General features: G+C 47.6%; 7 protein-coding genes and 1 pseudogene across 11 annotated transcripts in view; 2 read left to right on the plus strand and 6 right to left on the minus strand.

Annotated features, from left to right (window-relative positions):
- Positions 1–244: 244 nt before the first annotated feature.
- On the minus strand, positions 245–1,346 carry SMIM26 (small integral membrane protein 26). The gene is made up of 2 exons (XM_036497171.2): positions 1,012–1,346; positions 245–506 (listed from the first exon to the last, which is right to left on the minus strand). Exons 1-2 carry the CDS (start codon positions 1,124–1,126, stop codon positions 319–321), a joined length of 303 nt encoding a protein of 100 aa, XP_036353064.1. The 5' UTR covers positions 1,127–1,346; the 3' UTR covers positions 245–318.
- Positions 1,347–5,237: 3,891 nt separating this feature from the next.
- Positions 5,238–32,056, minus strand: SEC23B (SEC23 homolog B, COPII coat complex component). Of its 3 annotated transcripts, none has more exons than XM_058679387.1 (20): positions 31,658–32,056; positions 29,619–29,856; positions 28,295–28,352; positions 25,186–25,272; positions 24,036–24,272; positions 23,847–23,932; positions 23,304–23,448; positions 22,741–22,899; positions 22,339–22,454; positions 20,675–20,798; positions 18,681–18,761; positions 15,374–15,463; positions 14,694–14,800; positions 13,042–13,195; positions 11,890–11,967; positions 10,005–10,166; positions 8,924–9,010; positions 6,147–6,302; positions 5,793–5,858; positions 5,238–5,670 (listed from the first exon to the last, which is right to left on the minus strand). In XM_058679387.1, the coding sequence occupies exons 2-20, from the start codon at positions 29,840–29,842 to the stop codon at positions 5,581–5,583; spliced, it is 2,307 nt and encodes a 768-aa protein (XP_058535370.1). In that variant the 5' UTR covers positions 29,843–29,856; positions 31,658–32,056; the 3' UTR covers positions 5,238–5,580. The 3 variants fall into 3 exon arrangements, with proteins under 3 accessions (XP_058535370.1, XP_058535371.1, XP_058535372.1); XM_058679388.1 differs by lacking the exon at positions 31,658–32,056 and adding an exon at positions 31,516–31,644; XM_058679389.1 differs by lacking the exon at positions 31,658–32,056 and adding an exon at positions 31,521–31,543.
- Positions 32,057–33,380: 1,324 nt separating this feature from the next.
- Positions 33,381–40,262, plus strand: RBBP9 (RB binding protein 9, serine hydrolase). Its single transcript, XM_004585973.4, has 5 exons — positions 33,381–33,560; positions 35,757–35,799; positions 37,287–37,392; positions 39,377–39,462; positions 39,871–40,262. Exons 1-5 carry the CDS (start codon positions 33,462–33,464, stop codon positions 40,095–40,097), a joined length of 561 nt encoding a protein of 186 aa, XP_004586030.1. The 5' UTR covers positions 33,381–33,461; the 3' UTR covers positions 40,098–40,262.
- A 2,745-nt stretch (positions 40,263–43,007) lies between these two features.
- On the minus strand, positions 43,008–53,456 carry POLR3F (RNA polymerase III subunit F). Of its 2 annotated transcripts, XM_058679645.1 has the most exons (10): positions 53,261–53,456; positions 51,813–51,930; positions 50,613–50,680; positions 50,243–50,263; positions 50,047–50,114; positions 48,549–48,661; positions 44,967–45,110; positions 44,653–44,760; positions 43,654–43,845; positions 43,008–43,468 (listed from the first exon to the last, which is right to left on the minus strand). In XM_058679645.1, exons 1-10 carry the CDS (start codon positions 53,320–53,322, stop codon positions 43,391–43,393), a joined length of 972 nt encoding a protein of 323 aa, XP_058535628.1. In that variant the 5' UTR covers positions 53,323–53,456; the 3' UTR covers positions 43,008–43,390. The 2 variants fall into 2 exon arrangements, with proteins under 2 accessions (XP_058535628.1, XP_004585694.1); XM_004585637.4 differs by lacking the exon at positions 50,243–50,263 and having other exon boundaries at positions 53,261–53,455.
- Positions 53,457–53,775: 319 nt separating this feature from the next.
- On the plus strand, positions 53,776–93,371 carry DZANK1 (double zinc ribbon and ankyrin repeat domains 1). The gene is made up of 21 exons (XM_058679491.1): positions 53,776–53,839; positions 56,347–56,463; positions 60,064–60,217; positions 61,470–61,584; positions 62,498–62,594; positions 64,470–64,594; positions 67,165–67,250; positions 70,414–70,531; positions 71,850–71,963; positions 73,134–73,226; positions 76,568–76,690; positions 77,388–77,528; positions 79,045–79,252; positions 81,948–82,051; positions 84,112–84,186; positions 85,140–85,236; positions 85,573–85,673; positions 86,736–86,816; positions 88,262–88,389; positions 92,366–92,440; positions 92,808–93,371. Exons 2-21 carry the CDS (start codon positions 56,355–56,357, stop codon positions 92,977–92,979), a joined length of 2,316 nt encoding a protein of 771 aa, XP_058535474.1. The 5' UTR covers positions 53,776–53,839; positions 56,347–56,354; the 3' UTR covers positions 92,980–93,371.
- LOC101534796 (ubiquitin-like modifier-activating enzyme 1) lies at positions 55,280–56,080 on the minus strand (annotated as a pseudogene).
- Positions 93,372–100,959: 7,588 nt separating the features above from the next.
- Positions 100,960–111,194, minus strand: ZNF133 (zinc finger protein 133). 2 transcript variants are annotated; one of them, XM_004585636.2, is made up of 4 exons: positions 111,056–111,194; positions 108,610–108,736; positions 107,533–107,628; positions 100,960–102,896 (listed from the first exon to the last, which is right to left on the minus strand). In XM_004585636.2, the coding sequence occupies exons 2-4, from the start codon at positions 108,728–108,730 to the stop codon at positions 101,146–101,148; spliced, it is 1,968 nt and encodes a 655-aa protein (XP_004585693.2). In that variant the 5' UTR covers positions 108,731–108,736; positions 111,056–111,194; the 3' UTR covers positions 100,960–101,145. The 2 variants fall into 2 exon arrangements, with proteins under 2 accessions (XP_004585693.2, XP_058535473.1); XM_058679490.1 differs by having other exon boundaries at positions 108,647–108,736; positions 111,056–111,104.
- A 22,642-nt stretch (positions 111,195–133,836) lies between these two features.
- Positions 133,837–140,494, minus strand: part of KAT14 (lysine acetyltransferase 14) — a 20,672-nt gene continuing 14,014 nt past the window's right edge. Inside the window, exons 7-10 of the mRNA XM_058679323.1 lie at positions 137,911–138,047; positions 136,913–137,088; positions 135,121–135,311; positions 133,837–134,069 (exon numbers count right to left, since the gene is read on the minus strand). Of these exons, the coding sequence (XP_058535306.1) occupies positions 133,896–134,069; positions 135,121–135,311; positions 136,913–137,088; positions 137,911–138,047 (678 nt within the window). The 3' untranslated portion in view covers positions 133,837–133,895. The remainder of the gene's footprint in view (positions 134,070–135,120; positions 135,312–136,912; positions 137,089–137,910; positions 138,048–140,494) is intronic.

The raw sequence follows: 140,494 nt of genomic DNA on the forward strand, positions 1-140,494 counted from the left end.
GGAGATGTGCTGCCTCTAACCTTAAGAGGCTCGCTAAGGCGGGGTCTAATGCAAGCACAGAGCGGCCCTCGCCAGTTCCCAAAAACTGGCCAATGGAGGCTTAGAGTGCAGTTCCACGTCAGCCTCCCACTCTAGCACATACAGAGGAACTCTCCCTGTCCAGTCTCTCGAGGGAACACCCATGCCACCCAATGAGTAAGAATAATTTTTATGGAAAAATTACAGTAGGTACTTTACACAAACATAAACTGGAAATCAAGTCATTTATCAAGATTCAATGCTGAACCCAAGTTCTGGTTTTCAGAGTCCAGCAGTGGGTCATGACCCTGGCCCACGGCCACCAGTCCATGATTTCCAATAATTGAGGATTTTTTCAGTGATTGGAACAAAATCTTCGTGAAAGGTGATAGCCGTTTCCACGTAAAACCCTTTAGGAGGCTCCAAGATTTCGCTTGTTGGAAAAGAAGCTTCTGGTGCTGGGACCTCCTTTGGTTCCACTTTATCATCTTAAAAAGAAAAAAAAAACTGATTTATTATAGAAAATCAAAGATTTTTTTAAAAAAGATAAACATAACCACTATCGTATTAAAATGTTTTCCATAACTTCATAACACCCACTCAAACCAACTCCTTGTTTCTACAAAGTTCCAAAAAACAGGAAGATTTTCCTACTTCTTCGCTGCCGAAAGTCCTGTAAGCTTTTGATTGCTATGTGCAACAAGTGTTCTTGAACCGGACTCAGTGTGGGAGGGCACGCGTGCAGCTGAGCGGGTGCGATGCCCAGGTGTGATTCCCAGCTCGCTCCGGGCTCCGGCTTTCGGAGGTGGGAGGCGGCCACGGTCCCAGCCCTGTCCACGGGACTCCTGCTTTTAGCTCGTCCCGGCTTGGCTCAGGTCTGACCTGGCCACTGACGGTTCTGCAGAATTAACGTGAGGTTTACAGCCCGCAAGACACCTCCCCACCACCTGTACCAGTGCGGGTTCAAGGGCAGGTGCCGGCAGAGAGCCCTACCTGCAAACTTCCTCTTGCGGTTAAGCAAATACACCGAGCCCAGCACGGTCCAGGCTCCCACTGCGTAGACCACAGACATCCGCCGGTACCAGAACGCTGCCTGCCTGGGTTGCATGTCGCCTCGGGTGGAAGGCCTCTGTCCTCCCAGGACCCGGCAGGAGGCGGGACTACCGGCTAGCGCGTCTCAGCAACCAACGGGAAGCCGGCCACCGATGCATCTTGGGAAGTGTAGTTCCAAACGTGGCAGTCCCTGGCTCCAGGGAAGCTAACGTGGGTAGGGAGACCCTGCCTACCACGTGATGGGCACCAGATGACAGCTTCTCTGGGCAAACACTTACTATTTGGGAAATGACTATGCCAGCTTAACGAAGCTCAGATGGGGTTTGAAAAGGTCAACTCCGTCTCCTTTTGGCGGCTCTCAGATCTAAACCTCAACGTTTCTTCTGCCGTGTTTTCCTTCCTGGGCGCATGTCTGAGTGGATGTTGGATTCCCCCCAAGGTTACCAGCAGTCCTTCCCCCGGGGTCTGGGTCCCTTTGCTTTGCCTCCAGCATTGATGCCTAACTCCTGTCCCCGCCCATTTCTCCTGATTGACGTTGGATCCTTCGCCCCGTGGGCCCGCCCACCTTTCAGCTCCTCTTCCTCCACCTGGCTCTGCATTCCTAACGCATCTGACATCACTGACACTGCCTGCCCCATCCCCACCCCCCGTGGCTCAAACTATGAAAAAAAAGACTATCTTCAGCCCTACGGAAGTCCACACCTACACAAACGAACTCTAAATGGACCACTGACTTCAAATGAAAAAGCTTTAGACATTAACTAGGAAGCAAACATAGCAGAGAATCTTTGTCATTGTGAGGTAAGCACAGACTCCTAATGATACAGAAAGCAAAAAAAAAAAAGAAAAAAAAATGATGGCGTGTTTTAGAAAGTGAAACTTTACCCCTGTGAAGTTACAGCCAAGGAAAAGACGAGCCATAGGCATATGCAAAATATGCATATGTCCAGGATATAGGAGGCGTCCTTACAATTGGATCAGAAAAAGGCAACCCAACTGGAAAGCAGCACGTTTGGACGGAATGTAAGCTAGACATATGGCCAATAAACACAGGGGCCTGAGTTATCACCAAATGTGACTTCTGTATTTGGGGGCCTGTGTTATGTTGCCTACAATGCTGGCGTCCCATGTAAGAGGGCCAGTTCTGGTTCCTGCTGATGCACCTGCAGAGGCAGCATGACCAAACAAGTGCTTGGGCCCCGGGCACTCACGGGGGAGACCTAGACAGAGCTCAGGGCTCCTGCCTCCTGGGGCCTGGCCCAGCCCTGGCTGTTGTGGATGTTTACAGAGCAGACCTTAGTTAGAACATCTCTTTTTCTCTGTCATTCTTCCTTTCAAATAAAGCAAATCTTAAAAAAAAAAAAAAAAAATCAGCATCTTAGCATTTTATAATGTGAAACAACCACATGCCTGTTGGGATGGCTAAATTTGGGTTAGGAACACCAGGAGTTGTAAGAATTTGGAGGAACTACAGACACTCACTAGTGGGAACATAAAATGTTATCTTTTTGCAAAACTGTCTTTCTTTTTAAAAAAAATTATTTATTTTTATTGCAGTCAGATATACAGAGAGAAGGCGAGACAGAGAGGAAAATCTTCCATCCAGTGATTCACTCCCCAAGTGAGCGCAGCGGCAGGAACTGCATCAATCTGAAGCCAGGAGCCAGGAGCTTCTTCCAGGTCTCCCATGTGGGTGCAGGATCCCAAGGCTTTGGGTCATGCTTGACTGCTTTCCCAGGCCACAAGCAGAGAGCTGGATGGGAAGTGGGGTGGCTGGGATATGAACCGGTGCCCAGATGGGATCCTGGCTTGTTCAAGGAGAGGATCCTAGCCGCTAGGTCACGACACCAGCCCTCTGACACCACTTTATGTGCCTATTTTTTTTTTCTTGAAAAAAAAATTTTTTTTTTACTTGAAAGATTTACAGGGAGGAGAGACAGAGAGGAAAAGATCATCCATACAACAACCAGAGCTGAGCTGATTCGAAGTTGGGAGCCAAGAACTTCTTCCAGGTCTGCTGTGCAAGTATAGGGTCCCAAGGCTCTGGATCACCCTGAGCTGCTTTCCCAGGCCACAGGCAGGGAGCTGGATGGGAAGTGCAGCGTCCAGTAATAAATTGGCGCCAATACGGGATTTCGGCACTTGAAAATGCAGAATTAGCCTGTTGAGCCATGGCGCCAGCTGCAATTTATGTATTCTTCATGAAGGATCTCAAATAAAAACTGTGCTGCCACAATGAAACTAATTCTACACAAACGCACAGGAAATAAAAGCTTTTTGAAATAAAACGTAACTGTTCCCCACTCAGGAAGGGAAAGCCAGAACATTGAGCACAGAGACAAAGGGGCAGCATACACCTTTCTTTATCCCTTTTAAATCTTTTTTAGCTGTGTTTTTTTTCACTATGTTGTGTTTTTTTAGCAGATACAGCTTCAGACAACAGCAGAATGCATCCAGATGGTCTAACACGTGGTCAGTGAGTTTCCAGTTTCCCCCTCCACATATTACCTCTGACACACCATTTACCTCAAACTTTTTTTTTTTTGACAGTTTTTCCTAGTGAAAACATAAACCCCAGAATAGGAAGTTTCTATTGGCTATATTGGCTATATTCCCAGTGCTCCCAGTGCTTTATTTTTTGTGAACAAAAAATAAAGTTTTGGGAGAAAATTATTTGGGGCCTAAACTTGGACCTAGCAAAGCTGCTGAGTGTGAAGACAAAGGACTTGTTAATAAATATACTTAGATCCAGCGCATTACCTCCAAGGTCCTTTTTTTTTTTTTTTTAAAGTATTTGTTCTAGGCAACCAGCATGGTGATGTATTTCTTTTTTTTTTTTTTAAACATTTATTTTATTTTTATTACAAAGTCAGATATACTGAGAGGAGGAGAGATAGAGAGGAAGTGGAACTGCTGGGATTAGAACCAGAGGCCATATGGGATCAAGGCGAGGACCTTAGCCACTAGGCCACGCTGCCGAGCCCTCCAAGGTCCTTTTTTTGGAAAAGTCATTCGAGATGACAATATGGCTTAAGGGATAAAAGGAAGAGTGGGACTAACCCAGGATTCTAAAGATTCCTGGGTAATAGCCATATAACAAGCCTACAAAAACAAAAGCCTGAGACTAAGAGGGAATACCAGTGAACTCTAGATAAAGAACAGACTCCATAGAACAAGATGGGATTTCTAGGGTCCAGCACGATGGCTCAACAGCCTAATCCTCCACCTTAACCATCAACAACCTATATGTGTGCTGGTTCATGTCCCTGCTGTTCTGCTTCCTATCCAACTCTCTCTGCTCAAGGCCTGGAAAACCAGCAGAGGCTGGCTCAAGTCCTTAGGCCCCTCCACCCACACATGTGAGTCCCAGAGGAAGCTCCAGGTGCCTGGAGTGAATCAGTGAGCAGAACAACTCTGACTCTCCTTCTCTCTATAAATCTGCCTTTCAAATATAAATAAATAAATAAAAAGAAATTGGAGGTCTGGCACAGTAGCCTAGTGGCATGTGCCAGGATCCCATATGGGTGCATTTGTATCCCAGCTGCTCCACTTCCCTTCCAGCTCTCTACTTGTGGTCTGAGAAAGCAGTCGAGGATGGCCCAAAGCCTTGGGACCCTGTGTCCAAGTGAGAGACCCAGGAGAAGCTCCTGGCTCTGAATCAGCTCAGCTCTAGGCATAGCAACCACTTGGGGAGTGAATCAGGAGATGGAAGATCTTTCTGTCTCTCTCCTTTCTCTGTAAAATAAAAGCAAATAAGTATTTTTAAAAAAAAGAAAAGAAAAAACAGAAAACAAAGTTCTCTCTGAGGAGGAGGTCTAGATTAGGGAGGCAAGCCTGATGGTATCTGTTCTAATAACTCTTAGAATAAGGTGTTCTCTTTTGTTTGGAGTGTGCTTTTTTTGGATCATGCAGATCCCTGACTTTGATGCCCAGGGTAACAGGTGTCACTTTGCTGGAACCGCTTATGTTGGCAGCCACGCCTGAGGTTCCCTGGCTGGGCACACTGCACTCGAGTTGGGGTGTCTCCAGCAGCTCTGCCTCAATACACTCGCATGTGTTTTGAATTTCCTGGGTTTCTTAACATGTAGGTGGTAAATGAGTATTAACTTCAGGAAATGCTTCATGAAAGTGTTAAAACACTCACACACTTCTCAGAAAATCAAACTTGTGCTTTTTTCAGATTTATTTCCATTAGGACGATTAAGCTTTTTCATTTAAACAAGCTGCCAAAATACATGACCTCTGATTTTATATAAACTATAAAAGTTAGGATCCCAAAAACAACATAAACATGTACAATACCACCAGTTATGACCTTATCATCTCACGGCGCAGGAAAAAGGGCAGAGATCAGGAATACAAATAAATTATCATCTAGGGTTGCATTCAGAATTCCCTTTTATGACCTACTAAAACCCACCAGGAAAGTGAAAGGAATCTCATTAAGCCTTCCCAGACAACTGTGAACATCCTCCAACGGGTTCCTCCCACTCCCGCTCCCATTTTGGCTCAAGCGGCACTGGACACAGCCAGCTTCTTCAGGTGATCCATGAACACCTGCAAGCTGACGTCATCAGTGAGGATGGGCGCGCCGGTTTCCTGAAACATCAAGAGAAAGGGTTACTGGCTGGAACTGCACAGTGGGAAGGCTTCTCTGCCACACACCACTGACGGGACTGCAATAGCCTGGTTTCCTCCCCAAACACTGACCAAGTTCTTACCTGGCCCCAAGCAAACAGGTTATTGTGTGTCTGAGATGGGTTCACTTTGGATAGAAGAAATCGAGCCTTTAAAAAAAAATTCAACATTAAAGGTGACATTAACATCAGCACAGTAGGAAAAAACACAAAGTCTTTACATTTCTTTGGTTAAGTTGGAAATTCTGTTTAAGGCACAGGAACCTATTTCTTTGGGGAAGCCTACTGTCTTGCCTTTTTGTGAAAGAGCACAAAACATGAAATAAGTACTAAATGCCGCTTATATCACTACATAAAACAGTAACTACCTGGCTGGCTCTGCAGCTCCACTAACAGACGGTGAGGCACAGGGCTGTTGGAGCCAGGCAGCTCACTCACCTGACTGCCGCCGTGCTCCGTGTTGATGTAGCGCGGCATCGGGAAGCGTGCCTGAAGGATTTCCTGGGCATCATCCAGGGGAGCCTGCAGCAGGTGCTTGAAGTTTTCGTACTCTGGCATGTCCTGGTATCCAGCTTTCCGCCACTGGGCTATGGTCTACATCAACAGAAAACCACCAAAACTGCTGGGGGAATGCTGCAACGACACAGCCTCCAGAGCCACCATTTCCAGCGAGGAAGTCTCCCACCAGAAGTGACCCATGACCGAGGAAAGCAAAGCAGAACTGACTAGGAGGAGCAGCTGGACCTGGCAATGACAGTGCACCTAGGACACATCACCTGCATGGCTCATCCATCACTCACACCTGCTGTTGCCTGCCGACCTGTATGGACCAAGGCGTTAATAAAGCTCCCGGATCAGTCAGGCCAAGCACTGGTGGCCTTCCCGCTTCCACTGCTCCCCATCAGTCTAGTTTCTTGCTCCACCCCTTGCAGCTAGGGGTCTCACCAGCACCCTGCTGGAAACTCCTGCCCTTTGTCTGCTAACAGTGCACACATTACACTCCACACCCAGAGCTGCTGGCTCCTCTCACTGAACCCTGAGATGGGATTCTCTTGGCAGAGGAGATAAAAAACCACATAGATTAACGCCATGAATTAAGCTATGAGGAAGAGGCATTGGAGTAAAATGTGGAATGTATACACTGCTTTTCTCTCCAACTAGACTAAAACATTTTATATCTCATTCCTCAACAACTGCTCCAGGAAATATCTTACACACACAGGAGACCAAGAGATATTCATTAACCGATTCATGTGTATTTGTAATGAAACTGCAGTGTATTTACATGTGATGTCAGCAATACTACAGAGGGCAAGGGAGAGGGAAAATGGGAAACTGACATACTAGTGTGTTCTAACAACACAACGACTGACACACACTCAAAAGCTTGTGCAAACTGCAAGTAACAGTAAGCTTATTTCAGCGCAAAACTTTTTTATATCCCTGCGTGTGGTCTCCAAAAAACTTCAGGAGAAATGTAAATTATGAAAGAACTATCCATGAACTTCAAAAAATATTTTGTACTGAAATAATTATCTTCTGCTTTCAGCTGTCCATGGAGTTTCTGCAGCACGCTCATGGATACTATATCTCTTCGGATGCTCCTCCTGTGGTCAGCTTTCCCTTTCTGAGCTGCCAGTTGCCTTTTCTAAGTATTTTTTCTGCTTCAGAACCCCTTACCTGCACTAGGGACTTAGCAGATGTGTGAGTGCGTGAGAATGAATGTCAGAGCTGTCAACAGGAGGTGTGCTGAAGGCAAAGCAAGCTAATGTCATCTGCACTGCCATCCAAGAAACAAGTGGGAATGGCAGCTGGTCAGCACAGGGCTCTCAGCCTGCCCTTTCCAACAGTCTAGCACTGGGGGCAAGTGGTTGGCATCATTACTACCTAACATTTTGGGGGAAATTCTGACACACAAGCGGCATTTTGTCAGGACATTTGAAATCAGTTCTTTTTTTTTTAATGATTTATTTTTATTGGAAAGTTGGATTTACAGAGCGGAAGAGAGACAGAGAGGAAGATCTTCCATCTGATGATTCACTCCCCAAGTGGCCATAACAGCCAAAGCTGAGCCAATTCAGAGCCAGGAGACAGGAGCTCTTCTTGGTCTCCCACGCAGGTGCAGGGTCCCAAGGCTTTGGGCCATCCTCAATTGCCCTTCCAGGCCACAAGCAGTGAGCTGGATGGGAAGTGGGGCTGCCAGGATTAGAACTGGTGCCCATATGGGATCCCGGTACATGCAAGGTGAGGACTCTAATCACTAGGCTACCACACTGGGCCCTTGAAGTCAGTCCTAATGTTCAGGCACTAGAAAGCTAAATGAATCCCCAAAGCAATTCATGGGGTAAAAACAAGAACAAACATCACTGAGAGTAACACTCAACTAACAGGCTTTTGTTTTTCTTTTCCCCCAGGATGATGCATCATCATTCTAGGGGCGTCATTCCGTTCTCAGACCATGAGGGCCCCTTAGGAAAGAACTGTCGCTGAGGGCACCGGAGCCCTCCTAGTGCAACACTCCTGGGGTCACCTCATATCATCAGAGGAAGACTTCACCCCAAGTGCCACTCCAACTGGGATGCCAGCAGCAGGTACAAAAAGTTTACTGAGGGCCCGGCGGCGTGGCCTAGCAGCTAAAGTCCTTGCCTTGAAAGCCCCGGGATCCCATATGGGCGTCAGTTCTAATCCCGGCTGCTCCACTTCCCATCCAGCTCCCTGCTTGTGGCCTGGGAAAGCAGTTGAGGACAGCCCAATGTATTGGGACACTGCACCCACGTGGGAGACCCGGAAGAGGTTCCAGGTTCCCGGCATCGGATTGGTGCGCACCGGCCGTTGCGGCTCACTTGGGGAGTGACTCATCGGACAGAAGATCTTCCTCTCTGTCTCTCCTCCTCTGTGTATATCTGACTTTGTAATACAATAAATAAATCTTTAAAAAAAAAGTTTACTGAAAAACAAACTAATTTGAATAAGTACTTAGCAAGAAGAAAGTACTTTAAAGGACCTTCCAAGATTTCTTTTACAGCACATATTATTTATTAAACACACAAACACCCTAAGGGTGTTTGACAAGACTTTATTAACAGAATGAAAGCCAATGAATGTACTCACCATAATAAATTCTGGATTTTCTAAGCTCAAATTCCTGTTTCAGATGTCATTTTGAAAAGAGCTCTAAATCAGTAACTAGGAAGAAAATAAGACTCTCCTCTCACCTCTCCAAGGTAAATGACAATCTGGAAGAAGGTGTCCATCAGCAAAATTCTGTCTGCCAGGATACTGCTGCTGTCCAGGAGCACAGGCTGAAGACAGAGAGAGATGGCAGGCATGGCCCGGTGCTGAAGAAGCCCGATCCACAGGGACGCCCAGTGGCCCCGTCCCGAGGCCCGATCCACAGGGACGCCCAGTGGCCCCGTCCCGAGGCCTGATCCACAGAGACGCCAGCACTGCCTCACACCCACGAGGCTCGATCCCCAACAGAGGTGACAGCTCACAAGTGGGCCCCAACACTGGGGTGCCCCTTTTCCACACTGCCATCTTCTGACCTGCAGCTCAGGGGTTCTAAGTGATTCCTTAGCAAGCAGAAGGGGCAGCATAGTATCTTGTCATCTGGGGCCTGGAAATCACTGCAAACACTGTTGTGTGCTGAAAATACGTTTAATCACTCGGGAACATTCACTTCCTCTCAAATCTACCACAGCTGTAAATAAGGGGGAGAATAGGGACGCCAATATGGAAAATAGTACTTACTACAAGTTCTTCAAGTTTACTATGAAATGTATTTTTCATACATTTTGTTACTTAAATAACAAAAGAAACCAGCATACATTAAGTAAAAATGGAAAATATGTACTCATGTATAGTAAATAGTGACCTGACATTTCCACATGGTTCTCTGTTTTTGCAGGTTTCTTCGAAAACACCACTTACAAAACTTGCTATTTTTATTTTTTCAGGTAACTGTTTGCTAAATTTTGTGACTATAAGGTTACTTATTTCTTTGTCTACTCTTGACCACTGTATTACCTAATTCTCTATTCTAATTGTATGCAAATAGCCTTACATGTCCTTTTCTGCCTGTGACTATTTCCAATACTCAAAAACAGGGCTTAACTGCTATAGAAACTCAACCTTTTCTCTTTTTCTTAAATAACGCCGATCTAAAAGTAAATTTTCCAGGAAAAACAAAAAACATAAGCAAAATTAGATGATTTCCAGTCTCCAGAAAGCCTGTGCATTCATGTGTGGGAGCGTGCACACACTCAGGTGCACACGCACACACGTGCACACACCTACCTCAGGCGGCCCCTGGAAGGAGTAGGAGTAGAGAATGGGCTGGATCATGATGAGGGACTGCGTCAGGTCCTGCCGGGCAAAGTGGTGTCTGTAATAGGACGACTCGTCAGGGCTGTTGTTAAACACTTGAAGGAACGGAGACCTTCTAAGGTGGAACATGAACTGCAGGCGCAGAGGAACAGACAAGTGCACAGAGCTGTAAGCTGCCAGTTCACACGCCTCAGCGCTCACACAGCTCAGCCCAGCCTCTAGGAGAGACCTCTAAGCTGAAGCTTCCATGCGAAAGCAGATGGACTGAGCAACACTGACTTCCAGAGACCTGGGGCTGCTCAAGAAGTCAGGCTACATGGAAAGAGGTATCTGGGGCGTCTTCTCATGTTAAGCAGTGGTGTGGGGTTAGGTTTTGGGTGGTGACAGGCCAGCACACTTCCCAGAGCTATGGAGCCAGGGTAAGGACCCTGAAAGCCACATATCAGGGACCACACGCATGGGAATGCAGAGGGGAGCTCAGGACCCCAGCTGGCAGCCAGAGTGACGGGTATACAGGGGAGACAATGCTGAAGAGCTCACGGTCTTCACCCCAAGAATTAGATGGTGGTGGGAAGAGTGGGGAGACTTTCAGCTCACTCGGCAGAACAGCCAGACGTGAAAACAAGCTTCTTCGAGAAGCATATACCTTCCTGAGGCTCAGAACACAAACATGAAATACTAAAGCGCTGGCATTTAATAGTATCTATGTGCAAGGTACAGGGTGCTAGCCCAGAATTATTTAATTCTTCTAACAAGCCCTCAAGCCCCTTAGTTACAGAAGAGGAGACCCTCGCACAGAGGGTTGGCCAATGCAACTTGCCCACAGTCACCACGCTACTGAGAGGTAATGATGGGCTCCTCAGCAGCCACCTGGCTGTGCAGCCAGGGCCCTCTGTCCTGACAGATTGTACCTTCAATTCCTTGGGCAAAGCTCATCTGCTGGTGGGAGCTGTGCAGAGCTGGCGGGTGTGGGGGGTGCATGAGCACAACCACAGCAGCACCAGGGGCCTATGTCTTACGTGCTGGCTCTGCAGGAAGACCCCTTGAGGAGAGGATGGCCAGCTCTAACCAGACCACCTCTCCAGATCAACACCCTCTTTGGGCACAGGAGGAAATGGGAAAGTCACGGGGTCGGGGACCTCATTTGAGACCAGCAGGGTTGGGGCACGAGCTGGAACCATGTCCTGACTCTTCCCACCATCACACCTGGCCTCTACCTACTGCGCACAGGCTCTTGCTGTCCGCTGACTCACTTTACAAAGCACTGGACACATGTGTGGCAGCCCACTGGAGACTGTGTGTTTGGAGCCCTCCCAGCCACCTGCGGAGCTCGGCTCTCCTTGCTCACTCAGGAAAGTTGGACACCCACGTTAATGGAGCAGCCTTCTGCTCCACCTACTTCTCTTCTCGTCCCATGTCCAGAGGCAGCCATGCGATTGGCTCACGCCCTGTGCAGTTACCTTCACAGCCTACTTAGGATGCAACCCACAACTAGACACATTCCAAAGTGCCTGCCACATTCCTATCTGTCACACTAATAATGATTATTTCACTCTGCTACACTTATCTTTCTCAGTTTACTGCCAAGGGAGCTAGCTGCTCACCCAGCACCTCTGCAAACCAGAGATTTGGTGTGACCCTCTTGGCCTCCTGTGGCACTCCATGCACCCATGTTCTCTTCTCTGCCTGCTGCACTGTCTGCTGCTGGGCGTGGGGTCTGCCTCTTCAGTGAATAACCTCCACTGACGGAGGCTGGAAATGGCACACAACTTCACATGACCCTGAAAACACAGAGCGTCACGTCTTCTGCAATCTACTTGCTCTGCACAAGTTCGTAAAAGGAAGTCTTACTTACCTGAGGATACAGAGAGAAGGAATCTGATAACCTGAAGGAAGAGGGATCTTCTTTGTTATATTGGCCAAATTTCTGACACTGTTGAAAGAAAATAATTTAAAAAACAACATGTAAAAAAAAAAAAATCTGAGGTCAGTGCAGTGGCACAACAGCATAATCTTCCTCCTGTAGCACCTATATCTCAAATGGAAATCGCTTTCAGTCCTGGCTGCTCCATTTCCCATCCAGCTTCCTGTGTTTGACCTGAGAGAACAGCGAAGGGCAGCTCAAGTCCTTGGGACCCAGCACCCATGTAGGGGACCTAGACAGAAGCTCCTGGCTCCTGGCTTTGAATCAGCTCAGCTTTGGCCATTATGACCACTTGCGGAGTGAACCAGCAGAAGGAGCACCTGTCTCTGTCTCTCCTTCTCTCTCTAACTGCCCTTCAAACTTTGCCCTTCTTTTTATAAAGAAATCAATGGGGAAAAAAATATGTCTCAAGGTTCACTTCCCAAGGCTTTGCCAACCTCTTAGAAACTCAATGTCTCCTCTTGGCAATTCTAGGAGCAGTTTTCAGCTTGAGTTTGAAATGTTGACACTCCCTGAAAAACGATTTCATGCAATGGCAAGGGTAACTCTTGAGCCAAACAAAGTAAAACAGTTTCGCTCATGAGGCTTTGCATTGCCTCTGACCATGAATATGTGCTGCGAATGTACCAGAGGCGTGGAGTGCCAACTGGAGATCTGTTGTCTCACGGTTCCAAATTCACCCCTTACGCCGGCTGTGAGATGATGCGGGCCTTTGACCCATATGCCTCGGCCAGCTGCCATGTATTGCATTTTGCAGGTGACAAGGGGCCATGTGCTCACCGGCGGCTCCTCGCTGCTAGGTGCTGGCTGCTCCACTCCCCACCCAGCTTTATGCTAAGCGGCCTAGGTCCCAGTGTTTGGGTCCCTGCCACCCAAATGGAAGACTCCAGTGAAATTCCTGGCTCTTCAGCCTGGCATAGCCCTGGCTGTTGTACCTGGAGAGTGAACCAGCAGGAAGGGAAGGTTTCTTTTTGTCTCTCCTTCTCTCTAAGTCTGATTTTCAAATAAACAAATATATTTCACATGCACAAAAAAGCAGAGCAGAGATCAAGTCTGAACGTAATGCTCTTATGCCCGACTTACCAGTCGGATGAGCTGGCGGTCCAGCCACCGGAGGACATCGGGCCCCTCCTCAGACTCGGCCCGGAAGACGCCAAGCCGTGCCATCAAGACGGCAGCAGCCTCCTGGTCGAAGGAGGCTTCAATATGCCTGAGCTGACTCTGTGCATCTGCCCAACTGCCGACGCCAGCGTCAGTGTCACAGTCATGTGCAAGAGACAAGAAAGGCAGATCTCCATTTAGACAAAGAAACACATCCTGTTCCTGCATGACAGAGCACACAGATTTGAGTTTCACTTTCACCCAGGAGTCACAGGGGCTCTCTGTACATTCTCAGCGGGCCTTACGTGATCTCTGACAGCTGGACACTCCAAAGAAAATTACAGAGGAGCACTTCCCCGTGGGCCACAGGACACCATGCAAGCCAATATTCAGTGCAACATTGCTAGTTCCATTTTTTTTTTCTGCTTAAAAACCTGTTTACAAATCCACCAAATAACTTCCCAGCATCACACTCCAGGAAAAAAAAAAAAAAAGAATCAACACATACAGAAGTTTTCCAGGTGAGTAAATACACCACAAACATAGATAAAAATCAACATTGACCAGAAACAGATGTGGGCAGAAAACCTAATAATAAACTATTTCCAGAATAGTTTCTGTAAAGTAGTAAACAAGAAAAGGAAACCTGTTTTGCAAAATGGGCAAGGCTATCAGACGAAATACATATGGACAATAAGCATGAATGAGGACACAACTTATTGATAATGTACATAACTATTGATAAAGGGGAAGATACAAGTTACAATGAGATGTTGCTTGCTATTTGTTAAAGATTGAAAATACCCATGGTTACTTAGGAGGCAGGGCACTTTCCTTGCACTATTGGGCAGAGTATATACTGGGACAATTTCAACTTCTGTGAGGGTGACCGGCTGGCAGGATGCAAAATGTCCTTCCAGAGGAATGATGCATCCATGCATGTTATACAATACAAGGCAGCCACTGAAATATATACATACACATATAGATGGATACAAATACAGATATTCAAACATTAATAGCTGTTGCACATGTACAAGGTTACCTCAAAAAACTTGTGGCTGGGCCCAGAGAAGCAGCCTAGCTGCTCAAGTCCTCGCCTTGCACGCACCAGGATCCCACTTGGGCACCAGTTCATATTCCAGCCACCCCACTTCCCATCCAGCTCCCTGCTTGTGGCCTAGGAAAGTAGTTGAGGATGGCCCAAAGCCTTGGGACCCTGCACCCATGTGGGAGACCTGGAGAAGGCTCCTGGTTCCTGGCTCCTGGCTTTGGATGAGTTCAACTCTGGCCGTTGCAGCCACTTGGGGAAGTGAATCAATGGATGGAAGATTTTCCTCTGTCTCTCCTCTCTGTTTATCTGACTTCCCAATAAAAATAAACACATCTTTAAAAAAAAATTGTGACAAATGGAATAAAAATAATAAACTTATTTTGGTATAATTTTTTTTGTTTGTTTAAATCCTACATGGCATTTTCATAACATGCACTTTTCACAAACTCTGAAGCACCTTTCTCTATATGGATGTATGGTAGGTAACTTTAAGGACTGGTGGAATCATAAAAGCGAACTAACAGAGGTTAAACCAGCTCTTCAGAGGACAAATGTCAGTCGGGAGACTGCGCATGCTCACTTTCGGGCAATGGTGGTCACGCGGATGCGTCTCTGGGTGCTGGAATGCTGATACTGTGTGATGAACTGGATGGCGCCTCTGCCTCCCTGGGGGATTGGGGCGTTGTGCTGCAGGATAAAGGAAAGACACCTTGTAACAGTTCCAGGTGGAACTCAAACACAGCCCCAGGCCCGCCCACTGGGTGCTTAAGGGATGGCCACAGCCAGGACAGCATGGTTTTTATGCTCTTTGAATGATGCACTTAGGATCTGTGTATTTTTCATACACACACACACACACGGCACCAACACATTTGATACTGAACTCAAGAGACTGATATGTATGTTGAAGTGTTAGGGATCAATTTGCACTTATGATTTCCAATTTACTTTGAAATGCATTAAGTAAATATAGTGAGATGCTACAGAGTCCAGACTGTGGGCACGTCAGCATAAACTGTACATCTGTCTCAGCCTTCTGTATAATAGTAATTTTTCGTAAGAAAACATTGGAGAAAGACTGAAACAAAGCATTAATTAACATTGCAATGGCTGGCATGAGTCATTGCTCTCCTAAGTTTATGGTTATGCCACAAATATTTGAATGAACACACTCAAAGAAAATAACATATTATGAAGAAACTACACACAGATTCTAGATATTTCTGCACCAAAATAAAACTCCTTTTACTTCCAACTCACCTGATTGACAACTTCAAAGTAGATGCCAAGGGTAGAGGTAGGATCCAGGCCACAGATCTTCCACTGACTTGTGCCCCCAACACCCAGCTCCTGGGAGGGGCAAAAGAAGGAACAGACACATGTCAGCCTGTGGTTAACTCCAGACGCTTGAAGGACAGGCAACTTAGAACATCACTTTTCAGGGGAAAATCTACGTCTAAAACATTTTTTTTTTTTCTGAAAAAATACAATTACAGAGCAGAAAAAGGCCTAATACTTGGATTTATAGTATCTAACCATGGAACCTCTCGTTATGTTGATGGTGTGGCCAGTCTCCACTGTGTCATATATTACATAAATGGTATCTAACACTGAAGTTCATAACAAATTAAGTCAGGGTTGGGAGAAGTAAACAGTAGGAGAAAGGATCATCTAGTAAGCTTTATGTTTTATGCATTTCTTTCATCATCACTATCAGAATAAGAAAATAGTTACACAATATTAGCTATAACTACTAAATTTCTACCCAATTCTTTCAGGTTAGGTGAAAGCGATCTATAACCTGGGTGTTAGACACAGTGGTTTTGTTACGGCAGTTAGCAACGTGCACAGCCTGTATCTGAGTATCTGGGCTATGTCTGGGCTCCTTCACTCCAGGTCCAGCTTCCTGCCAACGTGCACCTGAGAGACCGCAGAGGACGTTAAAGCACCAGAGACCCTGCCATCTGTGTGGAAAACCCAGATGGAGTTCCAGGCTCCCAGTGTCAGCCTGGCTCAGTTCTGCCTACTGGTGGCAGCTGGGAAGTGACCTAGAGAACAAAAGATCTTTCTCTGGTGAGAGTAATGTTTTAGAAGTTAACTACTCTTGACGTTCTATGGTAAGTATACAGAAATTCATCATACTCTTCTAAATACGTTCCTGAATGTTTGAAAACTTACTTTCCTTCTCTTTGCATCCCCAAACCAAACATTCATGGCTGAATACCTCTGAAACAGCTGGTCAATTTGCATTAATTCAGAAAAATGTCTTAGCAGGAAGTAGCCAGGCCGAGGTTAAGTTCTTCATCAAGCCAATTTTATGTTCTTAGAAAATACTTTGGGAAAAGGTGCTCTTCCAAAGCCCTGCCAGGAAACACACACTAGTCCCTTAGCACTCAGTGTAACAAGTGAGTGAGTGACTATCAATCTATCCATCCATCCATCTGTTTATCCAAAATAATTCAGAACATAGAGCTCTGCATGCAAACTCTTGACTCTGCCACCAAGTCGTCAGGTAGTCCTTCTTAGTTTATTATTTCATGCATTTTTATTTCTTTGAGGCTGGTGTTACAGGGCAGCAGGCTACAGCAGCATCCCTTAAGAGTCCCAGATGCTCCACTTCTGATCCAGCCTTCTGCTCCTGCATCTGGGAAAGTAGCAGAAAATGACCATAGTGCTTGGGCCCCTGTTGCCCATGCAGGAGACCCAGCTGAAGCTCCAGCTTTGAATGGGGCTGTCTCAGCCATGGTGGCCATTTTGGGACTGAATAGATGGAAAATATTCTCTCTTTCTCTGATATTTTTTCCTCTCTTACTGCTTTTAAGTAAAGAAATATCAAAAAAATATATATATATAAATAATATATATATATACATATATATTATATATATATAATATATATATAATATATATATATATACATATTTTTAAACTTAAGAGTCAAGGAGAAGTGAAAAGAAACATGGAGAGGAAATATCTCCCATTCACAGGAACATTCTCCAGTGTCTTCAAATTCTTGAGGCAAGAGAAGCTATGTTCAGAGCTAAGAACTCAACCCAGGGGCCGGGATGATGGCTCAATGTTTCAACCTTCACCTTATGAGTGCCAGGATCTCATATGAGCATCAGTTTGTGTCCCAGCTGCTCCACTTCCCATCCAGTTCCCTGCTTAAGGCCTGGGAAATGCAAAAGAAGCTCCTGGCTCCTGCAGCTCTGGCCGTTGTGGCCATCTGTGAATTAACCAGCAATATGGAAGATCTTTGTCTCCTCTCCGTAAATATTATCTGCCTTTTCATTATAATAAATCTTAAAAAATAATGATATTCAGGTATTCATGTGTATGTGTGCGTGTGTGTATATATATATGTATATACATATATATAAGAATTCAATCTAAATCTGCCATGTGGGTTGCAGAAATCCAACTGCTTGAGCTACTACTCTTGCTTTCCCAGGCTCTGCAAGGAATCAAGCCCAGGCAGTCAATGCAACAGGAGTGTTCCAACCCATGCCGTAACCACTAGGCCAGCTGTCCACTCTAGTGCGCTTCTGGGTGCACTTGAGGTGGGCTACTGGGCAACACTTTGAGTCACCCAGGACTCAAGGAATGCTCTCTGAAACTGTCTCTGTCAAATTCAGTAAGTCTAATCTGTATAGTCAGGAATGCTTATTGTGATGAAGACAAGGTGATGCCATGAAACATGGTACTCCGGGTATGCTGCCAACGTGCTGGGTGCTGCCCTAACTGCTTCCCCTCAACAATCTCCGTAATCCTGCTCACCATGCTATAGAATAGACACCGCTATCCCAGACAATGACTTAGAGAACCACCAAGTCTGTCCTGGCCCACAGAGCTAGCGAGTGGGAAACCTGAACGCTCCCGTGCCTTACAGCTCAACTTTCCCCAGAGGGTAATGGGGAAGGGCATGACGCAAGAACGTGGCCTGCAGAGGGAGATCGCACCAGACCAAATGGCTCATAGCCTGGCCACTGAAGTACATGCAGCAGGCAAAGGCTACTGCAAGGCCACCAGCCTGCCCTGTGTTCACAGACACTCAACACATGCCATTGGAGAACACACCTGTGTGTACACACAACTGTAACCTCTGCTGGGAAACAACTCAGACTGCTCTCTCTGGACAGCTCATCATCAGCCAAGAGCAGAACAAAGGCATCATGTCAAGGCTTAAGAACAGACAAGCTTATTCCTGAAGGATTTTGTTGAATGCCTGCCTGCTACTGAACATAACACCCTTGACTCTCCAGCCCAGTAACCCAAACATCAGTGGAGGAGTCAGGGGAACCAGGGCTGCAGCTCCTGGGTCAGCTCCAGCCCTAAGCAAAGACGCTTCCCTTCCCCATGCCTCCTTTCCCCCGACCCTATAAGACAGAGAGCCAGACAGATGGACCAATGCAAACAACCTTGGCTCTCAGCCCTGTGGTGGTCCCAAAGGATCAGCCTTTCTCTCCTCCCTTGGACACACTCCACTGGTGACATATTGCAAGGCTTCACCTTCCAACACCTCTAACAGGGCAGGAGGTAAGAGTGAGGATAGCAGAGTTTTCCTTACATTTTCTGACACACACGGTCCTTTCACGTTCAGAGATACACATGGACCAATGGCTCCAGCAATCTTCAGTTCCCGAGAGGTCTAAAACAAATTACAGAAGAGTATAAAGTTAAAGCTCACCGAGCCTCACTCTGCCATCCTGGTGGCCACAACACAAATGCAGAAGGAAAACATGGGAACATTATCATTCTACCAAGAGAAAATCCCAAATGGGTTACAGAATAATAACTGTGCCACAAGCTTTTCTAAGGTCACAATGAGCTGACTAAAATATGAATAAAATCTGCCTTGAGAAACCACATGAATACGATACGGCATTCTCAGCTCTGTCAATGCACTTTAAATTCTAAAATTATTTAGATAAAGAACAACTCAATCAACAGTATCTTTTCTCAATCCCATGTATATTCATAATCATTTACATATTTCTAATCAGTGAACATATTTTTTTGTATTGCTAAAAATACTGAATTCATGACCCTCAGCATAATGACAAGGTCACTCAGTGTAATGAGTGAGTGAGTGACTATCTATCCATCCATCCATCCATCCATCCATCCATCCATTTATCCAAAATAATTCAGAACATAGAGCTCTGCATGCAAACTCTTGACTCTGTCACCAAGTCATCAGGCAGTCCTTAGTTTATTGTTTCATGCATTTTTATTTCTTTGAGGCTGGCGTTACAGGGCAGTAGTCTACAGCAGCATCACATTTTAAATGTGAATTCATTTTAACAATAACCATTCCACTTCATATTAAAAAGAAAAAAGAAGTGGGGTTGGCATTGTGGCATAGCATGCAAACCTGCTGCCTGAGATGCCAACATCGCACCTGAGTGTAGATTCAGGTTCTAGTCCAATCCTGCCCCCTGCTGTGGAAGGCAGTGACGGACGGCCCAGCTGCTTGGGCTCCTGCACCCATACGGAAAACCTGGATTGGGCTCCTGCTCCTATCTTTGGCCTAACCAGGTCCTGTCTGTTGTGGCCATCAGGTGGTGAACCTGGGTGTGTATGATTTCTTTCTCTGTCCCACCCTTTCTGTCTCTGTAACTCTGCCTTTCAAAAAAACAAAAGTCTTAAAAAATTCAAACATTTATTTAAGTTTAACTTAAACACTTTAACAGTTATCACAAACTCTGTAAGTACTAGTTCCAATCAAATGTTCTAATGGCCCCTTTCAATGTTTTCTTAGTTGACTCAGAATCAACTATAGAGGGCCAGGAGTTCCCTCAGGAACAAACTCTCAATGCTGTGTATTCTTCTATAGGCACTGAACACAAATCCCAGCTCTGGGCAATGTGTGTCCCCCAATGCCGGCTTGGGGGACACTGGCCACAGCGAAGTCCCCTATCCTCTGGTCTCAATGCTGCTCCTAATTCCTACCCCATCGACAGCTCTCCTAGAACAGAGGAAACAGACGGCTCCTCTGGCTCCACAGCAGGGCAGGACCTGCAGGGAAACCAGCCCCTTCTTGGCTAGACTATTAACACTGATGCTGGCCAGCCTGGACAACAAAGCGACGATGTGACTAAGAAACTTGACAGCCACTGGGGTGGCTGTCAGCAGATCTCCCAACATCTGTGTGCTGCCGGCAGGTTGCCAGAAGGCTAACTCCTGAGTGAACAAGCACTGCACAGTCAGCCCTCGGATCCATGAGGGATTGGCTCCTGGCTCCCCTCCAGATACCAGAACCTGAGGATGTTCAAGTGCCTTGTAGAAAATGGCACGGTATTTGCGTATCATCTACGCATATTTCCCCATATACTTTAAATCATTTCTAGGTTACTCTAAACCCCAAACAACGTAAATGCTAAATAAATAGCTGTTACACTATATTACTTAGGAAACAACAAGAAAAAAAGGCCAAATAGGTGCAGAACAAATAAGTCTTCCCCCAAACATCTTGGATTCAGTTTGTTGATTCCATAGATGAGCAAATGCAGACACAAAGGGCTAACTTTGATGCCATGAAGATTTTAAAGTCTGATTTACCTTTACTTCTAAAGTAGCACCAAATGCCATTCGAAAATTTCCATTAAAATCTTTACTAAAAATTCTTTGGAATGTCTGTTTGAAGAGTGAAGTGTTGAAAGAATCTCCCATCACCATGTAGCCTCTAGGTAAGACAAAAGAAAGTCAACACTAGCATGAAGGAAGCCATTGAAACTCCCCCTCAGTATTTACAATTACAGCCTAAAAACTACACATGTAACACTAGTAAAACCCAACTTAGATTCTATATCAAATATATTATGAAGTATTCAACCACACATACAGAAACATGCCAGACAAGAGGTATTTTGATAGAGAAAATTAGAGTAGTTTAAACATTATTTCTACAATTACAGGACTCGAACCTACTTTCTTTTTTAAAGAACTACCTATTTTTTATTGGAAAGCCAGATTTGCAGAGAGATACAGAGAAAAATCTCCTGTCCACTGATTTAATTCCCAAGTGGCTGCAATGGCCAGAGCTAAGAGTTGATCCCAAGCCAGGAGCCAGGAGCCTCCTCTGGGTCTCCCTCACAGGCGCAGGGTCCCAAGGCTTTGTGCTGACCTCGACTGCCCTTCCAGTGCTGCTCCTAATTCCTACCCCATCGACAGCTCTCCTAGAACAGAGGAAACAGACGGCTCCTCTGGCTCCACAGCAGGGCAGGACCTGCAGGGAAACCAGCCCCTTCTCAGCTAGACTATTAACATCGATGCTGGCCAGCCTGGAGAAACAAAGTGATGATGTGACTAAGAAACTGTGACAGCCACTGGGGAGTCCCAACATCTGTGTGCTGCCGGCAGGTTGCCAGAAGGCTAACTCCTGAGTGAATAAGAGCACTGCACAGTCAGCCCTCAGTATATGAACCAGAGCCCATATAAGATCCCGGCGTGTGCAAGGCTACCACGCCAGGACCTGGACTGCATTTAAGATGCCGCCACTGCGAGAAAACAGATGAACAAAGTGGGAGGATCATCTGTATTCTCTGAACATTTATAACTTGTGATTCTGTAATTACTTGCAAATAAAAGTTAAAGAAGCCTCAAATTAACATACCCTTCAGTTTATATCTTAAAGGTTTATTTTGTTTGAAAGGTAGAGTTGCAGAGATTAAGATTTTCCATCTATGCACTCCCTCCCTACACAGCTACAACGGAGAGGCTCATGGTGCAGCATTTTATAAGCTCTCTGGCAGGACTGGGGCCATAGAGCTATTAAACTCTGCTCCATGTTAGAATCACTAGAAAATGTTTTAACATGCAGATACCCAGGTCACACTCCATGCTAAGAAATCAGAATCCACGGAGGACAAGACCCAAAGCAAGAGTAGTTTTCCAAGTTTTCTAAGGTTCTAACATGCAGCTGACTTTAGACCAGTGCCCAGTCCCCGTTATCATCACTACGGTTGCAGGTGTATGTCATCCTCCTGGACAGTACATCCCACAGCATCTAATTCACAAGCACTGGCACAAAGGCTGAGGAGCACACGGCTAGTCAGCTCTCAGGAACCCCGAGGCTGTTGGTCCAGGCACCCTGCACCCCGAGAGCCCCTACATTCTACCGCAAAGTGCTCCTAGGTGACCTTGTCTACACCCTGTCCCCATCACTGATTTCTGCTTTCTTCACACAGCAGTTCCCTCTCCCCACAGGTCCGCTGGCAACATACCCAGTAAGATTCGTACAACACTTCATCTCCAGAAGCCCGGTCTGATCAAGGGCACAGGCGTAAATATCAATGCAGTGGCCGTTGGCAGCAGTTCGATTAGCGAGCATCTCGTAATGCTATGAAGACAGGAAACACACTTTAGGAAACATTGCCATTTTTCCAAGATGTGCTTCAATATACCAAAGAATATGGAAAGGGAAAAATAAGGATTTGGTTTCCAATTTCAAAACACTTTCAGCAGTTCTAAAGCTGTCACTCCAAACAAGGTCAGACAGGGGGAGCAGTAATTGAGCAGCAGCCAAGGCCTGGAACAAAGTCTCAGAATGAGGAACTTTCTGGCTGGCAGCTGCCACTCTGGAGTAACCAAATGCACCAGGACAGCCCACACTCACGACTACCCACCTTGGTCGCCTTCTTCATAAAGCGTGCATTGTCTTTCTCAATGTCATGCCAGGAACGAATAGGAACCTTCAGCTCATCACCGACGACCATGCCGGGCCCTTGGGTAGGCGGACCACCCGTGAACAGCATGATCCGGGCTCCCATGTTGGGGAAAGTACCCTGTAACAGGCAGCAGCAAGTTAGGGGTACACGGCCTGCCTCCAGGTGAGCTACATTGCCAACAAAAATGCTGCACGACCCGTCTTCTTGGATGATTCTCATCTTGATCAAAGTACAGAACGATACAGACACAGATGCTGATGTGGGGTGGTGTGTGGGGACAGCACTGCCCATCCTCCCAGCTGATGGTTCTGTGCATTTCTAGTAGCTTCCTGTGAGCCCTTCCCATCGCTCTACCTCCCTTGTGCTTTTCATGAACATTTTCGGTCTTTCCCAAACATCGAAGGGCTCCTTCAGTGTGGATAATACCGACTTATATTAATACATGCAGGTCACAACTGATTTCCAAACAAGGCCGGCAAATCAAATTCTGGCCACAGGTTTCCCAGTGAATTGTGAATTACCTCCAACAAGCCAACAGCGATGGACAGGGCGACACCAGTGGAGCGCAAGGGTCTCTTCCCCTGAGTTACCGGCCATGGGTCCCTCTGCAGCTCGCCCAGGAGATCGGTGAGGGTCATGTCAATCTTGTGAACCGGCTGCAGAAACCTGAGAATGTTGAAAAGAAACGTCCATCTTGCCTTCACAGAGGACTCTGGTCTTCAAATCCAGGGACTTCTGGAGGGGACAGCTACTGCTGTCTTCAAGGTTATCTCTAGCTACACGCACAACTCAAGGATTTGCTAGGGAATGTAAAGTCTACTTTTTAGTAATTTATAGTGTAGCAAGGAAAAGAAAATGTCACTTTGACAGGAATAAATGGGTGCCACTGGCAGACAGCAGAGGAATGCTAAGGAGACGTCTATGAGAATTGAGCGCCCGGTAGCTTCATGGTTCTAACGCATTTTCTTCCGTAAGAGAACAGAGGCCAATTTTGGCCTTCCTGACCCCCGTGGGCCATCTTGCAGGTCCACAACAGCATGTGACACCGTGCATAGGGGCCTCACCTGCTTGAAACAGAAGGGTGCTCCTGTGCTTGGGCAGGTCTTGGCTGTGACATGGGCATGGCCGGTTTGCTCAGGCCCAGCATATCCTAAAGAAAACAAAGCCAAGAACTCATTTCCTAGAAACCACGCAGAGGAGAACAAGTTCACTTCTAAGAAACAGCCAGGCTTCAGCTTCAGCAGGACACAAACCTGGATCTGCTTTGCAGTTAAATCCTTGGTCCCCCGGAAGACGTAACTTTTGGAGATTCCTTCGCAGCTTAGTTCGTGCACCTGCACCATCCTCCCAAAAGTGATGAGGCCCACCAGGGCATCTGGTGGAAGGAGACTCAGGGACATCTGCAGGGACTCTTTGAGTGCTTGAAGGTCATCCTCCTCCAGGCATGTGTCGACCACGTACAGAAAGATAAGGGGGGACTGGGGACCCCGCTTTCAGCAAACAGAACCAGCACAAGGGTCAGTGTCAGATACACATTACTAACTCTTGTTTAAGCACATCAAGTGTAAGAATATCAAGTCTTCAATTACATTTAAACTCCGGACATAAGTGCATCTACATAAACCCTTCTTTACCCTATTAAATGCCTTAGATGCTTTCATGATGAACTACACATAAAAACTGTTTCCAACGATTTTTTTTAACATTTTGGGGATGACACACTTTGTGCGAGGCAGCCTGCCAGGACCTGGACATGTTAGTCAGTGCCCAGAAAGAACCAAGACTCCTGTCTGCCTCAAGGAGCAAGTTTTCTGGAAGGCAGAGGGGGACAGTGCTATCCAGGAGGGCAGCCAGGGGGCAGCTTCACGCACTAACAGAGGCCAGGCAGCCTCATCAAGAAAGGCGCATTCAAGCAACAAGCTGGACGGGAAGGGAACCACAGAGACAGAGGGAAGTGCTAGCCTCGGGCAAGGGCTGAGCAAAGGCCATCACACGTCGGGGCCCCAACAGCTGGACAAGGACAACAGCAGGAGCTGAGGTCAGAGAACACACACACAGGGCTGTGACACCTGCCTTCCACTTTGGCTGGAAAGAAGAGCTCTTCGCAGCACTGAAGGTTCGGAACAGAGAGCTAACAGAGCTGCCAGAGAGGTACCTCGGGACAGAGAGGGAACGTGATATGCTTCTTAGGGTTGCTTTGCTGCTGGGTTAAGGATCAAAGACAGACAACGGCAAGAACAAGGGGAGCAGTCGGGAAACAGCTGTAAGTGCCTACACCCCACAACCCAAGCTTTAGGAACCTGCCGCACCCCCAGCTTCAAACCCTCTGGAAGGAAAGATACAGGATTTTCAGAGAAAGTCCATATTTAGCAATGTTCATTAAAGACACAACAAAGAAGTTACCTGTACCACGTACTCAATGGTAGAAAACTGGGGCATCAACTCGGCAGGTTGATTCATCTCAGATATGCCCGTATAAGCCGGAGGAAACTGAAAACAAAGCACTGTTTTGTTAGAACTGAAAGATACTCACTCTACACATTTTACTTTCCAGTTGTGAAAATGGCTAATGACCATTTTGAAAGTGCCAAATATGAAATAATGGGGGACAGCACCGCAGGGCAGTGGGCTAAGTCACTGCATATAGTGCCAGCATCCCACACTGGAACACTAGTTCCAGTTCCAGCTCTTCTGTTTCCGGTCCAGCCTCTCAGTAATGTAGCTGGGAAGGCAGCAGAGGATGGCCCAGGCCAAGCACTTGGGCCCCTGTGCCACGGGGAGACCTGGATGGAGTTTCAGGCCTGGTCCAGCCCCACTGTTACAGCCATTTGGGAAGTGAACTTGAGGATGAAAGACCAACTTTCCATTCACCCTTACAAATAAGTTAGACAATCTTTTAAACAAAATGTATCAAACATTAACTAAAAATTAAAGACTATCACCTAAAACTTGCAACTCTCTCTCTTTTTTTTTTAAGATTTATTCATTTTATTACAGCCAGATATACAGAGAGGAGGAGAGACAGAGAGGAAGATCTTCTGTCCGATGATTCACTCCCCAAGTGAGCCGCAACGGCCGGTCCTGCGCCAATCCGATGCCAGGAACCTGGAACCTCTTCCGGGTCTCCCACGCGGGTGCAGGGTCCCAAAGCTTTAGGCCGTCCTCGACTGCTTTCCCAGGCCACAAGCAGGGAGCTGGATGGGAAGTGGAGTTGCCGGGATTAGAACCGGCGCCCATATGAGATCCCGGGGCATTCAAGGTGAGGACTTTAGCCGCTAGGCCACACAGCCAGGCCCTGCAACTCTCTTTAAAAATTTCACTAATTACACTTGAAAGTCAGAGTTACAGAAAGACAGTGAGACACAGACAGAGGTCTCCCATCTCCTGGTTCACTCTCAAATAGCCACAACAGCCAGAGCTGGGCTGGGCTGTGCCTGTGCTGGGAGCCAGGGGCTTCTTCCTGGTATTCCACTTGTGTGTAGCAGCCCAAGGACCTGGGCCATCCTCCAGCGCTTTCCCAGGCCAAGAGCAAGGAGCTGGATCCAATGTGGGGCAGCTGCCAGTGCCACAGGTGGAGGTTTTAGGGCACTATACCACTATGCCACCCAGTAAACTTGTCTTATATTTGTATCTTATGTAACTTCTAAACTATCTATTTTTCAGAGCAATTTTAGGTTATAATTGCTTAAAAACACACTGTTAAAAACCATTTTTCTGTCCTACAAATTAAAGGCTGAGATTTTTACCTGTCTTAGCAACAGTCTACGTGGAAAGGCTACCATCTTTATCTGGATTGTTTTTATTTTGGCTGTTACCAGTAAGAGAATATATCCTCAGGGTAGGAAACTTGACAAGTTTAGGAAAACCTAAAAAAACAGAAGGTAAAAACCCAAATCCTGTGTGAACTAGAGGCCAACCTTGGTTATTGGAGACCTTGGTTATTTCTTTCAGATGTTTTCTACGGAAGCAAAATTGAGACCATGACACATATGCAAAGCTGAGTCTGGCTTTTTACACTTAAAAAAGTATGGGAGAACACCAAGGTCAGCCCAGCCACACTGGCCACATCCCAGCAACCGGGAGAGGCCCAGGTCACCCACTGTGAAAGAGGGGAGAAGAGGCTGAGCCCACTCGGACCCCTCCAGGGAGCAGACCCCCTCCAGCACTGTGCTCATTTAGAGGCTCGCTTCTGCATGTCCCCCACCCCACCAGGATTACAGATGACTGTGCCTGCCTGTGGTGACACTCGGCCTTCCAGAGCACATTTCGTCAGCTGGCATATGGCGATCGCAGGTAAGCACTGGATATTAAGTCCAGAGCACGAGGCGTCAGGCACTGCTCTAACCCCTGCACGTCCATCAGCTGCATGTAATTCTTAGCAATGATCCCATGAGGTAGGCAACACCACTGCCATTTTCGGTGTAGACAGCAAGAGGAGACTAAGCAACCTCCTCAAGGAGACAATGGAAGTTAAGCAGAGGATCTAGTGCAACCCAGGCAGTGTGGCTAGAGTCCTGGCTCTTGATTATCACTTTGCTTGACACCTTTAACATCAAATTATTTAAACATAGACATCATCAATTCTGAATGTAGCAATATTGTGTGTGGGGGGGTGTATTCTTAAGCAGAGACAGAGAGCTCCTGCTAGCTAGCATGGTATACAACTGCCATGGGAAACACAGGCACCTTGACCGCTAGGCTCAACACCTGCCTGGACGGTATACTGAAGGAGGGACGTATTGAATGGAATCTTCTTAGTTTCTGAGTATGCAGTCAGTCAACAACTGATCATTGTCTACTTCATCACTGCCTAGGTCCATGTCTGGGAATACGATCGTCAAATAAATGAATAAATACAGGCAGGCTAGCAACAGTTTAGGCTCTGTTCAAATGGTGTACTTTAGGATGTCCACGCTTTTTTCCAACAGCTTTCTTGAGGCACAATTTATGTATTATAAAATTCACCCATCTGAAGTGTATAATTTGATGACTGAGTAAACACACACAGAGGTGTGTGACCACTACCGCACTCCAGTTTGAGGACACTACCATCACAGGTACAGGTAATTTTAAAGAAAAGTCTCGCCTGATTTTTGAGCTCCCAGTTTCGTAGTTCAAAAAGTTTTTGAATTAGAAGAAGCTCAATATTGAGACTTGAGTCCTAAAAGATCAGAAAATAAGAATTTAGTGACATCCACTATCTACTAGGAATAAACTGAAATTAAGTGATACACAAACTATACATCTGTTACTAGGGTAACAGACTTCCTGTCTTCAGAAAACTTGCAAGGAAAGAAAATTTTATACTTCCTCCATGCAAATGACGAGGACTCAAAATAACGGATCCAGCCAGAGAAAAATGACAAGTGGCCAATGTGCTTAACCAAGGCTGTCACCTGGAGTTCAACAGAAACTGCTTGTTACCAGTGACACACAAACACAACCACACAAAATTTTATCTTTCGCAGAGTAGCACAACTAATAATCCAACACATTACAATAATTCACATACCTGATTTCTTTGGAAACAGAAATTGCAGGCCCAAAGTTTTGCTCGATAATCAACCTGACTGTCAAAAAACAACAAAAAAAAAAAGTCACAACTAGGTCCTTCATATTTATTTGAGGGACAGAGTTCCTGCCCACTGGTTCTTTCCAAATGACCAAAATGGCCAGGGTGGCAGGAACCTAGTCAGCTGGGACATTCCACTGACACCTGGAGTCTACATTCTCAGGCAGCTGGAGTCAGAAGACGGAAGTCGATCCCAGATCCAGGCACTCCCATACGGGCTGTGAGCACTGGAACAGCTAGGCCAGACACCCACTCCACACTGAGAAACATTCCGATGTATGTTTCAAGCTCAGTAAGGAGCACGGCCACGTTCCTGTGTGTGGCCCCATGCCAAGGCATGCAGGATGTACACCGCGCTGGAACCCTGGCTAGCTGGCACACCAACACATCTCCTTCCAAACGTTGCACTGAACAAGCAGCACGTGACTTTTCCATTCTTCTAAATTCCTAGGAAATGTTTGTTAAATTTCATGATTTATATATAATTTACTTCCTTTTGCCTATTAGTTTTGTGATCAAAGGCTGTATTTCCCGATAACTCAACTGTTCAGCTATGTGACGTGACTGAAAAGTACAGGATAAACTGCCTTGGCTTCAGCCTCACGTGGCCTACTTGAAGCAATGGCGGGCAGGCTTGTTTCCACACTATTTTCTACAATGGTCTAAACAGTGCTTCATAGCTTGCCTCTCCTTTCAATGTCTAACAAATTAAAAAACAGAGTAGGAGCATCCTTGAAGATGGGTGCATTAAATTAAGAGGGGAATGAAGTGAAAAAGGTCCCCTTATGTGAAAATTGTACACTTCCCACCTGCTTCAAAATTCAAATAGCTCCTACTTATAAGAGAAAAATCATACACTAGTCTTAAGATTTAAAAAAAAAAATTACACTAACAAAATCATTAAGAGCTAAAATATCTTTTACCAGTGCTTCCAGCAATACAGGTAAAACAGGAAATGTTGTTCTAAAGCTTTTGAAATTTCTTGAAAAACACTTTAAAAGGCACAGATGATGTCTACAGCTAAACCAAAAGCAAGTTAATAAGCAGCAAAGTGGATGACCAGCAATGCCCATAGGAGAACCATCTCACCTGGAGTGCTAATCAGGGAGATTCCACAAGCTCTCACCTTCCCAGAACCGAACCACCTGCTCCTCAGATATAAACCTACAACTGACCCAGATCGGATGGCTTATTCAAGAGTGACAGAAATGTAGGTGATGAACAGTATTCAGCAAGCAGACCCACATGGGAAAAAAATCCCTACCAGAGAGGGCTGAGCACGGCCTTGCACGTCGGCCTGCTGCACAGCACGGGCTCATATTGCACGGGTGGCAGGTCTGGACGTTCCTTCAGGGGAGTTAGGAGACAGGCCAGGGGCACCACCATCCTCGTGGCCTCCAGGCGGCTGGAGGGCCACACGTTCCACGTGAACCGCACGCCATCGCGCTCTTCATTCTGCTGAATGAACTCCAGATACGTGGCTGCCATCGTCTGCAAGGGAACTGAAGACAAAGCTCTGATCATTACATCACATTCCCAACTGAAACCCTGGAAGACGGCCTCTAACATGTGAGTCTGGAAGAATAGGTCACCTCTTACTCCTACTTTCCTTCTGACCCCCAAAAGGCAGTTAACTCCCAGCTGATCAGATTCTTCTCCAACTCTCCCCTCTACCACTTAAGAAATGAAACAATGGGGCCCAGTGCAATGGCTCAACTGGCTAATCCTCTACTTCCAGGCACCAGGTGGGGTCCCAAACTGGCACCGCTTCGTGTCCTGGCTGCTCTACTTCCCCTCCAGCTCCCTGCTTGTGGCCTGGGAAAGTAGTGGAGGATGGTCCAAAGCCATGGGATCCTACACCCATGTAGGAGACCCACTAGAAGCTCCTGACTCCTGGCCCTGGAATGACTCAGTTTCAGTGATAGTAGTCACTTTGGGAGTGAACCACCAGATGGAAGATCTTTCCCTCTCTCTTGCAAATCTTTCTTTCCAATATAAATAGATACACAGACAGGAAGGAAGGAAGGAAGGAAGGGAGGAAATAAGGCGGCAGGTTTAGAACTGAATCTGCAGGCAGTCCAAACTACTGATTTAATCTTCTCCCCATGTGGTTATCTGTGAAGAATTGGAAGCAGATCTGCGAATCCAGTTCACGGTGGGAACTAATTCAGAGCCGAAGTAGTTGCACGTGGAAGTGACGCAAAAACAGAGGGGCCTTCCATTCTGCTGCCCTCAGCCGACCTCCCTTCACCACACTCACTTCCAGGCAAACTCAATGACTCCGCTCAGGGAGACAGTCCTTCGGACCATGCTGTCAGCCCCAGACAACCCCATCTTAAGTGGGAGCTTCAAGCATCCTTTGTTCACACCCTAAAAGACACACCCCAGGCAGTGGGGTGCAAGGCAACCAGCAGCTAAAATAGATAGATAGACAGATAGATAAAAAGGTAAATGAAAGAATCTACGCTATTCCAATGGGCCAGTGTCCACCGCACTCTGGGCCTGCATACAATTTCCAGAAGGGCCCTGCTGCAAACAATCCAGATTAAGGCAACATGACTAAGCTGGAAAAGCCAAGGAATTATTAGTCTCCTGCGCGGAACCCGGATCACAAGAACGGCAAACATTTGCTCCATCCAAGTCTCTAAGTCTCTTTGCCAGTCATTCTGGCAAAAGCGGAACCAGGAGCACAGGGAACAGAGGAGGCACTTCTGACTTGGGGCAGGGTAGGAGAGTGGGAGAATGCGGCTGGGAGTTCTCAGCAAACACATCTTCATCGGATAACCGCCATCTGCTCCAGCCAAGTTCCTTAGTAACGGTACGGGTTCCACTCCATGGCCCCAGGTCTCTCCGCAGTAACACCTGCTCTTCCCTTTGTCCACTGCCTCCTCCGGGGCAGTTTCTTAACCTGGGCCTGCATAAACCACACGGCACTTCAGAGGGACCACTTCTGACTTTGCACAATGGACATCATCCCCCCCGCCCCACCAAGGGAGATGGGTTATACCAAATTCTCCCAAGGGGCAGGGCATCGAAGACGTTCCCCGCCGAATGAATAACTTTAAATCCTTTGACCCAGTTTTGTCTGTGACGGACGACTGCTGTCTTCCGCTTGCGCGCACACCCTCTCCCAACTCTGAAGGCTCAGGAAACCCCAAAACCTGTCCTCCTCCTGGCGCGAGGGCGTACGCTCAGCCGGCTCGTGCGCTATCCATTCCCTCCGGTTTCCTCTCCGACCACGGCGCCCCTGGCAGCACCCAGGACCCTATCCTCCGCCCTCGGTACCCCCCCGACCCCACTCACCAGCCCGCAGCCGTAGGAACGCACAGCTGGAAAAGCCGGGTTCTCGCTCCCACCACCAAGTCCAGCTCAGCTCTCAACGGATTGGCCAGCGCCCTGTGCGTCACGCCGGGACGTCATCCACTGACCAATCAAAGAGCGACTTCTGTGCGGGCTGGCGGAAGCGCCCCCGTTAGGGAAGCCACGCCGTCATCTTGGATCGGGCATGGCCGTCACGCCTCCGCGTCGGGGGAACAGCTGCCTCACGTTTCCCCTAAACGTTTCTGCTTCAGAGAACCTTGCAGACTCACTCCCATAGTCGCTGCCGGCACGCCCCCGGCGTTCGCCCACACACCATGGCACATCCATGGCAAATCCCTCTCAGCGCCTTAGCGACCAGGAAGCAGAACAATGACGTGTGAGTGGGAGGGAGGGGCGCCGCGGAAGCGACGGAAGTGGCCGAAGGAGGCGTGGGCGCTCCGTGGGGGTGTGGCGCATGCGTGTTTGCGGGCGGGCGCGGACTGCACCTGCCGGTACAGGTGTCGAAGGCTCCTCCGAAGCTGAGGTTTCCTGATCACCCTAACTGTGGTGGCTTCGTGCTGTCAGCAGGACGCCCAGGACTACACCGAACACGGCTTTTACGACATGTTTCACATGTTTTCACGCTTTCTGTCAGAATGAGCGCACGAGCAGAAACCATGACCTTCAAATTAGGCAGGGGGGCCCAGGGGGCTGGAGGGGGGGGCGGGGACGCGATGGCTCAGTGAGTAAATCCACACCTTGCACCAGGATGCCATGCCATCGCCAGTTCCTGTCCCGGCTGCCCTGCTACCCTTCCACTTCCCTGCTTGTGTCCTGGGAAAGCAGTCGAGGATGGCCCAAAGCCTTGGGATCCTGCACCCACGTGGGAGACCCGGAGAAGCTAAGGCTCCGGCTTTGGATCAGCTCTGCTCCAGCCTTTGCAGCCAACTGGAGACTGAACGAGCAAATGGAAGATCTTTATGTCTCTTCTTTTTAAAATAAATTTTAAAATGATTCATTTTTATTGCAAAGTCACATATACAGAGAGGAGGAGAGACAGGATCTTCCATCCATTGATTCACTCCCCAAGTGACTGCAACAGCCGGAGCCGTGCAGATCCGAAGCCAGGAGCCTGGAGCTTCCTCCAGGTCACCCATGTGGGCATAGGATCCCAAAGCTTTGGGCCGTCCTCGACTGCTTCCCCAGGCCACAAGCAGGGAGCTGGATGGGAAGTGGAGCTGCCTGGATTAGAACCGGCGTCCATATGGGATCCTGGCGCGTTCAGGGTGAGGACTTTAGCTGCTAGGCCATGCCGCCGGGCACAGTAGTAGGGGCAGTGAAAAAATAACAACCACAGCTAATAATAGCCAAACTACCAAAAGCTGTTTTGAGATAAGAAGGAAAAACAACATGGATTTACAGAGTTCCCAAATAACATTCTGCATTTTTGGAATTAAAAACATACTTTTCTAAAACAAAAACAAAACACATACCTTTCTTCAGAAAGACCACTTTCACTAAATTTTAAAGTGGCAACACATTCTAGACATGAAAGGGTGGGGGAGAATGAGGACACTGGTAACGGTTAAGTTAAAGGGACTTTACAGTTGTTAGAAACTGGTAAGGTTTGTTTTGGTTGCATCCTATGGCAGGCATAAGGAAATCCTGACATAACTAACCTATCCTGTATTGACGCTCTGGAACTACAATTCCCAGAATGCCACAATGCAGACTCCCAGCAGCTTTGCTGTTTTGACCCAGGGCTCCTCGGGACCAGGCTAGGAGCACTTGGACCAACTTACTACTAATGGCTTCTCCTAGCAAAGCAGTGATTGTTCCTGGAAACGGAGGCGGAGACGTGGCCACCCATGGCTGGTACGGCTGGGTGAAGAAGAGGCTGGAGCAGGTAAGAGTTAGGGCTCACGGCCGTGGTAATTAGCCTGGGTCAATGAAGAGTCAGGTAATGAATGTCCCCATGTCCTCCACAAAGCGTGTCTTCCTGTGTCTCTCCCCTGCCACCCTCTTTTAGACTCCAGAACTAATGAGTTTGGTGCTGAAACTGCCTGGAAGACCTCCCTGGCGGCTCAGGGTTAGGGTGAATGCAATCACTTGTTGGACGCACAGTGCGTTGCCACCTGCCCGCCCTCTAGGTGCAGCTGGCTATTTGGGGACTTTCCAGATGACTTTTTTTGTCTGTCTTCATTGTTTCCTGCTTCAGATTTTCTTTTTTTAATTCCACATGTAGCAGTGAATGGATGAAAAGGATACATGTAACACGTGTGTGAATTCTGAGGCTTAATCTAATGAATGCCCAAGGTACAATGGGGAATGTTTCCAGTATCCCTGAGAGTTAGAGAGACAGAGAGCTGCTATCTACTGGTCTGCTCCTCACATGTCCGTAAATGCAGGATTTATTTTATTTATTTTTTTAAAGATGTATCTATTTTTATTGCAAAATCAGATGTACAGAGAGTTGGAGAGACAGAGAGGAAGATCTTCCGTTTGATGATTCACTCCCCAAGTGACCACAATGACCGGTCCTGCGCCGATCTGAAGCCAGGAGCCAGGAAGTGCCTCCAGGTCTCCCACGCGGGTGCTGGGTCCCAAGGCTTTGGGCTGTCCTCAACTGTTTTCCCAGGCAAATGCAGGATTTAGAGGGGATGGCGGGAGGGAAGTGGAAGGACACCCCATTGACCACTCCAGTTCTCACCACTGCTTCCCAGGGTATGTGTTAGCAGGCAGCTGGAACTGGCAGCTGGCACTGGGCATCCAACCCAGGTACTGTGGGACAGGACACAGCCCACCCTCAAACACCCCCACGAAGTGTTCTTAAATTAACCTATGTATTTCATCCATCGCTGTACCTGCCTCCTTAAAGACTTGTTTTTATGTGCTCTTCTTTTTCACAGTATTTCTACAACCATGGCCAGTGTCCTTCAAATAATAGATTGTTTAATTTGGATGTTTTGTGAGTTTTGTAAAAGGGGTATTCTGACTGGGCTCGTTGTCAGAACCTAGTGGCTAAATCTTTGCGTTGTATCATCCAGGATCCCCTGAGGGCACCAGTTCATATCCCGGCTGCTCCACTTCCCTTCCAGCTCACTGCCTGTGCCCTGGGAGAGCAGTTGAGGACGGCCCAAAGCCTTGAGACCCTGCACCTGCCGTGGGAGACCTGGAGGGATAGGATCAGCTTGCTCCGGCCATTGTGGCCACTTGTGGAGTGAGCTAGCAAATCGAAGATCTTTCTTTCTGTATCTCCTTCTCTCTGTATATCTGCCTAGTAAATAATAATAATAATAATAAATGTTTTTTAAAAATGATGTTCTGATCCTGATTATCAAGTTCATCATCATTTTTTTTTTTGCGCTTTCCACAATCTACCAGTGCAACTATCAACATTTATTCCTCTGTTGGATTTTCAACAGGAATAAATTCGAGGCTGTAAAAAAATTAAATAAAATAGTGGTGTATGTTTGGATTAGGGTGTGGCTGAAAAGCAACCCACCAGGTTAAGGGCTTGAGCCATCCAAGACAGTGGCATCTCCGACTTCCTGTCCCATGTTCTACCTGTCCCCGAGCAAGCAGCCTGGCTCCAGATCGGTTTGCGTGGAATATGTGAAGCCACCTCCTCTGCATACCTCAGTGCCCGTGTGTGTACAAATACACACAGATGCAGATGCAGATCTGCATAGAAATCTGCACAGCTGCATAGGTGTAAGGAAGCACTACAACGTATGGCACCGTAAGAGATAAGTATACTCTGGTACTTTGAAGTCCATGTCTAGTTTTTCATAATATTCATTTTCCATGAACCTTTTTGTAGACCCCCTCCTAGGCATAGACTTCAGAATTTTTAGCCCCAGAGTAAACACCTATTGGTTTCATTTCCGCAAAAGTGCCCTTGTGGGACTGCAAGTGCAATTTAGGAGCAGGAATTGTAAGATTGTGTGTCAATCTACAGCGCTTCTTCCAATTCGTTTCCAGATATAAACAAATGCTCCACTGTGTTGATAAAGATCCTCTCTGTATCTTACTCATTAGCAAAGCGTGAGCTGTAATTGAGATCTTTATTTTAGTTTTCTCCCCTCTTCTCTTATCACAGATTCCTGGTTTCCAGTGTTTGGCTAAAAACATGCCTGATCCATGTAAGTTATGATTTTTGTTTTTGTTAAAGATTTACTTATTGTTTGAAAGGCACTGTTAGGAGGAGAGACAAAGAGACCTTTTATCCATGGATTTATTGCCCCCCACTCCACCCCCAGGTGGCCAGTGTGGCCAGGGCTGGAAACCATTGGCCTCTTCTGGGTCTCCCATGTGGGTGCCGGAGCAGAATATGTGGAATCAAGTGTGAATAAGGCAAGACACTTGAGGAGGAGGGTGTGAACCAAGACTATCCTGCTGAACTTAATTTATTCAAGTTGAGTTCCTGTTGAACTTGGCAAGTGTCTTGATATCCCCGTCTGTATGTCTGCAAGCATTTTAAGGCCGAACTGAGGCCTTATGCTAGGAGCCTGTTTTTTTTGGAAAGGAAGAATTTTAAAATGTCCTGAAGAGGTTTCTTGTTTGTTGTAATTGGAGAAAGAGGAAGAAAGAAATCCCATTCATTGTACCAAATGCACGCAAAGGCGGAAACAGAAACTCAGTCCGTGTGTCCGGTGCTGGAGCCATCACCACGGCCTCCCGGGGCTGTATAAGCAGGGCCTCACAGCCCAGCCTTCAGATGTGGGACACCAGAGGCTTCCCCTGTGAACCTTTACATTTGAAATTTACACCAAATTAACATCATATCTCATTTATTATTCCTTCAGTATTTTCTCTTTTTTCCAGTATTTTCCTGAAGTAATTTAGTTAGCCTTTTTTTGCAATTGTAGAATCAGCCGAAAGTTCATTCTGTAAAATAGAGATTAAGTTTTCCAATTAGCCAAGCGGAAGCAGCTGGTTTTCTAGACAGGAAATGCCTAAAGAGAGCAGAAGCTAACGAAATAGTGGCCTGTACTTTTTTTTTTTAAGATTTATTTACTTTTATTACAAAGTCAGATATACAGAGAGGAGAGGCAGAGAGGAAGGTCTTCCGTCCGATGATTCACTCCCCAAGTGACCGCAACAATCCGATGCCGGGAACCAGGAACCTCTGCCGGGTCTCCCACATGGGTGCAGGGTCCCAAAGCTTTGGACCGTCCTCAACTGCTTTCCCAAGCCACAAGCAGGGAGCTGGATGGGAAGTGGAGCGGCCGGGATTAGAACCAGTGCCCATATGGGATCCCGGTGCGTTCAAGGTGAGGACTTTAGCTGCTAGGCCACGCCACCGGGCCCTGGCCTGTGCTTTAGTATTTTCTGATAAGAGTGCTATAAAACATAAAAATGAAGCCACATGCGAAGATGACAGATTGGGGCTTTCAAGCAGCTGTGTGGGTCTCCTTGGTTCCTTTGGGAGAGCCCCATCGCTCCATGTGGTCCTGCAGGGTCACTCTGAGGATGGTGGGGTGGCATTGAGCTGTGACTCCTGTGACGTGACAGCCCCATCTCCCCAGCTCTTGGGAACTGTTGAAACAGGTGTCTGTTGGGATGGCAGGAGGCATTGAGCTGAGGGCGCCTGTCACATCACACCTCCTCCTCTCTCCCTGAACCTTAGTTACAGCTCGAGAGAGCATCTGGCTGCCCTTCATGGAGACAGAACTGCACTGTGACGAGAGGACCATCATCATTGGCCACAGCTCCGGGGCCATCGCGGCCATGAGGTGCAACCTTCCCTAGATTGCTGCTTGCTCTGCAGGCTGCAGGCTTGCTGGGCAAATCCGGTGTCTATCTCAAGCTTCTTCTTATGATCTATTTATTTTGGGCCCAGCACAATAGCATAGTAGCTAAGGTCCTCTCCTTGCACACGCCGGGATCCCATATGGGTTCCGGTTCTAATACCAGCGGCCCTGCTTCCCATCTAGCTCCCTGCTTGTGACCTGATAAGGCAGTCGAGGATGGCCCAAAGCCTTGGGACCCTGCACCCATGTGGGAGACCTGGAAGAGTTCCTGGCTCCTGGCTTTGGATTGGCTCAGCTCCGGCTGTTGCGGCCGCTTGGGGGGTGAACCATCGGACGAAAGATCTTCCTTTCTGTCTCTCCTCCTCTCTGTATATCTGCTTTTCCAATAAAAATAAATAAATCTTTAAAAAAAAGATTTATTTAATTTTATTGCTAAGTCAGATTTACAGAACAGAGACAAAGATATTCCATCTGCTGATTCATTCCCCAAATGACCACAATGGCTAAAGCTGAACTGATCCAAAGACAGGAGACAGGAATTTCTTCTGGGTTTCCCATGCAGGTGCAGGGTCCCAAGGTTTTGGGCTGTCCTTGACTGCTTTCCCAGGCCACAAGCAGGGAGCTGGATGGGAAGCAGGGCTATTGGGATTAGAACCGACACCTGTATGGGATCCTGGGTGCATGCAAGGAAAGGATTTTAGCCAGTAGGTTACCGCGCTGGGCCCTAAAGGACATTTTTAATACAACTGCAGAGAAATGCAGCACTGTTGGATTTGCTAGGTGTATTCGTGTGCCTAGGATTCTGTAAGGCAGCGGCCTTGTTCTCTCCGGAGGTACGTGCTAAAGTAGGGATGAAATGTGAACAATCTAAGTGCATATTGCTCTTTCAACTTCATAGATTTGGTTGTTTTTCAAAATCAGTGATTGGGAAGACAGACATAGCTATAAAATACCAATCCTATGTCTTCACACCACGTCTTTTCTTAGCCTGGTGTTTGTGGAGTGAGGGTACTGCAGGGACAAGCTGGGTGTCTCTTGCCTGGGCACTGGGCCAAGCACTAGGGATGCAGGGTTACTACCCACTTGCCTCTAAGGAGCTGGTGCTTTATTGGGAGAGGCACCCAGGCATGCTACAGTACAATGAGGGCGTGCATTTCTGGTTTTGTGGTGTTTGTTCCAATAGAGTTCATGGACAGCTTGCATCAGAATCTCCACGGTTGTGTGTATATATGTATGCTTGGGGAGGGTGAGTCAATCAGGTCTTTATTTATTTATTAAAGATTTATTTATGTTTATTGGAAGGCCAGATATACAGAGAGGGAGAGAGACAGAGAGGAAGATCATCCGTCCAATAGTTCATTCTCCAAGTGACGCAATGGCCAGAGCTGAGCAAATCCGAAGCCAAGAGCCAGGAGCTTCCTCTGGGTCTCCCACGTGGGTGCAGGGTCCCAAAGCTTTGGGCCGTCCTCTTCTGCATTCCCAGGCCACAGGCAGGTAGCTGGATGGGAAGTGGGGCTGCTGGGATTAGAACCATCACCCAAATGGGACCAAGGCGAGGACTTTTAACTGCTGCGCTATCGCGATAGGCCCCAATCAGGCATTTAAATGTCGATTCCTAGGCCTCAATTCCAGCCCCCTGAGTCCATGTTCTGAGGCTACCCCTAGGCATCTGCATGTTAGCCAGGGAGGTAATGCCCGTACAGATTCAAGGTGGCTTGATGCACATATTGGTGGGAATGGTGACTTTTCTTGTTTTTTTCATTACCAAAGGATTTCAGAAAAGGTCGCCAAGATTGGATTTCTAGCTCAGCACTTTCCAGGGTATTTTTTCACATCAGCCTCCATAGCACAGAGCATGCATGTCCTGAAAGCTCAACATTGAATCAGGTTTTTTAAGTGGCATGTCGACTGGTTCAGGATCAGAGTTAACCTCCCGTATCAGCCTATTTCATGTTTTTCCTCGCAGGTATGCAGAAACACATCAAGTGTATGCTGTTGTACTCGTGTCTGCCTACACGTCAGACTTGGGGGATGAAAATGAGCGTGCAAGTGGTAAGTCTGGAAACAGAAACCCCCCGGGAAAAGCCATTCCTCAACAAGTGGGATTGCCCATTGAGGTTAGCACACACTGCTGTCTTCTTAGAAAGGCTAGAAGGGAGGGGCATTTGGAAGACGGACTCCCGTGTTTTGGGGACAAGCTAGGCACTTCAGGAGGTGGTAGACCTCTCTCCAAGGGGAAGTCTTTCCAAAAATATGGTTTTATTTGAGCCAAATCTTCCTTCTTCACCAAAGGCCATGGTCACAGTTACACACCTACCAATCTGAAGGCAAAAGAAGTGCTTGTCTAACACACACTTGGGCCGTGACTCTTCGCATGTCTGCCTGCGACTCTACTAGGTGTTCTAGAAGACACAGGATAGACTGCCCACGGGCACTGATAGGTCGTATGTTCCCCCACAGGATACTTCAGCCGTCCCTGGCAGTGGGAGAAGATCAAAGCCAACTGTCCTGTCATCGTGCAGTTTGGCTCCACAGATGACCCTTTCCTGCCCTGGAAAGAACAGCAAGAAGTGGCCGACAGGTTGGACGCCAAACTATACCAATTCAGTGACCGCGGCCACTTTCAGAACACGGAGTTCCCTGAGCTGATTGACGCAGTCAGGTCTATGCTCAAGATGTCAGAATAGACACCTGCTATTTCTGCCTCCCAGCAGAGTGGGTGGAGTCTTAATACGGATCATCAATGACTAGACGCATGAAGCATCCAATTCCTAAAGTGCCTGGAAAATGGACATGTGTTTCAGTGCTCATAACCAGGTTGGGAACAGCGTTTGCATTTTGTATAGAATCTGAATGTCTTGGAATTGCCGTGTACAGGACATAGCACTTGTCCCGACTGCAGCAGGAATGGAACCAGGCCTCCCCTCTGTCAAATCAAAGTTAAATAGGTTTTGGTTTATGTTGTAGGAGTTGTACTCTTTGAAATGAAGCCTTTTCATTCTGGGTGAGACATGAGCGAAACTCCAGAGTATTGGCTCAGAGTTCAAGATACTACGCTCTTGTTAGGAGCTAGTTATTAATCCCATGCCAGGGTATTTCCCTTGGATGTTCCCCACCTGCCCAGTCCTTCAGACATCATGAGTCAGGGGTCTGCGGGGCCAGGCAGGGGCCAGAGGCACAGGGACTAGATTTGTAAGAAGTGTCTTGTCTAAATTGTCACTATATACAAATGTGGCAAGGGGTTGCCAATTTTTTTTGGGGGGGGGGAATGTTCACACAGTGGTTTTTGAAGCTGGAGAATTGTCATCTCTGTCTACACAGTCCATGTACACATGCATTGTACGTGGGCTGTGTTAGTTGGGAACAAGCAGTGCAAATCAAAAGATTCACAAACAAAAGACACACAAAGCCCAAATCGGCCCTTTCTGTGATCTTGGCCATGAGAGCCAAGCCAGGTGTTTTGATTAAGTCAGCAACCTTTCCAGACTTCAGATTTTGTTCTGTAAACTCCAACTTCTTAACGTCCTTAAGAGCTGCTTAAGTATCATTCCAACAATTTTATTCTCATCATAGCTCCTTCAGATAAACCCTTTTTCATTAATTCCAACATCTTGGGGCTCTTATGATCCCAAGTAGCGCCTCAGTCTCGGGTGACTGCCCGCCTGCGTTGCAGAGCCTGAGTTTGCAACAGAAATGCCTTCCCACAGTGTTACGCTGCAGGGCCAGTCAGAGCTACCATTTTAACTTGAAAAAAAAACAGATGACATAAGTTTTCAGGGGCAGTTTCTTTGGGGGAGTGGGAATTTTCAAAGTTATACCATGGTGAACACACCCATTTTACTTTACTTAGGTATAATTTAAATTTGCTACATTGAACTTAAGAATTTTATCCATTAAAAATAATTAAAAACTTGTTTGACAAGCTAGCATAAAGCAAGTTAGATAAGTTGGTTGAATTGTAGTATTTTTGGAAACTATTGGACATTGATCTGACCAAGCCTATACTTTCTTTTATTATACTTAAATCTCAATTAGTAATGAATTCTTTATTCTCTGTCCTTTTTTTCTCTGAAGTTCTTTAAAAATTTATACAAATCACAGTTCCTGATAATTCCTTGTCATCTTCCACGCATATTCAATTGAGCAGTAATTACCCCTGATACTGCTCATGCCTATCGATTAAATTAAGATGCACCTAGGATTACAGAGGTACAGCCTAATGCTCTACCCAGCAACCAGAGTTAGCTGTCAAGTGTCAACATCCACCTGGTGTTATAAGAGCTGTATTTCAAGTGTTTCATGGTCACCAGTGGCCAGTGGTTAGCTTACTGGACACAAAATGTTTCTATCATTATAGGAAACAATTGAATAGCAGTGGTCTAGGGCATATATGTTTTATTTACTTTTTCTCACCCACCATGTAATGGATAGTCCAAAGTGACACAATTTGAAATGATTTTTCTTTAGTTTCTTTACTCACCATCAAAGTTATAAGCCTCTAAAATCTGCTTATCACCAAGGTAAAACAGGGATTTCTTGTGAGAATCCACCAGAACATCTCATCAAAACCAGACTTGTGGACTCTGATTATCTCACATGTTTCTATGGAGAAACCTCAACCCACCTGGACAGTATCTGTTCTCGGGTGAGTAAACTACCTAATATTAACTGGAAACCTAATATTAACTGAAAGAGCCGTGTCACCCCTTCTGCCTGTGAAGACACTGAGAAAACAGCTGTGTGGACCAGACACTGACTCCTTCCTGCCTTGAACCTACACTTCCAGCATCCAGAACCGAGAAGTAAACGTTGCTGAGAAACTGCCCAGCCTATGGTATTCTGCTCTAGTAGACAGAACAGACAGCGTCTAATCATTTAGCTAAAGTGAAAAATAGATCATTCCGTCCATTCATGCTGCAACTCGGTGATGGAGGTGCCATTTTTGTCCCCTCAAACTGTATTACTGTTTCCTTATTCTCTAAAAATCATAGCTGATGGATCTAAGCAGAAACCCCGGTACGGTGGCCTAGTGGCTAAGGTCCTCACTTCGCACACGCCAGGATCCCACATGGATGCCGGTTCTAATCCCGGCAGCTCCACTTCCCATCCAGCTCCCTGCTTGTGGCCTGGAAAAGCAGTTGAGGACGGCCCAATACATTGGGACCCTGCACCCGCGTGGGAGATCTGGAAGAGGTTCCTGGCTCCTGAGTTGGGATCGGCACAGCACTGACCGTTGTGGTCACTTGGGGAGTGAATCATCGGACGGAAGATCTTCCTCTCTATCTCTCCTCCTCTGTGTATATCTGACTTTGTAATGAAAATAAAATAAAGGTTAAAAAAAAAAAAACAGGAGCCTCTTCTCCCATGCAGGTGCAGGGTCCCAAGGCTGTGGGCCGTCCTCAACTGCTTTCCCAGGCCACAAGCAGGGAGCTGGATGGGAAGCGGGGCTGCTGGGATTAGAACTGACACCCATATGGGATCCTGGTGCGTGCAAGGAGAAGACTTAAGCAGTTAGGCTACCATGCCAGATCCTTAATTTTTTTCTTAATGAAATCATTAAGAAAAACCAACAGAAATGGTGGTACTGAGCCAATTACAAAATTTCCAAAGGAAGCTTTAATAAATAGTGTAAAATGAACTCCTACACGCTCTAGTTGTTAGCAGAGTACTTGGTCAATATGGATTTGACTTCTTTCTTCGAACCATCAAAAAATCTGAAAGCTTCAAAAGATATAGTTCTCCAGTTTCAATGTGTTATGTTCAACAAAGAATTTTACTGTGAGTTTTATCTCTTCAGTGTTGGCCACTTCACCAATATAAATTCAGTCTTCACAAATAAAAATATAATTTCCATAGCAGCAGATCTGTATGCATTACTGTGAAGTTTACTTTCAGGGAAATCTTATGTTTCATCATGAATTCAATTATCTGCTCTCAAAGGAACTTCACTTGCAAAATGTCAGTCAAATCTGTCACTCTCTTAAAATTCAAGCCATTCTGTCATGTAAATACAGTTAGATGGTGAAATTTCACCACCTTCATGGCAATCATCAAATACCTATAAAAAGGAAAAAAAAATGCTGTTATGAAGTTTTAAAATATTCGTGACCCAGCCATTTAAGTGCAGCATTAAAATCTGCACTTGAAAGAGCACTCTGAGAAGGCTGGATGGCCTACTCTCTCGGTCATTCCCATCTGGTGACAGTCAAGGTCAAGGGCGGCCCCCCAGCCCTCCACACTCACCGGGCAGAGTCCGCAGGGTGTCCGCACCAGACCTGTGGGTGGGATGACCGGGCTGACTGCCCGGTACAGCTTCATGTGGCCTTCCACGCTGCCAACTGTGCCCTCCTTGGCAGCAATGATTGTCATCTCCACTTTGCCATCATAAATGAGGGTGTTCAAGATGGTTTCAATGTCCTCCATGGACAATTCCACCTACAAAAGGGCTGTGTTACAAGGACACAGAGGGCTGGGGGACATGCTTTGGCAGGGTGTTCTGAACCCGATGACACAGGCAGCAGGGGGCTGGAGAAGGGGTGACTGAAGGACACGGACGGTCCAAGTGTGTACAAACCACGCACGCGCTACGCAGACGTCTCTCCTCATGTGAGGTCTGACGCTTTGTGCTGTCTTCAACTAAAATCTACACATGTCAAAAATAACATTCCTTCACCCAATTTTCCCTGAACCTCAATCCTTCCCTGATCAACCATGTAATCATTATAAAAAATTGATATATATTTATATATATATGAAACATTCCTCTGACGAACATTAGATTGACATCTGATAAAATGAGGAGACAGCATTCTAGACTTCAAACAGCGCCAAGGTCCTGGTTCCTTATGAGAAGCCTGTGACCGGAGGAATGAAAATGACTTGTGGAAATGCGCTCAGCCTTGTCTGCAGACTGAGGAAAGCAGCAGGGCCCTTGGGGATGGCACCGCGTACGAACACACCCATAAAGGCCAACTGACGCCAGCGCGCTGATGTGCAAATACACTGAAATGTCCCCGACAAAGTCAAGAACTTCCAGTTTTTGGGTTCAGGTGGTGAAGTGTAGTGCAGCTCCAACTCCAGAGCAGGGACCACGGCATGCAGGATGGCAGTACTCACAGCCAGGATACTGACAGGGGCCTGAACTAGTGCGTGTGGAACACACTCGAGCATGTCCTGTCAGGAAGAAGGCCTTTGTGAACCACAAGTAAGAGTCTAAGAAGAGGTGAGAAGCGGAGTTCCGACCTTACTGATCCCCAGCTCGCAGATGTACTTCCACACTTCATGCGACGAAGCAAACGAACTGTTCCTTTGGATCATCGGATTCTGTTTGCTTTCTCGCGCTGCTTCTCCCTATCGGGATTGAAATACCAGGGGGAGAGCAAGAATCACGGGGAATAGTTCCTGAATTCACCCACCAGCAGAACAAAATCTTTTATAATGATCTACGTCCGTATTTTCAGTCCTCTAGAATATGACATACAAGATCAAAAACACTCTGAAAAAAAAAAAAAAAAACAGAAAATATTTGTGATGATATTTCCTCAATTATGCCTCACCTTGCTCTGTAGAAATTTAAAGCACTGCTGGTTAAGCACCTCTACAAATTCTGATTCAAAATCCTGGTCGCTGTACCAAGCCCCTCCAGTGACAGACCGGTCCGGCTGCAGGTTATACAGCATATACACCTTCTTTTTTGAGGCCTAGGGGAAAATTAAAAAAAACCAACAGTCATATCTTCAGCATGTACGAGTATACGAGTATGGGATTCTGCTTAAACTCACAGAGTCAGGACTCATCATCAACTACAGCCTATATTCTACTTAGGGATTGTTAATCTCCCCTCGTGTCCCTTTTCTCTCTATGCGGGACACCGCATCACATGCTGCTGTCATCTCTTCTCAGCCGCCTTTCGGCTGGGATCCTTTAGCTATAATGCTGCCACAAAGCTGTGATCACAGCTGTAGCAGCTTTGCACACTGGAGCTTATCAGATGACTCCTGCATGACACTTGTCGTTGTGTGTGTGAATATTCTGGTGCCTTCTTATTCTGTGCTGCTCCAAGATTTCAGCACCATGTTATGTGTGAAGGAATTCTGTACAGGTGTGTTCACTACTCCTTGGGTAATGCTGCTTCCAGGGCTGCTAAGGTGAGAGAGAAGATTTAGACTAACCCCAGGACATGTAAGTATCCAGGTACTTATCTACGTAACAGCTGCATTTATCTCCAACTCTCATCCACTTCCACTTGAACCACCGCAGCCTCCTCCCCTCATTTACCTGTAATTCCCAGTCCAACAGTGAGAAACCTGAATCCATTACTGTTTAACAAAGATCGATGGCCGCTGACCCTGGCTCCTGGGTGCTGGCCTCTCCACCTCTTGAATTTATCAACAAGATGCTTATCACTCATGTTGGGCCCTGGGACCCCTCGAGGGTAGACCTTTTACAAGGTGATGCATGGCAGGCCCTGAGTCTCAGGCCAGGAGCTCTCCATGCTGAGAACCACCACCATGTGCACTTTCAGCCACAGGACATCAGCCCAACTAATTGGGAGGGAAAGCGGACTGGAGACGGAGCTCAATCATATGGCCAAGGATTCCATCATGCCTGTGTAATGAACCACCCCCAACCCCCCCCAAAAAAAAACCCAAACCTTGGGACATGGAAGCGTAGCTGTACTTCCATTGCTGGGAATCAAACATCCATGCACCAGCAAGGTGATGCATCCTAGGATATGGAGGCGTCCTGGCCCCTCTCCGACCTTGCTAGCTCTTCAATTAGCTGGTTCCTTGCATCTTTTGTAACAAAACTGTAATGGTAAGTGTGGTGCTTTCCTGAATTTTGTATCATTCCACCAAATTATTAAACCTGTACAAGTCATGGGAACCCCAAAACTTGTCACTAGATGGTCAAGGCATGGCTGTTCAGGGGACCCATGAACTGTGACAGCTATCTAAAGTAAGGGCAGCACTTTGCCTTTGATCAGTGGCACTTGCGCTGAGTACCTACTGTTGGAATTGCACTACAGCCAGCTATTCTCATCCATTTGCTTGAATGCTCCCTTCCGGTGTGCTGTGAATAGTGGCAGCAGAATGACTAACTGAGCTCCTCAAGAACGATGTGGTCGCCCTGGGTGCTGTTCTCATGTCCACTGCCCTTTGCCTTCAGTCTAATGAATGGCTCTCACTCCCACATTACTAAGGTTGGTGCCTCTCCAATGAAGTTCTTCTCTACAGTGATAAAAAATTTAATTTCTTTTTTTTTTAAGATTTATTTATTGTTTTTATTGCAAAGTTAGATATACAGAGAGGAAGAGAGACAGAGAGGAAGATTCTCCGTTTGATGATTCACTCTGTAAGTGGCCGCAGCAGCCAGTGCTGCCCCATCCGAAGCCAGGAGTCAGGAACTTCTTCCAGGTCTCCCACGCGGGTGCAGGGTCCCAAGGCTTTGGGCCGTCCTCGACTGCTTTCCCAGGCCACAAGCAAGGAGCTAGATGGGAAGTGGGGTTGCTGGGATTAGAACCGGCACCCATATGGGATCCTGGCACGTACAAGGCGAGGACTTTAGCTGCTAGGCCTCCACAATGGGCCCAAAATTTTAATTTCTTTTGTTACATTCTGCATTCCACTCTATGCTCTTTCTACTTCCTAAATGGCATTAAAAAAATTCGTGCACATAAAGATGTACTCTTTGTGCTGTGGCTTCTGATACATCCTCAGTGCCAACACAATATGAAAGTTTCTCTGCCCTAAAAATACCTGCTGCCCTTCACCCTTCCAATTTTCCCCACCAGTCATCCCTAGCCCCAGGTCTTTTTTTTTTTTAAGACTTATTGTATTTTTTTAATTGGAAAGGCAGATTTGCAGAGAGGGAGATATAGGCCACAAGCAGAGAGTTGGATGGGAAGCGGAGCAGCCAGGACACAAACTGGCACCCACAGGGGATTCTCATTCAAGGCGAGGACTTTATCCACTAGGCTACCGCATCAGGCCCCCGTATTTTTTTTTAATAGCATGTCTATAGGTTTGCCTTTTAAAAAACATGCAGGGTCCGGCGCGGTGGCCTAGCGGCTAAAGTCCTCTCCTTTAACACACCAGGATCCCATATGAGCACCGGTTCTAATCCCGGCAGCTCCACTTCCCATCCAGCTCCCTGCTTGTGGCCTGGGAAAGCAGTCAGGGACAGCCCAAAGCCCTGGGAGCCTGTACCTACGTGGGAGACCTGGAGGAATTTCCTGGCTTTGGATCAGCATAGCACCGGCCATTGCGCTCACTTGGGAAGTGAATCATCGGACGGAAGATCTTCCTCTCTGTCTCTCTTCCTCTCTGTATATCTGACTTTGTAATAAAAATAAATAAATCTTAAAAAAAAAAAAAGAAAGAAAGAAAAAAGAAAAGCAGTGGAGTTCGGCCCAAAGCCTTGGGTTCCTGCACCCGCGTGGGAGACCTGGAGGAAGTTCCTGGCTCCTGGCTTCGGATTGGCTCAGCACCAGCACCACCATTGCAGTCACTTGGGGAGTGAATCATCAGGTGGAAGATCTTGTTCTCTGTCTTTTCTCCTCTCTGTATATCTGACTTTGCAATAAAAATAAATAATCTTTAAAAAGAAACAAAACAACAAAAAAACAAACATCATGCAGTACATAGCCCTGCAGACTCACTCAGCAGTGAGGGCGACTCATGTCTATCCATAAGAAGGATCTGGGGAGGAGACACCAGGCCGCCCGGGATGGGAGCTCTCCCAGAGCTCTGGGATTTGCACCTGAGCACACCTGAGCACCTAGTGTCTGCCCATCGTCAGCAGACACTCAGCAGCTGACTGTGCCCTGAGACAGGTAACAGGCGAGAACCAACTCCATCTCTTACATACCTCAGTGCCAGCAAAATGCTTTAGGACTCCAGAAAGGCTTCACCGAGGAGAGTAGAGTCGTTTTAGATTTTCGAATGGATAAGACACCAAAAATTAAGTATTTAGTGACAAATCTAAGCAGCATCTCCAAACCAATCTAATATGAGCTAAAGGCTTAAGAAGTCTTTTTTTTAACCAGTAGCTATAGATCATGACATGGCTCAAAGAATCCAAATTAGATATGGAGCAACAGATAAAAATGAGCATTTGGGGGAAGAAAAATTACTCACTGCGACAGATTTAACAGCTTTGATAAGCTTTTTACTTTCCAGATTCTTTAGAATTTTATTGATTTCTGTTAATGGCAAGTTACTTTTATATCGGATATCTCTGCTCCATATTCCTACAAGAAAGGAAAGAAACAAACTGAGTGTTGGAGTTCATGGATTTTGATTTTCACCCCTTGCCTCACATCACCAGCAAACCTGCAGTGCAAAGTTGACAATAAATCCTCCCACAAGCTTTCTGTAAACAGGTCACAGGAACACCAAGGGACATGGGGTCTTACACCCCTGGATAAAGCCCTACATGTATGCAAAACCATGAATTTGTCCTATGCTTGACCTCAACTGCAAATTTCTTGGAATCTTTTGAAAAAATGAATAGAAACGGCACTTTCATATTGAATGCTACTGAATTGTCATCTCTGCCATTCCCTTGTGTATTGCGATATTGTCACTCCAGGTTGTAAATGTGTAAAGCGAAGTTAAGCCTGAGTCAGGTCAATGACCATGCTCTGCTGGGAGCAGCGGAAGCTTTGGGCACGTGTATTCATTCACCACATAACACCGCAGCTGAAAACTGCAAACAAGCCTGTGAGGCCCACAGTCCTAAAGCTGTGTGTGGGAAGAGGATATGTGGAAAACACTTGGCTTTGCTTCCAATGTAGAAATAGAATGAAATAGGAAGTTTTCTTCTTTTTTTAAATACAGAGAATAGGTTTCTCATAAAATTATTTCTAAAATGTTAATTAGAAGGGCCTAGTGCTGTAGCCTAGTGGCTAAAGTCCTCGCCTTACACGTACCATAAACCCATATGGGTGCTGGTTTGTGTCCCAGCTGCTCCACTTCCCATCCAGCTCCCTGCTTATGGTCTGGGAAGGAAGCAGAGGACGGCCCAGAGCCTTGGGACCCTGCATCCATGTGGGAGAGCTGGAGAGGCTCCTGGCTTTGAATCAGCTCAGCTCTGGCCACTGTGGCCACTTGGGGAGTGAACCAGCAGATGGAAGATCTTTGTCTCGCCTCTCTGTAAATCTGACTTTCCAAAAATAAATAAATAAATAAATAAATAAATAAATAAATCTTACATAAAAATGTTAATCTAAAACTTAATCATACAGTTTCGATCACATAATATCTCAAGCTAATATCAATGACTCAAGAGATTGGAGATAATAACTGCAGTCTTGCTACAGTTCTGGGGGAGAAGGAAGCCACAGCTGTTGGCAGTAAACACTGCAGGACGGCCCTGATGTGCCTACCTGGCTTCCCTGTGGTCCGTGCCAGAACCAGAGCTGGGGCCACACATCACCATTCACAGGCCTGAAGGAGAAGCCATCACCATCTAACCCCTGCTTCCCCCCAACCCTGAGGTAGCACTGGCAAGGTCGCCCAGCATGTGACAGGTGTGCTGCGTGTCCCCCCTTTAACACAAAGGGCAGGCACACTGGTCCGCTGTCCCCTGAGAGGCCAGGAGCTCAGCGCCTGGGAGGAGGCCTCACATGCTTACCTTTATTTCCTGCATCCTCTATGATTTGATAGACTAGTTTTTCTTGGTTATCCGATCCCTTCATTTTACTGCAGGGGAATAAAGCAGAATGAAGAAGGCACAGGGGTATGGGGCAGTCTAAGACTCTACATCACTACTTCAATGAATGAGCAGACAACGTCAACACACTGACTTATTGACCAAAAGAAAGGCTTACCTTAGAAAGAATGAGACAGAGCTGTATGTACCAACATGAAAAGATGTCCAAGATATAGTAAGTGAAAAAAACAAGTTACACAACAGTACGGATAGCATGACCCCATTTTGTTTCTTTTAAAAAGATTATATATAAATACATAGTATGTGAGTAGATAACCACCTTTGTGTATTTATATATAGCTAGAAGAACGTGTATACAGCAAACTACTAGGAGCAGCCCACCTGGGCAGTGGAGTTTAGGACAGCAGCGGGCAGTGAGACGCAGAACAGGCTCGTATTACGCACTTCTGCGTGAGCTCCTCCTCCTAACACATCTATTACTTTTGTTTTCATTAATATGCTCTTAGGCTTAAAAAACAGGTGCTTACCCAGCATTCTGAGAGTCCTTTATTCTATATAAAAGGCCTGTGTTGCTCCGTAAGAGATCCAATTGGCCCTAGAGTGTTTGTGTTTTTTTAATAGAAAACAAGAGTCAGTTATACTGGAGACAAACCGAGTGACTTTTCACATTTTCATTATATGAACTGAAAGAGTCTACCTCCCACAGTGACTGTCAGCTCTCACCTGATACACATCTTGGCCTATAGACTGGCACTTATCTGTCCAATCTTAACACATGGAAACAGGGGCCCTCTCAGCCACAACTCCCCAACTGTCAGAAGCCCAGTGGGACCACCTTTGGGGTTCTCCTAAGTTCCCAACCAAGGGATTTCAGAAACATGGCAGAAAACAGCTTGAATGCATTCTGTATAACCACTACTGCTGTAGGCCAGGCACAGCTTATATTCAATTAGACCTAGTCCTGGTCCATGAAAAGCTCAGAGTGGCAGAGGAGAGAGGGTTGGCCAGATGGAGGTGCTCTGGGACGACTCTGTAAAATCAGAGAGACGCTTCATGGGCAACAGCCAGACACCAGCAGCAAGAAGCAAATCGAAGCCAAGAACCATGCGCAGTCCCGTGGTGACCCTCCACAAGGGGTGGGGGCCTGGGAAGCAGCAGGGAGTGGCTCCAAGGCCTGACAGCCACCAGCATGGAAGCCAGCCTAAGGCTTAACAAGCAGCAGGGTCCAGGAGGCAGGGGAGAACAGATGGCCACATCCACCGTCCTCCACCTCTGTGTCCTCCTCAGACCCTCGGCGGACTGCAGGGCGCGCCCCACCTGGAGGAGGGTCCCTGCTTCCTCGGTTCACCAAGCTCAATGCTGTCTCCAGAACAGTGTCAGGCCAGACCTCTCGCAATCCCATCCTCGAGTCACGTTGCTACGTAACAGGAGCCAGCACAGCTCCGTCATCGAAACACTGATGACTCCAACACAGCTCGACTATCCCTAATTCAGAACCCAAAACGCTCCAAGTCCTGAAACCTTCTGAGTGTCCACCGGAGGCTCCAAAGTTTCAGATCGTGAAGTGCTCTGGATCTGCAGCTTAGTTCAGCCTTTAGTGTATGTGGAAATATTCCAAAGTCCCAACAACTACAGGGTCTGAGACATTTCTGGTCCCAGGTGTTTCAGATTGAGGGACCCTAACCCTATCGACAAGGAATCTCGGGAACTGGCTGGAGTTACCTTACCATGGACAAGAGTCTGTTGATGGCCACCGCCCTCTGCTGGGCTTCGATGTGAGGCATTTCATTCTGAATCACCTGGTCTGTGATTCCATGCGGCAACTGCTGGCATAACTCTAGAATCCTAGAAACAGAGGCAGGGTGGGGTCACCCTTCTCTATTTTCCAAAGACAGTAATCAAGCACACATAAGCCACAGTTTCTGTTGTTTTTTACATCTGTCAAGTAATCCAGGTTTCTACCTAGTTTGGAACATACATACGATAGAAATTGAGGTCGATGATATCTGAATATATATTCACATTATTAATATTATTTTAAGGGCGGTATCCCCTTCCTTCACCAAGATGAACTTTCTCTCTCTCTCTTTTTTTTTTAAAGATTTATTTATTTTTATTGCAATGTCAAATATACAGAGGAGGAGAGACACAGAGGAAGATCCTCCATCCGATAATTCATTCTGTAAGTGGCTGCGACAACCGGTGCTGCGCCGATCCAAAGCCAGGAGCCAGGAGCTTCCTCCAGGTCTCCCATGCGGATGCAGGGTCCCAAGGCTTTGGGCCATCCTCGACTGCCTTCCCAGGCCACAAGCAGGGAGCTGGATGGAAAGTGGAGCTGCCGGGATTAGAACTGGCGTCCATATGGGATCCCGGTGCATTCAAGGCGAGGACTTTTAGCAGCTAGGCCACCGCGCCAGGCCCAAACTGAACTTTCAATTAAAACAAAAGTTTAGTAAAAACGCAGAAGAACGTTTTGCAGCTAAAGCATCAGCTTTTCTAGACAAAAAGAGGAGCCGAGGTGGAGTCGCTCCAAGCACAGACTGGCAACAGGAAGCCAAATCCTTTTTATTCGAAAGGCAGAGTTAAGAGAGCGAGAGAAACAGACAGATCTTCCATTCACAGGTTCAGTACTCTCACGGCAAAAACGGCCAGTGTTGGGCCAGGCTGCAGCATAAAACCAGCAGTTTCTTTCAGCTCTCCCACATGGGTGTCAGAGGCCCACGTACTTGGGCCACCTTCTGCTGTTTTTGCAGGTGTCCTTAACAGGGAGCTGGATTGGAAGTGGAGCAGCCAGGACACTAACCTGTTGCTCCTAAGATGGTGACATCCCAACCAGCAGCCTTACGTGCTATGCCACAATGTCCGGGCCTGAAGCCAAAAAATTAGGGGGACGGGGCCCGATAGGGTGGTGCACAGGCTAGTCCTTCCCCCTGTGGCGCCGGCATCCCCTGTGCTCGCCGGTTCGCGTCCCGGCTGCTCCACTTGCATCCAGCTCGCTGCTAATGGCCTGGGACACTGACCTAGCTAGAGCCCTCGTGGGCATCTGCACAGTGAATCAGTGGACGGAAGATATCCTCTCTCTCCCCAGTTCTGTCCTGTCTTCTGTAGGGCGTCCAGAGAAGGAATCAAGCCGCCCAAATGCCTGGCCGCCAACCACGCATCCCGCGCCGCTCACCTGTTTTCTATCTCGACGGGGTCCGCGTCAGGCGGCTGCACCTTCACCTTTACCTCCGCCATGACGGTGCAGCCCCCGACTCCGCGGGGGACAGAGGCACACACAGCCACGAGAGGGCGAACGACCGGGGAAACCAGCCGCCCGAGGAAAACAGCACAGCGCAGGGCTTCAGCGGCCGCCTTCTTCGTGTCGCAGCCGGTCCTTCCTTGTCTGTCAGCTTGGGGTGGCCAAGTCACGCCTGTTCCAACACTCGCGCCTGCGTCTTTACAGCTCGTGGTTCTTGTTTTCTAGAAGATGTCTGTCTGTGGGGTGAAAGGGCCTGGATTCTTCCTTGTAACTCTTGGAAACCATCTTTTCATATTTTGCACCCTCAGAGAAGGAAGGCATATTTTTGGACGCCGAAAGAAAAACCTGAGGAAAGGTTCTTCAGGCGCCAATGGGTCGCCCGCAAGGGGCAGGGGCGGGGCTAGTTGCCAGGGAGCCAAATTTTCACCAATCAGCGGCTGAGCTTCAAGTGGGCGGGTGCGGCTCGCAGCGTCTGTGGTAACCTGGGCCCGGGAGAAGAAAGGGAGCGAAGCGGTGAGCGGCGGCTGGTGACCCTGCTGTGGGAGGCGCTGGTGGTTGGTTCTGATCTCAGTCTTGTTGGCTGGAGGAAGAGGAGGTCGTGCCTCATTCCAGCCCAAGGGGTGTCCACGTCCCTGGCTGTCCTTGAGGGAGAGAGCCGGGAGTAGCGGGGTTCTGGCTCGGGAGGGCGGGGAGGCGGTCCCAGGGGAGAGAACAAAGAGTGGGTGACTGTAAGGTGCTGAGGACCGACGCCTCCGTTTACACCCAGCTGGTCGGCCTTGTTCTCTGTCCTATTGGCGAGGCCCCATTGGCCGGCCCAGACTCCCAAGGACCTCCCAAGGACAGCCACTGGTCGCCAGGTGTGACTGCCTCCCTGGATAGTTTCATTCCTAACTAGTTTTTCAAATTTTAACTGTATCCTCATTTGAATGGAAATGGGAGTATGGACCACTGCCGCAGGTCCAGCTGCACATCTACAGGGACGATAGCTGTGCTGTATCTACATTTGTATTCTTGGCTCTCGATCTGGGATCTGTTCAGCAAAGACATTAGGTTTAGTTTTTCTATTGTTATTATTATTATTATTAGCAAGGCAGAGTTAGAGAGGAAGAGAAAAAGAGAGAGAATCTTCCATCCACTGCTTCAACCCCCAAATGGCCCCAACGACAGGTCCAAATCCAAGAGCCAAGAGTCTCCCACGCGGGTGCCGGGTCCCAAGGCTCTGGACCGTCTTCTACTCTTTCCCAGGCCACAAGTAGGGAGCTGGATGGGAAGTGGAACAACTGGAACTTGAATGGGTAGCTGCATAAGATACTGGCTTTACAGGTGGAGACTGAATGTGCTACACCACAACACTGACCCCTAGTTATTCCGTTTTTGTAGAATACAGTGTTTGGTATCACTCATGCAGAGAGGATACCCAGAGCAGGACTGTTAGAATTATAACAATTAAGGGTCACCTCAGTAACTCTACTAGCTAACCTTCTGCCTACAAGCACCAGCATTCCATATGGACGCTGGTTCATGTCCCAGCAACTGATCCACCTCCCATCCACCTCCTAGTTTGTAGCGGATAGCCCAAAGCCTTTGACCCTGTACCCATCCACTTTGGAAACCCAGAAGAGGCTCCTGACTCCTGGCTTCAGATCAGCTCAGCTCCAGCCGTGGTGGCCATTTGCACGGTCTGGGATGGGTGGGTGTCTTTCCTTCTCTCCATTAATCTGATCTGCATTTACAATAAAAACAAATGAATAAGCCAATAAGTGTTTCTTACAAGAATTGCAACAACCAGAACCAGAAGATAATTGCAATAAAAAAAACTAGGAATAGCCTAAACTATAAATTGAGTTCTCAAAAGGCCATGTGAACACATGAGAAATTGTAGATAATACAATGGAAGTGCAAGAAGCAGGCTGCAAAGATTGAATAGATGTGTAGATTATAGATTTTTTTTTTAGGTTAATTTTTCTTTTATTAGGATTCAGGTTCCAAACAAAGTAAAAAGCAGTGGCAAGAAGGGTTCGGGATAGGTAGGAGATGACCAGGGAACACCAGGCCTAGCTAGGTGGGCCACTGCCAGAGGCCAACTGGGAACCTGGGGTTGAAAGGGATCGGGAACAGGTTGTCAGGGGCCGGCCTAAAAGAGCAGACGAAGGTTAGCGGATGGTGTATCGGACATAGGGGACTTCGACGTCCTCGCCACTCTCGTCGTTGCAGCACAGCTCAAGCACCAGCGCTCTCACATGGCAGCCCAGCCTTCGCTTTGACACACGGCTCACAGTCTCTGTCATCGGCTGGTCCAACCACTGCTTGAGCTTCGCCGCTGGCATGAAGAAGGAGTAAAGCATGGATACACTCTGCGACAGCATGGTGATCTCCAATTTGTGCTCTGTCTTAAAATAGTCAAGGAATTGTTTGAGAGTCATCTCCTCACCATTGGGTTGCAGTCCCTGAACCTCGAAGCGATCCCACAGTGTCCATTCTTGGTTATAGTACTGGTGACGTGGTGCAGCCAGCAGTTCAGAAAAAACGAAAAACGGTAGGGCCAAGTTAAGGAAACCATTCTTGTAGGATTCGAGGTGTCAGTGCCCCTGCACTACCTTGTACAGCTCCAGACACACAAGGCCAACGACAGCTGCTGTGGTCGTGGCAATGGCCGGGACGATCTAGGCCTAGGAGAGCAGTGGAGGATGATCCCAAGCCTTGGGACCCTGCATCCATATGCAAGACTTGCTCAGCTGTGGTAGTTGTGGACATCTGGGAAGTGAATCAGCGGATGGAAGATCTTTCTCTCTGTCTCTCCTCTCCATAAATCTGTCTTTTCCATAAAAATTTCTTAAAAAAAGATAAAAGCAACAAAATCTTTAAAACATTGAATACTATTTGCAGGTGGCACAGGAACAGTTTTTGCTTTTCTATTTTATTAGTTTTGCTGCGTTTATATGAGGCAGGGTGCTTTGGCTTTTGTGTCTAGATACCAGTGCCTCTTGGGATGTCTTATTCTCTGATGTTCTTGATGTCAGGAAAGAAAATGACGGCTGGTTCAGTGTGTGTCCCTCAGATCATACCACTGCGAGTGCCTCAGCCTGGAAGAGCAAACCATGAAATCGATCACAACACTCTCTTGGAAATGAAATCAGGTAGGAGTCGCCGGTGTTTGAAATGGTTGAAAATGACATTATCCTCCTCTGTGTTCATCTGGGGGCAGATTGCTCTCTGTGTGTTTTCTTTTAAGATTTATTTTGTGGGAAGGGGGCATGCAATGGCTCAATTGGTTAATCTTCCACCTCCAGGCACCAGCATCCTATATGGGAGCTGTTTCATGTTCCGGCCGCTCTACTTTCCATCCAGCTCCCTTCTTATGACTTGGAGAAGCAGTGGAGGATGGCTCAGGTCCTTGGGACCCTGTATCCATGTGGGAGACCTAAAAGAAGATGCTGGTTCCTGGCTTTGGATCTGCTCAGCTCTGGTGGTCGCAGCCACTTGGGGAGTGAATCAGTGAATGGACGATCTTTTCTCTCTCTCTTTCCTTCTTTCTCTATAAAATCTGTCCTTCCAATAAAAAATAAATAAATCTTTAAAAATATAGGTGTCCAGGAGACACTTTCAAATGAAAAAATGCAAGACTGGTGAGTTGAGACTAGGAGATGCTGACTTTATCCTAATAAATTAGGGAAGAAAAAGAAAATTGATTTTTTAAATTTTTCCCTACATTTTACACTGTATTCCTTTTTAAAAGATTCATTTATTTTTATTGGAAAGGCAGATCTACATGGAGGAGGGACAGAGAAAGATCTTCCATCCACTGATTCTCTCTCCAAATAACTGCAATGGCCAAAGCAGAGCCAATCCGAAGCCAGGAGCCAGGAGCTTCTCCAGGGTCTCCCACATGGGTACAGGGTCCTAAGGCTTTGATCCATCCTCTACTGCTTTCCCAGGCTACAAGCAGGGAGCTGGATGGGAAGTGGAGCAGCCAAGACATGAACCAGTACCTATATGGGATCCTAGTGCATACAAGGGGAGGATTAGCCAGGTAAGTCATCTTGCCAGGCCCTATCAGTATTAATTCTACATATTTGTTTTATAGATACACTCACAATTCTTTATAAAGATATCATTTTTAATTTTTTAAAAGTTTATTTTTAGCTTGACTGATGTGTACCAGCTGGTACAAAATCAGATGGAGTCTGTCAGCTGCACTGGCCAAAGCACGTACTGGTGGATGCAGCTGCCTGTTCAGTTCTGCCCCAGCCCCATATCTCACACAAGCTGACAGGTGCTGGGGTCCAGCTCAGCCAGCCCTCCACAGACCCAGTCCTCATGCATACCAGTGGATGCTGCCGCCTAGTCAGGGTAACCCCCAGTAACCCGCACCAGGCCTATCCCTAGCCCCAGTTTTTGTGTGTACTGGCCTGTGCTGAAGCCTAACCTGGTGCACCCCAGCTCTCATGCACACCCATGGGTACTGCAGCTTAGCTCAGCCTGACCCACCCCCAGATCTGGTCCTCACGTATGCCAACAGGCACCACTGCCTTGTCTGGCCTGGCCTGCCCTCAGCCCTGGTTCTTGGGCTCACCAGTGGGAGGTACAGCCTAGCACCAGAGTGCCAAGCACCAGAGTTCCCTTGCCAAGCATGTTCCCAGCCCTGTATCTTACACATGCCAGGGGATATTATGGTATTGCCTGACATGATTTGTGCCCAAACTTGGCACTTGCCAACTGATGCTGCAGCCTTAGCCTGGCTGGCTAGTTCTCACTATCAACTGCAGGTACTAGAGCCAGTCTGGCCTGCCCTTCACCCAGCCCACACCCATGCCAATGGGTGCTATAACCTTACCCAACCTGGTCCATTCACAACCCCAGCTCTTGTACTCACTGGTGGGAGCTGCAGCCCATCAGGGGAGTCCCCAGAGTTCCCCTACCATACCTGTTCCCAGTCCTGCGACTTGTGGGTGCTTTGACTCAGCTTTGCATGGCACGCCTATAGTCTCAGCTCTCACTGGCAGGCGGTGCGGTCTGGCACAGCTGGACCTGGCCCACACCCTGTCCTGGCTCTCCTATGTGTCAATAGGTGTGGAGGTCTGGCCCAACCTGTCCTGTCTGCAGATGCGGCCCATACAAATGCTGACAAATGCTGCAGACCTGCATGGCCTGTCCCCAGACCCAGCTTTTGTGCTTTCCAGTGGGAGCTGAGGCATAGTAGGGGAGTTCCTGAAGCTCACGCATGGATCTCACATGTGGATTTCATGTGTGGATCTCATGCATGTCAGCAGGGACAGTAGCTCTGCTTGGTATGGTCTGTCCTTAGTCCTGGCCCCTGTGTGCACTAGTGGGTTATACAGCCTATCCCTATTTGACCTTCTCCCAACCCCAGCTCCTGCAGGTGTCAGGTGGAATTCTGTGGTCCACCCTGTCTAGGCCCATTACCACCCCATGTCTCTGTGTAAAACTGTGAGTGCTACAGTCCCACAGAGACAAACCCACAAGTCTCCTGCAGAATCTGCCCCCAGATCCAGTTCTTTTGTGTGCTAGTAGGTGTTGTGGTCCAGCCTGATGTGTCTCACTTCCTTCTTCAACACTCACAGGAGGGTACCGTGGACTAGCACAGCCAGGCAGGCCCTGCATCCCTGCTTTTGCAAGCACCGTTGGGTGGCAGGCAATGCTATTTAGCCCAGCCCAGGACTGCTACGTGGATGGAGGCCTTGTCGTGACCCAGACATACCCTCCATTTCACCCCTCTAAACCACTTCATCTGCTCCCTCATCTGCCTGCAAGAATAGTAGCCCAGTAGTGGAAAACCCCAGAAATTATTCCTTCCCTGTCAAACGTACTCCCACTCCAGTAAATTCCAGTGCCCCTTCCTTGGGCAGTCTGAAGCCCCCTACCTGGGGACTGAGCTGGAGTGTCCTGATCCAGACTTTCCCGCCGTCCACAGTTAATCTTCACACACACACACACAAAAGAAGTAACTATGCTGGTAGAGTTTGCGTACACAAATCTGGAACTAACTAGGCCCAGAATGCCCACTAGCCACCCGCTCTGCTTTTCTCCCAGCGGTGTAACACTTGCCTAGGTACAAGGCAACCTGTGCAGTTGCCTACAGCTGGGGATATGAAATTATCATTAAAATGCTTATCATTGCAGAAGAAAAATTTTAAAATGAAGAAGAAAACAGCTTTAAGGGTCCGTCTGTAGGAAACTGAATGATTTTCATTTACTCTGCGAGATAGTGACACAGACGTAACAGAGACCAGAGAAATCCCAGTAAAAAAGCATAAAGCATTCTCAAGAGATACTCCAAAATTAAAGATTATCTTCTACTTTGTATGGGAGGATACTATTTGAAAATCAACTTGTATTCTCTCTGTATCCATACCCCATTGGAGAGGCACAAGAATATTATGTTGTGAGAGTGTGGAATATGGGGCCAAATTAGCAGAAGTTGAACTACAACCTGTTTGTTATTTAGCACATTTCATAATCTCTCCAAGACTCAGCTACATCACCTGTAAAATGGATGTAAGATGGGACCTATCCTATGGGCATGCACAGATAGCATGAACCAGTCCATGCAGTGCACAGTGCTGCCCCCCCAGATGGAATGATGATAGTTATTATTATTTGTTTCCACCAGGTGTAGAACATCTTGTGAAGTCGCTGACCCATGGGCATTATTCTTGGACTTCGTAGTTTATTGTTCTTTGCAGTTATCTTGTTTTTATTTTTACTTTTTTCCCCAGATACCCCAGATGTCCAAATATACTATACCCTAGATGGCAGCAAACCTGAATTTCTAAAGAAAACAGGTTATGGTGAAAATAACACATTGAAGTATACAAAACCTATTACTCTGCCTGATGGAAAAATACAAGTGAAGGCTGTTGCCGTCTCTAAGTAAGTGAAGGATGTGGTGATTGAGTTATATGTAGCTCATTGATGTGTTGTTCCAGTTCTTCCTGTGAGAATCAGTACTACATTAGAAGAGCACTAACAGTTATTTTTCATTTCAGAATATATGTGCGACTTTTGTCTTTTTATTTTTTAAAATATTTTATTCACTTGAAAGGCAGAGGTTGCAGAGAGGGACAGAAGACAGAGAGAGGGAAAGAGAGATATTCCATCTATTGAATCACCCCTTAAATTGCTGCAATGGCTGGAGCTGGACCAGTCTGAAGCCAGGAGCATGAAGTTTTATCCAGGTGTCCCACGTGGGAACGGGACCCAAGCACTTGGGCTGTCTTCCTGCTGCTCCCCCAGGTGCATTAGCAGGGAGCTGATTTGGAAGTGGAGGAGCTGAAATTCAAATTGGTGCCCACATGGGATACTGGCATTGCAAGTAGCAGTTAAACCTTTTATAACACTACACCGACCCCTGTTACTCAGGTTCTTGACAGAGGGCTGAAAGATGGCTGTGCTTTGGCCCAATTGAAAATGGGCCAACATGCCTTGGGCCTCACGTGATAGCGTAGTGGCTAACGTCCTCACTTCGAATGCGCTGGGATCCCATATGGGCACTAGTTCTAATCCTGGAAGCTCCACTTCCCATCCAGCTCCCTGCTTGTAGCCTGGCAAAGCAGTCGAGGACAACCCAAAACCTTGGGACCCTGCACCCACGTGGGAGATCTGGAGGAAGTTCCTGGCTCCTGACTCTGGATTGGCACAGCATCAGCCGTTGGGCTCAATTGGGGAGTGAATCATTGGACGGAAGATCTTCTTCTCTGTCTCTCCTCCTCTCTGTATATCTGACTTTGCAATAAAAATAAATAAATCTTTAAAAAAGAAAAGACATGCCTTGTATTTGAAAAGCTTGTGCCTGGGCAAGAAATGGCTTCCACTCTTTCACGTTCTTTCCCCAGAGGTTCCCAGCTCACACTTTGCAAAGTCCAGGAATAGTTTGGGCTGCCACAGCTGGGGCGAGAGCATGCCAGCAGTGCCTCATATGTATAGCCAGGGACACTGCTGAACTTCTTCCAGTGCACAAGTCAGCCTGCACAAGAAAGAACTTTCAAAAAATTGTATATTGATTTCTCCAATTTAAATTATGAATTTAAAAGCTAAAGGGTTTCATAAACTCAGCTTGATTATTTGGTGCCTTTTCTTTGAATCTCTATGTAATGCAGATTTTTTTTTCTGAAATGCTTTCCAGAGACTGTAGACAGAGTGGGGTGGTAACAAAGGTGTTTCAGGTAGACCATGAGCCACCAACTACGGCCTCTTCTGAAGAAAACACTGAAGATGTTCTCAGAGTTTCTTCAACACAGGCAAGTAACAAATGCAAGACATCTGGATGGACATCCTCTTCTTGGTTCCTCTTTCCCACTGGGCGTATTTTCTAGAACTGAAGTTCATATTAGCCATCGCACCCCCTCTGCGTGGCTGTGCAGTCAGTCTCTCCTCCAGCTGAAGATTTGGGTTCCTGCCTAGTGTCACTGTCTTCAGCAACCCTCCGTTGCAGGTGGTCCCATCCTTCCACTCCTTCTGCCCTTGTTTTTCTTCCTTGGCTTTGTCCATGACCTTCACTCTCGTGAAAAACTGTGTATCGAGCTCCATTCCTGCTCCATCCAGGCCTTCTGCTTTGAGCCTGTGATCACGTGGGTTCTCCTCTGTCTTCCCATTCTGCACAACCTGTAGAGTGGCTTCCATGCCCTCCTCGGTGCCTTTTCATGGGACAGGTGGGAGAGCGTGATGAGTGGGACCAACACAGTGTGTTCAGGCATGGAGTGGCTCTAATGGCAGCCCAGAGGTGCTCAGCAGGTGTTTAAATTTGAAGCAGGTGTAAAAGGTAAAGTTCTTGGCTGAGACAGTTGTTCAAATAGGAGAGTGTCTAAGGACTGCAGGTGGACAGGTGGTGTGCAGAACCACCTCTTGGTCTGTCCTCACCTTGCCCCTGGAGCTAGTGGTCCTACGGTTTCCTCAGAACTCCCTGGAAGGCGCAACATGTGTGCCTCCTGCCTGCATCTTGGCTGCTTGACCTGGCGGGGTATACCTAGCAGATGTGCCACTAAGCAGCCATCCACCTGCAAAGCTATGAGGCAGGAGTCACTGAAAAACTGCTCTAGATCCTTTCAAGTAGAAAATGAATGGCACGACACTACCTCTTATCATGTAACTTCTAATATTCCCATTTCAAGTGTACAGGATCAAGTGATTGTTAGGCAATGTCTTCATTCCTAGGAGCTAAGAAATGGGTATGTTGGATCAAAACTAAAGAAGAAATACAAGAGCACGGAAAACAAATCTAGTTGGAGTGTGAACTTTAGAAAGGTCCCAGGTAAGTCACAAGAGGGCAGAGAGGTTTCAGTTTCTGAACCCACCAAACAGGTTCACTGCATGTATGTTGGACCAAGGAAGCAGGCTGTAATTTGCATGTTACTGCTGTCTTGGCCAATAGCGTAAGACCACAAGAGCTAAGCAAATCACTTAATAGTCAGATTTGTTGAATCATGCAGTGCGTGAGGGAGACTGTATGCCAAGGAATTAGGGGCAGCTTACCAAGTAAAAGAAAACGTGGGAGTTGTGGAAATTCCAAATAAAAGCAGAGTTTGGATAGGGTCAAAGCAAAGCGAGGCTGTGTATGAGAAGAGGATCAATATCAGGTGTAGACTAAAGGAGACCCCATACCCCCTGCCCCACTGCTCCCTTGGAGCCCACAGACAAATACATAAACAGTTTCGTTCGGAAGCCCTTCCTGGAGCGCTGAGCCTGGGCTGTAACAGAAGCTGCTGCTGTAATCTGGTTCTTACTGAAATCATCACCAGCAACGTAATTTCTGATCACCAGTGTTGGAGAGAGCCAGGTTTCCTAGCTGGAGAGCCGTTGTCACTCAAAGGGTGATGTAACTTGGAGTGAGTGCCCACCAGAGTTTGCAGAGGTACTCAAGCCAATCCCAGCACCTAACCTCAGGAATTCTGATGGAAGTTAGAATGTGGAATTCTTTTTTTAAATTTATTTATTTATTTATTTATTTATTTATTTATTTTTATTACAAAGTCAGATTTACAGGGAGGAGGAGAGATAGAGAGGAAGATCTTCCGTCCAATGATTCACTCCCCAAGTGAGCACAATGGCTGATGCTGTGCCAATCCAGAGCCAGGAACCAGGAACTTCCTCCAGATCTCCCACGTGGGTGCAGGGTCCCAAGGTTTTGGGTTGTCCTCGACTGCTTTGCCAGGCCACAAGCCGGGAGCTGGATGGGAAGTGGAGCTTCCAGGATTAGAACTGGCGCCCATATGGGATCCCGGCGTATTCAAGGCAAGGACTTTATCCACTAGGCCACGGTGCTGGGCCCAAGAATGTGGGATTCTTGTTCTGTTTTGTTTGCATTTGTAATACATCCGCTAGTGATTCCAACCAGCAGGCCTGGGTAAGATGCACAGTTGCCAGTCCCACAGTAAGGAGTGTGGATTCTCTTCTGTCAGTAAAGGCTGTATTAGGAGAATGAGCTCTGATCACACTCATTAAAAGGTTTCCTCTCTGGCTCCTGGGACATTTCACAGCTTCCCTGTGTCCCTGGGAGGAATGTTTGTTGCTAACCTGCACTTGGATTTTGTCTGTTTTCCCAGTCTGATGCGGGATGTGGTAGCATCCAATAGGGAAGAGATTATCCTGCCTGGGCTTATTTTTACTTTCTGGGTTCCAATTCCCTGAACAGTGGGAGAGGCTATTTATTTATTTATTTTCTAAGATTTATTTTTTTAAAGTTAGATTTTTTAGAGAAAAGGAGAAACAGACAGAATGATCTTGCATCCACTGGTTTGTTCCCTAAATGGCCACAATGGCCATTGCAGATCCTGAGCCAATCTGAAACCAGGATCCAGGAGCTTCTTTCAGGTCTCCCACATGGGTACAAGGTCCCAAGGCTTTGGACCATCCTCCACTGTTTCCCCAAGCCATAAGTAGGGAGCTGGATGGGAAATGAAGCAGCTGGCACAAGAATTGGTGCCCATATGGGATCCTGGCACTGGCAAGGGGAGGATTAACCAGTTCAGCCATCATGCTAGCCCCAGGAAGGGCTCTTATTATTATTCCTTCTGAGGAAAGAAAGTGCTGACTGTAATCCCTTACTAAAGCTGTCAGACCAGGAAGTCGTAGGAGGACATGAACGGTGACCTAAATGCTCACAAACTATGTTTCCATGTAATCACAGACCTTGGGGTGGATGAAAGAACAGACCCAAAAGTTCTGAGAGCTCTCAGCTTCTCCAAGAGCCCACCAGAAGTTCCAGCTTGCCGCAAGGGATCAGGGTTCAGCCCCGTCCCTCGCCAGTTCCAGGTAACGTCACAGCAAGACCTTCAGGACACTGAATTATATCCCGTGTGTTTCATGCTGCCAACGAACCACTTCAAGGCAGTGTATCTGTCCCAGCCTTTGGCTCCTGGACTAGGGCCTGGGCATGCCAAGGAGGTTGTAGGTAAAAGACCTCAGCAAAAGTGATTTCAGGGAGGGCAAAGTGAGGATGCTGTGGATCGGGCGTGGTGTGCCTTGGTGCGGGGGGCTTGGGGTAGGATCATCCTGAGCTCCAGGCTTCAGACAGCATGATGCATTGCAATCACCCTGAGCCACTCCCAGGATCCACCTTAGGCACGCTGACTTCATTGTTGGGATGTGGGATGTGGGAATGGGTTTGGCTTTGTCTTAATAAGTCACTTGTGGATTTATTGAAACAAATTTATTAAGTGATCTTCCATCTGCTCTCCCAGTGCTTTTGTTGAACATGAAGCCCAGGCCAGAGACCCACAGATCATAAGGCCTGCTTACCAACTTGCTGCACAAAGGGCAACAGTTCCTATAGGGGAGCACTGCCCTGCCCCGGCTTCTGCAGAGACTGATTTTTCTTCTGCTTACCAAATGGACTAATGAGCAGTAAGGAGTCCACACCAGTCTGGCCCGAATAAATGCATTACAGACAAAATGTGGAAGAGTGAGTTGCATATGGCAAAACTCAAGAGCTGTTTCTTTGAAAGTCTTACCTGTAATGTCTAGAGATAGTTATTTTCTTTGCGCATGAATAGTTTGGACACTCTACCCACTTGGTTGTTTTAAGAGTTACTATTTCCAAGGGGAAGATTCCAAGACTCAGAATCCCAAGAGACTAAGAACAGAAGGGACAAAGAATTTGGAGAATCTGACTAGAGTTCCGAAAGCTAAGGAGACCAGAAAAGGGCTATGACACTTCTTCCTTCTGTTTTTTTTTCCCTCGTTTTGGTAATATAGTCTTATTCTGAATCATATGTTAACAAAGAACAGAATTAACATATGGAGAAGTTGTTACATCAGCAGTCTCCAGGGAGATCAGATATCTGTGAGCAGGTGTCTGGCTGCCAAGTATACCTTCAGGTATCATGTAGCAAGTAAACTTGTGATGCAGTGCATATAGCGGACAAATGACAGCTGGCACTTGATGTTAGTTAGCATGAGAGATCAAGCATCATGCATTCTCCGACCATGTGGGAATCCTCATTCAGCTTAAAGGGTCAGTCCACTCAGCTCCAGCCAACCACTGCCAATGCCAACTGCAGGCTGAGAGTTGCCACAGCTGCTGAATTTTCATGAAAAATAACCACAGAAACCTACACCTTTATGTGTAGTAGCCTCATTAAAATGTCAATGAGTTATCGGGGCCTGGTGTATATGGACCAGTGAAACCCAATGGAAGACTGCACTTGGCCAGTGGACCACCACTTTGTGACTTCAGTTCTAGGATGTGTTAGGTGTGACACAAAAACAATGAAAGATCTCCATTTCCTGCAGAACAAATCTAAAGTCCTAAACACAGAACACAGGCAGTTGATATTAGAAGACTGTGAGGGTCAGGCAGGCCAACTTCAACACCTGTACTGGTAACATGAACCTAAGCAAGTGACTCAAGCTTTCTGAGACACAGTGAGGGTTATATTCTACACACCTCTTGGTATGGTACACTAAGATAGACACACTAACGTTTCTCCCAAATTCATGCCAAAAATCAGAGTGAAAAGAATCCTAAGAAAACTGTCGAAAGCAAAGAAATCAATTGAAAGGATATCATGTGAGTTAAGTGACCTATTATCTTTTTAAAAATGTGAAAAATCATGAAAAATAGAATGAGGAACTGCTCCAGAACAAAGGTGACAAAAGGGACCTGATGACTATTAGTCAACTTTTTTGTTTCTACAATATACCCGAGGAAACTAATGCATGAATGGAGGAGAGGGTTCTTTTGCTCAGTTTTGGGGGTTCAGGTCAGATCAGGTAGCCCCTCTGGTGAGGCACCTGATGATGGGACAGATGGCAGTAGCAAAGCCTGGGCCAAGGACAGATCAGATGCGGAGTTAGGAAGCAGAGAGAGCTGGCCCAGCTCGGGCTTTCATCAGAATTATCTTCGGCGACACATCCCCTGTGACCCAGGGATCTTTCTGCCTCCCACACACCCTCATTGGATTCAGTTCCTACTCTCTCAGGATCTTCTGCATAAGTTCTGGAGCCAAACTGTGTTCAAAACCACAGCAGTGATTACATGTAAAATGTGCTGTCGATGTTCTCACAGGTCAGTTTCCTAGAAAGAGAGAATCTGAGAAATCCTAAAATATGGGTGACTCGATGTTAAATTCATGTATCTTTTATGGCTACTGTAAACTCTCGTGTTTAAAGGAATATAAGATTATGGATAGTACTTTATGTAATTATTTTTAGATTTAGATATTGGAGTAATAATGACTTTTGACCTTCCCCATTACAAAATTAATGGGGTGAAAGGTAGATATTAAACTTCAGGCATTAAGGTGAATTTTTACTGGGTTCAAACATCCCACAGCCTTTGCCACAGCTGCATTGCCTATCTACATCTGTATTCTTAATTCTAGTCACCAGCTTTTGCACACATACCTGGCCAGAAGAGTTTGACAAGCACGGAGATCATGAGAATTCAAAGAGAGACGGACTTTCTTAAGTAAGTATCAATTTCTCTTTGCTGTGTCTCAGATCCTTCCATTACCTGTGGTCAGAGAGACTTTAAAGACGATATTTTTACAGTGCATTTGCCAAGCATGACTTTTTAAATTGAGCTTTTCCAGCTTTTTTAAAAAACTTTTTTTAAAAAGGAGATTTATTGGAAAATCAGATTTACAGAGAGAAGGAGATAAAGAGAAAAAAATCTTCCATCTCCTGATTCATTCCCCAAATGGCCACAGTGGCCAGAGCTGAGTCAACCCAAAGCTAGGAGCCAGGAGCTTCTTCTGGGTCTCCCAAACAAATGCAGGGTCCCAAGACTTTGGGCCATCCTCTACTGCTTTCCCAGGCCACGAGCAGGAACCTGGAAGAGAAGTGGAGCAGCTGGTATATGAACTGGCACCCATGTGGGATCCTGGTGTGTGACATTAGCCATTAGGTTGCCATGCCAACTCACCTTTACAGCTTTTAAAGGTTTACATTACATAAAATAAATTGCATGTGTTTGGAGCATTGAATTGATATGCATGTAATCATGAAATTATTCCCACAACCAGGAAGCTGAACAAGCTCATCCCCTTCAGAAGGCCCGCTTTGTCCCTTTTTGGGAGCCTTCTTTTTCACGCCCTCCATCCCATGTTTCTCTCTTGTCACAATACCTTAACTGTGTATTTCATTTTATATATAATCTCAAGTGATTCAATATCTGTTCTTTTCTTTGCCAGGATTCTCAGTGTAATATTTTGAGATTCAGCTATTTCTTTTTGTCTGTTGTATGATAGTTCACTGTATGAACACACCAAAATTTGCTTATCTACTCTCTTATTCATGGGCATGTGTGGTTTCCAGTTTGAGGCTGTTGCACTGATTTGGATATGTATATGTAAGTCCTATACAGATATGCTTTCATTTCCTTTGAAGTGGAATGGATAGGTCCTGTGATAGATGCAAGCCTGTTCTACTTTTAAGGAACTGTCCAGCTGTTTTTGCAAGGCGACTATAGCGTTTTATGCTCTCCCATGAGTAGTCAGTAGTGTGTGTAGTCTTGTGAGATTACAGTGTTGTCTCACTGTGGCTTGAATTTGCATGGCCTTCCTGATGAATTATTTGAGCATCTTTTTGTGTGTTATTTAGCATCTTTTATTTTAAATATTTATTTATTTATGTATCATTCAGACTTACAGGAAGAAAGGAAGTTACACACTCACACACACATGTGCATAGAAAGAGATTTTTCCATCCACTGGTTTACTCCCAAAATGAATGCAACACCCAGGTCTGGAGCCATGAGCTGCTTCTGGGTCTCCCACATGGGTGCAGGATCCCAAGGCTATGGGCCGTCCTTGACTGCTTTCCCAGGCTGCAAACAGGGAACTGGATGGGAAGTAAAGAAGCCAGGACACAAATCAGCACCTATATCGGATACCAGTATGTGTGAATTAAGGATTTAGTCACTAGGCTATCATGCCGGGCCCTAGCTCTTGCATTGTTAAAAAGGATTTATTTCTTCTACTTGAAATTCAGAGTTATATGGAGGGAGTAAAAGAGACCCGGAGAGAGAAAAATCTTCCATCTACTGGTCCAGCCCTGAAATGGCCACAATAACCAGAGTAAGACCAGTCTGAAGCTTGGAGCCAGGAGTTGCCTCTTGGTCTCCCACATGAGTGCAAGGGCCCAAGGTCTTGGACCATCCTCTGCTGCTTTCCCAGGCAATGAGCAGGGAGCTGGATTGGAAGTGGAACAGCCAGGAATAAAACCAAGGCTCATGTGGGGGTGCTGGCCCCACAGGTGAAGGATTAGCATGCTGTGCCACCATGCAAGACCTTGCTTTTACCTTTTCAATAAAACATGACCAATCATTTCTACACTCTAGCTAGGGTATTATAAGTCACTGGAGTCTAACCAATGTACTAGTTCGTTTTTTCCACTTAGGCTGGTATAAATGTGGCCTTCCCAGCCTCGTGGGTGAGTCCTGGGCTGGGTTGAGGAGGCCTTCTCAGCCTCATGGATGAGTCCCAAGGCTTGTTTTCTCTGACCCACTTTCACAAATGGTCTCTCCCATTTCCGGCCCTGCCTGGCAGTGCCCAGGCCTGAGGGGGATGCCTGGACCGTCCTGCAGCTCTTCTCTGGCGTTCTGTCCTCAATACTCCACCTGCTGGGAAGTCTGGGATGCCGGCTGCCTGCCTTCAGCTCAGACAAGAGCAGCGATGCCAGGCAGGTCACCCCAAGCATCACTGAGCAGGCTTTCACGGCTTTGAGGTTAGGAAGGGGGAAGCTGTTGCTGACCAGGCACGAGCTGTGGTGAACCAGTGATAGCATGCTCTAGTGAGGAAGAACTGGATATGGTGAAGAGTCTGGGAAGTGCACTGCACTGTACTGACTGACAATGGCTGGGAGGCCATGGGGAGGACAAGTCGAGAGAGGGTCCGGTGTCCGAGGGCCATGAGGAGGACTGAGTGAGCAAGGACCTGGTATCCGAGGTCCATATAGGGGATGGAGTGAGCGAGTGCCTAGTGTCTGAGGGCCGTGGTGGGGGGATGGAGCAAGCGAGGGTCCAGTGTCCGAGGCTCATGGCGCCTAGAAGCAAGTCAGGTCAGGAAGTTACAGGATGATGGGCTGGAAAGTTACTGTAGTCACACTGTACCCTCACCCCAAGAATTCTGTTACTCTCAATGGAAGCCAGCACCCAGTTAAATAGCTGGGGCGAAATTATGAAATCCAGCTCACACAAGGTCTTGGAGCTCACCAGGCAGGGGAAGAGAAACATAGGGCTGAACACATGCCAGCCCGGAGTGCCAGGCAGGGGAGCTGCCACTCAGCGTGGGCTCAGTGACCTGGCCAGAGGTCAGAAAGTCTTAATGTAAACCTTCCTGACATTCCCAGGGCTCACCCTCCAACCTAACACATCCAACGAGATGCCGCCTCTCTGAGAAGTGTGGTGGAAGCTGCTGACAGACTGCCCTTGACAGTCAGGGAGTGATCCTGGCCTGGTCTACAGGTACAGGACCCAGAGGCTCAGCCCCAAGGCTACACCGTGTTGATGTCATGCAGCAGCCACTGGGAGTGGTTTCGCTTTGTCTCAAGAACTGTTTGATCACGTTTCAGTGTCCACCAGCCTTCTCAGGCACTGAGAATACAGCCAACCAGGAACTGTCTCATTGTAGGTGTGCCCACTGCCTGGCCCCCCGCCCACCTGATCCCTTTGCTCGTTTCTGTCAAGAATGTGGCTCTCCTGTCCCACCCATATTGGGCTGTCGTCTCCCACCCCCAGAAGGAGCCCAGGTGAGCAACAGACATCTTAAAAACATCATGCGGCGGCTTCTCTGATAACCGATTGTAGCAGTTACCACAGCGCCAGGTACCCAGGAACCACAGCCAGGACTCCTGGATGAAGGTGTTCCTGCCGGATCCGGATCCATCTCTTCCTATTTAGATTCCCAGTTCACAGTGGAGACATTTGCAATTCTGTTTCCATTGTGTATCCCTGCACTCGCAGGGCTCAAAGAGTGAAATCTTTTAATTTTAGGAGAATACAAGAACGAAGAATTGTTTCCTGCCTATTTGGTTTTGGGTGTAATGAGAAAACATGTTCTAGAAATAATTGGAGAGAAGTACTAATTACTGTGTATCTTCATATGTTTTTTTTTAAATTTTATTATTATTATTGGAAAGCTGGATATACAGAGAGAAGGAGAGACAGAGGAAGATCTTCCATCTGATGTTTCACTCCCCAAGTGAGCCGCAATGGGCCGGTGCTGCGCCGATCTGATGCCGGGAACCAGGAACCTCTTCCTGGTCTCCCACATGGGTGCAGGGTCCCAAAGCTTTGGGCCGTCCTCGACTGCCTTCCCAGGCCACAAGCAGGAAGCTGGATGGGAAGAGGATCTGCCGGGATTAGAATCAGCACCCGTATGGGATCCCAGCGCGTTCAAGGCGAAGACTTTAGCCGCTAGGCCACGCTGCCGGGCCCTTCATATGTTTTTATATCTCTGAGATGGACCATTCTGTCTAAAGAAGCTATAGATTGGCTAATTCCGTTTAAGTATAAGCTTGCGCTGATTTGTGTGTATCTGATGATTGAGTTTGTCTTACCACTGATTTTAGTATTTATCTTACCAAAAATGGAAAGCTCACTACAGTGTATTCATTATTGTAAAAGGACTTGAAATATGGGGTTGTTTTGGGGTGGAATTTATTTTATTAAAACAATTTACAAAGGGATCTGTGATGTTAAGTGAAAGCTGGTTTTACCAAAATAATCAATAAGAAAAATATTCAAATATGGCGAGTTCTCAATTTTGGTGTCAGTCATGCTGAACTCCTGTGCTTTGCAGAGATAGCCTCTTGAGGAGTCCCACCAGCAGCCAGTAAGCAGCTTCCCGGCAAGTCTCGGCAGGCTCCTGGGGGGGGGGGGTTCTACACCAGTATCACCAGTCTGGGGCATTGTTCGGCAACAGATTTTACTCTTTATAGAAATAAAATGAGCTAATTGTTTGAAAAGTTGTCCTTACAGAAGCAGGTTGAATCTTCGTATCCTGAAATCTACCCACAGCTTCTGTTTTTACATCCCGAGACAGACTTGGCCTTTTCCTCTCTGCAGATGGGCTTGTGTGCCGAGTGCGGAAGCCTGGTGCCCATGAACACTCCCATCTGTGTGGTGTGCGAGGCTCCCCTGACACCGCAGCTACGGCCACAGGCCAGCCTCCACTTGAAGGTAAAGAAGTATCATTCTGTAAAAACACTAGTGGAATACCTAGAAATTAACATCTAACAATTAGGTCTTTCTGCAACCAAAAGAGTGGGCTAACTGTTGATAAAACAATATTTTGTGAACGAAATCCATTCTAACATTTGGGAAGGGCGTACCGCCCAACCAAAGGTTTAGCTTTCCAATAGTAAGAGATCTGTGTCAGAATGTATTTCCTGAACAAATTGCTATGTATTCTGCCCTGTAAGAATCTGTTGGAATAAATCAGAATTCCCAGCAACGCCAAGATTTTCACAGTTAACCTGAGCCAGTAACTGGAGTGCTGGGGTTGGATGATTTTTAAAGAGGGCTTGGCAAAAGCCCCCCGGTGTAGCCCATGGGCCGTGGCTGACACTGAGGGTCCGCGTGGGGTCGTCAGTTGAAGCACATGTACCACCAGTATGGGATGCCAGCCCTGGGGGGATCTTGGTGACTGTGGTGGGGTGAGCATCTGTGATTTCTGTGCAATTTTATTTGAACCTAAACCTACTCTGAAAAAATAAAATGTGTTAATTAATTAGAAGTTTTTAAAAGGGTGTTTTGCAAGAAAGATCTGGGAGTAGGTCAGGTTTGGATTGGGAGGAGCTGCAGCTTGTTGAGTTTGATAAGTAAGAAATTTAAAAAAAAGTTTTTTCAGTATTGTACCTACAACCCTCAGATCCTGGTCTGGAAAGTTGAACTTAGCGTTTATACCCTTTCCCACACAGTCTTTCCACTCCTTCCATTTTCAAGTGAGGAACTACATAACAAACTTAAGTCCATGGTTAACACCAATTCCCCCGGAGGAAAGAACCAGGCTGCTTGTATACACCTACTAGAAAAACCTCTGCTGGTCCTGCGTCTTTCTGTTTCCTGTTTAAACTACAAAAGCAACAGCCTTCTGACCCTGAAGTTTCCCACACTGGAAAATAAACAAGCCCGCACCTAATGAACATAAAATTTTCCATGTGTCCTCCCAAAACTGCATGAATACTTTAAGTGTGTCTGTTTGGAGTCGTAATTCTTTCAAAACTGTGTTCGTGTGTCTGACACTGGATTGTGGTCATTACTAAGCTGATTGGGTATTCAGGGTTGGGTGCTGTGATAGGGTGCTTTGCACGGTTATGGAGTGTGTGTTTCTGTTTCTGTTGTGTCCAGGAGAAAGCGGTCTGCCATAGTTGTGGCACGGGCAATCCCGCTCACCTGAGATACTGCGTCACGTGTGAGGAGGTCCTGCCTTCGTCACGAGAGGTAGGTGGACTGCGTGGCCCAGTCCTGTGTCTCTAGTGGTCACTAAATGTTTGATAACATTTCTGTTACTGACCCATAGAAATACAATCCATAGGAGAGAGACCACAAAAAGCTGCTTATGGTAAACTGAAAGTAATGTTTCTCTGTGTGGAGAGGACTTTATACACTCAGCCTTAACTTTGAAAGGATGCAGTAAAATTGTACCATTTTTTAGAGCTTTACTTGGAGGCCAGTAGAGCCTTCAGGGCCCATCATAGCTCTTGTTGAGGCAGGTACATCTTTGTTGATTGTGTGCACCTGCTGCTTTTTGAAATCAAGAACCTGGGAGCCACTCATTTCTTAGGTTGATTGTTGAAATGATGAAACAGGAGCACATGCTGTTGAAGTATGGGGATTGGATTTGGTTTAGATGATCTGTTTTATGTGTATGCAATGTGCCCGATAAACTTTAAAATGACTTCGTATTGACTCATGCCTTTGCCTAACAGTGCCAAGAAGAAGTTGGTTTTGTTTGTTTGTTTGTTTTTACTAGATGGCTTAAAAGGAAAGCAGGCACTTCTTTCTAGAATTTACTGTTGGAGAGGTTGCTCAGGTGAATGCGTCGTGTGTGCCATGTGGCTCATGTCAACTGGGAGAGTTCTAGTTTCCTAGCTCTGCTGAAATAAAGGGCTGACAACAGAAGCCTTTCGCCTCTGTGCTGGTGGCCTCTATTCTGAAATCAGGGTAATTGCAGTGCCATGCTTGCTCCGTAGGTACTGGGGTAGGAACTGGCAGCCCCATCTGTTCTGGCTGTTGGTAACCTCATTCTGTCCCAGGCTTTGAGGGACATCCCTCCCGGCTCTGCCTTGGCCTTCACTCCAGATGCTCCTGTGTCTTCACATCACCTTCCTTGCAGCTGTGTCCACTTCTGTGTCCAGATGTCCCTTTTATCAGGACGTCAGTCACACCGCCTCAGGATCCACACCTAGGACCACATTTTAACTTGATGACCTCTGTAAAGACCCTATTTGCAAATAAGAGCACCTTATAAGGTACTGATGGTTAGTGAAGGCTTTAATGGGTCTCTTTTGAGGGAGGCACAATTCAACCCATGCAAAGGTTGTGGACAAGATACTCTTTAAGGTTGTTCTAATCACTGACAGTCGAAGACCAGTGGAGTTCAAAAAACTATTTTTGGGGGATGGGGGGCAGTGTTGCAGCATAGCAGGTAAAGCCACCATCTGTGATGCTGACATCCCCTCTTAACAGTGGTTCAAGTCCTGGCTGCTTCACATCCCATCCAGCTCCTTGATACTGCACCTGGGAAAACAGATAATGGCCCAAGTGCTTGGGTTTCTGAACTCATGTGGGAAACCTGAAGGAAGCTCCTGGTTTCTGGCCACTTGGGGAGTGAATCACCAGACGCAAGATCTTTCTCTCTGTATCTCTTTCTCTCTGTATATCTGCCTTTCCAACAAAAAAATAAAATAAATTTAAAAAAATTTTGTAAGTTTATGTGAAAGGCAGAAGGGAAGAAGGAGAGAAGGAGGGGAGGGAGGGAGAAAGAGAGACAGAGAACTCCATCCACTGGCTGTAACAGCCAGGTCTGGGCCAGGCCAAAACCAGGCGCCAGAAACTCCATTCTCCAGGCGCCAGAAACTCCAGGCGCCAAAAACTCCAGGCACTGTGCCATAATTCCCAGATACATTAGCAGATCAGAAGTAGAGTATGGGGACCTGAACCTGAACCCTGATACAAGATGCTGACCTTGCAAGTGGCAGCCTAAACCCGCTGCCCCACCAGTCCCTGTCTGATTCTTCTTAGACTCAGATTCAGCTCATTTTATTCTAGGATTTCTGGTTGCTTGTAGTTCTCCTGAAATCAGGCATAGATTATTATTTCCAGCCACAACAAAACAAACACGGCCCTGCTAAACAATCCTTAGAGAACAGCAACAGAACTCACAGATATCACAGTTGAACAGTCACAGTGCTGGGCTTCAAGCTCGAATCCCACAAACTAAGACAGAAATCTTGGTCTCAGTCATTTAGTCTCCAACCAGATGTTTTTGACTGAGCTTCTTTGAGTGTTCTGGGGTCTGTAAGAGATGTCAGCCCCCCCCCCCAGGATTTGAGGGTCCCTCTGTGTCTGTCTTTTCTCGGTGTCTCCCTAGCTCTTCAGCCACCAAGCCTAGCTGCAACTGTCACGTCTCTAGGCTGGAAATACTGCCTTTGGTCCCTTCCTTCCAGGGTACCATGCAGATCATGGGTAGCTGGAAACCACAGGGAGCGGGACACATTTGTGCAACTCCCATCCTTCTTTCCATGTACGTCCCCACATGGCATGAGCAGATTTTTAGTTGTGTTCTCCATGGGTGTGATTGTTATTTCCAGAAGGAAAAAAGATATGCCTGTATAGTCTCTTAAGTAGCTAGCTTCCAGAACTTCCTATGTGTTCCTTTTTCAGAACTGAGATTTAAAACTTAGCAACAAGCTGTAATCAGAAAGCTCATGTATTCCTGAGTCAAATCACAGTTAAAGTTGAGAGCAATCTTTTGTTGATGGTTGTTTGAACATCTGTGTAGTCATGTGAGTCCAGACTTGCAGTCAGTCTCCCATCATGAACTTGCCCTCTGTGATTTTCTAAGATACCAAAGAGAGAGACCGTGAGATTCAGAGAACATAAATGGAGAAAACAGCAGCCACTGTGGGATTAGGCTTCGGATGGTCTTGCTAAGAGATTTTAGTAAATTGCCAAGCATTCTGGATTTCTTTCACAAATGTTAAAAATAATCTAGATGGATTTTATTAACTGTCAGTGGTGGCATTTTCTGAGTCTTATTCATCCATATGATGGATGTCTATGGGTCTCATCAGTAAAACTGTTACAGTCACAATTGCAAAACTGGCTGTGTTTTAAAAATTGTGCGTCTCCATGTGAGTGGTATATCAGAGTTTAGATGTTAGAATTTAGATGTTATAATGAAGGTACTATAGCAATAACAGTGCTTGGTCCATCTGATAGGTTTGTGTCTTGTCTTTGTTTGGCAGCATTAATACGATGCGGTAAGGTAACTTTTCTTTCTTTAAAGCAATGTTATATATTAGTAGTCCACTTGAATAGTAGCTGCATTTTGAGAAAGGGTCTGAAGACAAATTCAGATTGGCAATTTTGTTTGCCATTAAAAACCTATTTTAACAACACAGTAATCAGGAGTTGGGACGCAGGATGGGTTTCACCAATTTACATTTTCACGTAAAAATGGCTCCGTTTCCAGGGCTTGCTTTGTTTTGGTTCAGGAGCAGGAGGGGATTGGAGACCATGGCCCTGGCTCTGCCTGTGAATGCTGTTTTCTTCTCCAGGGGATGTGCAACGGAGATAAAGGCCCTCCCCCATCCACTCCGAAAGGGGAGATCACTTCCTGCTGCCAATGTGGTCGCCAGAACCTCCGGCAGGCGAGCTTCTGCGACTGGTGTGGAGTCACGGTGGGTCGCCTTGTGCTGAAAACCTCCGTGCTGGCCCTGCTCTTTTGTGGCCTTGCAGAGGCCACTCCTGTGCCTTCCATCCCTGCACCTGTTGCCCGAGGAACCCAGAGAGAACCGACTCGCGCTGCCATTCGGTTTGCCTTTCTCTGAGATTTAGTGTGTTTCACCCATTTCTTGAACTATTGGCATTTCTTCTCTTAGGAGCCATGTTTGTCTACCTCTTTAATAAGACAGCTTTGTTTATGTATGTCTGCATCAAAGATGCAGGGGAGGACTTCCTGTCCCACTCATCTCTGTGTCCCAGTGTTCCCCACTGTGTGGCGTGTTCTTAGTAGCTGATGCTCACTGCATACGCCCAGCGAATCTTTACACTTCGCAATCTCTTTTTATTAACCACTTTATTCTTTTCAGTGGCTTCATAGTATTTCATTGTCAGTATCTAGGTACTGTGATATTTTAAGGCTATCCCCTATAGTTGGATGCTTGGGTTATTTCCAAATGTTTCTCCTAAAGCCACGGAGTGGCAGGGGATGGCCTGAGCTACCTATTTTTGAGTACTTGTCCATCCATAGGATAAATTCCAGAGGGAAGCATTGATGGATCAGGGAGTATAGGCATCTGTTGTTTGGATAGCTAGAGACGAGGTGGTGTAGGAAAAGGATAATTAAGATCCTACACGTGCTTTCTTGTCTTCCAGCTTGGCATTCCCTCTGCTTACTCTGTGTGCTCCAAATGTGGGGCCAGCAATCACCTGTCTGCCCGATTCTGTGGCTGCTGTGGCATTTACATGAAGTCCTTGGCAAGAGTTAGCTTGGATGGCAGTCGCCCATTTTCTGAGGTAAGACCACCTGGATAGAAAGAACTGGGGCCCTGGGAGAAGATGTGTTCTGAGCACGTGTGCTCTACAGAAGGGAGCAACCCAGCATCAGAGCCACACTGAAACCCTTCACGTGGCTTGAAAACAGAAGTGTGTAGCTTCTAAGTGCTTGAATGATTTCTTCAGCACTCAGTGACATACTCTGCATTTTCTGTAGCAGAAGGAGGTCTGATTACTTGTACAAGGCAGTGGATTACCACTGAGGAAAAGTAGAGCTTTTGAAATTAAAAAATTGTTTCAGAACTTATTTTAATTTTATTTGAAAAGCAGACCGTCAGAAAAAAGAGCAAGACAGACACAGAGAGTGAGCAAGAATGAGAGAGAGAGAGATCTTCCATTCACTAGCTTATTCTCCAGATGTCCCCAGTAGCCAGGGCTGAGTCAGGCTTGAGCCAGGAGTCCCAACCAAGTTCACTCTGGGTCGCCTCGTGGGTGGCAGACACCCAAGTACTTGCACTGTCACCCGCTGCCTGCCAAGGTGCACTTCAGCAAGAAACTGGATCAAAAGCCAAGGAATCAACACTTGAACCAAGCACTCCAACAGCCCAAGCACTGCACCCAATAAGCATCCCCCAGATGTGGCTTGTTAAGCACCTGGGACAGAATCCATTTCTGTTAAATTTCTTACATAGCATTCTGAGAAATTTTCTCTTGTTTTTATATATGAGGACTCTTAATAAAAGTTTGTGGGAAATTTGAATTTTAAAAGATAAGCATATTTTGGCAGCCAAAATTCTTGAAGTTTACACTTAGGGTTCACATTTTCCAGGATGTTTTTGAATTGCCCCCATATTCTGGAGAACATCTGTTTGGCATGGAAGATTGTTTCTGCCTTTTATAACAGCTAGACACAGCTTTAGGCAAGCTGATATGAATGTTTTCAGAAGAATCAAAGCACTACAAACAGGTTTCATGTTAGATTTTAAAAATTAAAGATTTATTTACTTTTATTTGAAAGGCACATTTACCAAGAGACAGAGATACATATAGAGAAAAATCTTCCATCCACTGGCTTACCACCCCAGATGGCCACAAAGGCCAGAGATGAGCCAGTTTAAAGCTGGGGGCCAAAAGTTTCTTCCAGGTCTCCCACAAGGGTGCAGGGGGCCCAAGGACTTTAGCCATCCTCTGCTGCTTTCCCAGGCACATAAAGCAGAGCTGGATGGGAAGTGGAGCAGCCAGGACATAAACCAGAGCCCATATGAGATGCTGGTACTTGCAGGTGGAGGGTTAGCCCGTTGAGCTTCTGCGCTGGCCCCTCATGTTAGCTTTTTATGTATTTCTCTGTGCTAGCCAAAGACTTTCTAGATGTCTTCCTATCTTTCCCCTGTAAGAGTTTGAAGACTGATAAGTATTAGAGAGAAGGCATATTCATGCACTGTAAGGGAGTTGATATTGTGATTTAAAGAGTTTTCTATACATAATGAGAAGGATTCATTCTGTCCTGCTCATCTGATGCCTCCTGCCCTGCTCCCAGCCCCGGCATGCCTGGCTGCCCCTCAGTGTTCCTGCACCTGCACCTGATGCCGGCACTAAGAAGGACATGGGCACACAGACCGTTGGCTTGTTCTACCCGTCTGGCAAGCTCCTGGCCAACAAGGAACGGGAGCTGGCCTCTGAGAAACTGAGGCAGGAGAAGATGAGTGACCGTAGGCCGCTGCTCACGGCAGTCAGCCCAGGCAGAGGTGAGGAGGAAGGACACCTTCGGCAAGTGCACACTTTCTTAGAAGGAACACTGCATCTTTTCTTCCTCTTCGGTTTATTTTTATCATTATAAACTCATTCCCTTTTCTCCGTTTACTTTGGGTCAACAGTAGCCCTTTAAGGTCTGAGTGCTCTAGTTGTAGCTTTGTGGTGTGGTCTGTCACATCGCATGCCAGAGTTTCTGCTACTTTGGGAAGCACATTGTTACTGCCGTCCACCAACGTCTCTTCTTCTGGTGGTACTGTTTATATAATGCAGAAGACACCACCCTAAACTGTGCCATTTAATGACTTGATAATATTACCCCTACAGTTTCTAGAACACTGCCGTCACCCTAAAAGTGAGTTCTGGACTCTTCCAAGCCATCCCTCCCCATGTCCCATCTCCCATGATAGGGCCCGGTGACCCTGATCTAGCCTGTCTTTATGGGCATGCCCATCCCAGATGCTTCCTAAATGGGAGCCCACACTCTAGAGTCACTTTGTTCAGTGATGTTTTCAAGGTTCTTCTTGGCTGTGGCATGTTTCTGAGTAACAAGCCATTGCATGAACACGCAAGTGTGCCATTTTGTTTATCCATTCTTCAGCTGATGAACATTTCCCTTCTATTTCCTGTGTGACTGTTTTGAATAATGCTGCTGTGAATATGTGCTTCTCCATGGGAATGTATTCCCATCTCTCTCTGCTTTCTATCTAGAAGCAGAGTGGCCGGGTCATATGGTGCCTGTAAGTTTGACTTTTTAAAGAACTGCCAGACTGCTCTCCAACATAGCTGCACTGATTTGCATTTTGACTGACAGGGTACAAAGGTTCTGATTCATCTATACCCTTGGCAACATTTGTTAGTATATAACTCTTTGGTATAGGCATGCAGGTAAACACAAAGTGGTGTCTTATTGTAGTCTTGGTTAGCATTTCCCTGAAGGCTAATGATGTCCAGCATAATTCACATGTGCTTTATGGACCTTTTCTGTATGTGTGTATAGCTCTGTGTGTGTGTATACATATGAGCATATATACACAGAATATATTTTAAATATATACACACATACTTAAATATACATGCGTAAATATGTATATAGCTATATGTGTGTATACATATGTGTATATATACACAGAATATCTATATTTTAAATACAAATATAGAAATATATTTATACATAAATTTAAAATTTTATATATTTTTTGAGAACTCTGTCAAATACTTGAGCCATGTTTAAAGGTGATTGGTTGTCTTTCTGTTGTTGAGAGGTAGACGTGCTTTGCCTATTCTGGGAACTAGAATCTTACCAGGTACATGACTTGCAAATATCTTCTATCATTTTGCAAACTGTCTTTGAACCTGCTTAATGTGTCCTGTAAAGCGTGAAAATGCCAAATTATCATTTAGTCCAGTTTATCTGAATTTTCTTTCATGCTCATGTGTTGGATCCTACCTAAGAACTCATCACCAAATCCAGGTAACAAGTATTCACTTCCAACTTTTCTTCTAAGAATTTTATGGCTTATGGCTTTAACTCTGACACGCAGGTGAGACTGTGAAGAGCTCACCCTCATTTTTTTGCATATGGCTGGCCACTGGTCCCAATACTATTTGTTGAGAAAATATTTCATTCTTCCCTGAGGGGTCTTTGCATCCTTGTCAAAAATCAGTTCACTGTAAATACCGTGAGTTACTTTCTGTTCTGAGTCCAGAACCACATGATTGGTTTTTGCTACTCTGTAGTTTGTTTTGAGGTGAAGATGACTAAGTTTTGTACCTTTGTTGCTCTTCTTCAAGATTATTTTGGCTGTTCTGGGTCTTAGAGTTGTTATGTGAGTTTTAGGATTAGGTTGCCAGTTTCTAAATAAATAAATCCAGTTGAGATATGACAGATTGTGTTGAACCTAGGGACAAGTGTTGCCATATTAACTATACTTAATCGTCAGTTAATGAACATGGAATATACTTCCCATTTGTTTAGCTCTTTTTCCTGCAGGCATGCAGCTTCCAGAGCCTCAGTTCTTGTAGTTTTGTTAACTTTATTCCTTCTTCTAGTTGGCTCCTTTGGATCTATGGATTTACCCAATGCAGATGGAAAATGCTGGGAGGAGAGTTTGCGGGGTTGGGTGACCACAGAGTAGTGAGGAGGCAAAGGAGGTTGCTGGCTCCAGTGCAGTGTACTTCCACCAGCCTGGGAGGTGCCAGGGTAGCCAGGCTCATGTGAAGTCCCTTGCATCATTTAAATGGTGCCAGCCGATTTACATGTGTTTTAAACCCCATGTAGACAGAAAGGGGGCACACAGGAACTTTCTAGAGTGGTAGAACTATTCTGTATATTGATTGGGATGTGCAGATTTGGCAAAAATTCAAACTGTACATGAAATATTTTGGGGGAAAAGAAGAATGACGCAAGTTGTGTATGGGATAGAATGATGTAAAAAGAAAAGACTTGATGTGTAGCAGTAAAAGTGTTTTCTTTTGAGAATCTGATAATCTGTGGCTACCAAATGTAACAAGGAGTCAGGGGCAGGAAATGGAACTTACTCCTGTACATAGTTGAGGATTAGTAAGGAAAAAATCATCACAGTGTTTGATAAAGGACAGTAAGCTGAGAATGTGTGTCCCAGGCTAGCACCTTCGTTTCCTAGCCTCAGAAGAATTATCTGTATGGCTTGTTTTTGTTTCTTTTTTTAGGATACTGGCGAAAGCAGGTGGATCACATCTCTGCCCACCTCAGGTCTTATGCTCAGAACAACCCTGAATTCCGGGCCTTGATCGCAGAACCCAGGATGGGAAAGGTGGGTACGCCGAGATGTCCAGTCCAGAGTGTCCAGATTCCACCTTGCTTGGCTGCTTTGCCACATTTCCTTATAGTTCTCTCTGCTGAGCTTTGCCACTGTGAATCTCACACACACACACACACACACACACACACACACACACACACGAGTTGTCTCTGGGTCTGTTTCCAGGGCACCTGACCTGAGGCAGTAAGGTTCTGAATGTCTTGTGTTGTAGAAATCCTGGTGGTCTGAGCTGAAAGACCCAGAGCAGTTCCATCAAATCGTGTATTTAAAACATACACCATTTATATATAACCCAACAGTTATCGTAAAAGTTACCATGTAATGGTGCACTCATCATTGTCACTTAAGGCTTCATAGCAACACTATAAGGAAGGAGTATCACCTTCAGGGCAGTTTTTTTTTTAATGGTCACAGATTTTCTGCTGAGGAAATTATGCCCCCTCACCTTGAATCTGGATGGGCTTGTGACCAACTGAGAATATGTTGAAAATGATGCTAAAGGACTTCCAAGACTTGCCCACCTAAAGTTGCGTGGCTTCCTCTTGTGTAACACGTCCTCATGCAGCCCAGCTATTCCCTGTGGGAAGCCAAAGCCACCATGGTCACGGGTGCACCTGTCTATAGCCACAGAGGAAGCCGGTCCTTGAATCATCCCACCTCAGGAGCCAGGTGAGTGGCCTGGCTCTGTGTGGGTCATTCCAGCCCCTCCGTGTCCAGCCACTTGTGGCAACTGAGGTCTTCTCAGCTGAGGCCTCAATTTGAGGAATAAAGACACAAGCATTGGGGCCCGGTGGCGTGGCCTAGCGGCTAAAGTCCTCGCCTTGAATGCCCCGGGATCCCATATGGGCGCCGGTTCTAATCCCAGCAGCTCCACTTCCCATCCAGCTCCCTGCTTGTGGCCTGGGAAAGCAGTCGAGGACGGCCCAATGCATTGGGACCCTGCACCCGCGTGGGAGACCCGGAAGAGGTTCCAGGTTCCCGGCATCGGATTGGCGCATCAGCCCATTGCGGCTCACTTGGGGAGTGAATCATCGGATGGAAGATCTTCCTGTCTCCTCCTCTGTGTATATCTGGCTGTAATAAAATGAATAAATCTTAAAAAAAAAAAAAAAGACACAAGCATCACCAAGTGGCAGTTTAATGCCACTACAGCTAAGCTGAAGTGGATAATCAGAACAGCCTTATTGAAACGCAGGAAAACTGGGACTCAGATAGGTCTGGCCACCTGTCCAGGACTACACCGCTAGATTTCAGGGGATTTTGGATCTGGAGAAGGTTCTGGAAGACCTCAAATCCCCACCCTTCGGTACTACACCACTGTAATTGAGAGAACTCTGCATCACCACTCTGCAGACAAAAAGGACCTATCCTCTGTCACAAGACTAGAAGGAACATTTTAAAATCAGCCTGTCTGATTCCTGTTTAAGCCAACTCACTTCCCAGATTAGACCTGCTGCCTGGTTCCATCAGTAGAGTTTTATTAGACCATGGCTCGACCCATTTGTTTACTTATTTTCCTTGTCTGGTCCGAGTATTTAGGGCAGAGACTGTATGGCCCCTAGCGTGTTCTGCATCCTACTCTTCCTCCAGGCACTTGCTTCCCTTTGGTTGCATGTGGATTCCTCCGTCCACTGACAAAGCTGCTCAGCTGTAATACTTCTTAATTGCCAAGGCCTCTACCTCACCCTTCAGGACACCTTTCCCGAAGTGATGGGTTCCAATCATGGGATTTGATTAGAGTGTGCCTCTTGAACAAAGTATACATTTCAATTTGCCTTTTTACCCAGTCCTGTTGTCCCTGCCCTCTGATTGGAGAATTTAGTTCATTTTTAATTAGTAAAGAGTTATAGTTGTAGCTGGCTTTGGATCTGTCACTTTACTACTTACTACTTATCAAGTTTTTCCTCACCTCTGTTTTTCTTTCCATACCTGTTTTTGCATTAATCAAATATTTGATTAAATTAGGGCTTAACTTCTCATTGTTCCTAGGCTGTTGTTCAATGAGTCCCATGCCCACAGTTGTGAATTCTATTTCAAACTCTTTTTAAAAGCTTGTTTCTGCTACTGTCCACGAAGATGGTTGTGAAGTTAGCATCAGACTGAATTATATTCAAGTCTCAAACAAGGTAAGTGAACCTTTCGCAACTACTCATTTGCTATCTGATTTACAATTTATAAAAATGCTTCTCCTCAAAAAGAAAAGTATCAAATATTAGGAAACTCATCAGTAGGCAGTTAATTTCATAGCATTAGGTAAATAAAGGAGCTAAAGCTCCAGAGAAGTCAGGTTTCAGGTTCAGAAAGATGTAGTAACAGCAGGAATTATCAGGTTTGTTTATACTTAGTGGACAGTCTGTCTGTGACGCAACAGATTTGGGGAAAGAGTGAGGAAAATGATTGTTCATATGCACCTTAATTTACTTGTCTTACATAAAATAAACCAGACTTTGTGACCATGTCTCTCTTTATTCTCCCATGCTGGCTGGGGCATTGCCACAGAGCCTGCAAATGTGATGACTTTATATTAGAGTTTTTGTTGCACCAGACATGTTGGAAGAGACAGATCAATAACTAGCAGGTTGAGAAGATGGGCAAAGAAGGCAAAGAAAAATTGTCATTAATCCGTGGCTCTGTGCCCAGCACAGATGTTAATATTAGAATAGATGTTAATATTGATGTTAAAATAGATGTTAATATTGGAAGAGAAACCTGGGCCCCATCTGACTCAGCAGGTAGTGCACACCACTACCTTGTGGCAGAGACCAGTAAGTGCCACAATTCTGTTGGTGTAGCTGGGACAGAGCATCAGGGAGGCCCTTCCAGACATGGCAGTGAGGGAAGCTGCGGAAAGGGCTGAAGGAGCCAGTGGTTGAAAGTCAAGAGTGACTGTAGCTCCATCCACGGGGTGATCTCTGTCTCTCTTCTCTCTCTCTTTCTAGCTGTGTGTATCTCCCACTTTCTCTGTAACTCTGCCTTCCAAATCAATTAATTACTGTTTAAGAAAGAGGAGCACATGCTAGTCTCTGTTGGGACATGGCGGCCTCATCATTTATGGTGCTTCAATTTCCTTATTGGCCAGAACCTGTACCTCAGCAAGGCGGTGGCGTTCAGCGACTACTTCCTGAGCACCGTCCCCGAGGGTGCTGACAGGCTGTGTGGCAGCAGGTCCAGCTTGGGTGAGTTGCATGCTTCTGGTGCTTTGGAAGTTGCCATCCCAGTCATGCCTCTGGCTTCAGGTTCTTATTTGCTGTGGCTTGCCTGAAATCGGGGGGAGCTTTGGAAGTCTTCAGAGAACTCAGGGAGACTGCTCTCCAGGCATCAAGACTGCAGTCCCTCTCTTCCTTCTCACTCGAACTCTGCTGATGAATGCAGGGGTGGCCCTAGGAGTCCTTCCTGCCAGGCTCAGCCACACAGCAAATGTCACATAGCAGGGGCACTGCCCAGGGGGCAGCCCTGTGTAGGAGGGTGGGGTGGGCATGGCATCACCTCGGTCCTGGGCTCTGCCGTTTCAGTAAGTGACCACAGCCACAGTGCCTCAGACACCGCGGAGAAAGCCAGGAGAGCGAGGAACTGTAAGGCCAAAGCATTCCGGGAGAAGAAGCAGCAGCTTGCAGTAAGTGCATGCCACATTCCCGACAACTGTCATCTTCAACCTCTCATTTTAATGCTTGCTTTGGCCTTAAATGGAGGAATAAAATCTCATGTCCTGTTACTTAAGAAAATGCATTTATTTATGTTTATTGGAAAGGCAGAGTTATCCAAAGACAAGGAGAGTCAGAAAGAAAGACCTTCCCTCCACTGATTCATTCCCTAAATGGACACACTGGCTAGAGCTGAGCTGATCTGACGCCAGGAGCAAGGAGCCTCTTCCAGGTCTCCCACATGGGTGCAGGGGTCCCAGGACTTGAGCCATCCTCCACTGCTTTCCCATGCACAATAGCAGGGAGCTGGATGGGAAGCGCAGCAGCCAGGACTTAAGGTGCTGGCACTGCAGGCTGGGGCTTGCTGTACTACGTTTTGGTGCTGGCTCTTCAACCATCATTTTTTGAGCACAAACAACAGGCACAGTTCTAGGTGATGAGAGTAGAACACAGCCTTAATGAGGCTGACATAGTACGTTTTCCCATAAGGAATGGGATTCAGTATAAACAAGCGTGTGTGTGCACACGTACACAAACACACACACCCCAAGACCTCTCCTGAGGCTTACTAATTAGGGGAACTTGTTCCAAGCCAGTCATCAGATTGAGGCAGTAGGGGGCAGGGCAGACACAGCCAGGAAGCAGCATCTTTGTGAGCACCTGTCCTCTTGAGGCTGGCCTCCAACAGAGAATGCAACATGCACCTTTGGTTACAATTGGTTGCTTTCTCTAGGAATTTGTATAAGAGAGCTAGTTGCTGGGTTTTGTGATTTTTGTGAAGTTTCCCATAGCATCCTTTGTCCTTTATAAACTGAGGCAGTGTCGTAGGGTCCTTGCCCAAGGCCGTGCATGTTGGTGCTATGGGCTGTTGAAATCTATGCGCATACACACACTCACAAGGGCACACACAGACCCACCAGTCCCTGCAGCTTAGAGATCAGCTGTTGATGGGGCCGCTGACCAAGGAGCAGAAGCCTCTGCCTTGAGTGCTGGGCCTCAGGTGGTGGCAGTGACCGTGTTTTCTGACCCTGCAGCCAGAAGACAGACTCCTGCTGAAGGAAGTGGGACCGACAGGGGAAGGGAGAGTGCCTGTGGTTGAACAGCTGCTGGATGAGGTGAGTGTGGCCAGATTGCGGCCTTCCATGGGGGGCAGGCTGGGTCCCCATCTGCCCCTCTGTGTTGACTGGCGACACGGTGCTGCCACTAGTGAAAACTGGGAATGCAATAAATGGCTTGACAAAAGCTTTCCATTGATTGTCACTTTTTAAAGTTTTAATTTGTTTATCTGAGAGACAGAGAAAGGGACAGAGTTCCCACTTGCTGCTTTGTTCCCTAGATGCCTGCACTGAGCCCGCAGTCAGCACCTTCATCAGGGCCTCCTGTGTGTGCAGGAATCTGACTTTTTGAACCAGGAAGCTGGAATCTAGACCAAGAGCCAGCACTGGACATTGAATTCCAGTGTTGAGATATGCGATGAGGGTTTTTTCACCAGCAGCTTAACCTCTGCTCAAGGTCCATGCCAATATTTTCTGTAGTGGAAAAGATAAGCAGACAGGCACATGTGAACTGCATGGAGGAAGCTGGATAGAGTCCCTGACTCATGAGCCCATGAGACCTTGAGCCTGGGTTGTTTTTGTTTTTGTTTTGTTTTTGGAAGATTTATTTATTTTTATTGGCAGTCAGATATATACAGAGAGGAGGAGAGACAGAGAGGTACCGTCCGATGATTCACTCCCCAAATGACCACAGTGGCTGGTGCTGTGCCATTCCAAAGCCAGGAGCCTGGAACTTCCTCCAGGTCTCCCACACGGGTGCAGGGTTGCAAGACTTTGGGCCGTCCTCGACTGCTTTCCCAGGCCACAAGCAGGGAGCTGGATGGGAAATGGAGCTGCCGGGATTAGAGCTGGCGTCCATATGGGATCCTGGTGTGTTCAAGGCAAGGACATTAGCCACTAGGCCATGGGGCCGGGCCCAAGCCTGGGTTTTCTGAAGAAGCAAGGCTGTCAGGGTACCTACCTCTTCTGTTGCAGAGAATGGAAGTTCTGTCTCCAAGGTGACTGGCAACCTGGACCATCGTAGGCTTGACTTTGCAGTTCCTGATTTTCCTCTCCTTTGATTTTCTTTAAAAAATATATGCGTGTTTTATTAGAAAAAGTTGATAGAAAAGGAGAGAGAGAGAGCTTTATCCTTCTGTCAATTCACTCCCCAAATGTCCACAACAGCTACGGCTGGGCCAGGCTAAAACCAGGAGCCTAAAACTCAATCTGGGTCTCCCACATAGCTGTCAGGACTGAGTTCTTGCAGAGCCATCATCCACTGTCTTCCAGGCACTTCAGCAGGAAACCAGATAGGTAGCAGAGTGGCCCTCTGACTGGGGATAGCGGCTTCCCAGGCACCAGCTCAATTCATTGCACCATACTACCCACTCCTCTTTGCTCTAAAATCTATTTCATGTCATTATCTCAGTAATAGGATGTCCTGTTGCACTCAGGAGGGTAACGGCTGGTCCCCATGGAGTGCGGGGCCTCAGGCCATGTTTGTCCTTTTCCTTACGCCACAGGGAGCAGACCCTAACTGCAGTGATGAGGATGAACGACCTGCTCTCACCGTGGCTGTTGTCAATAAGCATCATGAAGCAATCCCGGTCCTGGTGCAGAGGGGAGCAGACGTCGACCAGCAGTGGGGACCGTGAGTGGACATGTGGAAGGCGGAAGGAACCATGGCAGCGTGTGGTGCCACCTGCCGCTCGGGGGCTCAGTCTACACACTCTCAACCCGGTCAGCCTGAACCACTTAGGAAGCCACTTAAAGCTATTTTGCCTTCATAAGAGGCATAATGGCTTCTGTCTTCCAAAACTTGGACATTTTAAATGTGCCATGGTTACCTAACATAGCTTTTATGAATGATGTTACATCTTGTTAACTCACCAATGTATACTTTTTAAAAAATTAGTTGTTTGAAAGGCAAAGTTACAGAGAGAGAGAGGGAGAGCCAGGGACCTTCTGTATGCTGGTTCACTCCCCAGATGGCTGCAATGGCAAAGGCCAGGCCAGCCTGAAGCCAGGAGCTTCTTTCAAGTGAGTGGCAGGTGCCCACATGAGTGGCAGGTGCCCAAGCTCTTGGGCCATCTTCCATTGCTTTCCCAGGCTATTAACAGGGAACCGGATGGGAAGTGGAGAGGCCTGGGCATGAACTGGTGTTATATGGGATAGCAGCATCCCAAGTAGAAGTTTAACCTACTATGCCACAGTGCCATCCCCCAGTTTATACTTGTATAAAGTCATAGATCCTTGAACTGTTGAAAACGGTGCTAAGACAGGTTCTGGTGTATTCCCCATGGAAATGCACCCATGCTCTGAATCATGTTGAAGGCTCTGTGACTGTCCCAGTCTTGGTTCAGCACCGCCTCATGACACCTTAGGATTCTTTTGTAGCTCCTTTGCTACTGACTTGGAAAACCTGAGTTGGAAAGCTTAGATATGGGTCGTTCATGTTGACTCTCGTTTCCTGCTGACCAAGTTGTTGAAGCAGAATTCTTTCTTATAGGGATGTGGCAGGCATCCAGCACTGCTGCCTCCTAAACTCTTAACAAGATCAGTTCTTACTGAGATGAGAGCTGAGTAGCAAGGCATACAGCCATTTTTGCCAGACTTTTATTATTCTCTGTTTTTAATTTGTCTATACACAGAAGACCCATGTTAATTCTTCTGTGTGTATTTTAATAAGCTTCTGCCCCAAAGGACAACTACATCAATAGATGCTAACCTCCTCCTTTAGGTTTATTTTATATCAAAATGTTTTACATGTTAATAGAAAGCTTTGACGGCTGGAATTTATTCAAGTTTCTTCAGGGCTTACATTCATCATCTTGTGTCAAGTTCTTCATTTATCCATGCTTATATTACCATGATTTTTAATGAAAACAGTACTACCTTATTGTATGTTAAAGTATACTTTTTAAAAAGGATTTATTTTTACTGGAAAGGCAGAGTTACTGAAAGAGAGAGGGAAAGACAGAAAGGAGGAGAGAGCAGTTCCATCTACTGATTCACTTCCCAGATGGCCACAGTGGCAGGAACCAGGAGCCAGGAGCTTCATCCGGCTCTCCCACATGGGTGCAGTGGAACAGGTACCTGGGCCATCCAGATGCACTAGTAGGGAGCTGAATCAGAAGCAGAGCAGCCAGGTATTTGAACTGGTGCCCCTGTGGGATGCTACCATCACAGGTGGCAATCTTTATCCTTTATCGCACAATAATTGGCCCCACTTTGTTTTTAGAATATAAAAACACACTTTTCTTACAGCATTTAAGCACAAGGGTTTATGATGGTGATCTTTTCCATCCTGCTTTTCTTGTTGTGACCATTCTGTTACTATATTTAGTTCCTTCTAAGATTACTGTCATAACTATAACAATATGCCTAAACCCACATTTTTACCTTCATTTTTCAATAATATCTCTTGGCTGCCTTACACGTAAAAGATGATCTTAGTGCTTCTGACCAGTTCTTCTACCTGTCCTTACCCCTCCACCACACACCTTCTGATAGTGTACACTTCCTTATTCCGGAGTTGGCCACAGTTAACTCACTTATAATAACATCATGTAGACCTCTGTTCTTTGTCAGACATTGATTCCAACAGCTGAAAGCCACAAAGGATAATTACATTATAATCGCTACTTAGGTTTTTTTTAAGATTTATTTATTATTTTTATTGGAAAGGTAGATATACAGAGAGGAGGAGAGACAGAGAGGAAGATCTTCCATCCAATGGTTCTCTCCCACAAGCAGCTGCAACAGCTGGAGCTGAGCCAATCCAAAGCCAGGCCCAGGAGCTCTTACGGGTCTCCCACGTGGGTGCAGGGTTGCAAGGCTTTGGGCCGTCCTCGACTGCTTTCCCAGGCCACAAGCAGGGAGCTGGATGGGAAGCGGGACTGCTGGGATTAGAACCAGCACCCATTTGAGATCCTGGGGCATTCAAGGCGAGGACTTTAACTGCTATGCTATTGCGCCGGGCCTGCTACTTAAATATTTTTACTGCCGAACCAAATAGTGTGCTAGGATTACGTTTTCCTTTGTGTGGCCACTCAAGGTGGAATTTTCGTGGTGGAAATGGCAAATAGATTTGCTTTATATTCCATAAATCATTCAGCATCATGTCACATTTTACTGTCTTTGCATTCACCACATCCCTACGGCTACCGGGTCTCTTGCTTTTCTTCATCACTATTCTTTTTAGACGTATTCTTCTTGGAGAACACTTCTGTGCAGATTCTGCTATTATCATCAGGGTTTATGATTGTCATAAAATTCATTTGCATTGGAATCTACCTGTAGTTATTTTCCAAGTTTTTCTTTTTGGTTTTGACTTTTGTCAGGTGTGAGGATAGCTTTGAATAATTTCTTCAGAAAGGTATGTAGCCAGGAATGTTCTGAATCCTTAAAATGTCTAAAAATGACTTTGTTTTGCCTTCACACTTGATGAATAATTTGACCGATAATTTCAGTATTTGAGATCATGCCCTCGAGTTCTGGAAAGCCTTGATCTGTTGATCCCTAGTCTGCGAGAATCCTGGAGGACATCCATGCGTTTGTGGCCTGTTTGATTCGTGTGGTTTTTAGAGAACAGTGACCCTTTCTGCCATGAAATTTTGCTGTTTTTCATTCCACTAATTGGTCCTTTGAGCATGAAAGTCATGTCTTGGGGGCACTTGTTTGGCATTGTGGTTAAGCTACCATCTGGGGGACCCACACCTCGTATCTGAGTCCCCGCTCTGCTCCAGACGCCAGACTCCTGCAAATGGGTTGCTGCTGCCCACATGGGAGAGTGGGCTGCGCTCCGGACTCCTGACTGCTACGTTTGGGAAGGGACCCATGGGAGAGACCTGTGTCTCTCTGCCTTTCAAACCCCAATTTTAAAAATGTAAAAGTTACGTCTTTTTTCACCTCAAGAAAAAAAATCTTCCTATTATCCATTTGGCATTTCCTTTCTGTTTTCCATTTCCATTTTTTTCCCTATTTTCTTTTTCTATGACTACTACTTGGTAAGCAGAATGCTTGAATTAATCCCTTACTTTTTTCACGCTTTTCATCCTTTGTTCTTTCTGTTTTAGATATTTGGAACTATGTTGTCATCCTTTGCACTGAATAATTTTGATTTCAACAGTCACATCTTTACTTTCTAAAAGGCATTTTTTGTTGGCTCGTTCCTTTGTCATAGCCTCATCTTGTGCTGTATTGTCTCCAGTCATTCTGAGGACTCCAGTTAGGTTTGTGGCTCACTTTAAGTATCTTGTGCTGTGTCTCTTGGCTTTCCTGCTGGGTGCTGCATTCTCCATTGTCCACCCATATGCGGAGTGAGGAGTGCATTGGGCAAGTGGGATCTCTGTAGACCCAGTGGAGCTCAGCAGCTGAAGGGGTCCCCCAGCACCAGATCCCCGCAGGTCCCTCCCATGAAGAGCTGAGCGTGTCTGTAGACTCCTCACCTTCTGTATAGTGCATCGCTCACCCAGCTTCACAGTGTTCCCCCGGGGGTGTGGGCAAAGAGGGGAGACTTGAGGTTTTTTCCCTAGGTTAGTTAAATAGGTCAGTGAGCCAAACCAAGTCCCCATTGGGTGGCTTCTTCCATTTGCCCAGGAATTTTCTTTCCCCTCCTCTGACAGGCTCCGGAATACTGCTCTCCATGAGGCAGCTCTGCTTGGCCTGGCAGGAAGGGCGAGTGTCGTCACGCTGCTGGGGTATGTTCCCCAGCCTCTGGTGGCCTTCCCAGGGCTGTAGCCACGTCCCCTCACTGCCTGGATGATCTCAGAGAGGAACCCCAGTTCCTGAGGTGCTGTCCCTGCGCATGAGCACTACCATGCCACCATGACTCCCAAACACCGGTCATTGAAGTGTGATCCCCATGAGGCACACATGGTTGGAGGGTTCTGATGCAGTGGGTGCCAGGGACCAGGTAGAGAGCCCCTCCGAAGGTCTGAGGATAGAGTGGCGCCTGAGGTAGGACCGGGACAGGGCCCGAGCTGGCCTCTGAGGCGGGAAGAGCAGGTCCTAAGGTCATATGCCCAGGTACTCACTTGCGCCTCCATGTCTCCATTCCCTTTGTAGATGCAACGCAAGCGTCAGAAAGAAGAACACACAAGGCCAGACTGCCTACGACCTGGCGCTGGAAACTGGGGACGACCTCATCACCTCGCTGCTTGCCACTAAGTCTGGCCAAGATCTCAAGGACCACGTGAAGCAACACAGGAAACTCAGCCTGGATGACCAGGCGCCCTGAGGTCTTCGTGCCCACATCCATCCAGTTCTTGCTAAGGGTCTAACTGAAGTCGGGTATCAAGGTTGCAAGGAGTACATGAGATTTTTTTTTTCCTCTAAAGCTGTATGACAGCATAAATCACTAGTACCACGTGGGCAGCACCCAATATACTCTGAATTGTGGAGAACTTCATGTACTTAATGGTTATCGGATTTCAGGGGGATTTGTTTTTTTTTAGTTTTTATTTTTCAATAGATGGCAATCACATATGATTCAAAGCTAAAATGCATCAAGCACTGGGCAGTGAAGTGGCCCTCCTGTGCCTGTTCCCCAGCCACCACTTCCCTCCTTAGCAGCACTAGTGTCACTAGGGCCAGCGGTGGCCTTCCAAGATATGCACATCCCTGTGCGGAATGTGGTACATGTGCATGTACAGTACAGTGATGCCAAACAGAAATACATGTAATGCTTAGCACATGTTTCTGTGTTTTTTTTTCTGGTGGCTTCAAAGTAATACATAGCTTACTTAAACATTTATTTTTTTGTATGTTGAACTCATCAATTTTCCTATTAGCCTGGCTTGATTTTGATGGACAAATCAGCCTGGAATAAACTATTTGCAGAAATGTGCAATTTTGCCTCCTTCTTCCTTCATATAGTTGTGTCAATCTCTGGGTGGTAATGCTGGATTTGCAGAGTCCCTCATAGGATATTTAGTAGTTTAGAATAACTAATTGAGTACTCACTATCTGTTCTTTATTTCTTTTTTTTCGGGGGAGGGGGTCCTGTCTGCAATTTGGACAGGGGTGCAGAATCAGGAACACAAGCCTCCCCCTCCCCCCCCCCTTAGACAATGAGTTAAAAACTAGAGAGAGCCTTGGCAGCTGGGAGTGAGGAAGTCCCTCTGATGAGGCTCGCTCTGTTTGTTATGGGGGTGAGCCTCAGCCTACAGCTGTACCTCATATCCCCAGCCCCGTGCCTCATGTCCCCAGCCCCGGGCCTCATGTCCCCAGCCCTGGGCCTCTTGTCCCCAGCCCCGTGCCTCATGTCCCCAGCCCCGTGCCTCATGTCCCCAGCCCTACAGCCATGCCTCATGTCCCTGGTCCCACAGCCATGCCTCGTGTCCCCAGCTCCCATGCCTCGTGTCCCCTGCCTGTGCCTTGTGTCCTTATCCCTGTGCCTTGTGTTCTGGCTCTGTGCCTCTTGTCCCCAGCCTCACAGCAATGCCTCATGTCCCCAGCTCTGTACCTCATGTCCAATGGGGTCCTGTGCCTCATGTCCCCAGCCTCATGGCCATCTCATATCCCCAGCCCCAGACCTCGTGTCCCTGGCCCCATGCCTTGTATGCCCAGTCCTGCAGCCATGCCTCTTGTCTCATCTAGCTAGCAGCGGCACCCAAGCTGCCTAGGGCTCAACTCCTCTTCCTCCCGCTTCACATCCCCTCATCAAGCCCTGTGGCTCGCATCTTCTAGGCTGTTCCTGGTTCCTTGTCTTCCCCCTTGCTTCTGAAACCACTGGCTTAGCCTACATCACCTCCCTCGATTTGGTGAAATCACTGCCCTTCAGCTCTCCTCTCTCCAAGCCCTGTACGCATCAGCTGTGGCCCCCAGAGCTGATGAGGGGTCAGCCACCACTTAAAAGCTTCTGTGGTTTTCCTCCACTCGAGCTGCCTCACTGTCAGGATGTGCAGTGGTTCCCCAATCAGCCAAAGAACTTGCACAGCTTCCTAAGGCAAGTCCCAGCTGTGTGCAAGGTGGAGGCTTACCCAGCTCTGCACAGCACTGGTCACAAACTGGCAGCAAGAGAGAAAGCAAGCAGACCTACAAGAAATGAATGCCTTCCTTCCTTTAGTCTGTAAACTCATGTTTATTCCTGGGTTTCCCCCCGTGGAGGAATCTGGAGAAGCCAGGTTTGGTAAACTGGCAGCCATGTGCCAGATGCCAACTAAATGGGGTTAGGGTACTGAGGGTCCAGGCCTTCGTGGGCCACATTCACTATGAATGCAAACAAAAAAGAAACCCCAACACTAAGCACGAACTTATAAGATGCTCCAAAAGTATTTATGCTAAGCATGATGTATTTGGGTGTGTGGATTCTCTACAGGAGTTCCAGATCTTCATAGTGGTCAACATGATTTTCATTGAGAAGCCAGCTGCTAGCCCTGTTCTGCATGTCCACGCCTGACCTTGGGATTTCCGTGCCATCCCGTCTGCTCTTCGCACAGCCATGCTTTGGTCACAGAGCACACCCTGAAGGTAGTGTGCAGGGGGTGCTTTCTCTGAGGGGTTTAGAGTGCCCTAAGATGTCTGAGGAGTGGGATGTTTCGCTTTTCAGCAGCTAAAAACTGCTTGGGATAAGCCAGATCATCATTCAGATGGGCCTCTTTGAAAACTCAAAGATGTAGCAAACCTTTCACAGACCTCGCGAGTGCTTGGTTTACCCACAAGTCACCTGTGTGTTCCAGAACCTGCTATATTGGTAATATACCCAGAGACCACTGTATTCCAAATCCTTGCGTCTAGGAGACCAGGAGTGCCAACATTGCTGGGTGACGCTGGGTGATCCAGTATCAGTGATGTCCCTAACGACACCTGGGACCCCAGCATCAACAGCCCAAGCTTTAAGGCCACCAAGAAAGCTTGTCTCCCACAACAAAACCTTACCAGAGCTCCCAGCTCCTGGCTTGGTCTGACCCAGCCGCAGGTGTAGTGGGCATCTGGGGAGACGGATGGAATTTCTGTCTCTCTGACATTCTGCCTTTAAATAAATAGATAAATAACAAATCTAAAATACTGTGTAATTTCCTTCATGATTTATTTGACCCACTGGTTCAATAGGGGTGTTACAAACTTATGAATTTTTTGGTCTCCCTCTGCTTAGATTCTTCCACTTATAGTTGGGAAAATGTACTTTGTATTATTTCAGACCATTTAATGTTTAGACATGACATGACCCGACGGATCTATCTGGAAAAACTGTTTTTGTTCATGGATAGCAAACTGCAGGAAACAGTATGGTCTGTGAAGCTGCTGTACTGCCCTGCTGCTGTGTCAGTTGTTTCATCACTGTCACAAGTGAGATGCTGAAGACTCTGATGACATTAATCAAACTATTTTCCTCCTTCATCCTATCAACTTTTGCTCCATTTATTTTGAAACGCTATTGCTAAGGGTGTATGTCTGTGATTGGTGTACCTTTCTAAAGAACTGGCCCTTTTCCCATTATAAAATGTCCTTCTTTACCTCTAGTAATATTTGACTTAAAAGTCTAATTTTCTAATAACAGTATGACCACTCTAGCTTCACTTGAGTTGTTTGCCTGATGTATCCTTTTAGTTTTTTTTTAATCATTTTACTTTTAATCTATTTGTGTTCCAATCTGAAGTCTATCCCTGACAGGATATAGTTAGACCAGAGTTCATAATCCTTCATTTTGATCTGTGGCTTTTAACTGGAGAACAGTCTATTTGCATTTCATCTAGCTCTTGATAAAATGTCTACCACTTTGGTAATGTTTTCTTTTTTTTGTTTTTTTTTAATCTATTTTAAAGGTAGAGTCAGAAAGGGAGAGGCAGAAAGATGAGAGAGAGAGAGAGAGAGAGAGAAAGAGAGAGAGAGAGAGTGCCCCCCGCCACACACACTGGCTCACTCCCCAGATGGCTGGCCAGGTCACAGCCTGAGCCAGGAGCTTCCTCTGGGTCTCTCACAGGGTGGCAGGACTTCCACAGGCCATGTAATTCAGAGTGCTAGCTGGGCACTAGGCCACTGGCAGGAACGGAGTCAGAAGTAGAGGAGCCTGACTCCAGCTGGCACTCTTAGGGGATGCTAGAGTTCACCTGCTCCACCGCGACACCAGATCCTTGATACTGTTTTCTGTATGTCTTACGTTCCTGTTTCTCCATTACTGCCTCATTTTGTGGTAAATAAACATTTTTTGCAGTATATCATATTTTTTTAAGATTTATTTAATTTTATTGTAAAGTCAGATATATAGAGAGGAGGAGAGACAGAGAGAAATTTCTTCCGTCCGATGATTCACTCCCCAAGCAGCTGCAACGGCTAGTGCTGTGCCAGTCGGAAGCCAGGAGCCAGGAGCTTATTCCAGGTCTCCCTGCCTGGGTGCAGGGTCCCAAGACTTTGGGCCGTCCTCGACTGCTTTTCCAGGCTACAAGCAGGAGCTGGATGGGAAGTGGGGCTGCGGGGATTAGAGTTGGTGCCCATATGGGATCCTGGTGCATGCAAGGTGAGGACTTTAGCCACTAGGCTACTATGCTGGACCCGCAGTGCATCTTATTTTTAAAAATATATTTTTCATCTACTTGGAAGGCAAAAGAGAGAAAGGAGGAGGAAAAAAGATCTGTCCCATTCTCTGGATCACTCCCATGCAACAGCTGGTACTGACAGAGGCAGAGCCGATGCCTAGAACTCCACCCCAGTCTCACGTGTGAGCGGCAGGACCACAGATGAGCTAACATCTGTTGCCTCCCAGCATACATCAGAAAATTGGATTAAAATGGAAACACTAAGACTCAAACTGGACTTCCAGTGTGGAATGTGGGCATTCAAAATGGCAGCTTAATCCACTGTGCTACAGCACCTGCCCTAATATATCCTTTTAACTCATTAATGTTTCTCGTAAATTCAGTCTGCTAACAACAAATTCATGTTGTGGGCCCGGCACAGTAGCCTAGTGGCTAAAATCCTCATCTTGCATGTGCTAGGATCCTATATGAATGCTGGTTCATGTCCCAGCATCTCCACTTCTCATCCAGCTCCCTGCTTGTGGCCTGGGAAAGCAGTCGAGGACGGCCCAAAGTCTTGGGTTCCTGCACCTGCGTGGGAGACCTGGAATAAGCTCCTGATCCTGGCTTTGGATCGGCTCAGTTCCTGTCATTGTGGCCACTTGAGGAGTGAATCAGTGGATGGAAAATCTTTATTTCTGTTTCACCTCTTCTCTGTATGTCTGACTTTCCAATAAAAATAAACACAAATCTTTTTAAAAACTGTGTGCGTGAAAGGCAGATAGATCAAAACACACACACACGACAGAGGAAAGGAGAACGCACGCCTACTAAGATCTATTGCTTCACTCCCCAAATGCCTGCAATGGCTGGGACTGGGCCAGGCTAGAGGAACTCAATCCAGGTCTCCCAAATGTCTAATACAAGCCCAGTCCTACAAGTCATCACTACTGCATCCCAAAGTCTGCTTTAGCAGAAAGCTGGAATCAGGGGCTGGACATTAAACATAAACACTGTGTCTGGGACATTGTACTTTAACCACCAGGCTGAACACCTCCCCAGTCCTACACTTTTTAAAGGATAATTTTGCTGGAGTTTTTGGTATTTTTTTTAACACTTTGTCATTCCATTGCTTTTGGTCTTCATGACTTCCTGTTTAAAAATAATCCATTCTTGGGCCCGGCGCTGTGGCCTAGTGGCTAAAGTCCTCGTCTTGAACGCCCCGGGATCCCATATGGGTGCCAGTTCTAATCCCGGCAGCCCCACTTCCCATCCAGCTCCCTGCTTGTGATCTGGGAAAGCAGTTGCGGATAGCCCAAAGCCTTGGGACCCTGCACCTGTGTGGGAGACCTGGAGAAGGTTCCTGGCTCCTGGGCTGGGATCGGCACAGCACTGGCCATTGTGGCCACTTGGGGAGTGAATCATTGGACGGAAGATCTTCCTCTCTGTCTCTCCTCCTCTCTGTATATCTGACTTTGCGATAAAATAAATCTTTAAAAAAAATAATAATCCATTTTTAGTCTTACTTAGAGCCCCTCGTAAAGCAGATTCTACTTCTCTCATTTCAAGATTCTTATTTTTTGAAAGTTGGATTACATGGCATCTCGGTGTGGATGTCTCTGAATTAATCTTACTTGAAATTCATGAAGCTTCTTGGATGAGTATTTTCCTGCCTTTCATCACCTTTAGGAAATTCTGGCCATTCATTCAAATGTTCCTCCCATACCTCTGTCTTACTTGCTTCTGCCTGGGGCATTCCTAACATACAAATGGTCCACTTCATGGTATTTCTTGGGCTCTGCTTATTTTTCTTTGGTCTTCTTTGTGTTCCTCAGACAACTCTATATGCAAGCCCATTGCCCTCTCAAATCTGCTGTGGAATACCTCTAGTGGTCTGTTAACATACCTCTTAGCTACAAAATTTGTGTTCCTCACTATAACTTCTCTGTTAAGTGTACCTGTCTCCTCAATCTACAAGTGTTTTTGAATTTTATAGTTGCTGTTAATCTGAAAGGAACAAATGTTACTGTGTGGTCTTCATTATTTACCTTCACTTATGTTAAGGATATATTTTTTAAATGAAAATGTGGATGGCCTTCCAGAATCTTTTTTTCCTGAACTTATTTTCATGTTAACCGATTGGATGTTGAGATTTTGAGTCCTGGTTAGAAAACTCAGCCCCACATTGTGAAAGCATTACAGTATCTACTGCTGTACAACAACCCTAAAATTTATCACTTAAAAGACAGTCTTAGCCTCACCTGTTACAGTCCTATTGGTTGATCAAGCAAAGCTGGATGGTTCTCACTCGGTTCCCTCACGTGGTTGCAGATGCTGGCTGGAGCTTCAGTTATTTGAAGGCAGGACAGGACATCCACAATGGCTCACTCACGTAACTGCGGCTGATGTTCACTTGGGTTTAGTTGAGCTGTGGCTGATGACCATGGTGCCTCTGTAAGTTGCATGGCACAGCAGCAAGGATCAAAGAACAGTCGCTGTAAGTCTTCTTAGGAAGGTCTCAGAAGTCCCATGATATCACCTCCGCTCTAACTCTCTGGAATTCTAAACTCTAACATTCAGCTGGAACCCTGCCACCAGGTCCTTGCGTACAGCCCTGGGAGTGGCTCTCCAGGCTAGTGTCTGCATTCTGAACTATCGTTCCTTTTTCACCAGTCTATGCTTTCCTGCCTCCCCAACTATGCAAAAGTAAAGGCTTTTGTTTGTTTGAGACTAAGCTGTTACTTCTATTACAAATACCACGGGTTCCCATTAGACAAAATCACATTTACAAAACTCTTCATGATGAATCTTGCCCTGGTGTGGTTGTTAAAGTGCCATGAAAAATACTCTTAAAATTCACATTTTACATAGTATACAAGCCTCCCACTTAAATCTTTCAGAAGCCTTATACTTTGACCTTGAAGACCACTTATGCTGAGCAAAACCACTTGGGACTGGAGCACAATGGAGAATTAAGGCTAAGGCTCTTTCAACATGGTGCAGTATTTTAGCCTGATGGGGGAATCTAAGGGTTGTGGCTCTGGGACCTTAGATTTGTTACTTAATGGTTGGCATTGAGCTAACTCCTGAGAAGGAAGCATGTCTTACAGTCCTAAACCCTACAGGGCTGATTTGGAAGTGTAGCTTCAAAGATCTTCATTATTGGAGGGCTAAGAGAGACACGTGGCTAAAGACTGCTATAGTTAATGGAGTTCCAATGAGGTAGTATTGCTGTGGGTTGGTGGGAATTATCCATGTCCCTGGTGGTTTGGTATGGATATGATGGAGACCCAGGGCTCTTGAGACTACAGATAGCTTGATAATAGCTGACAGACAAAGCTCTGGGATTGGCCTTCTGGGGACAATGTATTGGTGAGAGTCCCAAGATGGAAGAACTAGACACCAAGGCCCAAGAAATGCAACAGAAGTGGTAGTTGTTGTTGGGGGGTGACTGAGCAAAGAAAACCTGAGGGCTAGAAAGAGAAGCAACAAAGGGAGCTGTCACAGAAGCCAAGGGGAATGTAGCTCCACAGGAAACTAGAGAAAGTCACATTTTCTGGAAGGTTTCCCTCCCTCAAATGAAATCACTGTGTTACGTTCCCAGATTCTCTCCTGCACAAGAAGGGTCTATGAACAACTTGACACTTACATCTTCCGAAGAAGTGAATTCTTGTAGAATAGCAGACATTGAAGCATTCAGAGTACCTGTGTCACTCCTTATTCCCTATCTTCATAGATGAGTGAGAGGTATACAGTCAAGGTTACAGATGTGTAAGGAAGATTTATTAGAACCAAAGGCCACAAAATGTGGAGAGGACTTCGTGTGGGGAAAGTAGACTAAGTTCAATGTCTCTAGAACATTTATGGAATGCAATCTTCTACTCCACTGCATGTTTCCTGGAAGTGTAAACATGTGGGCAGCTGGTCCTCATCACCACCTCTACTTTTCAAAGAGAGTACGGGCGACCAGCAGGCTGCCCCGCGTGGGCCTCAGGGCGCAGTGGTGCTTTGTGGTGGATGGCCTTTATCTTCCGATGTTTGCGGAGGTGAGACTTCTGGCTAAAGCCCTGCCCACACATCTTGCACATTTGAGGCTTCTCACCCTTTTGTGCCAGCTGATGTAACGTGACCTGGGACTTTGGGATAAAGCTTTGGCCACACTCTCCACCCAGGCAAGGTTTCTCTTCTGAGTGGACCCGCTTATGTGTGATTAAAGTTGACTTATTGCCAAAGCCTAGTCCACACTGCCTGCACGTGTACGGCTTCTCCCTTGAGTGTTTCCTCCTGTGCCTGATGAGCCCAGCCTGGTGACTGAAGCCCCGCCCACACTCGCGGCACACGTATGGCTTCTCCCCTGAGTGTGTCCTCTGGTGTGCAAGGAGGTTGGACTTCTGACTGAAGCCACGCCCACACTCCTCACAGACCATGGGCTTCTCCCCTGAGTGTGTCCTCTGGTGTCTGATGAGATTGGACTGCTGGCTGAAGCCCCGGCCACAGTCCTTGCACACAATGGGCTTCTGCCCAGAATGTATGTTCTGGTGTCTGTTGAGGTGGGACTTCAGACTGAAGCCTCGCCCACACACCCCACACACATATGGCTTCTCCCCTGTGTGTGTCCTCCGGTGAGAGATGAGGGTTGAATTCTGGCTGAAGCTGTGCCCACACACTCCGCACACATAGGGTTTCTCCTTGGAGTGCGTCCTCTGGTGGTTGACAAGGGTTGTCCTTTGCCTAAAACAACGCCCACACTCCTTGCAGGCATAGGGCTTCTCACCCGAGTGTGTCCTCTGGTGGGAGATGAGGTTGGATCTGTCACTGAAACCCAGGCCACAGTCACTGCACACAATGGTCTTCTCCTCCAAGTGTGTCCTCTGGTGCCGGACAACAGCCGACTTCTGGCTAAAGCCTTTGCCACACTCACGGCACACGTATGGTTTCTCTCCTGAGTGTGTTCTCTGGTGTATGATGAGGTTGGACTTCTGACTGAAGCCCCGCCCACATTCAGTGCACATGTAAGGCTTCTCGCCAGAGTGCGTCCTCTCGTGGATGATGAGCGTCGACTTCCGGTTAAACCCTCGCCCGCACTCCCTGCACACGATGGGTTTCTCCCCTGAGTGTGCCTTCTGGTGCCTGGCAAGGCTCTTCTTCAGACTGAAGCCCTTCTCGCACACGCCACACACATAGGGTTTCTCCCCTGAGTGTATCCTCTGGTGACTCAGCAGGTTTGCCAGCTTGCTGAAGCCCAGCCCGCACTCTCCACAGTTGACCGTTCCAAATCCCAAGACTTCTATCCTTTCCAACAATCTGTTCGTTTCCTCCGGGTTTCCTGTCTCAGACGCACTCGCCTCAGCCTCCTCCCTTCCAATGCCACTCTGAGAGCTGACCAGCTGCCCTTGGGGTGGCCTGGAACATGCTCCCAAAGCCCTCTTCTTTGTCCTTCCAAACAAAGGCCTGGTGCGCCGTCTCCCGTGATCTTCTGCTCTATTGCTCCAGATGTGTCCATCAGAGGCTTGCTGCGGCTCCTGTTCCCCAGGGGCCGGCTCCCCCGGCTCGACGCCTGGCTCGACGGCGTGCGTCTCTGCACACAAGCACGAGAAGATCCAGCGGGGAGGATCACCCAGTGGGTGTTGCATGGGGAAGTTCTGACTGGAGAGACCGGGAGGGCAACAAGGACCAAGGCTGAGTTCTGGTTTTGGTTCTGTTGCAGAGACAAAAGTCGGAGTCACAACTGAGTCCCGAGAGGCAGCCTGAGCAGTTCTGCCTAGTGTGATGGGGAGACTCGATTCCCTGTCCTCCAAAATACTTCCGACTCAAGTGCCACCTAACCACGACTTCCTTTTCCCTGTAACTTACATGATGATCTATCTTCCATCCTATGACTGCACCTCACATCCTAAGATTTATTCATATAAAACATTACAAGAAGTTCCGAGTGTGTACTTAGGGCTCACATACAACACAGGCAACTGTCTCTACAAAATGACTACTATCATTACCTTCTAATTTACAACTCCTCACACAAGCCATGTTCACAGGATTTGCTTTTCAACTGAAAGAGCCTTAGCCATAGGACCAACGTGGAAGTGTCCAACATCCTTTCCCTCTGAGGACAGGGATGGACTGAGAGAGCAGTCATTCAGATGGGACGGAGAACCCCTGGTGTAGGGAGAGGGTGCTTAAAGAGAAAGAGTGTGGGAGGCAGCTAAGTGTGCAATCTCACTAACAAATATCTGTTACAGGACTACAGTGTGCCAGGATTGTTGTGAGGCAGCAACACAGCTTAGGCCCCACTGACCTACGACGCTCCCTGCTCGTGCAATGTTGATTTTTACACTTGGTGTAAATAAAAGTTTCCCCTGAAATGAGTGTGAAGAAGTTTTCAATCGGCAGCACCTCTTCCAACATTGAATGTGCTGATTCATGAAAACCTGCTGCAGGTAGCAGAAGGTAATACGCGATGAAACAATTTAAGTAACCGGATATGAGCTTACACGGTTTATCTAAACATTCTTTTCTTGGCCAAAGAAGAATCTAACTTATTTAAACTAACTCTGTATGCTCCTACATCTCAGGATAAGCCCATTCTACACAGAGTGCTGCTTTTCAGCCCTCATTATGAATAGTCTAATCCCCTTGGCTCATCACTGACTCTTCCCACTGCGCAAACCACCTGGGGAGTGCCTTCGCCTCACCGCGTCAGGACGGAGGGCAGGACGGAGGCACAACTCCTTCCTTTCTGCTAACCTTGACTTGGAAGGCTGAGAAGCCACAAGGATCCCTACGGCCTGTTACTCAGCAGAGAAGGAAATCTGTTTCCACTGCTTCTCAATGAGTTTTGTTTGTTTAACTTTGGTTGTTTGGGGCTCTACAATTTAAACTGATTTTGTATTTCCATTTCTAGCCAGCGTTGAGCTTTGTGGAAGTCTGCACTTCAGTTTGTGGTGTAATTTTCTCTTGGCTATGTTAAAGGAGGGAAGCAAACACTGAGGTGTTGCTGGGGGCTATGTCAGACGTTAGGACACAGACACATTAAGTGGGTTTTGCAGCAGAAGGTACTGTGACTTTCTTCTGGGGTAAACGTGTGACTTTGATAAAGGCAATCCTTCCACTTATGCTTAGAACAGCCCTAACTTCTGTGCCTTTATAAACAGTGGCAGGTTTGAGAAGTATAGCTCCCTCTGACCCCCGCATCTTTCCCTGCCATTGCCACTTTCTGGGACATTTCAAAACAGTTACATCTACTCAGGGTGATAGAAGACAAACAGAATTAGTTAGTATTTTAAATGTCGGTATTTAGGGCCCGGCATGATAACGTAGTGGCTAAAGTCCTCGCCTTGCACACGCCGGGATCCCATATGGGTGCCAGTTCTAATCCCAGCAGCTCCACTTCCCATTCAGCTCTCTACTTGTGGTCTGGGAAAGCTGTCGAGGACAGCCCAAAGCCTGGGACTCTGCACCCATGTGCAAGACCCAGAAGAAGCTCCTGGCTACTGATTGGCTCAGCTCTAGCCACTGCGGCCACCTGGTGAACCATCAGATGGAAGATCTCTCTCTGTTTCTCCTCTTCTCTGTATATCCACCTTTCCAATAAAAAAAAAATTAAAAATCTTAAAAAAAAAAATTTTTTTTTAAATAAATGCTGCTATTTAAATCTTTATCTTATGATTTCATCTTCCTGAAAGACAGAATGACAGAGATCCTCTATCTACTGATTGACCTACTCTAGCCAGAGTTGAGCCAGGTCAAGGCCAGGATCCTGGAACTACCATCTGGGTCTCCCACATGGGGAACAGAGACTCAAGCACTTGAACATCACTGTTGCCTCCCAGGATGCATTAGCAGGAAGTTGGGTTGAAAGCTCAGGAACCAGGACTTAAACCAGCACTCGAATATGGGATGCAGAGGGGTGAAGCTACCATCTTTGGTGCCAGCAGCCCATGAGGGCACTGGTTTGAGTCTTAGCTGTTCCACTTTCAACCAGCTCCTTGCCAACATGCCTGGGAAAATGGAAATATGGCCCAAGTAGTTGGGACCTCACAAAAATGTTGGCCACCCAGATGGAGTTCCAGGCTTCTGACTTAGTCTGGCCCAGTCCTGGCAATAGTGGCCACTGGGTGAGTAAATCAGCAGGAAGATCTCTCCATCTCTTTCTCTCTGTGTGTCTGAAACTGCCTTTCAAATAAATAAGGCTTTTTTAAATGACCACCCTGCACAGTGGTCTAGTGCTGGATCCTCACCTTGCATCTGCCAGGATCCCAAATGGGTGCTGGTTGTGTCCTGGCTACTCCACTTCCCATCTAGCTTCCTGCTTATAGCCTGGGAAAGCAGTGGAGGATGGCCCAAAACCTTGGGACCCTGTAATTGCATAGGAGACCCAGGAGAAGCTCCTAGCTCCAGATCGGCTCAGCTGTGGCTGTTGTGGCTACTTGGGGAGTGAACCAACAGATGGAAAATCTTTCTCTGTCTCTCTATCTCTCTGTACATCTGTCTTTTCAAGGGGAAAAAAAAAATCATAAAAAAAGAAAGAAAATTATAAAGGATATGGGATGCAGGTACCTCAATCTATAGCACCACAATGCCTGTCCCAATAAGGTGTTTTCAGTCTTCGGGTATTCCCATCCTGATAGGCTTACAGAGAGACCAGTGAGCATCAATACAAGCTTATCATTTAAAAACTCGAGTATTCAAATTAAAACTAAAACTGAATTCTCATTGGTGAGGATGCACAGGTTTCTGCAGGCAAACTTTCCTGCTGTCACTCAAGTTCCAGCCCTTCAGGGAATGGTTCAGTTGCAGCCATGGTCGCAAGGCTGCACTCCAAGAACGAGAGGCACTCCGCACTGATGAATCACACAGAGAACTTTATTTGTTGGCATATGAGTCAGAGGTGGATTGAGTACTTTAAAATACGGTAAAACTTGGAAATCAGATGTCTTTCCTTGATTTTATCATAGTTTCAATGTAACATTACATAATATAGTGCTATAAATCATGGTTCTCTTTCCCAAAGAAATCTTTATTAACCTAAACTTCTAAGATTCAATCACTGATTTTAAAGATCTCTTCAGCTAATTTTATGCATATAAATGTTAGGTTAGAAAAATGTAGACATGTATCTAATTAATATCTTATAAAGATATAAGGACAGTGTTGGAAATAATGATTCTACACTTACTTTACTCAAAGTAAATTCCAGAAGTAACATTTTTCAGCTAATTTTTACTATCAAAACTGATCATAACACTTTTTAGTTTCTAACAGCTCTATTAGAAAATCCCTATAAAAATTGATATTTTAGGTTGTCTTGGGGAGAAGCCAGCAGTGTGATGTAGAAAGCTAAGCCACCACTGGCATCGCCCCGACAAGGGCAGGAGTTTGAGTTCTCGCTGCTGCACTCCCCATCCAGCCCTGCTAACGTGCCCGGGAAAGCAGCAGAAGCTGGCCCAAGTGTTTGAGGCCCTGCACCATGTGGGTGCTCCAGATGAAGCTCCTGGCTCCTGACTTCAACCTGGCTCAACTCTGACTGTTATGATCATTTGGGGAGTGAATGAGAGGCTAAAAAATCTATCATCACCTCCCCTGCTAGCTCTTTTACAACTACCTTTCAAATAAATTTAAAAAGGGGGGGGGGGGGCGGTTTCCCGGCACAGGCATTTGATCTAGAGGTCAAGATAGCACTGCAGAATCCCACGTCCTTGTGCCTGACTCCTATGTCACAGCTGTGCTCCTCACCCCGGCTTAAAGCTAACACACACTCTGGGAGGCATGGCTCAAGGGCTTGGGGCCCAGCCACCCCCATGGGAGACCCAGATTGAATCCTGGCTCCTGGCTTCAGCCTGGCCTAGGCTGGCATGACCTTGTCTTGGTTGTGTTCCCATTGAAAGGCACCTTATATAAGATAGACATCGTTGCTTCACTGACACAAACTCACACCAACACACAGGGAATAAATAACATTTTTTAAATTCTCCTAAAAACTAAAAAAACAACAAGTTTTTGTGTAGTAATTTAACTTATATTCTTGCCTAAAATAATGGAATAAATCTTGTATTAACTAGTTTATTACTTTACAGAAAGTTAGAGCTTGACTATTCATCAATGTGTATAATATTCATATTTAAACACATGCACAATTGTATTTCAACAGCAGAACCAGAAAGATTAAACCTGATCAGAAAAGGGAATTATGATGTGGTAAGTTCTGTCCTTCCCATGAAAAAGAATTCTTGTCTTCTACATGTCTACTTGCCAAGCATGAAGCCCCCTTTTTGCTTCAGCAGCTGTGTATTTTCCATTCCCAAGGTTCTCACCAGTAGAGAGTGTCCCCCACTCACCTGCACAGGCGGCCAGTGGACACTGTCTGTCCTCTCTCCATGTCTCCTTCCCTTGCTCCAGCTGAGTGATGAGTTTGGGTTTAGAAAACGAAATTCCTGCTCATAGAGAAAGAAGATACAGTGACTGCAGGTCAACGATCCTGTCAGGCATTCAGAGCCAAACTGGATGGTACTATACCAGGACCCAAAAGTGGGGGGCTCTCAGCAATGAAAGGGAGATTGGGGGAAGGCGAATGGAAATGGATGCAGCTGCTTCTACACGATACCAGGTGGATGAGCACTTGTTTCATTTAAAAGCAGTTATCAAATTAACTTGACAAGAAAGCCTTGGTGTAGGCGGAAGCAGCGGAGAACACAGAGACACACATCCATCCTCCTACCCACTTTCAACTCTATAAAATCAGACTTTCCTGGAGAAACAGAACAAAACGCCTTTGCTGCTGTGTCCAACACAGAAGCCAAGTTAGGGGGTCCAGTGTTGTGGTGTGGCCGGACACTTCAGACACGGGCATCTCATGTGAGAATCGCAGTTCAGGGCTTGGCTACTCCACTCCTGACCCAGCTGCCCATGGTTCAGGATCAAGCTAGCCCAGACCCAGCCATGGCAACCATTCGGGGGGGTGAATTGTCTGAAGAGAGAGAGAGAGAGTGTGTACACACCTCATAAATAAAAACATAAATACTCTTTAAAAAACACAAAACAAATCATGGGGTCCAGCACCATAGCACAGCCAATTAAACCACCATAGGCAGCACCAGCATCTGCTGTGGGTGCCAGTTCGTGTCCTGGCTGCTCCAATTCCTATCAACCCCCTGCTAATGCATCTGGGGAAGCAGCAGAGATGGCCTAAGTGCTTGGGTTCCTGTACCCACATGGGAGACCCGAATGAAGCTCCTGGCTCATGACTTCAGTCTGGCCCAACCCTGACTATTGCTGCCATCTGGGAAGTGAACTTGTGGGTAGAAGGTCTGCCTCTGTGCATATGTAATTCTTCCAAATGAAAAATATCAAAAAAGTCGGGAATCAAGATGGCTGCTTGGAGCCATAGGAATGCAGATGGCACACGCCAAGCTCACCCAGAGACACCAAGTTGCTATAGTTCTCCAGCATCACCTCCTTGTACAGCGTTCTCTGGGCAGGACTCAGCAGGCTCCACTCCTCCTGTGTGAAATCCACAGCCACATCTCTAAACGCCATGTGTGTCTGCAACATGAAACACAGCACTGCTCACCCAGAGCCAGCCCCAGGAGAGAAGGCACCCAGAGAGTCCCCGGGCAGGCACCCTGCCGCTGCTCACCCAGAGCCAGCACTGGGAGAGGTGCCCAGAGGGTCCCCGGGCAGGCACCCTGCTGCTGCTCACCCAGAGCCAGCACTGGGAGAGGTGCCCAGAGGGTCCCCGGGCAGGCACCCTACCACTGCTGCTGCTGTTGCCTCTGGTGCCAGTTGTTGCAAGACCTTCCAGCCCGAATCTACCCCGGCAGCAGCATTTGTGAACTTACACATTCAAAATCTCAGGTAGTAGGTCCAGTGTGGTAGCCTAGCAGCTAAAGTCCTAGCCTTACACACACTGGAATCCCATATGGGTGCCAGTTCTAATCCCGGCCACCCTGCTTCTCACCCAGCTCCCTGCTTGTGGCCCGGGAAAGCAGTCAAGGACGGCCCAAAGCCTTGGGATCCTGCACCCATGTGGGAGACCCGGAAGAGGCTCTAGGCTCCTGGCTTCAGATCAGTGCAGTTCTGGTCATTGCAGGTACCTGGGGAGTGAATCAACAAATAAAGATCTTCCTCTCTGTCTCTCCTCCTCTCTGTATATCTGACTTTCCAATAAAAATAAAACAAAATCTTAGAAAAAAATTCTCGGGTAGGGGATTTGGAGTGTAAACACAAAAATCAGTAGCCTTAAAATTAGGGAACTTTAAATCTAAGCACAACAGACTTCAAGCATTTATCAGATGGTGTAAGCAATCCTGTTAGTGCTGATGTAGGTGAGTGACTCAAGTTGCTACAATTTGATAACGGAAGACAACTCATCCCACTGCTTCCAGGTAAGCACACTGCCTCTCAGCCTTGTGGAACCTGCCAGACCCGAGCAGGGGCCACCAAGCTGCCTGGGTTGGAGGCCCATCACTGCTGCCAGCGAGTATCTCAGTCAGCTCTGCTGTGCAATGTGGGGAACGTGACGTACACAACCTGCCTCCTACAGCAGGAATCACAGTGCAACTTCTCAGCCACTCGACCTAAACATTGTTCCCTGTTCCCTGTCCTCATCACCATCTTGCCCTGTCACTGCTGTTTTAGCTCTCCCTTAGCACAATTTCAAAGTGAAGGCCCCACCAGGACAAAGGTTTCAGGAGGAAGTTCTGTGTATTTATAAGTTTTATCTGTGGTTCTGCTGCTATGCTGTCCGCTTTCCCTGCTCCCCCAGAGCCTCACCTGGAATACCTGGCACTTCTTCCCTTAACATTTCCAAAGTCAAGTTGCTCCTGAAACCTTTGTCCCTTTGAAATGACAGGAAAGATGGTAAGGACAGGTGTAGAAGGACATTGTGACCCTAGAAGGTCAGTGAGCACAGGATTACAATTGATTGGATAATATTTGTATGAGAACAACTGAGTGGATAGCATGTGAATGAGAACACTTGGGACATACAAAACAAAAGTTGCAAACAAGGGTATAAAACAGTTGGTGGGTTTTGTTGATAAGGTCAATACCTCCTCCATTATCCTATATGACCCTCTGTCTATAAAGACTGATGCCACTAATAAACTTCGGCTTTCGTCCATCAGTCAGAGTCCATGTGTGTTATTATCGGCTCCCTGCACCAAGTCCATCGCTGTGAGATCAGCTGACAGACAGGGAATAGGGAAGAATGTTTAGGTCAAGTGGCTGAGAAGTTCCACTGTGATTCCTGCCGCAGGAAGCAGGCGGTATCTAGCGTTCCATACTTATGAAGCTTGCCCAATTTCTGGTTTGGCTGTGTTTGTTTGTTTGTTTTGTCGGAGGAAGCCCCAGTTCCCTCTCCTCCTCCAAGGCTTGAACCAATGGGTGACCAACTGCAGACCCTAAGATTGCACCCCACACCTAGTCGAACGGGGCTTGTTTGCCTAAGCCAGCCTGCCTCCTTACCGGTACCCCAGGCAGGGTCAACCAGCGACTCACGGAAGACGACCGAGGCCCCAGGGACACTCCCTGCCAGCCCCACCAGTGGAAGCACAGTCCCCTTAAGGCTTCTGATCAATGACCACCCATCCCAGGACTTACAGCACTGAGCGAGCTTCTCCCAGGTGCTGCCATTCCCGTCACAGCCAAACTCACCTCCATCCCTAAGATCCCCAGGACTTAAAGCCCAAGCCCGGCACCTCTACACCGCCCAGCTTCACCGCTGAGAGAGCCTGAGGCATCCCCTCGGTCTGTACGCCCACACCCCCAAAGAAGACATCCGGAGACGGCCCCAACACCACCATCAGCCGCTCCCCCACGCCATCAGCACCGGCGCACCCAAGGAGCAGCCCATGGACCAACCTTTTCAGACCTCCTTTTCCGTTCAGGGGAAAAAAAAGGCACGGTGGCAGCAAGAGTCCCACGGGAGCCTCACTCACCAACGCCACCCAAGAACAAGAGGGTCATCACCGGCTGGAGAGAATCGCCCCCAGCCAAGCACCCAGAAAACACTACCCAGAATCCTCGGCACGGCGCCGGGTCCACACCTCCCAGGATGCTCGGCGCCCCCGACGGCCGCGGCGCGCAGAGATGACGCGGTGACCGCAGCAGCGTGTCCCAGTGTTTGGGGTGACCCTGGGGATTCCGCCTGCAAGAGCGGGTTGTGGGGTCCCGCTCCGTCCCAGCTCAGCCTGGCTGTACCGGGTCATGCCAGGAGGCCCACACCGAGCAGCTTCAAGCCCGCAGGCGTGGCACAGGTGCCAGCGCTAGCCGGCTGTTACCTTGGGCGGCGGGAGAAGGCATGCTTTTTCATGATTCCTCAAGGAAACTCCGGGTTTATTAAATTTTGTTTATAAGAAGTAGATCGTGGGCCCGGCGCGATAGAATAACGGCTAAAGTCGTCACCTTGAACGCGCCGGGATCCCATATGGGCGCCGGTTCTAATCCCTGCTGCCGTCCTTTCCCATCCAGTGGCCTGGGAATGCAGTCGAGCACGGCTCACACCTTTGGGACCCTGCACCTGCGTGGGAGACCTGGAAGAAGCTCTTGGCTCCTGGATCAGCTTTGCTCCAGCCGTGGTAATCATGTGAGCCAGCAGATGGAAGAGTTCTGTCTATTCTCCCTGTAAATCTCTTTCCAATAAAAATCTTTCTTACACTGTAGTTTACACACACACATATGACCTACTTTTTTTTAGGATTTATTCATTTTTATTGGAAAGGCAGATATACAGAGAGGAGGAGAGACAGAGGAAGGTATTCCATCTGATGACTCATTCCCCAAGCAGCCGCACCGGCTGGAGCTGAGCCAATCCAAAGCTGGGAGCCAGAAGCCTCCTCCAGGTCTCCCACGCGGGTGCAGGGTCCCTGGGACTTGAACCATCCTCCACTGCTTTTCCAGGCCACAAGCAGGGAGCTGCCAGGGGACATGAACGAACGCCCTTACGGGATACTGGCACTGCACATGGAGGTTTAGCCTGTCAAGCCATTGAGCTGCCCCCCCCCCACCCCGTTGTACTCCTTTAGGCTGGCCCCGTGGCTTAGTCTGTTCAGCCTTACGTGTCCTAGGTGTCCAGTGACGGGAATTCATGTTCTCGCAGTTACGAAATGAAAGCGCTGCTCCTGTTCTGATGCTCACAGGTGGCTGTCCTCTTGCTGAGCAGAGGTGTCAGGACCTCAGGTGGCCCTTCCAAGGTGGTACCACATGCTTTCATGAGGCCCTCAGGCTCAGGCCACATTGGTGCAGCTCCAGCCACTGCAGTCGCCTGAGGAATGAATCAACAGATGGAAGATCTTCCTCTCTGTCTCTCCTTCTCTGTATATATTTGAGGAGGGCTTTTGCCTCTTTGCAGGGGAGTCTTTAGCAATATTCATTGTGCCTTTGTCTCTTCTTTTGCTCTTGGTCATTGTACTTCTGGTAAGCAGATTATTCGCCAGAGGGCAGGTTTCTAAGCTGTGTCACCCACAGGTCTACAGTTTGATTTTACTTATTGCGGTAGGTACATGATTCTTTGTTTGCAGTCACTTGTGCCACTCCCGCCAGTGAGTTTCAGACCTGGGCTCTTGTGTTAGGCTTCCACACGGTCTCTGTTGCCCCAGCTCCTGGCTTACCACTCTCTACCTCCAGTACACCTGTGCTGTGGCTACACTGTCATCTGTACAACCTTCCTCTTACTTCCAGTTCGAGCAGTTCCCAGGATTAGGGAGACACAAAGTGTTCTAAATAACTAGGTTGTTGTTGGTGCTGAATTTGCCAGAACCTACTGGCCATTAGGTCTGAGGACCACATGGGCCTGTTTTGACCCATGGGATACCAATGTCGGTATTATTTTCCCTGTGGGACCAGTGCAATGCACTGAGCTGGAAGTGAGTTCACACCCAGCTCAGTGCATATGCAGCTCACTATTGTCCCTCCAGACTCAAAGCCTTTGCCACACTCTACAACACAGTGCCTGATGCGCCAGTGGCGGAGTTCTGGATCTTCTGGGCATTAGGTCTGGGGGCTGCCTGGCCCTGTTTTGGGTGGAACCTATAGGATGCCACATCATTGCACTGAGCCAGAAATGAGTTTGCTCCCAGCTTAGTGCGTGCACAGTCCCATCTACAGCCTTTCCTTCCTACACAAAACGGAGCCTGATGCATCTCTGGTAGGGGTCTGGGCTGTGAAATCCACCCTGTTCCTGCACTACCCATTTGGGATCTGCTGCTCTGTTTCTGGTCCTGGTTGAATCAATCAGCAGGATGGGCAGTTCTTTGTCTGGGTTCACCTCCTGAGCTCCCAGTGAACCTCCCTTCCCACCTGGCTGCTGGTGGAGCTCCAGCCACCAGCGGAACCCAGATCGCCACTCACTGACTGTCACTGGGGCATCTGGTCACTGCAATACCACAATGTCATCTCCACTGCTTTCCTGTGTCTGTCAGTCACTTGGGGAGTGAACCATTGGATGGAAGATCTTCCTCTCTGTTTCCCCTCATCTCTGTATATCCGCCTTTCCAATAAAATAAATAAATCTTTAAAAGAAAGAAAGAAATAAAGAAAGAATGTATACAAATGTTTTTTCTTCTAATTTCCTTGTAATACAACTGCCTTTTAAAGTTGACGCAGTTGGGGCCAGCATTTTGATGCATTTTGATGCATCCCAGTTCACGTGCTGGATGCTCCATTTCCGTGCCAGCTAACGGCTAACGCAGCTGCAAAGGCAGAAGGTGGCACGAGGGGCTGGATCTCTGCCCCCAGGTGGGAGGCCAAGAAGGAACTCCTGGTTCCTGGCTTCACCTTATGGAGTTACATGGCAGGTGCACCAGCAGAGGAAAGGTTTCTGTTTTCCCCAACTCTGGATTTCAGATAGGTGTTGATGCAGTGAAGGCAGGGTTCATGATGAATGTGAGAGCTGTGATGGATGCCGAGACAGGCTGGCTGCTTGCCTCCTCCAGGCCGCATCAGTTCTGTTTCACTCTTCATGTTTCTGTCACTGAGCCGGTGCAGTTCACTGGCGGGAGGCACTGGCCAGGGATTTCAGCTTTGTTCCCTTTTGCGATTTAACCGGTGGTGTGACCATGGACAAGACACTGGACCTCTTGGGGCCTCAGTTTTCTCATCTGTAATATGTGCGTTGGAACTAATCATTTCCTGATTCTTTCTGGGAATGAAAGCATTAGACTTCAATCCCTCCTCTGCTTGACAGCCTGACCTGGTTCTCCGTGCAACTTCAGTCCTTTGAACAGAAGGGGGCGCCCTAAACATGGCGACCTCTTTACTCTCCTGACAGCCTCTACTTTCCAGCCAGCCAGTGGGCCGGAAGGGGAGAGGAAGATTAACAGAGGTGGTTGTCCAAGAATGTTCCTTCCCCACAGGGCTAGATAAGGCCTCAGGGAAACCTGCAGACCTTATATCTTTTCAATAGTTGCGAGATTAAAGTTGTGTTTTAACAATGTTGCTTGACAGCAATGGAATAGACTATTGTTACATTAATTGTACACTAATTTTGTAAAGTAAAATGCAGATAAGTAATATAGTGTTTCTCTTCTTGAGGGGTTAGAAGCAGAAGGTCAGATATTGTCCCAGGGTTCTCAAAACATGCACACTTTTAAGCATACGTTAAATAAAAGATCTATCTATTTTCATCTGAAAGGGACGTTTATAGAGGGAAGGAGAGAAAGATCTTCCTTCTGCTGGTTCACTCCCCAAATGACCACAGGACCGGAGCTGAGCTGATCCAAAGACAGGAGACAGGAAATTCTTCCAGGTCTCCCACATGGGTGCAGGGTTCCCAAGGCTTTAGACCATCTTCTGCTGTTTTTCCAGGCCTCAAGCAGGGAGCTGGAAGAGAAGTGGAGCAGCTGGAACACAAACCAGTACCCATATGGGATGCTGTCATGTGCAAGGTGAGGACTTAGCCACTGAGCCATAACACTGGGCCCTCTTACCTTTACTTTGTCCATTTTCCCTTGCTGAGCACTGTGCCATTGTAACATTCGTTCCTGCTACAGAGATAGAAGTCCCTGTTAGTGGCACTTATGAGGGAACCAAGTCCTAGAGGTGATTCCCTCGGGAAGAGACAGTCAGCTAATATCTTGATGACTGACACCAACACCACCACAACCAAAAGCAAGCAAATAAAATTGCACAATAGCCAGCACACTGCCCAGTCTCGTCAGCATCAAGCTCTTTCGCAGCCGCCAAGTAAGCTGCCTGATGTGATGCATCGATTGAATGCATCTTGATTCCGTTGTTTTGGAATGAAAACGGCTCTGCAGTTTCTTGAGGCAAAGCCCAAGTCTGAGCAGCCCAGTACCATCCTCATCCATGCACTGGCCTCTGGATCTGCCCTCCAGCACCAGGCAGGGGTCTCTCTCTGCCTGAGTGACCATCAGGTACCCTAAGCTCACCATACTCAGCCCATTCTTTCACTTCTCAAGCCTCTTTTCTTTCGCTTTCTTTCATACATTTTTATGTATTTATTTATTTGAAAGGCAGAATTACAGAAAGGAACAGGGAGAGATCTTCCATCTGCTAGCTCACTCCCAAAATTTACTCCAAAGCTCAAAGCCAAGAGCTTCTTTTGGAGCTCCTAAGTGATTGTAGGGGCCAAGGACTTGAACCATTTTCCACTGCTCTGCTGGGCACATCTGCAGGGAACTGTGCCAGCAGCTGAGCAGCCACCACCTACTCCGACCAGCAGAGCCAGTAACGTGGACAGGGAGAGCGGATGAAGCACCGACAGGAGACCAGTGATGGTGGAAGTCTCTGCGAAGTCTCTCTTTATTGCTCCTTCAGCTCTCCTTATATACTCTTCCCCCAACCCACATCCTCATTTAGCCAAGATATTGGATATAAATGAGTCCAATTAGTCTAGGTGTTTTTAGCCACAAGTCCTGGTCCTGTTCCTGCCCAGCTCAACCAGTGCTAATCAACTCCTTAGCCCACAACAACCACCCACGTGGGATGCAGCTACACCACAGTGCCGGTCCTCAACCCTTTTTCTCCTCTCCCAGTCTGCATGTTTCAAGTCTCTCCTCCCAGGTTCACAAACAATTATAACCCCTCTAGAGTCCTTCTCACCTCCCCTGGCCCTGCAGGTCCCCATGTCCCCATTACCTGTTCGCTGTCCTCAGATCTGTTGGGGTCTCTGTGCCCATTGCCCCGGCTGTGACTGTGACTTGGCTCTGGCCCCTTCTCCCTAGGACCAACGGCATGGCTTCACAGTTTGTGTGTTGCCCTTGCCTTGGACTACTCCTTTCTTTTCAGTTCCCCGCGCATGCGTAACCAGCACACAACTGTGGCCACTCAGCGGAACTGCCTGTTGTTCTGCAGCAGCTGCTGACTGCCTCCGGACAGCTGCCCCAGCTACTTCTGTGTGGCCATGGTTTTACACACTATTCCCTGTTCTCTGTGCTCCCCACCCCACTGCATTGCCCACCACCCGTGCTACTTAGCGTTGCTCCAGACACTGAGCTGCCAGCCCTCCCTGTACCCAGCTCCTGTGGCACCACCATCTCCCCACCTGGTAGACACTGCTGATCCTTCAGACTTCAGCCCAAGTGTCTTCTCTTTTCTGATGCCTCTCCAATCTCCTTGCACCCCTTCTTCAACTTCACTAACAGCACATTTTACAAACTCCTCTCCTTTAAAAAAAAAGATTTATTTTACTTGAAAGAGTTTACAGAGAGAGAGAGGGAGAGTCAGAGAATCTTCTATCCACAGTGGCCAGAGCTGGGCAAGTCCAAAGCTGGAAGTTGGCAAAGGATAAGCCTGGGATTTGGAATTTTGCTCTTAAGACATCTTCGTTTATTTCACTACATTTGGTATTGTATGCAAAGACAAGCCAGTTGAAATCCCTCGGACAAAAACAGGCAACAACAAAAATGTGAATGATACAAGAAAGCTGGGGACATGATACTGGTCATCCTCAGGTCCAGCGTTACGGCTCAGTGGCCCAATCCTCGCCTTGCAAGTGCCAGGATCCCATATAGGTGCCAGTTCAAGTCCTGGCTGCCCCACTTCCCACCCAGCTCCCTACTTGTGGCCTGAAAAAGCAGTAAAGGCTGGTCCAAAGCCTTGGGACCCTGCACCCACATGGGAGACCTAGAAGAAGTTCCTGTGTCCTCAATTTAGACTGGTTCAGCTCCAGCCATTGTAGCTATTTGGGGAGTGAACCAGCAGATGGAATATTTTTCTTCTGTTCTTTTCTCTGTAAATCTGATCTTCTTTTCTAATAAAAATAAACAAATATTTTTCTTTTTTGAAAGGCATTTTTACAAATGTGCCATCTTTCCTCATTTGCTTGGCAATGTTTGGCTTGTTCCCAATTGAACACTGCCGTTGGTATGCCCTGGGCTTTACTGCCCTCCTCTGAAAATGCCAAGTACAGGCTCAGAGAGTTGAAGGGGCATGGGCTCAAACGCTAGGTTGGTAACTGGTTCTCACAGCCCAGAGCCGCATGTGCCTTCCATGTCACAGAGTGCGTTAGAGGATCCGCAAATGTCACGTCTGGGTCAGAGAATCCAAGGTCTCCGTACTGAGCTGTGTAGAACCAGTGCCCCTAGAGAGCAATGGAAGGCAATACAGAGCAGCGGGTCAGTGCCCGCAGAGACCCGCACAGTCAGGGACAAAACTCTTAGAATCCCCACCTTCTGGACGGACAAGAAGCAGTGCTGGGATTCAAACCCCAATGTCCCAGCTCCCAAGACCAATCAGCCCAGGAAGTGACCCATCCCTGGGCCATAATGAAGGTCCTGGTCAGCCCGGGGGACAAGTTAGCGGTCCCGGGCTCCATGTGTTCCAGGACATGTTTTGTCAGGCCATTACTAAAGTCAACAGTTTTCCAGGCTCGGCGGCGTGGCCTATCGGCTAAAGTCCTCGCCTTGAACACGCCAGGATACCATATGGGTGCCATTTCTAATCCTGGCAGCTCCACTTCCCATTCAGCTCCCTGCTTGTGGCCTGGGAAAGCAGTCGAGAATGGCCCAAAGCCTTGGGACCCTGCACCCGCGTGGGAGACCTGGAGGAGGTTCCTGGCTCCTGGCTTCGGATCGGCACTGGCCGTTGCGGTCACTTGGGGAATGGATCACTGGATGGAAGATCTTTCTGTCTCTCCTCCTCTCTGTATATCTGACTTTGCAATAAAAATAAATAAATCTTTTTAAAAAGTCAATGGTTTTCCCCTTTTCTTATTTTGTTGCTGTTGTTCCAGGCAAATACACCTAACCTAGAATCTGACACGTCAGCTCTCTGTAACTGCGAAGTGCAGGGGTGTTAAGCCCATTCACAATGTTGCACAACCATCTCCAGAAACTCTTTTCATCTTGCAAAACCGAAACTCTATTCAGGGAAAGACAACTCCCCATTTCTTCCCTTCCCACTCCCCACCCTCGCCTCTGGCTACCACCACTCACCTCTCCGTCTCTATGGGAAAAGGTTGTGTTTTGGTGTTGTTGCTGCTGTTTGCAGCTAGTTGCTGACATGAAAAACATGCCGATGCTGCTGCTACAAGTTCCTGATTTCTCTTGACACATCCAGAGGCCTGGCAAGGGCTGAGCCGTGGTTCCCACAAGACCGTGGTAATCCTGCAGAAGGTTTGAACATTACCCCAATGGCCTGTTGGGGGCAGGAGGAGGCAGAACATGGATTTTTGAGTCCATGAGGAGTGTTCCGTCTCACCCTTGACTTGTCTAAGTATTTAGCTTCAGATCTATAGTCTTCCCCCACTCAGCTCCCATGTCTCCAGAAGGTGGCCCTCAGACTCTGCGAGCACTCCAAGTACCTCATGGGAATCCGGGCCTTTCCCTGCAAAACTTAAGATGTCAGCAAAGGGGCCCGGCATGATAGCCTAGTGGCTAAAGTCCATACCTCACATGTGCCAGGATCCCATATCGGCAGCCCTGCTTCCATCCCAACTCCCTGCCTGTGGCCTGTGAAAGCAGTCAAGGACGGCCCAAAGCCTTGGGACCCTGCACCCGTGTGGGAGACCCGGAAAAAGCTCCAGGCTTCTGGTTTCAGATCAGCGCAGCTCTGGCCATTGTGGTCACTTGGGGAGTGAATCAACAGGCAGAAGATTTTTCTCTCTGTCTCTCTTCTCTGTATATTCGACTTTCCAATAAAAATTAATAAATCTTAAAAGAAAAAAAAGAACTCAGGTAAACTGGGTACAAATAATAAGAGGGGTCAATAGGGGACGGTGCCGTGGCTCACGTGCTAACCCTCCACCTTCAAGTGTTGGCATCCCATATGGGTGCCAGTTCATTATCCCAGTTGCACCACTTCCCATCCAGTGTAAAAGACCTAGACCTAGCTATTCATGTGATGTGGGACACCATGTAGCAACTGTGAACAACAATCACCTCACAGGCAAAAAAAAAAAAGTACAAAAAGGTATTCATGGGGCCCGGCGGCGTGGCCTAGCGGCTAAAGTCCTCGCCTTGAATGCCCCGGGATCCCATATGGGCACCGGTTCTAATCCCGGCAACTCCACTTCCCATCCAGCTCCCTGCTTGTGGCCTGGGAAAGCAGTCGAGGACGGCCCAAAGCATTGGGACACTGCACCCACGTGGGAGACCTGGAGGAAGTTCCTGGTTCCCGGCTTCGGATCGGCACAGAACGGGCCGCTGTGCTCACTTGGGGAGTGAATCATTGGACGGAAGATCTTTCTGTCTCTCCTCCTCTCTGTATATCTGACTTTGTAATAAAAATAATTAAATCTTAAAAAAAAAAAGTGTTTTCATGGGAAAGTGATGGGGGCACGGCAGAGTGGACTAATCTTTCTCTTGCAAGCACCGGGATTCCATATGGGCGCCGGTTCTAATCCCGGCAGCTCCACTACCCACCCAGCTCCCTCTGTGTGCCCTGGGAAAGCAGTGGAGGATGGCCCAAAGCCTTGGGACCTGCACCTGCATGGGAGACCTGGAAGAGGCTCCGGGCTCCTGGCTTCGGATCATTTCAACAGTTGCCTTTGCAGCCATTTGGGAGTGAACCAATGGATGGAAAATCTTTTTCTTTCTCTGCTTCTTTCTGCAAATCTGCCCTTCAAAAAAATCTTTTTTAAATGAGAGAGAAAGTCATATAGGGAAGGAAGAAGTGGGGAGATGATCCCCCATGCATCGCAATCTGTATCAAGAAAAAATAATTATATACTTAAAAAAAAAATAGGGAGTGAGTCAAGACCCTGGGTGTGACCTGGGAACTACGTCTGGAGCCCCAAAGATTTCAGGACAAGCTCCGTGAGGCCCATGGAGAGCAGCCTGCAGCGGCCCAGCAGGTGCAAAGCTCATGTCTCTGCTGTGGGCACCTGTGCTCTGCAACAGTAGTGGGAGACGACAGAGCAAAGTACACCGGGCAATTTGCTGCCAAATCACTCTGAGAAAATCCAGGGAAGGCACTCTGGCTGCCAATGCCCTGGCACACCCTCCGGGACAGAGCTCCGAGCATGCTGCTCCCCAATCCCCCTGGCCTGCAGCCAAACAGCCAGGAACTTTGGCTGAGGACACCAAGACACGGAGGGACCAAAATCTGCAGCCTGGTGTATCCAGGAAGAATGGCAAGCCCCTTTACTGCACTGTGTTCCAGACCCAACTGGTCTGTCATGCAGGATCCAACCACAAGCAAGACAGGCAGCCAAGGACAAACCCAGTCAGAGAGCACTTCCCTGGGCCACTCTCCCGGGAATGCCCTTGACACCCTTGCACAGAGCACAAGGTGCCTGACAACAATTCCTGCCTGCCACCTGCAGGGTGGGCACCCATTTCACAGGGCCAAAAATGAAGGTTTTAGTCATGATGACTATTTTTTTTGAAAGGCAGAAATACAAATAGAGAAACAGAGAGATCCATCCATCCACTGGTTCACTCCCCAAATGACTGCAATGGCCAGAACTGAGCTAAACTGAAGCCAGAGCAAAGAGCTTCTTCCAAGTCTCCGTTGTGGGTGCAGGACCCAAGGACCTGAACCATCTTACTGCTTTCTCAGGCCACAAGCAGGGAGCTGGATGGGAAGTGGAGCAGTCGGGACGTGAACTGGCATCCATGTGGGATTCTGGCGTCACAACGCAGAGGCTTATCCTGCATGCTACAGTGTCAGCCCAACTTTCTTCCTCCCTTCATCCCTCCTTCCCTTCCTTCTTTCTTCTTTTTTTTAAAGATTTATTTATTTTTATTACAAAGTCAGATATACAGAGTGGAGGAGATACAGAGGAAGATCTTCCGTCCGATGATTCACTCCCCAAGTGACCGCAACGACCGGTACTGCACCGATCCGAAGCCGGGAACCAGGTCTTCTTCCAGGTCTTCCACGTGGGTGCAGGGTCCCAAAGCATTGGGCCGTCCTCGACTGCTTTCCCAGGCCACAAGCAGGGAGCTGGATGGGAAGTGGAGTTGCCAGGATAGAACTGACGCCCATTTGGGATCTTGGCGCGCTTAAGGCGAGGACTTTAGCCACTAGGCTACTGTGCCGGGCCCTAATTCCTTTATTTTTTTTTTTAAGATTTATTTATTTTTATTGCAAAGTCAGATATACAGAGAGGAGGAGAGATAGAAAGATTTTTTATTCGATGATTCACTCCCCAAGTGGCTGCAATGGCTGGTGTGCCGATCCGAAGCCAGGAGCCAGGAGCTCTTCCGGGTTTCCCATGCGGGTGCAGGGTCCCAAGGCTTTGGGCCGTTCTCAACTGCTTTCCCAGGCCACAAGCAGGGAGCTGAATGGGAAGTGGGCCTGCTGGGTTTAGAACCGGCACCCATATGGGATCCTGGCGCGTTCAAGATGAGGACTTTAGCCGCTAGGCCACGGCGCCAGGCCCTAATTCCTGTATTGTTAAAAGTACTGCTAGGCAAGCATGGGAGAACTCTCATGTTTCTTCATATCTGCTATCTTGTTTCAAGATTTATTTATTTTTTCTTTAAAATGCTGATTCACAGAGTATAGAACAAGAGATAGCAAAAGAAACATCTTCCTCTGCTGGTTCACTCCTTAAATGGCTACAACAGCTGGAGTTTGGGCCTTTCTAAGCCAGGAGCCTGTTTCTTCCAGGACTCACACATGGGTGCAGGGGTCCACGAACCTGAACCATCTGCTGCCTCCACAGGTCGATCAGCAGGAATGCTGGATCAGGAGGGGAGCACTGGGACTTGAACCTACATTGTAGGCGTTGGAGGTGGATGCTTAACTTGCCATGCCACAATGCTGGCCCCAATCATGCTGAAGCTTTAATCCCCAGTATGTCATAATATGACTTGATTTGGAAATTAAGATATTTTCCTATTTAGCCATGTTAAGACAGGATCCCTGTATCTTTTTCCAAGGGAAAACTCAGCCACAGACATAAACAGGAGGCACCAGAAGATACACAGGGAAATGGTGGAAGAATCAAGCAATGGATTGCAGGCCAAGAAAAACCAGAATTCCAGGTGCCATCAGAAGCTGGGGATCCCTCCCCAGGGAGCTAAGAGGCAATGGCACACCAGTGCTTTTGAACTCACTCTTCCAGCTCTCAAGCACTCAGAGAGAATACATTGCTGTCGTCCTAAACCATCCAGGTTGCAATCATTTGTCACGGAAGTCCTAGGGTACTTGGTACAATTGTTCATTTTCATGTGCATTGATTTCATGACTGCCATGGGTTGAAAAAATCTTTTAGGGGTCAGAGTTACTGTGTAGCAGATAAAAACGCTGTATACAATACTGGCATCCCATATGGGTGGCCGGTTTGTATACCGGCTGCTCCACTTCCCATCCAGTACCCTGCTAATGCACCTGGGAAAACAGCGGAAGGTGGCCCAAGTGCTCAAATCCTCTGACACTCATGTGGGAGAACAAGATGAAGCTCTTGACTCGTGGCTTCAGCCTGGCTTAGCCCTGGCCATTAACGGCCACTTGGGGAATAAACCAAGAGATGGAAGATCTCTCTCTCTCTTCCATCTTTCTCTCTCTTTCATTTTGCCTTTCTAATAGCTAATATAGTTTATTGTTTTAAAAAAAGAATTTTCTCTGTACTAAATATGCACAGACTTTTATTTTCTTGTCATTATTCCATAAACAATGCTGCGTGGTATCTCTTTGCACAGCATTGGCATGGTTGTAACCATGGCCAGTAACCTAGAGAGGACCTGAATGGCAATGCAAGGGTCTACAGAGGTTATCGGTGACACCACACAATCTCACCTGAGTAAGCCTTGCCATGCAGAACATCGCCACTGCCAGATGTTCCCAGAAACCAACACCACAGTGCCAGTTTGGAGAAAAGAAAGGCTGCAAGGTGAGGTCAGGGAGCAAGGAGATGAGTGGTAGTGCCCCAGTCTGTCTTGCCAAGCCAGGGGCAAGCAGCAAGGGCTGGAAGGCAGCCTGGCAGGCACAAAGGCTGGGGAGGCAATTTTGGATTTGGGAGAGCTTTGAAGCAGGCAGCATCCAGGCAGGGAGGGGTGGGTGTCAGTGCTGGGTCATCCAAGGGGAGGGCCCCCGTCTTTCTGAAGTGGCTCTGGCACCGATGCCACAGGTGTGTGCCAGGCTCCTGGGTTCTGAGGAGAGAAAATCCAGACACACCTTCCTGCTTGGCACATCTGTGAGATTCCACGACATCCTGTGAGCAGCTTCTGCAGGTGCACAGGGAACTTCGGTGTCTGATTTTGAGTGTTCCAGAGGGTCCAGATGCAGTACCCTGGGAATAGCTAGGGAGAGCTACAGAGGCGAAGACAGATGCACGGCCACTCCAGAGTGGGAGGATTTACCCAGGCATTCTCACTTCCCAAGAAAATCCTCAGTGCACACCAAGGAGGCAGGCAGGCGGACACACGCACCTACGAACACCACCTCCACAGTGTATTACGACCTTGGGCAAGCTTCCAGATCTCCCTGAAGCTTAAAAGGGGCCTAATGAAGCCTTCTTCCAGGGAGTTGAAGATTAGACAAGATAACACTTTTCAACGCGTCTGTTGCGGGCCTCAAACGCTGTGGCTTTTCAACAGGTATTCGTTCCCCTCCTTACAAGCATGAAAGGATGCCGCCGCAGATGGAATATAAGCTGGGAGCCCTGACTTAATGTCTAGTGAGCTACCACTAACAAATATTAGCAAAGGCAGCAGACACTGTCAGGGTGCCGCCAGCTTCCCCTGGGTCCCTTGGGCTGTTGTGGCTGCCCTGCTTGCTGGGAGCTTCCTGCCCACTCACACAGAACACTTCTTTGGAGGTCTGAGGCCATGTCTTGAAGGGCCTGTGCGTTTGTGCCTTACACCCAGGTAGGACCATGACCAAGGCAGTAGAGGTTAGCTCAAAGTCTTGGGACCCTGCACCTGAGTGGGAGACCTAGCAGAAGCTCCTGGCGTCGCATTGGCCCAACTCTGGCTATTGCAGCCACTTGGGGAGAGAACCAGCAGATGGAGGAGGATCTTTCTGTCTCTCCTCCTGTTTGTAGGTCTGCTTTTCAGTATTGGAAAGGAGCGACCATTTTCAGTATTGGAAAGGCAGAGTATAGGGTCCCAAGGCTTTGGGCCATCCTCTCCTGCTTTCCCAGGCCGCAAGCAGGGAGCTGGATGGGAAGCAGAGCTGGATGGAAAGCATGCTATTAAAAAAGCACCTGTTGGGCCTGGCGTGATAGCCTAGTGGCTAAAGTCCTCACCTGACATGGGCCAGGATCCCATACGGGCACCAATTTGTGTCCTGGTTGCTCTGTTTCCCACCTAGCTCCCTTCTATGTGACCTGGGAAAGCAGTCGAGGACAACCCAAAGCCTTGGGACCCTGCACCTGTGTAGGAGACCTGGAAGAAGCTCCTGGCTCGTGGTTTTACATTGGCTCGGCTCTGGTCATTGCAGCTACTTTCTCTCTGTCTCTCCTTCTCTCTGTAAATCTGCCTTTCGAACAAAAATAAATAAAATCAGGCCCAGCGGTGTGGTCTACCAGCTAAAGTCCTCGCCTTGAACGCCCTGGGATCCCATATGGGCGCCGGTTCTAATCCCAGCAGCTCCACTTCCCATCCAGCTCCCTGCTTGTGGCCTGGGAAAGCAGTCGAGGACGGCCCAATGCCTTGGGACCCTGCACCCATGTGGAAAACCCGAAAGAGGTTCCTGGCTCCTGGCTTCGGATTGGTGCGTACCGGCTGTTGCGGTTCACTTGGGGAGTGAATCATCGGACGGTTCCTCTCTGTCTCTCCTCCTCTCTGTATATCTGACTTTGTAATAAAATAAATAAATCTTTAAAAAAAGAATAATAAAATCTTTAAAAACATCTGTGGGCCTAGTAGCATGATGTGGTAGATAAAGCCTCTACCTGCAGTGCCAGCATGCCAGCTGCTAGAAAGAGCAGACCAAGAGTGGAGGCCCTGAGACACACACTGGCGCTCCCATGTCCCCTGACCTCCCTCGCATCCCGTGAACCGCAGCTTCCAGACCAGCCCTGTACCAGGGGCCAAGTTCACTGGGGCTGTGGCTGCCAGTGATGCTGGGGCTAGGCTTGGGACTATTTTTGGGAGCCTCATCACACAGTAGTCACTCTCCTGTACCACCCTGGGCTCTGTCCTCCCCGGAGGCCCACTGGCTCTTGGGCCTGACAATGGGTGACCTTTCACACCCTCTCGGCTGGGTGGAAGAATCGTCTCCATCTCCCACGGCTCTCTCTCCCCGGCCTTGTCTTCCCTGGATGTTCCTTTTACTGTACCCTCCCCGGTGGACTGGGGAACATGGCGAACTCGGCGTTTTGACAGCAGGAAGACTAATAGACAATGTATTAATGGGGAAAACAAACAAGGAAACAACTGCACGGACTTCAATCTACATTTTTTTTTTTTTTAATATAGCCTTCTGTTCTGAACCTTGTCCTGTAGGCTCCATCTAGTTTGGCAGGTGGTTCCAATTCTGCTCATAAAGACTGAGCTTTTTGTCATACATTCAAGTCATTGATACCCCTCGTGACTGTGATCAGCTGTGGAGAGCAGAACCCCAAGGCCCAGCTGGTGCCACAGGAACCCCAGGCCTGCTGAGAATGACCCCAGATTCCTTTGAGCCTTTGGCGCTCAGGATCACAGCTCTGGGGCCTTCCTGGATTAGCTCCCACAACAAGCTAGGTGCCCAGAGCTGGAGGAGGTGGCAGGCTTGCCCCAGTTCTGCCAGAGGCCAACACGCATGAACCACTTCAAAGAGAGCTTGTTTGGTGAACGTGCCCGTGTGAGGGTGGGTAGGAGCTAGAGGGGTGCCGGGGTGGGGTACTGCTTCTCTCTGTGTGGGCCTTGAATTCCCCAAGGGCCTGTCTGCTCATTTCCCACCTGTCCCGCCACACTTAGAGACCCCAAATGCAAACCCACCCACCTCCTGCAGCCAAGGGCTATCAAAGTCCCTGTCGGCAAGGAAACCCAGGGCCAGAATGAAGGGCAAGGTAAACATGAAAGTTCAAGTGGGGCAGTCACATGGGGCACACTGGGGTACAGATGGTGAAGCTGCTGCTTAGACCACCTTAATCAGGGTCTGAGTTCAAGTCCCCGCCTACTCTGCTTTCAAAGCAGCTGCCTGCAAAGGCGCCTGGGAAGGGCACCTGGCTGGGCCCTCACCTCCTGCATGGAGTTTCTGACTCCTGTCTTCAGCCTGGCCCAGTCCTGGTTGTTGAGGCTATTTGAGGAGTGAGTCAGTGGGGGAGAAGAGCTCTCCCTGCTGCTCTGCCTTTCCAATAAATGAAATACACATAAATATGTTTAAAAAAATTTTTAAAGGATTGTGAGGGTCTTGGCTCCTGTGTCACCCACTGGCCTGGGCAGTTGGCACTAAAGCCACAGCATTGCCCAATGGATGCAGAGCAGACAGAATTCTGGGCAGTGGGTGCTGAGCTGATGCTGGAAGAGGCCAAATAGCAAAGGCCTGAGGCTGTGTGGCAGCGGGTCCCTGGGGTATGACAGGGACCTCAGACAAGCCACCCACCATGAGGTGTGTCTGGGTTCCAATACAGCTTTATTTGCAGGTCTAGGTGGCAGGCAGCTGTCATCTGTGACTCAGGAGGTGGTGGTTAATAAGAGGGCTCATCCCTGCCTTCTGTTACTGGGGTGCAAAGATACTGTCCCCTTGCCTTCATTTTACAACACTTACACTGCGCCATTATGTTCTAGATGTTTCTATGAGCTTTACAATATTGGTGCATGTAGTTCTCACAGTGACCCCAGAGGTCTAGTACAGAGGTCCCTGACTTAGGTTTGTTTGAATTAAATTTGAGCTTCATGATGACACAAGAGCCATGCACATTCCCCAGAAAAACACTGCATTCTGAAGCTTCATCTTTTCCCTGGGCTTATGGTGTATGGTCTGATCCTCCTCGGTGAGACCGGAGGGTGACAGCTCCCAGGCAGACCCAGCTGGTCTGCAGGGCCCGGTGCTGCTGAGCTGGGACGGTCAAGAGCTTCCATGCTAGCAATGGCCATATATTTTCAAGGTAAGTTCAAGTTATGATGAAAAGTTTAGGAGCATCTGCACTGCTCTTCTCCGTGGTTTGGGTACAGAGCCATTGAGACACTTGCGCAAGGCCACACAGCCTGAGTAGGATTTGAACATAAACAGCTTGCGCTCTTGCAACCTGAGCTGCAGAGACCAGCTGCCCATTTTTGAGTGAACCTCCACTCTGCACCCTGCACAGTCCTAGCAGTGGCTCACCCCCAGGAGCTCCAGCCCTGCTGGGAAGGATCAGTGCCAATTAATAAGGGCATGTATGGGGAAGCACAGGAGATAGCTGATGCAGTTACATAAAGGCCATATGCCCATCCACTCACCCTCTATCCACACAGAGCACTCCTGATTCCAGCTCCCTGCTCATACAGACCCCAGGAGGCAGCAGGGATGGTGCAGGTAGTTGGATCTCCACCAGTCACATGAGACTCCCGGATTGAGGGCTACCTCCTGGCTTTGGCTGGCTGCCCACTCAGGGCACTCTCTCTCCTTCCCTCTCTCTTTCGTCTTCATATAAAAGAGGGAAAAAAAATCCTTATTCTCAACAACATCCAGTCAACTCCCAGAAACTGAGGTGTGTGCCTGCCCCCATCATGGACACTGGAATAAGCCTAGCTGACACCCAAAGAACTGTCCTGTTGAGCCCCAACAAATTAAGGGCTGAATCATAAATATATAACAGGCTGCTGTTTTAAAAGCCATCAAGGTGTTTATGTGGTTTCACGCAAAATGATTGCATGGATGGATATGGTCTACTTCTCGTGCTCACCGAATTGTGCAGGGAATTCAATGAGGTGGTCTTCATGAAGGAACTTAGTCAATTCTCAGCATGCGGTGAAGCTTAACTCCGCATTCTAGGATGTGTCTCCTGTGGAGATCAAAACCATAAGCTCAGCCAAATTGACTGTTCTAGAAATCGATTCCTCCAGAACAGCCAACTAGCCGCTTTGTGGACCATATGTGGCCCCACCTATGCAAGGCTGGGCTCTGCCTAAAACATGCAGCAAACCTTTTTTAAAGTTATAGAATGAACTTGGCACTGGAGAAAGAGTTGAGAAGGGATATGTGAAGTTTGGTGGACATATGGTCATGGTCATTCACTCCCCAAAGCGAGGCCTCCCACAGACAGCCTCTTCATGTCCAAAGAGAGGCAGAGTGTGCCTAGCTCCTTGGGGGACATACCAGCTCGCAGACAACTGGGCCTGAAGTGGGAACAGATGGGCTCCGGGGACTACCCTCATGCCCACTGCTGAGCAGCTTAAGGTGCCACATCGCCTGCACAAAGTGTGGCGCTGCCCGTCTCTGACAGAAATTCCAACTCAGAAGTGGTACATAGATCTGGCACCGATATATGCAAGTCTTTTTTTTGCTGTTTTGTCACGGTAAAAACCTAGAAAAATGCCAGGATATCCACCAATAAGGGGTTGGTTGAAGCAACTGGGACACTCACACCTGTATGAGCTCTTATGCAACTCCGAAAATTTATTCAGGAGGTGGATGCGTGGTAGGTAAGGAGACCCCTGGGGTGCCACGTTTCCTATCAGAGTGCTTCGGTTCAAGTCCTGGCTCTGTTTCTGAGCCAACTTCCTGCTAATCCATGCCCTGAGAAGCAGCACGTGACGTCTGGAGCAGTCTGTCACAGTCATAGGGACACCTGGATTGCATTTTAAAATATTTCTTCTTTTATTGGAAAGGTAGATATAGAGAGGAAAAGATAAAAATCTTCCATCCACTGACTCCCCAAGTGGCCGCAGTGGTCTAAGCTGAGCAGTTCTGAAGCCCAGATCCAGGGTTTCGTATGCAGATGCAGGATCCCAAGGCTTTGGACCATTGTCAACTGCTTTCCCAGGCCACAAGCAAGGAGCTGGATGGGAAGTGGAGCAGCCAGGCCATGAACCTGCACCCATATGGGATCCCGGCGCATGCAAGACGAGGACTTTAGTCACTAGGCTACCTTGTGGCGCCTGCCCTGGGTTGAATTTCCCGCTGCTGGCTTTTGACTGGCCCAGAGCCAGCTGCTGTGGGCATCAGGGGATTAAAGCAGCAGATGTAGGATTCCTGCTCTTCTTGCAGTTTCTCCATCTTTTATGTTATCGAAATAAATACTTTTAAAAGCAAGTTAAACCTAAGCCTTGTGAAGTGGAGGGATGTCTATGATGTATACCTCAGAGAAAACTGCAGCGAGTGTGTGGTATAGTGATTAAGTTGTCACTTGGTATGCCCGCATCCCATACTGCAATACCAGATTCAAGTTCATACTGCTCTGCCTCTTATCCAACTTCCTGCTAACATGTGCTGTGAGAGATGGCAGGTCATGGTGGCTCAAGTACCTGGGCCCCTGTCACCTATGTGGGAGACCACGTTCTCCAAGCCTGGCTTCAACCCTGACCCAGGCCTGGCTAGTTGCAAGTGAACTGACAGATGGAGGATTCCTCTTTGTTTCTCTCTGTCTCTCAAATAACACAAAAGTAAATTTTAAAAGATTTATTTATTTTTATTGGAAAGACAGATTTATAGAGAAGGAGGCACAGAGAGAAAGATCTTCCATTTGGTGGTTCACACCCAAACGGCTGCAATGGCCAGACTGAGCCAATCTGAAACCAGGAGCCAGGAGCTTCTTCCCGGTCTCCCACAGGGTGCCACCTCACAGTGAAGCACAGAAGTCTCTTAACAAGAAATGCCCAGAAAAGATGGAGGCCTGGTTCCCTGGGGCCAGGAGTGGAGCCGGTGGGGATTGATCAGAAGGAGGGGCAGGAACCACTCTGACCCCGAGTCTACAGTAAGAGGGATGAGGACATAATGCAACTTGACAATTAAAACTGGTGAACCGTGCAGTGCGTGGGCTATATGACAATCACAGTACAAAGGGGAGGGAGGGTAATGTAAGGGATGGTCTCTTCTGTTCTAGAGGGAAACCATGGCCCAGCCTCAGGGAGACCCCTTTTACCTGATGTCGCCAGTGGCTTCCCCTTTCCTGTCCCTTTCCTCTCTGCAGACCCGAGAGGCCGTGGCCTGCCTGCAGCCCCTGTCCCCTGGTAGGGCCTAGATGATCTTCCCAGCCTGGACTGCTGTAGAACAACACAGCCAGCCTGTGACCAAGGGAGTGGTTAGCATAGGCAAATGCAAGGCGGGAAGTCCTGGCTGCTTTAAGCCCTCAGGGTAGAACCTTTCGCTAGACTGAAGCTGGGGCTGAGAGGTCAGTTCAGCTCAGGTGGCAGTCTCTGGCTGGTCCATGGTGCCCGGGGTCATCCCTTATTGGTTGGCAACAGGACTGGCCATTGGCTTCTCCACGGGAATTGAGATGAGAAGTGACCTCTGACCAGTCTGGGAACTATGTGCAGATGGCTGTTGTTTTGTTTTGCTTTGCTTAACCAGGGCCTGGGGTTCCTATTAAAACAAAAACAAAACCAGGAAGACAGGCCTCAGGTGCAGCTGTTATCTACATGGGGGATCAACAAACTCTAGGGTCTTCAGAGCTGGGACTGAATACAGTAAGTTAGTTTCTACTAATAGGTTAGTTTGCAATCGTCCAAGTAGGACAAAGAAACATCAACTGAGGGAGGGAAACTGAGACAGGGCCTGACAAAGCCACAGCAGACATCGTACAGGGCATGGTTTTAGAATCATGTATTTGCCACATTTGGGCATAGCATCTGGCAGACAGACCCTAGAGTGAGTCTTCTATAGAAGCCCTTTGGTGGTGGTCTACATTTGGTGGCTCACCCAATGACTCATGTTTCCTGGTATTTAACACCTATGAAGCCTGCATGTAGACTGACCTTGGCCATGTAACCAAGGTCTCTGTAGGATGTTGATGAGCATGTTATAAACAAAGGCATGGTAAGGATTTTGCCAGGCATGCCAGGATTTTGTCCTTCTAAAATGCTCCCTCTTAGAACCAGCAGTGAGGCAGTGTAAGCTGCCTAGCTCTTGGCTTCAGCCCAACCCAGCTGCAACTGTTGTGGCTATCTGGGAAGTGAACCAGTGGATCAAAGATTTGTCTCTCCTCTCTCTCTGTATACTCTCCCCTTCAAACAAAAATAAAATAAACCTTAAAAAAACAGAAAAATTACAGAGTTGCAGCTCTCAAACATCCAGCTGTAAACGTAGCATTACCTCCTTGGAAATAGGCACTGGGTAGATACAATACCTTATGCTCTGGCAACCAGGAGCTACTGCCCTTAGGGACAGTCAGGCTCCCCAGGGAGCTACCACTGGATAGCAAACCGCAGCTGGTTGCAACTCACCCACTTCTGAGGAAGGAGACCAGCCCCCACACCCCAATCCTAAAAGTTTAAACACAATTACAACTACCAATTCATTGCCACATGGTGTAACCTGTGAATGCTCTTGCATACCTGGGTCTTTGCTATCACTATTGAGACCCACTTCCAGAGCAATGGTTAAGACCGTTCAAGGGCTAGTCAAGGGTCCAGGACAGAGTTGGGTCTGTCAAAATTCACAGCCACCCCATGAATCGGCTGCGCCCTCACACCCAAGCAGGGCAAGCCGGCTTCCTCCTCCTGGAGACATGCGCAAGTTCCCCAGTCACCTGTCCTGGTTAGGACACCTGCCTGTCGAAGGACCACAAGGAGGCAACCTAACCATGCAGTAGGCAGGTTTACAGGCCAGCTGGCCTGTCCTAGCTCAGTGGAAAAGGTTGCATAGTCCCTCAGGTGGGCCCTGCCTGACACCACACACCCAAGCGCAGCAGCTGTGAGGCATTTCTGAGAAAATTCAGAAATCCTGAGTTTAGGTTATTACTAGGCAATCTCTAAAATGTGTCCATGTTGTTTCAGCAGTAATAGGGCACTGAGGTTATGTAAGAAAATATCCATGTTTGTTAGAGATGCATATCTTAGTAGGTAGTGGTGAAATTCTCTGGAATCTAGGATTTCCTTTAAAATACTTTAGCAAACAGAAAGGCAAGTGAGGCAAATTTCACAGAATCCCACTCATTGCTGACTGTCGGGGGGACGGATTTTGTGACGTTGTTCTCTGTGACTGGAATTTTTCATAATGAAAGTGAAGCAACTGCCCGAAACCACCCTTTGCAACCCTGATGCTTGCCGCTTGCGTGCTATTTTATGTTGGCTTTAATTCATTTTGTGAAAAACAAAGAACTCTTAAAAGGTAGACACTCCCAGGAGGAAGGAAATGTTGCTGCCTGGCTTCACGTGAGTGACAGAATGACATCAAGGCCAAGCTGCTTCCTGGAGACAGAACACCTACAGGTCACCTCAATGCGGGTACTCGATGCGGTCCCCGCACAAGGGAGTCAGGCTGGCTGCAAGCACAGCCCTCAGAAGAGAGGTTCTTAACTGGGGTGCCCAGATCCCTGATACAAAATGAGAACATGCTGCCTGCCTTGCTTCTCAAGATGTTCAGAATGTCTGCCCGTAACCTAAGATCTGGAAGCACAGAGTAGATGGATGCCACTGGCCATCAGAGGAAGGATTTTTATTTTAGCAATCTGATCGTTATTTTATTAAGAAAAGCTTATTTTATTAAGAAAAGCTCTCACTGGATTAAAAAAACAAAAAACAAAAAACAAACAAACAAAAAACTGGCTATCTCCCACCGCCACAGCCACCCACAACCTGGTCCTGCAGACAAGGCAGACTCTGCCCATGGCCAGCTCTGCTGGTAGCAGCCGCCCCACCTTGACTCCTGCAGCCTACTACCCCGGAGAACAGGGAGAGCCAGGGAAGGTGGATTGAATGGCAGGTGCCAACCACCTCCCACCCACAGCCCCCGCAGGGAGATGCTGATGAGCAGAACAGGGTAAGTCATGTGTGGATCAAACCATTTAGTCTTTATTTCCCAACTGTGCCAAAGTGAGTGAGAGGGGATGGCCCTGCAGGGCCTGTCTGCTCGCCTGCATGTGAGGACAGCACACCCAGGTGGCGATCAGTGGGAATCCTTTGTCCAGTGGGGCTCATCACCCCACGGAGGCAGGGACAGGGTGCTCCTGGCCCTGCACTCATCTTCAGCAGCACACCTGCTTTCCCATCCTGTGAGCTAGCATGGACAGGTCCCCTCCTTCCCACTCAGGTGCTCTTGTGCCTCCAAGCTGCCGAGGTCAGCAGGCAGCGGTCAGCCTCAGTCCATGATGCTGGCTGGAGGCGGCTCCGAGAAGTGCTGGAGAGCAAAGGAGCCTCGGGGCCATCCTGGTCTCTCTAGCCCCTGTGGGGAGCAGAGAAGGCTCCCATAGGGACACCCAGAGTGCCCACAGTGCAGCGAGTAACCACGAGTAACCACTGGGCAGTCTCTGCAGACCGCCCTCTGGCCATGCACTCCTTGCTCAGCGCCGCAGCCTCAGGAAAAAGGCGTGTTTACATTCTGTACTCTCCAGGGGGTAGTATTTATCATAGAAATCTAGAACATACTCCTCCGTCTTGAAGCCAAACTTCTGGTACAGCAGCATAGCAGGGTTGCTTGCTGAGACGTGAAGAGTCACATCCTTGCCCATGCAGGTCTGCCAAGAGAGTGGGAAAATACGAAGATGAGGCGGCCCCGGGGGGAGACGAGTGGGTGGAGAAACCTGTCTCTGCGTGGGCAGTGAGTTCTGGAAACCAAGGTTGAAGCACGACAACCCCTGGCCCCAGCAAGCAGCTGTGGAGCAGCGGGCTGCTGACCAAAGCAGTCACCGAGCAGGTGTGCAGCCTTGTGCCTCCAAGGCCTGCCTCCCAGCTCCTGGCCCCAGCTTCCTAACACAGCCATAATGGCTCCAATAATTGAGCGGGACCCGGACAGCACCCCCAGCTCTCAGCCCTGGCCACTGTGGGCTTTTGGGGAATGAACCAGCAGATGGGAACACTGCTGAATTTTCTCTCGCTCAGCCTCTCAAATAAAACAAAATAAAAACTATGGGGAAAAAAAGGCAAAGGAAATCGAAGGCATTTTAAGTGTTTCTTCTCTGAAGCAGAGTCCAGGGACACATTTCATGTCAACTTCACTAGTGATGCGTGAGTTGGTTCTGTCTATGTGCCGAAACATGAGAACCAGAACCATGAAGTCTGCCTGAAGAAACAGGAAAACTGCTTGTTTCAACTAAATGCTATTATGCACCCTCCAAAAACGTGCAAAAATTTCCTTCTCAGATCTGCTCGATAAGAGGTAGCAAGAATTTGATAATAAAATCTGAGGACAAGGATGGGCACTCGGCTAGTCAAGACATCAGGTCCCACTGCCATTTCTCAGAGTTGTGCCTGTGGTGGTTCAGGAGCAGCAGGACAGCATACATGCTTTGGGGTTTCACCTCTGCACTCTGTCACTCTGCTTAAGTGTCACAAGGTTCACCAGCTGGTTTCTTCTAAAGCTGAGTCTGAGTAGCAATCTTCTGCTAGAGCCAGAGACTTCTGTCTGTGTCCTGTAGTAGCCTCCTGAGCGGTGAGGATCCGCCGCCTTCCAGCTGGTCTCCAGGCAGCCCAGGCCACCGGGCCAGCTGCAGAGAGCTGGTACAGCTTCATTCCTCCTTGGCCTCTCCAAGCAGCCTGGAGGCAAGGTGACAAACAGAGCCAGCTTACCTGGATCAGATGATAGATCATGAACGTCGCAATCCCTGCTCTTCTCCACTCAGGGTGGACGAACAGGAAGGAGATGTAGGCTTCGTTGTACTTCACGTCAGGAACCATGAAGCCAAAGGCAATGATGACTTTCTTATAAAGGACAACCACGCTGAAGTCTGGATACTGCAGGCACTCAGACAGGTCGATGCCTAAAGGGGAGAGACCAACAGGCAGTCAAGCCCTGTGCCTCTGGGGGTCACCGATTCCACGTCATTCTGGCTTCATTTATGGCTGCCCCTGCATGCTGAACAAAACCCCAAATGGGAAGCCATGATTATCACCAGAGACCACGCAGTCAGATCAAAGAACACACCAGAATTAACACAGTCCAAGCACTTCTGGTAAAAATGCAGCAGAGTGCACACAGGCTCAGGCACACCAGGCTCTGGAGCCATCTTGCCACCTTCCAAACACCTCAAGGCTCTGTGGGTGGGAGCACCCCTAATGCTGACACAGCTGGGGTAAAGGCCCTGAGAGTACTCACGCCGTCCTCTCCGCACCTCAACCACCTCTCCATGATGCCTAGACAGTGGAGCCGGCACAGCTCTCGGCCTGATGACATCTTACCTCCCACCCACGTGGAACAGCATGCACTACCACCTTGTGGTTTCCAAACAAGGCCAGAAAGCACAGACTTACATTTAGCAGCTAGCCTGTGTAGTTTTATCTGATAGCTCTGAGTTTAATTTCACTCTCAAAAATAGGCTGTGTTTGGGGTATTCGGCTTTTATTTATTCATTTTTAAGATTTATTTTACGGGCCCGGCGGCGTGGCCTAGTGGCTAAAGTCCTCGCCTTGAACGCGCTGGGATCCCATATGGGTACCGGTTCTAATCCCAGCAGCTCCACTTCCCATCCAGCTCCCTGCTTGTGGCCTGGGAAAGCAGTCGAGGACGGCCCAAAGCTTTGGGACCCTGCACCCGTGTGGGAGACCTGGAAGAGGTTCCAGGTTCCCGGCTTCAGATCAGTGCAGTTCTGGTCGTTGCTCTCACTTGGGGAGTGAATCATCGGATGGAAGATCTTCCTCTCTGTCTCTCCTCTCTATATCTCTGACTTTGTCATAAAAATAAACAAATATTTAAAAAAAAATTTATTTTACTTCTTATTTGAAAGGAACTGAGTCAATCCAAAGCCAGAAGCCAGGAGCCTCTTGTGGGTCTCCCACATAGGTGCAGGGTCCCAAGGACTTGGGCCATCCTCCTCCACTGCTTTCCCAGGCCACAAGCAAGGAGCTGGATGGGAAGTAGAACAGGCAGGACACAAATTGGTGCCCATATGTGATGCTGGCAAAGGCTTTTAGACTATTGCACCGGCACCACTGGTTGTTAGGTTATTTAAAAATACCCTTCGGCCAAACTAACACTCTCCAAGGAGCAGTTAAACAAACAAAACATAAGGGATTTTTAGGCCAAAAATAAGTGTTCAAACTTGCCCAAGTTACCAGTCTGTGTATCTTTGATAGACATTACCTGGTATCTAAACATATGAAGAAGCAAGACAGGATGAATCTTTCACTCAGAAAGCAGAGACAAACAGGGAAGAGAAACAAACAAAAACACTGCTCATTATAGTAATTGCTGTCTCCTTTTTGATCTTAGGAAGCAAGAAGTATTTATGTTCCAGTCCTTCTATGTTAATAGAAACAAACCAAATGACATGCTATGTGCCAAAGCCTTGGGATCTCGAAGCAGACACTAATTTAAAAATTACAGGGGTGTCACACACAAACGGATCTGGGAGGGGGGACATACCAGGCCAGAAAAACTCATGACACATAGAATTGATGGTTGGGATGTGATTTGGCCGGACGTAGCAGTAATCAAGAGGCGCGTCGGGCTCGGGTGTCCAGTCCCGGTCACTCCTGTGCAGGTGGGAGCGGATCTGTGACAGGAGCCGCAGCTTGGGTGGCTTTGTTTCATAATCACGCCTTCGGGACCCCAGAAGACAAACAAATTCAAGTCAATAAAAACACTCAGTGTTATGTCTAGCTCCTTAACTCAGTCAGATCTTTCATCACTTCAAGCTTTACACTAATCTGCACTGCTTGACACGGTGGTACACCTGGCAGTATATGAAATCTAACATCCACTCTAGTGACAGTCTCTGGGTCAAACCCCTGTGTGCCCACTAGGTATGCTGCCAGGCACTGCTGAGTCTGAACAAAGTGGGAAGTGAATGGCCCCAGGGTTTACTAGGAGGAGAGTGCACGGGGTGGCGTCTCCGGGGCTATGGGGGACCTCGGGTGGGAGCCACAGTGGCAAGGGGAGACAGACTGGCAAGCTGCCTCCCAACATGCTTGCCCAGGAACCTGGTGCGGGACAGGCAGGCCAGGGCGACAGCAGAGTTGTGGGATAAGCATGGCACAAGACAGTCATGGGTTCCAGCACCGCAGCTGCCACCTGACTGCCTGGACAGGACTCAGGATTGGAAACAGTTCCTACACTCAGGCCAAAAATGAGCTCAATTGAGACATCTTTCCCATTTTTTTCATTTCATGGAGTATTAAAAATACACACTTTAAATGGAAAATAGAACAATGGTTATGATGAATGCAGAAATGTAACAGTTCATTTAGTATTACTGTTTATATTTTTCAAGGAACTATGTTTTATGCAAAACAGTGTATCTGAAACAAAGGACACAATCTGACAGGGTGCGGACCAGCTGGTCAGTCTTGTGCGGGCTTTGGAATTTCTCCACTCCAGCTGCAGAAATTGCAGACCGGACGGCCCACCTCACTTCTGGTCACCTGATATAAGGCTTCAAGATCCGGGAAGTATACGGGCTGATGATACTCTGGTCCACAGCCATATCTTCCGACCCCACCAGGCGGTACAAGAACTTGGTGGTCTGGTGCCGGAAGCCCTTCCTGGATGGCAAGGCAGTCTATGATAAAGAAACAAGACATGTCAGGAGACGGCCAATTTCCACAGAGAATTGGTAACCGTGACATTTTATATGTCGGCAAGTGGGTTTTGCTCTTTGCATGGCTTATTTGGAAAGCTCAGGTCTCAATACAAACTTTCGTAGGCACTTTTGTGTAAAAGATATGAATAGCTCAAGCTGTAAAGCTGGAAACTAGTTTTGTTTTTTAAACAATTCTGTAGTTAAACAGTTTAAGTTATGTAAATTCATGAGACAAGGTGCTGAACGTGGACTTGCAGCTTTTCTGGTCTTCATTTCTTCTACATTAAGCCCAATTGCTCAGTAATGACATAGGTGACACACACTCACATGTGGGTCACACATCACATGACTTCTTTCTTTTGTAGGCATATTTTTTCTTTTCTTTTTTTTTTTTTTTAAATTTTATTATTATTATTGGAAAGCTGGATATACAGAGAGAAGGAGAGACAGAGAGGAAGATCTTCCATCCGATGTTTCACTCCCCAAGTGAGCCGCAACGGGCCGGTGCGCGCCGATCCCAACCCAGGAGCCAGGAACCTCTTCCAGGTCTCCCACGTGGGTGCAGGGTCCCAAAGGTTTGGGCTGTCCTCAACTGCTTTCCCAGGCCACAAGCAGGGAGCTGGATGGGAAGTGGAGCTGCCAGGATTAGAACCGGCGCCCACATGGGATCCCAGGGCTTTCAAGGCGAGGACTTTAGCCGCTAGGCCATGCCGCCGGGCCCTTTTTGTAGGTATATTTTTTTATCTAAATTTATTTATTTTTTAAAATAATCTTACTTAGTTGATTAGGGTACAAAGGGTCAAGGGCTACAGGAAAGTGGGTAATACCATTGTTTCCACACTAATATCATTTTTTTCCCCTGTATCTGGGGTCAGGGGAGAAACAAAGGGAAAACCACATGACTTCTGTTAGCTGACAGCCACAGGGACCAGTCACTGTCCGTCCTGTCCCTTTCCCCAAGGGGTACATTTTCATTCCCACAGTGACTCCCAATACAGAAGCCCTGCAGAGGCTCAAAGAGAAGGAAGGGGGTCCAGCAACACCTGGGGAGACACTGTGGACCTGGTCCCAGGCCCCAGGAGCAGGACTGGAGCTGCTGTTCTACATGTGCTGCCCCAGGACCTTGCTCATGCAGGGACACAACACATGCTATCAAGGCTGTGCAGTGAAGAGCTCAGGTGAGGAAAGGCACATTTATAAAGTAATTTGCTGAGAGCTGGATGAAGTACAGAAACTGGAGTTGTTCTTACAGAATCAGTTAGGTCTTAGGCTAGAAAATGAGCTTGGTAAAAGAAGAGAAAGGTGCCTTCCTGTATAATTTGCTTTCATATTTCCCTAAATTGGAAACCAAAAATTTCAAAGGCAAACCTTGATCTCCCTTCACGGCTTAACTAAGATTCAGAGTAACAGTCAAAATGGTGACACAGTTCTCAAAGGGGCCCCTATCAAGTCTTCCCATGCCTGTACGGGGAAGTGGCTCCTTGTATCAAAAGGCAACCACCAAGTTCTGGGACTGGGGACAAGTCCTGTCAGGCTAGACTGTAGAAAAGTGCAAGATCCAGGTCTGGGAGTGGATCTAGTATGGAAACTGTGGGCACCCCTGAAGCTTCCACTGGTGAGCATAAGAACCAGGCCTGGGGGTGGGCCTGGCTGGATAGGCAGTGGCATCCGTCAGTGTGAGGGTGGGTTGGACAGTGGGGTTGGCCAGAATGAGCTAGGCTGAAGCACCCTTAGGTGCATATAAGAACAAATGGGATGTGGGGCAGACCAGACAAGTCTGCTGCACATATTGAAATGTGCAGGAACCAGGGCTGAGGGCAGGTCTGGAGGGTTATTGGGGGTTGATCTAACTAGACTGTAGTTCCCACTGGTGTGTGTGAGGGCTGAGTGCGTGGCGGGCAGGATTACGCTTCTGGGTGAGAGGGGCAGTATCCATTGATTTATGTATGAAATGGGGCTGGAGACAGAACTGACCAGATGACTGCAACCACCAGTTTATGTATAAGCTGCTGTGGGTGACTGACCCCACACTGGCTGGCACATACAGGACTCAGCTCTGGGGTCCCCTCAGGTGAGGTTTCTTTCGGGAGCCCTTCCAACCAGACTGCTGGACTCAAAATTCCAACCACGTGAAAATTACAGGATTTGTCAATTCACTAAGGACTGCATGTGTCAGAATTGGGCCTCCTTGGTTGCTGAAGCCTACGTAGTGGCCAGATGCAAATGGGGACATGATAGCACATCGAGTTCTAGAGAGGATGTTTACTACCATGGCAGAGAATGGAGAGCAGAACAAATTTTTGATAATTCTCCCAGCTAAGCTTTGACAGTGACTATCTGGGCAAGTGGAGACTCTAAGGTAGATTATGTCAGCCAATGATACTTGGAAGGATTTCATCAACCTTGGAGCAATGAAATCAGCATCT

The sequence above is a fragment of the Ochotona princeps genome, chromosome 22, assembly GCF_030435755.1.
Source record: "Ochotona princeps isolate mOchPri1 chromosome 22, mOchPri1.hap1, whole genome shotgun sequence".
Lineage (NCBI taxonomy): Eukaryota > Metazoa > Chordata > Mammalia > Lagomorpha > Ochotonidae > Ochotona > Ochotona princeps.

Excerpts from the sequence above, each read along its gene's own strand:
- SMIM26 (XM_036497171.2), bottom strand. The coding sequence starts at position 1,126 with ATGCAACCCAGGCAGGCAGCGTTCTGGTACCGGCGGATGTCTGTGGTC. Across the intron at positions 507-1,011 it reads CCGCAAGAGGAAGTTTGCAG|ATGATAAAGTGGAACCAAAG; the intron begins GTAGGGCTCTCT and ends TTTCTTTTTAAG.
- SEC23B (XM_058679387.1), bottom strand. The coding sequence starts at position 29,842 with ATGGCAGCCACGTATCTGGAGTTCATTCAGCAGAATGAAGAGCGCGAT. Across the intron at positions 23,933-24,035 it reads TAACTGCAAAGCAGATCCAG|GATATGCTGGGCCTGAGCAA; the intron begins GTTTGTGTCCTG and ends TGTTTTCTTTAG. Across the intron at positions 14,801-15,373 it reads ACTTTGAAGTTGTCAATCAG|CACAACGCCCCAATCCCCCA; the intron begins GTGAGTTGGAAG and ends TTTATCCTGCAG.
- RBBP9 (XM_004585973.4), top strand. The coding sequence starts at position 33,462 with ATGGCTTCTCCTAGCAAAGCAGTGATTGTTCCTGGAAACGGAGGCGGA. Across the intron at positions 35,800-37,286 it reads TAAAAACATGCCTGATCCAT|TTACAGCTCGAGAGAGCATC; the intron begins GTAAGTTATGAT and ends CCTGAACCTTAG. Across the intron at positions 39,463-39,870 it reads TGAAAATGAGCGTGCAAGTG|GATACTTCAGCCGTCCCTGG; the intron begins GTAAGTCTGGAA and ends GTTCCCCCACAG.
- POLR3F (XM_058679645.1), bottom strand. The coding sequence starts at position 53,322 with ATGGCGGAGGTAAAGGTGAAGGTGCAGCCGCCTGACGCGGACCCCGTC. Across the intron at positions 50,681-51,812 it reads TCAACAGACTCTTGTCCATG|GGCCAATTGGATCTCTTACG; the intron begins GTAAGGTAACTC and ends CAAACACTCTAG. Across the intron at positions 43,469-43,653 it reads CACCCTGCGGACTCTGCCCG|GTATTTGATGATTGCCATGA; the intron begins GTGAGTGTGGAG and ends TCCTTTTTATAG.
- DZANK1 (XM_058679491.1), top strand. The coding sequence starts at position 56,355 with ATGACGGCTGGTTCAGTGTGTGTCCCTCAGATCATACCACTGCGAGTG. Across the intron at positions 71,964-73,133 it reads AGGCCAGCCTCCACTTGAAG|GAGAAAGCGGTCTGCCATAG; the intron begins GTAAAGAAGTAT and ends TGTTGTGTCCAG. Across the intron at positions 76,691-77,387 it reads GCGACTGGTGTGGAGTCACG|CTTGGCATTCCCTCTGCTTA; the intron begins GTGGGTCGCCTT and ends CTTGTCTTCCAG.
- ZNF133 (XM_004585636.2), bottom strand. The coding sequence starts at position 108,730 with ATGGCGTTTAGAGATGTGGCTGTGGATTTCACACAGGAGGAGTGGAGC. Across the intron at positions 107,629-108,609 it reads TAGCAACTTGGTGTCTCTGG|GAATTTCGTTTTCTAAACCC; the intron begins GTGAGCTTGGCG and ends CTCTATGAGCAG. Across the intron at positions 102,897-107,532 it reads TCCACTGGCCGCCTGTGCAG|AACCAAAACCAGAACTCAGC; the intron begins GTGAGTGGGGGA and ends TCTCTGCAACAG.